The following is a 144,179-nucleotide window of genomic DNA, read 5'->3' as shown; positions in this document are numbered from 1 at the left end:
GAATGCCACTCCAATTAACATTTACCATGCTCTTTCTTGCAGTGGCATCTGTTGGCTTCTCTCAATTAGGGGATCGGATAGATGCCCTTTTATAAAGAGATCTATCGTGAAGAAAGATCCTATTTAAGCTAGAATTACATGCTGACTTATGATTATATTGCATCCATGATAGCTGATATACAATGGAGCATGTTTTTTTACATTCAGTACTTGTCTGTGAAAGTAAAAGTGAGATGTCACAGAGGGAGCACCACAGCTGGAGGGGCTTGGACAATATTTAAAGTCAAGAACAGTTTTCCTCAACTCCAGTCCAAGAGCCACCAACAGATCATGTTTTCACTATTTCCTAAGTATGGCACAAATGATGAAATCATAATCACCTGTGTGATACTAAGGAAATGCTGAAAACATGATCTGTTGGTAATTCTTGAGGACAAAAGCTGGGGAACACTGGTCTAGAAGGAGGCACATAGTGATTTGTTTGTCCACCCAAATAAAGTCCTCCTGACACTTTTGCAATGTAGATTCTTATAGTGTTTCCTTTGAAAATGTCTGAGGGTAGTATTGAGTCACTGGTTTCCTCCATATGGTGAAGTCATATCTATAAACCAGGGGACTTATTGATCCATGTTACTTTGACATTGTTTGTTGACATTTTTCCATCTAGTTCAAAGTGAGATGGGCAAATTAAAACTATTCCAAAAAGTGTTGTTTGTCCAAACTTGGATAAACTTGTTAAAGACCTCTTATCTTGATAGACGTTTTGTTGATTTTCTTCCCAATTGCATTTGCATCTTGGTTACTGATCCACCGGTTCTTGCTAAGAAAGCTGCAGCCGTTATGTGAAAACTTTGGAAGTCTTATTTAGAGTTGCGCCTAGTTAGGGCAACCCTAATAAGGGAATGCATGTCACACTAGGTATGGGGAGAACCCAGCGTATACAATGGATAAAGGGGAGAGAACCCTATAACTAGGGAAAGGGAGAGTGGAGACCCCTAAAAAGATCTGACGACAAACCCTGACTCCCCTATAGACTCTAAATAGATTGAGCACCTATTGCCAAGCAGGAAACCTGGCCCTAGCTGACCCGAAGGCTAGGCCCTAGGTAGGGAGCAGGAGGGGTGGGCTCTAAGTCAGCCTCACTACCAAGGTAATTCTAGTCGACTACTAGAATCCCAGGCCTGAATAAGAATAACACGCTATCACCAGCAACTCTCTGAAGGTCTGAGTGCATTTAAGAACACAGGAAGAAAGTGCTGATTAACAGCAGAAAGATGAGGATAACTCAGGGTCCTAAAGAGAAAGGTATAATCCCCAAGCAAGGTGAGGATCGCCACTGCGTCCTAAAGAGAGAGGAATAAAGAAAAGTTCAGGGAGATGTTTGTAAGGCCAAATGTAGCAACCTTCTATAGCCGGACACTGTATGACTGTCTGTTAACCCTAACACACCCGTGACAATACCCCCCCTTTTACGAGTGGTCTCCTGACACTCAGGACCAGGTTTATCTGGATGAGAGTCATGTAATGAACGAACCAAACTAGGGGTATTCACCTCTGATGCTGAAACCCACATCCTCTCCTCTGGACCCCTCCAGTGCACCAAGTACTGAAGGGAACAATGCTGAAGACGAGAATCCACAATCTTTGATATTTGGTACTTTAAATTGCCATCAACCATGATTGGGGGCGGCAGCAAGGGGGAGGACTCAAGAGGTACCACATACTTCTAAAGCAGAGACCTGTGAAACACATTGTGGATCCTAGGAGCCTGAGGTAACTCCAGACGAAACGCTGCTGGGTTTATGACGGTGGTTATTTTATAGGGACCAATAAACCTAGGTCCCATCTTCCAGGAAGGAACCTTCAACTTGATATTCCTGGTAGACCAGAGGTCCCCAACCGCCGGTCCGCGGACCAGGACCGGGCCGTTGGGGTTTTTCAGCCGGTCCGCGGGGAGAGGGGGCCCCTCCAGCCTCCAGCAGGGCCGCCATCAGGGCATGACTGCCCTGACTCCAGTATGGGGCCCGGCCGGTAGGAGCCCCCTCGGAGCCCCCCTCTTGTGCGTCTCTCTCCTCATGGGGCCCCCGGCCGCATGCTAAGCGCCGGGTCCGGGACATCTTAGCGCTGCGCTGCTGCGGCAGCACCTTCATGATTCCCCTGACTTCCGGTCATGTGACGGCGCCGTCACATGGCCGGAAGTCAGGAGAACCTGGTGTCAGCGATTTGGACGAGCGCCAGGATTCTGCAGGGATCGCATGGGGGTAAGTATAACAAGTTTTATTTTTTTTTAAATACAATTAACTAGGAGTGGGGGGAATGGGAGATGCACATGGGGGGAGGGGAGAGATGAGAGATGCACATGGGGGAGGGGAGAGATGAGAGATCCACATGGGGGGGAGGGGAGAGATGAGAGATGCACATGGGGGAGGGGAGAGATGAGAGATCCACATGGGGGGGAGGGGAGAGATGAGAGATGCACATGGGGGAGGGGAGAGATGAGAGATCCACATGGGGGGAGGGGAGAGATGAGAGATGCACATGGGGGGAGGGGAGAGATGCACATGGGGGGAGGGGAGAGATGAGAGATGCACATGGGAGGGAGGGGAGAGATGAGAGATGCACGGGGGGGTGAGAGATGCACGGGGGGGTGAGAGATGCACGGGGGGGATGAGAGATGCACGGGGGGTGGATGAGAGATGCACGGGGGGGTGAGAGATGAACGGGGGGGATGAGAGATGCACGGGGGGTGGATGAGAGATGCACGGGGGGTGAGAGATGCACGGGGGGGATGAGAGATGCACGGGGGGTGGATGAGAGATGCACGGGGGGGTGAGAGATGCACGGGGGGGATGAGAGATGCACGGGGGGTGGATGAGAGATGCACGGAGGGGGATGAGAGATGCACGGAGGGGGATGAGAGATGCACGGGGGTGAGCTGCACATGGGGGGGTGAGAGATGCACATGGGGGGGTTATGTTTACATAACTTTGTTGCCTTATGAAGGGCGGGGGGGGCCCCCAAAAATTTCTTGCACAGGGGCCCACTACAGTCTGTGTCCGCCCCTGGGATGAAGTAAATGCAGCTGAACAGCAGCTGTCAGGACAGCTGCCCTGTCCTGCTGCAGGGCGTGATGGGGCCTCAGTGATGCGGCTCCTGGCACAGCACATTATGTGGGGCTCCTGGCATAGCTCCTGGCGGGGACCTGGTCTACACTATATGATAAGTATGCACTAAACTCCAAATCCCTCCATTACCCCGCCCCCATATGACCAAAGCCCCGCCCACCCCACCCCCTCCTTGCTGGGCCATGGAAAAATGATCTTGCTTCAAGCCGGTCCCTGGTGCAAAAAAGGTTGGGGACCACTGTGGTAGACAACCACGCAAAGTCATTCGCACTTAGGTCCGGATGTGGCGAGCGTCTCCTGTTAGCCATACGCTTGTATCTGCCTCCCATGAGTTTCAAATTATTCTGAACCCCCTGCCACACAGAAGCGATCAACGAAGCAAAACGCTTCTCCTCAGGAACTCTCAAAGCCCCTCCACCACTAAAGGTACCAAAATGCAGATGAAAACCGAATGTACCAAAGAAAAGTGACCTGCCAGTAGACGCTTGGTGATGATTGTTTATAGCGAACTCGGCCAACGGTAAGTAAGATGCCCAATCCTCCTGGTTCTCGGAGACAAAAAGGGTAAGTTTTTGAGGTAAGTTTCCAAATTTTGATTTATGCGCTCAGTCTGTCCATTCGACTGAGAATGGAAGGAAAAAGAAAAAGACGACTGCACCCCCAGTTGAGTACAAAAAGCTTTCCAGAATTTCCAGAGTTTGCGTCAACCACATCCTGATGCAACCCCGGCCACCAAATACGACGGGAAAGGAGGTCCACAGTTGCCTTACTACCTGGATGACCAGCAAGCACAGAGTTGGGATGTTCCTGAATTACTTTATGGCGTAGATTAGATGGCACAAACAACCTCCCAGAAGGACAGGAGACAGGGGCATCCTCCTGAGCCTCCAACACCTCCCCTTCCAAGTCAGGGCATAAGGTCGAAATGACCACCCCCTCCTGAAAAATAGTCAAAGGGTTTTCATGGTCACTACCACCAGGGAAGCTCTGGGACAACGCATCAGCCTTGATGTTTTTAACGCCTGGACGGAAAGTGACAACAATCCACAAAGGAACTCCAAGGTAATTGTAGTGGACTACTAGAATCCCAGGCCTGAATAGGAATAATCACCAGCAACTCTCTGAAGGTCTGAGTGCATTTAAGGACACAGTAAGGAAGTGCTGATTAACAGCAGAAAGGTGAGGATAACTCAGGGTCCTAAAGAGAAAGGTATAATCCCCAAGCAAGGGGAGGATCGCCACTGGGTCCTAAAGAGAGGAATAAAGAAAAGCTCAGGGAGATGTTTGTAAGGCCAAACACAGCGACCCTCTAAAGCCGGACACCGTATGACTGTCTGTCAACCCTAACACACCTGTGACAGTGCAATGACAGTGTAATGTATTTATCTAGGGAGGTTGTGAGTAGTTTGATACCACCATGTTTTATGCAGTTGATGCAACACAAGTTTGAAAAATTACAATTTGCATTTTTTTCACTGTCACTTTCATGAATCCTTTTTGTACGTTTTGAGAAACACACCTCAAATTTTATTGCATTAGTTTTTGTAGTAATTGTCGGTGTACATGCGGTACCCTTGGCAAAGAAATGGCATCAATAGTTCCCAGACAATTGTACCTGGGATGCCAATTTTCTTGGGCCAGTTTTGTGGGTTAATTTGGTGGTCCCTTGCTTTGTAAATTAGAAAGGCGCTTGTGTACCCTGTTGTGCTCTTATACATTTTGTAAAATTTTACACCATATTTGGCGCGCTTGGAGGAGATAAATTGGCAGAATGACAGACGGCCCTTGAAACTCATGAGGGACTCGACTGCCACATTTTGCTCAAGGGTATATGAATTTAAAAATGAGTCGTGTGGGAGGGAAATTAGGGGGTCTCAATTTGTTAAGGCGATCGTTGTTGGAGTAATTTATTGGGGGGGCTTGGGAATTGTTAAAAAGTGCCACTGAGGAATAAGGCCCTTTAACTGCCGCCATTAAAAGGCGTATCGGCAGTCGTTAAGGGGTTAAGCTACAAGTCTGTAGTCACTCTATGTGACTGCAGACTTGTGAATCCTGACATAGCGTGCACAGCGCGCTGTGAGGATTCTCAAATGTCAGCGCAGAGAACGGAGGTCATGTGACCACAAGTATGTGATAGGCATACTCCCGGCCACATTCCGACTAGACTCTTTCTGATCTCGCTCAATACACTTGAGTGAGGCCGCGCCCATCTAGTCAGACTGTTGCTGGAGTATGCATATCACATTCTTGCGGTCAAATGACCACCATTCTCAGCGCTGACACCGGAGAATCCTCACAGCGCAGTGCATACAATTTGAGGATTCATCAGTCTGCAGTCACATAGAGTGACTGCAAACTTGTAGATTAAGACCGGAAAACCCCATTATGAGGTTCATACATATGGGTTAGCAAGCATATTGTTCACTAGGCAAAGACATTCTGTCACGGGTGTGTTGCCACGAAGATCGTCACGAGTACACAGCCTGACTTCTCGCAGCTGACTTGTTGGTGCTTTGTGTTTTCTCGGCAGTGTAGGAGTTAATTCTCTCTCTCTCTGGGCTAGCTGAGGTCCAGCCTCGCCCAGCTGCAATCAATGCTTCTTTAGTGAGACTCCTTTATATTCCTGCAGGTCTGTTTGGGAGGTGTCGGTGAAAGCTTTTCATTCAGACTTACAGAGCGGATCGTGGAGTTTGGAGTTGCTGAGATAAGTGTTTTTGGAAGTGTGTTTTCCCTTTCCTCGCTTTATCATTTATCTCCTTTCCCGTTGGTGTTCCCTCTGTTGTAGTTGTTTAGAAGTTGTATGCAAGGTGGTTTTGGTTTTTCCCTTGTACTGTCTCGTTCGTCTAAATACTGTGTGTGGGCATATTATTTCTGGTTCCCTATTGTTGTGATCGGGGTCCTTCTCAGGACTAGATTACTTAGGTGCAGGGATCCTCAGAAGGTAGGGGTTACGCTGGCGGCCTGGACCTCTGTACCTTTAACAGTACCTCCAGGATGAGGGATTAGTCAGGGCCCCAGCTTAGGGTCAGCTTAGGCCCCCTACCTCCAGTATTCTGTGACAGTGTGACATTTTCACCGACCATCTTAGTTTTTCTCCAGCTACCATGGATCCAGTAGCCGGTCTAGCTCGGCAGTTGCAGAGTTTGTCCATGGGGCTGGCGGACGTTAGGTCCAAGGTTTTGCATCCTCTGGAGCAAGCCGGACCAGAACCTAAAGTAGCTCTCCCTGACAGGTTCACTGGGGGGCGGGACAAGTTTTTTGTTTTCCGGGAGGCATGCAAATTGTACTTTCGGCTGCGGCCTCGGTCATCGGGCAGTGAAGAACAAAGGGTGGGAATTGTCATCTCGCTCCTACAAGGGGACCCACAATCTTGGGCGTTCTCTCTTCCCCCAAGCTCCCCGGTTCTCCAGTCAGTGGATAGGTTTTTCGCTGCTCTGGGACTCGTATATGATGACCCAGATCGGATCTCCCTTGCTGAGTCTAAGTTACGTAGGATTCAGCAGGGAGATCGTCCGGCGGAGGAATTCTGTTCGGAGTTCCGTAGGTGGGCCACGGACACCCAGTGGAATGACCCGGCTCTTAGGAGCCAGTTTTGTCATGGTTTATCCGACAAATTACAGGATGTGTTGGCACAGTATGACTCTCCCGCGTCACTGGAAGCCGCTATGGCCCTTGCTATTCGCGTTGACAGACGGCTTCGGGAGAGGTGCGGGATAACTCTACCCCCTGTAATGTCTCCACCTCCTACAAGGTCCCCTCATATGGTGGTTCCCCTGGTCAGTCCGGAGGAGCCTATGCAATTAGGAGGGACATCATTTCGGGGAAGGGGACCGGTGGTGCGCCATAAGACAGGAAGGTGTTTTCTCTGCGGGAAAAAGGGACATTTTATTGGGGGGTGTCCATCCCGTCCCTTGCAGAGTAAAGAGTCGTCGAAAAAACTGTTGATCCCAGGTTGTGTGGTGGACGGCAATCTGGGAGTAGGTATTTCGTCCCTAGGTTCGTCTCAGTTTCTCGTACCGGCGGAGGTGGTGGTGGGTACGAGAACTGAGAGGATATCTGTTCTTCTGGATAGTGGGGCCGGGGCTAATCTGGTTGATGCTCGGTTTGCCCGGGTTCAAGGTATGCGATTGAGTGAGTTGGCTAAACCCATCCCCATATTCTCGATCGATGCCAGACCTCTCGGTCAGGGAAGTTTTTTGCAAGCTGTGCATGGCGTAAAACTTCAAGTGGGGGCAATACATAAAGAACTGTTGTCTTGCTACGTGTTGGAGGGTCTTCCCACTCCTATAGTGTTGGGCCTTCCTTGGTTAGCTAAGCATAACCCGGTTATTAATTGGCAAACCAGAGAGATAAGCCAATGGAGTAAATTCTGTAATAAAAACTGCATGAACACGGTCATCGGTGCGGTTACTCCTTGGGTCTTACCTCCATTTCTGGCGGACTTTGAGGATGTATTCTCGGAGAATGGGTGTCAGGAACTACCTCCTCATCGCGTGTATGACTGTTCTGTAAAACTGCTCCCTGAGGCCAAGTTACCTAAAGCTAGGTTGTATAACCTTTCTGGTCCTGAGAGGCAGGCCATGAAGGATTATATTTCTGAAAGTCTGGCTAAGGGGCATATTAGACCTTCATCTTCTCCGGTGGCCGCGGGGTTCTTCTTTGTTAAGAAGAAAGATGGAGGCCTACGCCCTTGCCTGGATTTCCGTGAACTTAATCGGATTACGGTCCGAGATCCGTATCCGCTCCCACTTATTCCCGATCTCTTTAATCAGATCGTGGGCGCCAAATGGTTCTCTAAGTTGGATCTCAGGGGGGCGTACAATCTGATTAGGATGAAGGAGGGGGATGAGTGGAAGACGGCTTTTAACACTCCGGAGGGGCATTATGAGAACCTTGTCATGCCATTCGGTCTGACTAATGCCCCGGCGGTGTTTCAACACTTTGTTAATGATATTTTTCGCCACCTGGTGGGACAGTTTGTTGTCATATATCTGGATGATATCTTAATTTACTCGCCGGATCTGGTGTCTCATCAGGAGCACGTTAGACAGGTGTTACAGATCTTGCGGGATAATAAACTGTATGCCAAGTGGGAAAAGTGTGTGTTCGCCGTACAGGAACTCCAGTTTTTAGGCTTCCTGGTTTCAGCGTCCGGTTTTCGTATGGACCCTGGGAAAGTGCGGGCAGTTCTTGAGTGGGATCGGCCGGAGAATCTTAAGGCACTACAACGTTTCCTGGGGTTTGCTAACTATTACCGGAAGTTCATTCGTAATTTCTCGTCCATGGTTAAGCCTCTCACAGACATGACTAAAAAGGGGACGGATTTTTCTAGGTGGTCTGACAAGGCTTGTCAAGCATTCTCCTCCTTGAAAAAATGTTTTGCCTCGGCACCCATACTCATTCAACCTGATGCGTCTCAGCCATTCTTTGTAGAGGTAGACGCTTCCGAGGTAGGGGTGGGAGCAGTATTGTCACAGGGTTCGTCCCCTGGTAAGTGGCATCCGTGCGCCTTTTTCTCTAAAAAATTGTCGTCCGCTGAGAGGAATTACGATGTCGGCAATAGGGAACTCTTGGCCATTAAGTTAGCTTTTGAGGAGTGGCGCCATTTTTTGGAGTGGGCAGTTCATCCGGTCACCGTCATCACCGATCACAAGAACCTGCTATATCTGGAGTCCGCTAAACGTCTGAATCCCAGACAAGCTAGGTGGTCATTGTTTTTTACCAGGTTTAATTTCGTCGTTACATATCGTCCTGGGTCTAAAAATGTAAAGGCGGATGCCTTATCTCGTAGTTTCCCTGGGGCCGGGAATACGGACGACCCGATTCCTATTCTTCAGGAGGGGGTGGTGGTTTCGGCAGTATGCTCTGAGCTGGAGGAGGAGATATTGGAGGCTCAGGGAGACGCCCCTGTTGGACCTCCGGGGAGACTGTTCGTTCCAGATCAGTTGCGACAAAAGGTGATCGAGGCACACCATAACTCAGTTTTTGCAGGACACCCGGGGAGTAAAGCAACTGTGGATCTCCTCTCGCGTCGGTTTTGGTGGCCTAACTTACATAAAGAGGTGGTAACTTTTGTCGCGTCCTGTGGGGTTTGTGCGCGCTCTAAGACCTCACATACCCGTCCGTCTGGGGCCCTCTTACCTTTGAAGATCCCGGAGCGTCCTTGGACTCATCTGTCTATGGACTTTATTACTGACCTCCCTCCGTCTTCGGGTAAAACGGTCATACTCGTTGTAGTGGACAGGTTCAGCAAGATGGCACATTTTATCGCTCTTCCGGCTCTCCCTAATGCTAAAACTCTTGCGCAGGTGTTCATTGGGGAGATTGTGAGGCTTCACGGGGTACCCTCCGAGGTGGTGTCTGATCGGGGGTCTCAGTTTGTGTCCAAGTTCTGGAAGGCGTTTTGTGCACGGCGGGGGATGCATTTGTCATTCTCGTCGGCTTTTCATCCTCAGACCAATGGTCAGACGGAACGTATGAACCAGAGCTTGGAGACATATCTTCGGTGTTTTGTGTCAGAGAACCAGGAGGACTGGGCTTCTTTCCTACCTCTGGCAGAGTTTGCTCTCAATAATAGGCGGAGCGAGTCCACTGGTAAGTCCCCGTTTTTTGGGGCATATGGTTTTCACCCCCAGTTTTGTACTTTCAGTAGGGGGGGCTCTTCGGGGGTTCCGGAGGAGGAACGATTTTCCTCATCTCTCGCTTCAGTATGGAGAGGGGTGCTGAAGAATCTGAATACTATGGGGAACCGATACAAACGTATGGCTGATAGGAGGAGAGTGTCTGGTCCGGACCTAAGTGTGAACGATCAGGTATGGTTGTCTACCAGGAATATTAAACTTAAGGTTCCCTCCTGGAAACTGGGTCCCAGGTTCATCGGGCCGTACAGAATCAGTTCTGTTATTAATCCGGTGGCATTCCGTCTTGACCTCCCCCCTACGTTTAAAATTCACAACGTGTTTCACAGATCATTGCTTAAGAGGTATGTGGCGCCGGTGGTACCGTCACCTTTACCTCCCCCTCCTGTGGTTGTCAATGGTAACTTGGAGTTCCAGGTATCGAGGGTCATTGATTCACGCTTTAATCGCCGGTCCCTTCAGTACTTGGTTCATTGGAAGGGGTATGGTCCTGAGGAGAGGATGTGGGTTCCTGCGTCGGATATTAACGCAGACCGATTAGTTCGGGCCTTCCACACGACTCACCCGGATAAACCTGGCCCTGAGGGTCCAGAGGCCCCTCGTAGAAGGGGGGGTACTGTCACGGGTGTGTTGCCACGAAGATCGTCACGAGTACACAGCCTGACTTCTCGCAGCTGACTTGTTGGTGCTTTGTGTTTTCTCGGCAGTGTAGGAGTTAATTCTCTCTCTCTCTGTGCTAGCTGAGGTCCAGCCTCGCCCAGCTGCAATCAATGCTTCTTTAGTGAGACTCCTTTATATTCCTGCAGGTCTGTTTGGGAGGTGTCGGTGAAAGCTTTTCATTCAGACTTACAGAGCGGATCGTGGAGTTTGGAGTTGCTGAGATAAGTGTTTTTGGAAGTGTGTTTTCCCTTTCCTCGCTTTATCATTTATCTCCTTTCCCGTTGGTGTTCCCTCTGTTGTAGTTGTTTAGAAGTTGTATGCAAGGTGGTTTTGGTTTTTCCCTTGTACTGTCTCGTTCGTCTAAATACTGTGTGTGGGCATATTATTTCTGGTTCCCTATTGTTGTGATCGGGGTCCTTCTCAGGACTAGATTACTTAGGTGCAGGGATCCTCAGAAGGTAGGGGTTACGCTGGCGGCCTGGACCTCTGTACCTTTAACAGTACCTCCAGGATGAGGGATTAGTCAGGGCCCCAGCTTAGGGTCAGCTTAGGCCCCCTACCTCCAGTATTCTGTGACAGTGTGACACATTCACCATGTGGATTTTCATATGTTTCCACATATGAGAAGCCACATGGAAGCTTTTACTACTTGCAAGTTGCTGATGTCACTCTCGACAAAGCCGCAGTCCAATTTTGCATTATAGGTCATATCAGAAACAGTGAAGACAGATCACTGAGTAACCCTTGCCATATTTCCACCAAGTCATAGTATCAGTCAATTTCCTCCTTTGAAGAACACCTTAAAGAAGTTTCCATCAAAACTTACCTTCCAAGCTTCCTCGTTGTCTTCAACAAAAAAGAACCCAAGTTCCAGATGACAATAGCTCAAAAGTATGGTTAAATATCACAAGCTATCACATAGATGGGCATGCTTTGAGACAAACTGTTGGGCCTTTTCAGAGAACCTTTAGGTGAGATAAAATGTGATAAACAAAATATTCATGAAAATCTCACTGGCCATTTTTATTATTTGTTCTATTTTTTTCTCCCATAATCTGCATAGTATAATCATCTGCTAACAGGCAGCATTGGAAGAGAAGTGGCGGGTGATCGGTAAGGTGACTATGTTTTTTTTTTTTTATAGAGCATAACTACAAAAGCAACCAAAATGTCTCAAAGCTGAGGTGTCAGTCAGTCACAGCAGTAAGCATCTATAAAAAGTGTCTCCTGCACTGGAAGACCCAGCACATTCATAATTTACACTGTCAAACCCTTGATTTCAATGAGCATTGTGTAATCCTTTATTTCTTGTGGCAGTGTTGTTAACAAGTACGTGGATGCAACGGGCACAGACAATGACGAGACAGTCGTACTTGAACCAACAACTAATTATTCAATTACCACAATTAATGGGATACCTTCGGCACAATATCAGGGGATAGTGCAAACAGTGAAGATGAAACAAGTTGTGTTACAAGCAGAATACAGTAATTCAGATGAACAAATGCTTTTTACACAATATCGTTCTAGTATTACCACTAAATAACTGCTATCGTCAATGATGTTTTAGTCCTAATACAACAACCCAAAGGGTATCACTCTCACTACTCACATCACTGTTGTCACTCTATAGGCAATGCATAACGTCACACAGGCCCTAACAGGAGTCGATGATACTACCCTCTAGGCCGCAAGTCCCAGGTTGGTGAGTTACTCGGCCCACTTGTCACACTGGACACCTTCGTTCCCCGAAACATGGCCCCGGCCCCCACTTTGTAAAGTACGTCTACACTGAAAGCGACTTTTTGATCGAAAATATGGATGGAATAGAGAGTGGACACCATGTCGAGTTTGGAGAGCCCCTCATGTGCCTAAACTGTGGAAATCCCCCACAACTGACCCCATTTTGGAAACTAGACCTCTCAAGGAATGTATTTGGATGAGTGGTGAGCATCTTGTACCCCCAGGTGCTTCACAGAAGTTTATAACGTAAAGACGTGAAACTAAAAAATCTAATTTTTCCCACAAAAAATTTGTTTTAGCCCCAATTTTTTTATTTTTACAAGGGTATCAGGAGAAAATGGACTGCAAAATTTGTTATTCAATTTCTCCTGATTGCGACAATACCCCATAAGTGGTCGAAAACTACTTTTGAGGCACAATGCAAAGCTCAGAAGGGAAGAAGCGCCATATTGGATTTCTGATTTTGCTGGAATGGTTTTAGGGTGCCATGTCACATTGGCAGAGCCCTTGAGTTGCCAGAACAGAAGAACTCCCCATAAGTGACCCCATTTTACAAACTACACCTCTCAATGAATTCATATAGGGGTGCAGTGATCACATTGAGACCACAGGTGTGTCACAGAATTTAATACCATTGGGCAGTGAAGAAAAAATAATTACATTTTTGAGACAAAAATTTTGTTTTACCTCAGATTTTGCATTTTCACACAGGAAAATGGGTAAAAATGCCACCAAAATTTGTCACACAATTTCTGCTGAACGTATCAATACCCCATATGTGGCTGTACACTACTGCTTAGCCATATGGCGAGACTCAGGAGGGATGGAGCGCTATTTGTCTCCTGTAGCGCAGATTTTCCTAGAATAGTATGTGGACGCCATATACAGAGCTCCTAAGTGCTAGAAGAGCAGAATTCCTCCTCAAGTGAAATTATACACCTGTCAAACATGTGGACGCTAATTGTGGTTTAGGCACACTGGAGCTCAGAAGGGAGATGGACATTTGGATTTGGGAGTGCAGAATTCGTTGGATTTCTTTTGGGGGCCAGGAGCCATTTCGCTTTTCCAGATCCTTTGTACTACCAGTAATGTGGAAGCCCCCTATATTTCTGATAACAGATTACAAACCTGAATTGGGGCTTTTTTATAGATTGAGTTGAAGCTTTTATTGGGAACATTTTACATAACGTTTGGGATCACATTTATCCTGCACTCTACGCTGAGCACTTACATCTAAATTTCAGAGTGACATGATTCAGATGAAAACCCAGAGGGATCCATTCACTATAATGAGGCAGCAGAGTTACTCTTGACTCTGTCTGGCTTCTATTCGGCGGTATCCGGCTTTTCAGAGTTGCACAAAACTGTGGTGTACTGTGCTTTTATGCATGCATAAAAAGACGAACACCGCCGGATCATAGGCCAGACGGCATTCCATGGTGCTTCCATTTGCCTCGTTATAGGGAATCTGAATCACGTATTTCAGAGATTTACACGGAAACCCCGGTGTAACCGCTCAGGGCAGAATAAATGTGAGCAGAGCCTTACTACGATCTTTGGGAGGCAGAATGAATGTAACGGGTCCGGGAGGCGGAACCTCTGAGCTACTATACAAGGGGGCGGCCCTTGTAAGGGAGCGGGTGGCAGTCTCTGGGTGAACGGACAGGGAGTTACGGCAAGTGATCAGGGCAGTCTCTGGGTAAGGGGTAGGTACGACCTGTGATGGCAGAGCCTCCGGGTAGGCTAGCAGGCAGATGGTAGATGTGTGCTCCCAGGTGAGCAAGCGAGAGTCTCTGGAATAGCAGGTGGTCATGGCACGTGACGGCGGAACCTCCGGGCTGGCAGGCAGGTAGGTAACGGAGAAGCGCTCCCAGGTGAGCGGGCAAGAGTCTCTGGAAAAGCTGGTGGTCACCGCACGTGACAACGGGACCTCCGGGCTGGCAAGCAGGCAGGTAACGGAGATGCGCTCCCAGGTGAGCGGGCAAGAGTCTCTGAGATAGCTGGTGGTCACAGCACGTGACAACGGAGCCTCCGGGCTGGCAAGCAGGCAGGTAGCGGAGAAGCGCTCCCAGGTGAGCGGGCAAGCTGGTCCATAGACAGACTGACCGGAGTTGTAAGGCAGACCGTCGGACCTCAGGCAAGCAGGCAGGTAGCGGAGAAGCGCTCCCAGGTGAGCGGGCAAGCTGGTCCTTAGACAGACTGACCGGAGTTGTAAGGCAGACCGTCGGACCTCAGGCAGGCAGGCAGGTAACAAGTATTCAGGCAGGAATCAGGCAGGTAACTAGCAGGAAACTGGCAGGAAACTGGCAGGAAACTGGCAGGTAACTGGCAGGTAACTGGCAGGTAACTGGCAACGGGACCTGAGGGCTGAAGCACAGGTGAGACACAGGTGCAAACAACATTGCTCGGGCACCTCCATTTTGGAGGAGGTGCCTTATATATGATGAAGTCCTCCGGCCATTGGCCGGGGACTCCTTAGGACGGCGCGCGCGGCCCCTTTAAGAGGAGGGGAGCGCGCGCGCGCGCGCCCTAAGCACAGGGGCCGGGAAGGAGCGCGCGCTGAGAGCAGAGCGGGAGGAGGACGCCGGGAAGGAGCGCGCGCTGACAGCAGAGCGGGGAGAGGACGCCGGGCACGGAGCAGAGCGGTGAGGGGAGCAGCGTCCCTGCCTAGCAGAGGGCAGGGACGCCAGCGCTACAGTACCCCCCCCTTTAGGCCCCCCCTTTTTTAGGCCAGACAGAAATTTAGCTAGGATGAGAGGGGCATGGATGTTCTCCCGGGGCTCCCACGTTCTCTCCTCAGGACCAAACCCCTTCCAATCTACCAGAAAAAAGGTCTTTCCTCTTACCCTTTTGGTGGCAAGAATGTTCTCTACCTCAAACTCGTCCTCAGCAGAAACCGGAGCAGGAGGCGTACCTGTAGACTTGGAAAAAGAGTTAAGCACCACAGGTTTGAGGAGAGACACATGGAAGGAGTTAGGGATCCGTAAGTTGGCCGGGAGTTTCAATTTATAGGCCACCGGGTTGATCTGACTGATGACCTCCAGTGGGCCGATGAACCGAGGCCCTAACTTATAGGAAGGGATCTTGAGCCGGACATATTTGGACGAGAGCCAGACTTTATCCCCAGGGCGGAATTGAGGAGGGTCCAGACGTTTTTTGTCAGCGTGTCTTTTCATACGCTCGGAAGACAGAAGGAGTGCGGACCGGGTACTCTCCCATATGGAGGAAAATTTGTTAACAAGAGATTCCGCAGCCGGATTGTCCGCCGAGGTGGAGACGGGAAACGGGATCCGAGGATGCTGACCGTAGACTACAAAAAACGGGGATTTGGAGGAAGACTCGCTCTCGTGATTGTTGTACGAGAATTCGGCCCATGGCAGGAGATCCACCCAGTCAGAATGGTGGGCATTAACGAAGTGCCGAAGGTAACTGGTCAGGTTCTGATTGATCCGCTCCACTTGACCATTAGACTGTGGGTGGTAAGCGGAGGAGAAGTCCAGGGTGACGTCCAGCAATTTACAAGTGGCTCTCCAGAAACGGGAAGTGAACTGTACCCCACGATCCGACACGATGTGACGGGGCAGGCCATGAAGACGGAAGATGTGGCGGATAAAGTCTTTAGCCAGCTCGGGTGCAGACGGAAGACCTGGCAGTGGAATGAAGTGAGCCATCTTGGAGAAGCGGTCAGCGACCACCCAAATGACCGTACAACCGGCAGAGACGGGTAGATCAGTAATGAAGTCCATCGCTATATGCTGCCAGGGGGCAGCAGGTACTGGCAGAGGTAGGAGGCGGCCGGCCGGCAGGTGTCTCGGAACTTTGTTGCGGGCGCAGGACACACAGGCAGAAACAAAGTCTATTACATCCTTGTGCAGGTTAGGCCACCAGTAGTGCCGGGTAATAAGCTGGAGGGTCTTTTTCTGACCGGCGTGGCCAGCTAGTTTAGACGAATGACCCCAGTGTAGGATCTTCTCCCGATCAGGTACTGGTACGAACGTCTTACCAGGAGGAAGACGATTTAGACTCACGGGAGCCACCTGCATTACTCTGGCGGGATCGATGATATGTTTCGGATCCTCCTCGAGATCAGACACCAGAAAGGACCGAGACAAGGCGTCCGCCTTGACGTTTTTGTCAGCCGGGCGAAAATGAAGGACAAAATCAAAACGAGCAAAAAACAAGGACCACCGGGCTTGGCGCGGGTTAAGTCTCTGGGCATGCTGGAGGTAAGCCAAGTTCTTGTGGTCAGTGTAAATTATTACCGGGTGAAGAGCCCCCTCGAGCAGGTAACGCCACTCCTCCAATGCCAGTTTGATGGCCAATAACTCTCGGTCTCCTATGGAATAGTTGCGCTCAGAGGAGGAGAAGAGTTTAGAGAAGAAGCCACAAGTTACCATCCTCCCGGAAGATGATTTTTGAGTAAGTACCGCTCCGGCTCCAGAGGAGGAGGCGTCAACTTCCAGGAAGAACTGTTTGTTGCCATCTGGGCGATGCAGCACCGAGGCGGAAGAGAAGGCCTGTTTAAGGGAAAGAAAGGCCTCCTCTGCTTCGGGTGGCCACTCTTTGGGATTAGTACCTTTACGGGTGAGCGCAGAAATTGGGGCCGTCCGGGAAGAGAAGTGTGGTATGAAGAGGCGGTAGTAGTTGGCGAAGCCCAGGAATCGCTGAATGGCCTTCAACCCCTCCGGTCGGGGCCATTTCTCGATGGCAGACAGTTTCTCAGGATCCATTTGTAGGCCGGTCTGAGAGATAATGTAGCCCAGAAACGGAAGCGAGGTCTGCTCAAAGAGGCACTTCTCAAATTTAGCGTAGAGATGGTTCTGCCTTAGCCTGAGCAGGACCTGACGAACGTCCCTCCGGTGAGTCTGGAGATCCGGAGAGAAGACCAAGATGTCGTCCAGGTACACCACTACGCAAGAGTAGAGAAGGTCCCGGAAGATGTCATTGACCAACTCTTGAAAGACGGCAGGAGCGTTACAGAGACCAAAGGGCATTACCAGGTATTCATAGTGGCCGTCCCGGGTGTTGAATGCCGTCTTCCATTCATCCCCCTGACGAATACGAACCAGGTTGTACGCCCCACGAAGGTCCAGTTTGGTGAAGATCCTAGCCCCCCTCAGGCGATCAAATAATTCTGGAATGAGCGGAAGGGGGTACTTATTCTTCACCGTGATCAGGTTTAGGCCTCTATAGTCTATACAGGGACGGAGAGAGCCGTCCTTCTTTTTGACGAAAAAGAAGCCTGCTCCCGCCGGGGAGGTAGATTTCCGGATGAATCCTCTGGCCAGATTCTCCTCAATATATTCGGACATTGACCGGGTCTCAGCAGCGGATAAAGGATAGATACGCCCACGGGGAGGAGTAGTACCGGGTAGCAGATCGATGGGACAGTCGTATGGTCTATGTGGTGGTAATGTCTCTGCCTCCTTTTTATTAAAGACATCTGCATAGGACCAATAAGGAATCGGAAGTCCAGGTAGATTAGCTGGGGTAGGAGAGGGACGGACGGGATGGACGGGAACCAGGCAGGTTTTATGACAGTCTTGTCCCCAGCGAAGGACCTCTCCGGTTTGCCAGTCTAGCACGGGTGCATGTCTCTGGAGCCAGGGCAGACCTAGCAAGAGGGCGTGAGAGAGTCCAGGCAGAACATGAAAGGAGATACTTTCAGAATGCAGCATTCCCACCTGCAGGGTAATGGATTCGGTGATGAGTTGAATGGGGCGAGGTAAGAGGCCCCCATCCACGGCAGCGACAGACAAGGGTACAGCCAGAGGTTTGGTGGGGATGCGGTATTTCTCAACCAGGGACTGTGAAATAAGGTTCCCGGCTGCTCCAGAGTCAAGTTGGGCTAGTTCGAAATAACGGTTCTCCCCGTAGATGACCGAAACTGACAACAGCAGGGATGGAGAGGATTTATTCTTGTCTAGGTGGACCTCTCTGAGCGAACCTAGACACAGGCGTTTCCCGACCTCTCCGGGCAGGCACGGATCCGGTGCTCCTTACTGCCACAGTAGAAGCAGCTCCCCTCGGCACGGCGTGAGTCCTGACGGGTTTTGACCATCTTGGTCTGGTCGACCTGCATAGGCTCAGGAGAGTGTACCTGGGGGGAGATGGAGAGAATGACGGGTTTCTGGAAAGTAGGAGCTAAACGTGGAATCCTTCTCTCACGGGTGACCTCTTTGGCACGCTCCTGGAACCGTAGGTCAATCCGGGTGGCAAGGGTTATTAGATCATCGAGAGAGGTAGGAATGTCCCGACCAGCAAGTTCATCTTTAATACGACCGGACAGACCCTCCCAGAAGACGGATACCAGAGCGTCGTTATCCCAGGCCAGCTCCGAGGCAAGGGTGCGGAACCGTATGGCATATTGGCCCACGGTGAGACCCTCCTGACGGAGGCGTAGCAGAGAGGATGCGGATGAGGTCTTCCGTCCGGGTTCGTCGAAGACTTTCCGGAAAGCCGAGAGAAAAGCAGGCAAGTTGGACACCAGGGGGTCTCCTCTCTCCCATAGAGGATTTAGCCAGGCCAGGGCCTCCCCGGTGAGATGGGACATGATAAAGGCAATTTTGGCCCGGTCGGAATTAAACTGATGGGACAAAAGTTCAAAGTGCAGGGTGCACTGATTTATGAAGCCCCGAGCCTGGACAGGGTCGCCTCCGAAGCGAGGAGGTGCAGAGAGCCGGGGTCCGGGGTAGGATACCATAGTATTAGTGGGCAGCGGAGCTGCCGGATTGCAAGATATGGCACTGGCGGAGGTTGTTGGTGGATCAGACAGAGTGTTCAGGCGAGTATTAACATTCCGCAGGTGACCCAGGATGGCCTCCTGTTGGGACCTCTGACGGGACAGTTCAAGACAGAGGTCCGAGAGCGAGGGAGCTTGGGTGCCACCGGGTTCCATGGCCCGAGCAAACTGTAACGGGTCCGGGAGGCGGAACCTCTGAGCTACTATACAAGGGGGCGGCCCTTGTAAGGGAGCGGGTGGCAGTCTCTGGGTGAACGGACAGGGAGTTACGGCAAGTGATCAGGGCAGTCTCTGGGTAAGGGGTAGGTACGACCTGTGATGGCAGAGCCTCCGGGTAGGCTAGCAGGCAGATGGTAGATGTGTGCTCCCAGGTGAGCAAGCGAGAGTCTCTGGAATAGCAGGTGGTCACGGCACGTGACGGCGGAACCTCCGGGCTGGCAGGCAGGTAGGTAACGGAGAAGCGCTCCCAGGTGAGCGGGCAAGAGTCTCTGGAAAAGCTGGTGGTCACCGCACGTGACAACGGGACCTCCGGGCTGGCAAGCAGGCAGGTAACGGAGATGCGCTCCCAGGTGAGCGGGCAAGAGTCTCTGAGATAGCTGGTGGTCACAGCACGTGACAACGGAGCCTCCGGGCTGGCAAGCAGGCAGGTAGCGGAGAAGCGCTCCCAGGTGAGCGGGCAAGCTGGTCCATAGACAGACTGACCGGAGTTGTAAGGCAGACCGTCGGACCTCAGGCAAGCAGGCAGGTAGCGGAGAAGCGCTCCCAGGTGAGCGGGCAAGCTGGTCCTTAGACAGACTGACCGGAGTTGTAAGGCAGACCGTCGGACCTCAGGCAGGCAGGCAGGTAACAAGTATTCAGGCAGGAATCAGGCAGGTAACTAGCAGGAAACTGGCAGGAAACTGGCAGGAAACTGGCAGGTAACTGGCAGGTAACTGGCAGGTAACTGGCAACGGGACCTGAGGGCTGAAGCACAGGTGAGACACAGGTGCAAACAACATTGCTCGGGCACCTCCATTTTGGAGGAGGTGCCTTATATATGATGAAGTCCTCCGGCCACTGGCCGGGGACTCCTTAGGACGGCGCGCGCGGCCCCTTTAAGAGGAGGGGAGCGCGCGCGCGCGCGCCCTAAGCACAGGGGCCGGGAAGGAGCGCGCGCTGAGAGCAGAGCGGGAGGAGGACGCCGGGAAGGAGCGCGCGCTGACAGCAGAGCGGGGAGAGGACGCCGGGCACGGAGCAGAGCGGTGAGGGGAGCAGCGTCCCTGCCTAGCAGAGGGCAGGGACGCCAGCGCTACAATGAACAAATCAGCAGCAGGTGAAGAATTGGTTTTATTTATTTTTTACGCCGTTCCTCGTGCGGTATAAGTAATTAGACAACTTTATTCTTCGGGTCGGTGCGATTACAGTGATACCATATTTATATGGGTTTTTATGTTTAGCTATTGGCACATATTAAAAAAATGCTTTTTTTTTTAAAAAAAAAAAACTATTTTTTTCATCGCCATATATAGAGAGCTATAATTTTTCCATGTTCGGCCGACAGAGTCATGTGATGGCTTGTTTTTTGAGAGACGAGTTGATGTTTTTATTGGTACCATTTTCAGGCACATGACATTTTTTTGTCATGGCAATGATTAGTCCCCTGCGATTGGCTGACCGATCACAGCGATCTAGGTGCGGGGACCATAGGCGGATTATAATGAGGTCAATCCGGGCTACCGCCCGGGGCTGCCATGGGGCCCGGGGCTCCCAGGGGCCTGTGGCCAGATTGACCTCATTATAATGTGTGACAGGAGGGCCCGGGAGTCGGAAGATGGAATCTGCTCTGCTGTGTCCGGCGGCGCAGCGAGGATGACTCACCAGCAACTGACTGTGTAAGTGCAGGAGAGGAGGCTCCGCCCACCTGCTCCGGCCTCCAGCAGAGCACAGAGCCAGTTTACAGCATGGCCACTGCTCTCCCTGCCCCCTACCCGGGTCTGAATGTTACCTCTCCGCTCTCCCCCTCCTGCCCTGCAATTACACCAGAGCTCTGCAGTCGGGCCTCAAGAGGAAGGGAGGCTGCCCCACAGAGAAGATGGAAGAACCTGCATCATGTACAGAAAGGGTAAGTCCATGTGCAGTGTGTGTTATATATATATATATGTGTATATGTGTGTGTGTATGTATCTATATCTATGTATTTGTGGACCATCAGAGGGGCTCACTCGCTGTCGTGGCCCGGGCTGCTTCCCCTGTGCAGGACCGCTGGGACTTCACCTGACATGGCCGTGAGCTGTGCGGCTGTGTCTGGTATTAATGACACGGCAGGGGCGACACTGCGCCTATAATTGTGCTTGTGTATTGCCTCTGCCGCGCCATTACTACCAGACACAACCGCACAGCGCACGGCCATGTCAGGTGAAGTGCCGGCAATCAAGCAGCGCCAGAGGTCCTACACAGATGCTGCAGAAGCAGCCCAGGCCCCAACGGCGAGTGGGCCCCTCTGATGGTCCAGGGCCATGTCTGTGACATGCCGGCGGCCCTGCACTGAGACATGCCTGAGGAGCTGCTGGACAGGACAGTTTTATGTGTTTATAAGATATGTACGTATGCATGTGTCTGTGCGCATATCTGCGTACCGTGTGCATGTGTGCGCATATCTGCATATCGTGCGTGTGCACGTGTGCTGGCCCGGCCGCATCACAGCTAGAAGACACGGCCCTGTGCGCGGCAGTGTCTGCTAGCGTGACGTCATGCAGTGTGCCCTGCACTGCTTCTTACCACCATAGAAGAGCTGGACGACTGGAGCCGAGCAGGGGGACGGTGAGTGATGTGTCAATGTGTGCAGATATCATTGTGTGATATGTCTGTTTATATGTATTTTTGTGTTTCAAATGTGTTTATGGCTATGTGCCCACGATGCAGAAATGCTGCATATTTTTTCCGCTTCTCCCTGGCAGGAAAAACGCATGCGGATTTTACATGAGTTTTTCCGCCAGGTAGAAGCGTTTGTCAAGCGTTTTTGCATGCATTTCCGCATGTGGGTTATCAAGCAATTTTCCAAGCGATTTTAACATCACTTGGAAAAGTGCTTGACAACTTGGTCACACTATATAAATCCATGCAACCGGCATACATAGTGTGACCAAGTAATAGTTAAAAAAAAGAATAAGAATGGTAAAAAATAAAGATTATACTTACCTTCCGATGGCCCCCGGTCTCCTCAGCGATGCGTCCGGTGTGTTGGGCGGCTCACGGTGGTGTGAAAGGACCTTTCATGACGTCATTTAGTCATGTGACAGGTCACACGACAGCCAATGTCAACTGTCGTGTGACCTGTCACATGACTAAATGACGTCATGGCAGGTCCTTTCACACCACCGCGACCCATACAACAGACCGGACGTATCGCTGAGGAGACCGGGGGCCATCGGAAGGTGAGTATAATCTTTATTTTTTTTATTTTAAATTCTTTTTTTTACAGGTACTATGGTACCCGGGTCTGGATGAGAGCCTCCTCTTCTCAAAACCCGGGTACCATCCGCACATTGAATCGCTTAATATCCGCATGTGCACATGTAGTCATGCGGATATTAAGCGATTCAATGCAAGTCAATGGCGGCAAATACGCCACGTGTCCGCAAAATTAATGGACATGCTGCGGTTTTTTCCGCAATGATAATCCCGACTCTGCATTGAAGCATTATAACAAAATAATGCTATGCGCCCTGGATGAAGCCGCACCTCCTACACAAAGAACAATTCGGCATAGACGGCGACAACCCTGGCACACGCCTCAAACACGTCTTCTCCAGAGGTACTCCAGGTGCGCTGAACGGCTGTGGAGAAAATCAAATTTGCCCGAAGATTTCCTCAACTATAAATTTATGCTGAAAACATATAACTCTGCCCTTCACCTCTCCAAACAAACCTACTTTAACAACCTCATCATCTCACTTTCCAATAATCCTAAACGACTCTTTGACACGTTTCATTCTCTCCTCAATCAAACAGCACAGGCCCCGACCACTGACGTCAGCGCTGATGATCTGGCTAACTATTTCAAAGAAAAAATTGACCATATCCGACAGGAAATTTTCTCCCAATCCCCAAATGTTATGCATGCTCCCCCCCGCCACATTGTATCTTGCTCATTTTCTGACTTCGAACCAGTCACGGAAGATGAAGTGATCAGGCTCCTTGCATCTTCTCGCCCTACCACCTGCACCAGCGACCCTATTCCCTCACATCTCCTTCAGTCCCTTGCTCCAGCTGTCACCACTCACCTAACTAAAATTTTCAACCTTTCCCTCTCATCTGGTATCTTTCCCTCTTCTTTTAAACACGCCAGCATACAACCATTACTTAAAAAACCATCCCTCGACCAGAACTGCACGGCCAACTACAGACCTGTTTCCAATCTTCCCTTTATCTCTAAACTCCTGGAACGCCTGGTCCACTCCCGTCTAATCCGCTATTTCTCAGACAACTCTCTTCTTGACCCTTTATAATCTGGTTTCCGCTCTTTACATTCTACTGAAACTGCCCTCACTAAAGTCTCTAATGATCTACTAACAGCTAAATCTAATGGTCACTACTCCCTGCTGAGTCTCCTGGATCTCTCTGCAGCATTCGACACTGTGGATCACCAGCTCCTCCTCACTATGCTCCGCACTATTGGCCTCGAGGACACGGTTCTCTCCTGGTTCTCCTCTTATCTCTCTGACCGCTCCTTCTCTGTGTCTTTTGCCGGCTCCTCCTCCTCCCTACTTCCCCTTACTGTCGGGGTTCCTCAAGGATCAGTCCTAGGCCCCCTTCTTTTCTCCTTATACACCGCTCCTATTGGACAAACAATCAGTAGATTCGGTTTTCAGTACCATCTCTATGCTGATGACACCCAATTATACACCTCTGCTCCAGACATCACCCCTGCATTACTACAAAAGACCAGTGATTGTCTTTCTGCTGTGTCTAACATTATGTCCTCCCTCTACCTAAAACTGAATCTGTCAAAAACTGAACTACTCGTCTTTCCTCCCTCCATTAATCTACCTGTGCCCGATATTGTCATCTCCGTTTGTGGCTCAACCATTACTCCCCAGCTACAAGCCCGCTGTCTTGGGGTCATTTTTGATTCAGATCTTTCTTTCACTCCTCACATCAAATCACTCGCTCGTTCATGTCATCTACACCTCAAAAACATCTCAAGAATCAGGACTTTTCTCACCTTTGACTCGGCAAAAACTCTTACTGTCGCTCTTATTCATTCTCGTCTTGACTATTGCAACGCTCTACTAATCGGTCTCCCTCTTACTAAACTCTCCCCTCTCCAATCCGTCCTGAACGCAGCAGCCAGGATCATATTCCTCGCCAACCGCTACTCAGATGCCTCTTCCCTGTGCCAGTCATTGCATTGGTTGCCCATCCAATATAGAGTTCGTTTTAAACTTATCACGCTTACCCACAAAGCGCTCCATGCTTCAGTACCCCCCTACATCTCCTCCCTTGTCTCAGTCTACCACCCTACACGTGCCCTCCGTTCTGCAAATGACTTGAAACTAAAATCCTCCATAATCCGAACTTCCCACTCCCGTCTCCAAGATTTCTCGCGTGCTGCGCCAATTCTCTGGAATGCACTACCCAGGACAGTTCGATTAATTCCCAATACCCACAGTTTCAAGCGAACCCTAAAAACACATTTCTTTAGACTGGCGTATCACCTAAACACACTCTGTCCATCCCAGCTTTCCCCCATATTAAAATCTTCTTCAACTTCGGGTTCAAACCAACCATGCACATAAAAGCCTCTGTCAGGACTGCACGCATACTGGCTGGCGACCAGTCCATGTATTATTATTTATCCTATTCAGTATATCAAGGCTGCATTATACAATATATGTACTTTTTACCTTTTGTGTCTCCCACACTTCCTCATAGACTGTAAGCTCGCGAGCAGGGCCCTCACTCCTTTCGATATGAGATATGCTTATTCTGTATTGTCTGTATAAGTCCCCCATAAAATTTGTAAAGTGCTGCGGAATATGTTGGCGCTATAAAAATAAACTATTATTATTATTATTATTATAATCCGCATTGGAAATATCCGCAGCATGTGCACAGCACATGCGGATTATCATTGGAGACCATGGGGCACGTATTACCAAACGTTTTTTCAGCGTTTTCACTGCGGAAATTCCGTGGCAAAAACGCTTGAAAAACGCACAGTGGGCACGCAGCCTATGCGTGTATGTATTTGTCTTTGTATATGTCTGTATATGTTTGTTTGCGTGTGTGCGGCCTCCTGCTGTATCTGGGGGGGGGCGCCGTGCGTCCTCCGGCTGTATCTGGGAGGGGGCACCGTGCGTCCTCCGGCTGTATCTGGGGGGGGCACCGTGCGTCCTCCGGCTGTATCTGGGAGGGCGCCGTGCGTCCTCCGGCTGTATCTGGGGGGGGCGCCGTGCGGCCTCCGGCTGTATCTGGAGGGGGCGCCGTGCGGCCTCCGCCTGTGTCTGGGGGGGCGCCGTGCGGCCTCCGGCTGTGTCTGGGGGGGCGCCGTGCGGCCTCCGGCTGTGTCTGGGGGGGGGGGGAGCCGTGCGGCCTCCGGCTATATCTGGGGGGGCGCCGTGCGGCCTCCGGCTGTGTCTGGAGGGGGGGGGCGCCGTGCGGCCTCCAGCTGTGTCTGGGGGCGGCGCCGTGCGGCCTCCGGCTGTGTCTGGGGGGGGGGCGCCGTGCGGCCTCCGGCTGTGTCTGGGGGGGCGCCGTGCAGCCTCCTGCTGTATCTGGGGAGGGGGCCGTGCGTCGTCCGGCTGTATCTGGGGGGGGCACCGTGCGTCGTCCGGCTGTATCTGGGGGGGCGCCGTGCGTCCTCCGGCTGTATCTGGTGGGGGCGCCGTACGTCCTCCGGCTGTATCTGGGGGGGGCGCAATGTGGCCTCCAGCTGTGTCTGGGGGGGGGCGCCGTGCGGCCTCCGGCTGTGTCTGGGGGGGGCGCCGTGTGGCCTCCTGCTGTATCTGGGGGGGGGCGTCATGTGGCCTCCTGCTGTATCTGGGGGGGGGCGCCATGCGGCCTCCAGCTGTGTCTGAGAGGGGAGCGCCGTGCGGCCTCCTGCTGTATCTGGGGGGGGGGCGCCATGCGGCCTCCGGCTGTGTCTGGGGGGGGTGCCGTGCGGCCTCCTGCTGTATCTGGGGGGGGCGCCGTGCGGCCTCCTGCTGTATCTGGGGGGGGCGCCGTGCGGCCTCCTGCTGTACCTGGGGGGGGCGCCGTGCGGCCTCCTGCTGTATCTGGGGGGGCGCTGTGGGGCCTCCGGCTGTATCTGGGGGAGGCGCCGTGCGGCCTCCTGCTGTGTATAGGAGGATTATGTGAAAGCTCATATTATACAGTATGAGACCCTACATACATAGGGGGATGTCAGCATACTTAATTGTGCTCAATATTAAGTCATACAATTAATATAAAAAAATAATTATAATTAATATATTAATATTGTGCAGAATTAATTTCACATGAACTATCACATGATCTATCAAAGGGGGATCATGTGACAAGTCATGTGATACATCAGGTGTGTGTGTGTGTGGGGGTGGGGCCCATGCCGTCTAAATTGCCCGGGGCCCTTGCTACTCTTAATCCACCCCTGGTGGGGACTGATGGCATGTGTCCCCCCCCGCACCTGCTCCCGTGCTGCTGTTAGCACTGAACTGTCACTGTGTGACAGTTCAAAGTCATGCCGGACATAGCACGTCATGGGGACGGTTTTTTACATATGAGAATAAAAAAGGCTGTGTGAACCCGGCGTTAAAGGGGTTCTCTGGCACTATAATAATAATGGCCTATCCGTAGGATCACTCTGAGAAGAACCGATACCCTTCAAGCATTTTAGATAAATTCAGTAACGATTGTCATGATCTGCCATATACTCTCAAGCCCCCCATGCACCTTGGATTGCTGCCCGTATAACGATGGTTCAGTGGTAGAGATGGGTGAACCCAAACTGTAAAGTTTGGGGTTCGTACCGGACACCTGGAGTCCGATGCTGAACTCTGAACATGGACTTCTCCCGGAAGTCCGTTTTAGTGTTTGGTTGCTGAGGAGAGAGAGAATGACCATTTTACAGCACCAAAGTTCGGGTCCCCTTTTAGGTTTGGATTCAAGTTCGAATAGATTTCTGGTACTCTAATGGAACTTTGGACTAAAGTTCGCTCAAACATGAACATCCACGGATGCGCTCATGCCTATTCAGTGGGCATCCATCTCGGCCATCTCTCCCATACACAGTAGACATTTGGAGGAACCCGCCGATATTGGTGACTTTATCTGACATTGGTCTAGTGTGGATGGGTCGTGGGGGGATTCAGTGAGGAGGGCTCCCTTATATTACCCCCAATGAATACAAGCAACTTGAGCTTGGACTTGGCACAGTCACACGGATGATCATTAGATATGAACGAGTTACTGAAGTTATTTCACTTACGTTTAAAGGGGTATTCTCAGGTTTATAAGTGATCCCCTACCATAATGGATACGAGATAACTTTCCAATCACTGTGGGTCTGACCAATGCTAAGGATGGGGGATTTTCAGAGCTATGGTTCTCCAGATTGGTGGGATTCTCAGCAGTCAGACCTCAAGTGATTGGGATGTTTTTCCCTATCCCACAGATAGAGAATATCTTTCAAACTTGAGCAATTATAGGAAATTTTTATTGGCCGTGATCAGAATTGTCAGTGGATTAAAAAGAACCTGATTGTGACACAATCCAGAAATGTATAATCCATGTAATTAACACTTTTCTTCCCTGTTTGCAACTCTTCAATCCGTCCTATTCCCCTTTGTATCCACAGTACCTAGGGATGTGAGCGGACCAGTGGATGTTCGGGTTCGTCAGGTTCCACCAAACTTTACTCCAAACTTCAGTTTGGGTACCAGAACTGATATAGGGAAACTATATATTCTTGTACCGTGTTAGCCAGTAGATAGAAGGTAGGTACCGCAACTGTACCCGAACCCCACAGAAATCAATGGTGACCAGAACTTTGGAGCTGAAAATCAATCTCTCTCTCTCTCTCCTGCTTTCTGTGCTCAGTAAGTGACTCCTTACTGTGCTAGCTAACCTTCCATGGATTTACTCCAGCCCACATCAATCATGGCCGCCAGAGCCTGGCATACTAATGATGTCATGAGGTAAAATCATGACCCGGCAGAGAGGCCCTGCGGTATCACTCCGCTATCCCACTAAACACAATCCTAACTATATTCTTCTATGGCAGTATTTGCATCTTCACTTTAAAAATGGGAAATGTTAGAAACACATAAATGAACGCACATTACATGGTGTTAAGTAGAAAAGAACGGAGTTTACGACATAATATAGTTCCTGGCGGAGTGATCCGTTGGTGTCCTCGTAGGTGCCAGAGTAAACATCGCAACAAGTCCCGTGTATAGTGTGAAGCTACCGGAGGCGATATTGGCGGTAAAAAAGCGGCGAGGAGACCCCCAGCAGAACGGTATGGGGCATTTGTTGTGTGTGGCTCCGTGTGACTCTTGTGTTCGCTTCATTCGGATAATGGCAACAAAATGGCGGCTAGAGGCAGGCAGTGGTGGGGCAGCCCGGAGGAGAGGACCCCGGGGGGAGTGAGGGCCTGCACGGGATATATGGTGGATGGTCTGGTCAGAGCTGTGCAGGGCAGAGGCTGCAGTGTGTGCCTGGTCCCTACATACAGCCTATGGGAGCTGGCACTGTGCGGCGCCTGCACATGGCGGAACTGCTACCAGGACATGCTGGGAGTTACAGTAGTTACAGGAGCGAGTGGACTGTGTGTTCATGTGTGAACATGGCCTTACACAGAAATACACCACTTTTAGTTCTCGAAAATGTCACCTTATCCTCTCTCCATAGCATAGGCCTATGTCATAGGGGATACCCTGCTGCTCACTAGGGGTCTGCCCAGTAATCCCATGATGTTGGGGCTGTGCTGCCCAGTCCTGTATAGAGTGCAGGTACATGCTCACTGTCTGCCCCATGCATGGTCCATAGACTGCCGGAGAAAGCCCACCGCAGTGCTCAGCAGTCCCATAGACCATAAATAACGGCATGTGTGTCACTCCACTGCATTCAGAAGGGATCTCCAAATCTGTCATGCCCCCCTGCAATCAGCAAGTTATCCCTTGTCCAGTGTATATAACAGGGATGTCAAACTTAAAACACACACCGAGGGGCAAAATTAAAAGCTTGGCAAAGGGACCAACCTCCATACAATATAATAGCCCCACATAGTCCTCCACATAGAATAATGGACCCACATAGTCCACCGTACAGAATAATGGGCCCCACATAGTCCTCCATACAGAATAATGGGCCCCACATAGTCCACCGTACAGAATAATGGGCCTCACATAGTCCACCGTACAGAATAATGGGCCTCACATAGTCCACCGTACAGAATAATGGGCCTCACATAGTCCACCGTACAGAATAATGGGCCCCACATAGTCCTCCATACACAATAATGGACCCCACATAGTCCTCCATACAGAATAATGGTCACCACATAGTCCTCCATACAGAATAATGGTCACCACATAGTCCTCCATACAGAATAATGGGCCTCACATAGTTCTCCATACAGAATAATGGGCCCCGCATAGTCCTCCATACACAATAATGGACCCCACATAGTTCTCCATACAGAATAATGGGCTCCACATAGTCCTCCATACAAAATAATGGGCCCCACATAGTCCTCCATACAGTATAATGGGCCCCACATAGTCCTCCATACAGTATAATAGGCCTCACATAGTCCTCCATACAGTATAATGGCCCAAATAATTCTTCATACAGAATAATGACCCACGACTGGCATCGCGGGTCAAATATACTTTCCCTGCGGGCAGATTTGGCCCACGGACCAGAGTGTGACGTGTGGTATAGAGGATATCTGGATTTTATGGGGCAAATAATCCTCTAACTTGATTGTGTGAATATACTATTATGGTAGGACCAAAACTGCCTACTGCAATCGCCTATCATTGTGAGACAAAATAGTGCACCCTACAGCAAGATATAGGTGGTCGGAGCTTCACCCACAACGCCAGCTGCAACGTGTTTCCAAACCCTTTGGCCACGTTCACACATTCAGTATTTGGTCAGTATTTTACATCAGTATTTGTAAGCCAAAACCAGGAGCGGGTGATAAATACAGAAGTGGTGACGTGTTTCTATTATACTTTTCCTCTGATTGTTCCGCTCCTGGTTAAAAAAAACTCATCAAATACTGAATGTGTGAACGTGGCCTTAGAGCATATTCAGTTAGAGAGGCTACAGCAAGGTTTAGACAGCCATATGGATAAAAGGGGTATCTGTGTCCACAATCTGCGGACAGGTCCAGGAGCTGCATTTACTTTTCATGAGGGATTCTGGTTATGCTGCAGTTTTATTATTATTTGTTTTCCTATGCAGATTGTAGATGTGCATGGCAAATCGGCCATTTGCACTGGCTAAAATGGGTCAGTGTGTGGTCCATGGCACATACAGAGCAATTATATGCTTGTCTGATCAAGCCCTTAAAGTTACCGATTGCTGGAACCCCTTGAGATTGGGTCCCTGGAGCTGAAAAGCGGCTCTGTAGATAACTTAAAGAGTAAATGTCATTTTTTTTTTTTTTATAAATCAATAGTACATGTGAAAATATGAAACTAATACATCTTATCAGAGAAATCTGCTTCTTTCTCAGACAGGACTGATTATTCATTCTCAATTCATGGGTAAAATCTGCATTCAGTGAAGACAGACTTTCCCATTACTGAGAGAGGAGATGGCAGTTGGTGCTCATAAAGTTCTATGGAACTTGCCGCAGAATATCTATATCTTCCTCTACCTCCTCCCCATAGAGTTTAAAAAACATTAACTGCCATCTCCTGTCTCCGTAATGGGAAAGTCTGTCTTCACTGAATACAGATTTTACCTAAGAGTTGAGGATTTAGAGAAATGATTGATCAGGCCAGGAAGAGAAAGAAGCAGATTTATCTGATAAGATATATTACAAAGGTGCTTATTTTCACGTGTACTATTAATTTATGAAATAAAAATTAAAACAACGGCTACCCTTTAATAACTTAATATTTGGGACTAACCCTTTAACTTGCATACATGTGAATGCAGCCTTAGGTTAGGTTCACAGAGTATTTTGACATGGATTTTTTAGGAGATTTTAAGCCAAAAGCCACACAAAAACTGCTTTCATTTTAATGGAAAAACGGTGATGTGTTTTCCATTTTAAATAAATAGGAAGCTTATTCAAAGAGTATTTGAAGTGTTTTTTTCATGTGGATTTTGGAGCCTGGTTGGCAAGAAAAAATCCATCTAAACAAGCTCCTATACCTATAGTGCACATGGGGCTGTTGTTTTCCACATGGAAAGGAAAGGAACACTTCAATGGGAGAGACAATTCTGCTTGAAAAATGCTTCATATTTGATTTCTGAACAGACAGCTTCTGAAAAAAAGCCATGTGCAAAAAAAAATTTAAGTTCTTGCTGAGGATTTTTGAGCCTAACAAAGAAATTGTGTGGACATACCCTTCAGGATAGTTCACATGACAAATCTAGATGAATTTCTGCTTGAACATATGCTCCTAGTTTGACTTGTGAATGAGAAGAAACAGAAAATAACGTCATGTGTGCTCTCTCTGTCCCGGTAGTGTTCATCTTTTTGAAACTTGTACCAAAGTGATAAAAAAAAAGGCAAATCCCGGCTCTCACGTGTTGAAGTTAATTCATTTATTCCACATATCCAATCAAGACATTTCTGCCTGTCCCAGTTTTTTTTTAAAAGGGCTGAAACATTCTTGATTGGATATGTGGAATAAATGAATTAACTTTCAACACGTGAGTGCTGGGATATGCCTTTTTTTGTATCACCATTCCTCCATGTGCACCACCATTACAGCAACAGAGTGCCCACTATTTTTCTATTTCATGTGCACTAAAGTGACCCATTGGCCTTAATAGTGAATGGCTCTGTCAGGGATTCCGTCAGCATCCCTGCTGTTCATGTAATAATAGTTCCATAATTTCTTGAGATTCAATTTTCTTGTTCTTTCTGTGCTACCACTGTTTGTGCAAAATTCCTAAAAAAAAAAAATTGTATGTAAATATCCGCCATGCGGTCCGATAATTGGTCTCCGACCTATCCTCTATACCTACTTGCCATGATTGATGTGAATATCATCACCAAAGTCATGGATGGGCCATTTCGCACACCCAGTGCTTTCTCAAGGGGAGTGTGTGTGTGTGTACACACTCCCCTTGAGAAAGCACTGGGTGTGCGAAACGCGCGTTGGGGCGTTACTTGCGGCACGGGACTGAATTTAGTGACATTCCTGATGGGTAAGTCTAATGATTTAGGCTGGTGCTCCTATTAGTGCAAGCACCTCTTTATTACTGTCTTCATGTTGCAAAAAAACTTTTGTGAGCCTGACCATTTGATTTAACTTTAGGGTCTTCATTAATATGGTGTTTTTATCCATGAACTTATCTATATGGCCACCGTTATTAGTCAATATGGGAGATATTATTGTCATTATCTCATTTAGTCCTCCTTTGTAGGAATACTTACCCACAGGAACTTAAGTTTACTAAAAAACTATAATTATACCTGTCCATGCGAGCCTGTTTGTTTGTTTCATCCTTTCCCTCTTTCAAACAATTTTTAAATTTTGTGAGCATTTGATAATGAATTTTTAATCATTATTCGCTAATAAAGAATGTTATTTCATATCTGCAAGTGGTTTTTGGAATTTTTCCAAGTTTAGGTGTTATGATTGGGGACCCACTGCGTAGTTTTGTCTATGTTGATCAAAAGGGGAGATATGATATATTAATCTCTAGCCAATATGTATTATTTATGTTTTTGGAATAGTGTTTTGTACTTATTATTTTTAATACTAATTTTTTATCACTTAATGTTGAGCAGTATTAAGTCTGTTGACTAGTTCTTACTGCTAATACATGTCACGATACAAGTTATTGTAATGTGTATTCTTACCTGTAGCAGCTAATCACCATATAATTTAATGCTTTTTATAAACTTTATATAAATCAAGTAAATCATACTGCTCCTGTTATTCAGCCCTTGTATTTTGATCATCAGCTCCCAATACAATATGATACCCCAAAGTCCCCACACATAGTATGATGTCCCCACACAGCCCCCCATGCAAAATGATGTCCCCACATAGCCCCCTGACACAGTATTATGAGGATAGGTCATCAATATAAAAGTAGTGGACAACCCCCTTTTAAGACGACCTTTTCCGAATATTTTACGTTGAACTATACATAGGATATAATAGTGGCTGCATAGCAGAATAAAATATATATTTTTGTACTTTGTTTAATTTTGCCTCCGCATGTGGAGATATTAGCGATCACAATCAAAGTATTTATAATAGGTTTCTAAGTGTATGAGATGTAATGATATAGCCCTAATCTCCTGCTGCAGTCAATGTGGCGGGAAGGACAGTGCAGCTGAGTTTAGCTCTGTCACATTACAAACCCTTCTATTAGCTCTCCTGATCATTGAGTGCTTGAGATGTAATCACACTTATGTCTGCTGTTCTCAAGTCAACTTAATCACTCTGCAGTGAGAACAGAGCAGGCTGTCATTACATCTCTGTTCTGGAGTACTCCTGTGTGAGATGTAATGACAGCCTGCTCTGATCTCACTGCAGAGTGAGTACAAGTTGCCCTGAGCACAACAAACATAAGTGTGATTACTGACACATCTCCTAACAGGCAGCTTGGAGGGAGGGGCAGCTCAGCAGAGCTGACAGTACTAGGAGAAGAGAGTTGTTAGAAGGGTTTGTAATGTGACACAGCTAAACTCAGCTGTGCTCCCCCCGCAGGGACCTTATCTAAAAGGTGTTGTCACCTGTGCTTTCTCATTATGTAGGAGGTTATACCAAGAGAGCAGGGAATTCTGACATTATACATCTCAAACATTGAGAAATCTGCTATAAGCTATGGTGGGGGTGTGATATTTCCTTTGAGTATTTGTTTGCTTATTATTGGTCAGCATAATACAGGAAGAAGTACACGCCCGGAGTGAAAATTCAAATAACACCCAATTGGACTTAAAAAAAAAAAAAAAGTTAACCCACTAGGAGACAAATACTTTAGCAATATCTCTGCAACGGAGAGGCAAAAAAACCAAAAATGTTTTATTCCACTAAGCAGCCACTATTACATCCTGTGTCCAGTTCAACATGAAAAGTTTAAGGCCTCATTCACACGACCATGTTTAAACACATGTATGTGAAAAAAATGGTACCGGTATCATGAGTGTATGGTACCGGTGTGTCCTTTTTTATTATCAGTGTGTGGTCCGTGTTTTTTACAGATGAATAAATAAATGACAACGCTCCCATCCTTTACAATATTAATTACGTACGGCAGAAGGATGGTACGTTTTTCACGGACCCATACACTTATACTGGTACTTTTCATCTGTGATATTCCTGAAAAAAATGGACATGTCTTTGTTAGTTTTGCACGGACACACGGTCAATGACAAAACACTGACATGTGAATAGCACAATAGATTATAATGGGACATATCCATGAAAAAAATCAGATACAACACGTACATGCAACACAGACGTCTGAATGAGGCCTAAGTGTGATTTTCCACTGTGTATTCACTTGCGGAAATTCCACTGTGTTTTTTAATGCCAGCATAATACATGAGATTTTAAGAACGCACGCATTCTGCATAAGATTTCCGTAGCGTATATTAACTGGAGCTGCAGGTTTGAGACCCATTGCATGTAAATTTATGCTGCGGACGTAGGTGAGAATCTGAAATGTGCATCTCCCTCACTCCTTTGCAGTGACAGCAACACAATACTGCTACAGGGGGTCCGCAGTGGAGATGCTACATGGGAACGTGGCCTAAGTCCGCTATTATTAATGCATTCAATATGTACAGTGGGGAAAATAAGTATTTGATACACTGCCGATTTTGCAAGTTTTCCCACCTACAAAGAATGGAGAGGTCTGTCATTTTTATCGTAGGTACACTTCACCTGTGAGAGACAGAATCTAAAAATAAAAAAAAACAACAGAAAATCACATTGTATGATTTTTACATAATTAAATTGCATTTTATTGCATGAAATAAGTATTTGACCACCTACCAACCAGCAAGAATTCTGACTCTCACAGACCTGTTAGTTTTTCTTTAAGGGTATGTTCACACAGGGTGTTTTTTTTTCTGCAGGAAAACCTGCTCTCTTGGCAGAAAAGAAGCAGCTTCAAAAATGCAGGTTTTGGTGCGTTTTTCAGGATCCCAAAGTTCAGTTTTGCTTCCACCACAGAAGCATGAACATAGGTCACCAATGCAAGACTTATGTGAAACCATAGTAACCACAATTACATAGTTTACCTAAGACATTGGCAGAGCATTGAGATGGTAGGACACTGTTTACTTTCACTCTTTGGTTGGCCATTAAGTTGCTCAAGCATTGGTCAATTTCACACATTGGTTAGTATTGTTCAATCTCATACCTTGATCAGCCAATGTTTACTTTCTATGCTTCATTAATTTAATTAAACTACTAAACCTAACTGACATCTCAGGTGACCAAGACAATTTGAGAAAATCACAAGAAATAAATGGGTTTCACATACTGTTGCACTTGCTTTTTTCACTAAAAAGGCAGCAAAACCTGATACCTGCGGATTTTAAACTACCCATTGCTTTCAATGGGTGAAAAACTCTGAAAAAACGTTCCATTCTGCAAAAATGCAGCTCTTTGACAAAACAGAAAAAAAACACAATCTGTGCATGAGATTTCTGAATTCTCATAGAGTTTGCTGGTAGTGTAAAACACTGCTGAAAATTTGCATAAAAAAACGCTCTATCTGAACATACCCTATGAAGCCCTCCTACGCTGCACTCATTACCTGTATTAATTGCACCTGTTTGAACTCATTACCTGTATAAAAGACACCTGTGCACACAATCACACTTCAACCTCTCCACCATGGCCAAGACGAAAGAGCTGTCTAAGGACACAAGGGACAGAATTATAGACCTGCCCAAGGTTGAGATGAGCTACAAGACAATAGGCAAGCAGCTTGGTGAGAAGGCAACAACTGTTGGCACAATTCTTAGAAAATTGATTGAAGAAATACAAGATGACTGTCAATCTTTCTTGATTTGGGGCTCCATGCAATATCTTGCCTCGTGGGGTAAGGATGATTCTGAGAAAGGTCAGGAATCAGTCCAAAACTACACGGGAGGACCTGATCAATGACCTGAAGGGAGCTGGGACCACAGTCTCAAACATTACCGTTAGTGATACACTACGCCGCCATGGATTAAAATCCTGCAGGGCATGCAAGGTCTCCCTGCTCACGCCAGCACATGTCCAGCCCGTTTGAAGTTTGCCAATGACTATCTGAATGATCCAGAGGAGGCATGGGAGAAGGTCATGTCGTCCGATGAGACCAAAATAGGACTTTTTGGTATCAACTCCACTCGTCGTGTTCGGAGGAAGAATAAGGATCAGTAGAACCCCAAGAACACTGTCCCAACCGTAAAGCATGGTGGAGGAAACATTGTACTTTAGGGGTGCTTTTCCGCAAAGGGGACAGGACGACTGCAACGTATTAGGAGGATGAGGTCATGTATCGCAATATTTTGACAATAACCTCCTCCCCTCAGTAAGAGCATTGTAGATGGGTCATAGCTGGGTCTTCCAGCATGACAGTCACCTGAAGCACACAGCCTGGGTAACTAAGGAGTGGCTCCGTAAGAAGCATTTCAAGGTCCTGGAGTGGCCTAGACAGTCTCCAGACCTAAACCCAATAGAAAATCTTTGGAGGGAGCTGAAACTCAATGTTGCCCAGCGACAGCCCCGAAACCTAGAAGATCTGTATAGAGTAGTGGGCCAAAATCCTTGCTGCAGTGTGTGCAAACTTGGTCAAGAACTACAGGAAACGTCTGACCTCTGTAATTGCAAAGAAAGGTTTCTGTACCATATATTAAAGTTCTGTTTTTATATTGTATCAATTACTTATTTCATGCAATAAAATGCAAATTTATTATGTAAAAATCATACAATGTGATTTTTTTTTTTTAAGATTCTGTCTCTCACAGGTGAAGTGTACCTACGATAAAAATTACAGACCTCTCCATTCTTTGTAGGTGGGAAAACTTGCAAAATCGACAGTGTATCAAATACTTATTTTCCCAACTGTATATTATGGTCAGGGGCGGACATGCTATTGGTGCAACCTGTGCAGCCACACAGGGGCCCAAGAAGTAAGGGGTTCACCTCTACCTCCAAAGCATGGGGAATTGTCCATTATTGTCTGTAAAGTGCCCATATATTGTTCTTGCACAGGGGCCCTCCTGTCTGTGTCCGCCAATAATTATGATATAGGTGTAGTAATGACATTTGGCTGTCACCCTGCATCTATGGCATTCGTACTTAGGCTGCGTGCCCACGATGCATTTTTCATGCGTTTCCGCTGCGGAATTTCCACAGCGGAAACGCATAAAAAACGCATAGTAATCCGCACCACATGGTCCTCAATGGCATTCCGCAATGTCAATGCACATGCTGCGGATTTTTCCGCAGCGTTTCTGCAGCGCTCATAAATCCGCAGCATGTTCATTAATTTTGCGGAAGCGCAGCAGAATGGCCGCCATTGACTTGCATTGAGACGCATATAATCCGCGTACTCACGGATTATATGCGTTTCAATGTGCGGATGGTACCCAGTTCTGGAGAAGAGAAGACTCTCATCCAGACCTGGGTACCATTGTACCTGTGAAAAAAAGAATAAAATAATAAATAGTTTATATTCACCTGTCCGGCGGCCCCTGCAGCGCTTCTCCTTCCAGGACCTGAGATGACGTCGCGGTCATGTGACCGCAGGCTGTCTCGCGAGATGCCGGCAAGCCAGGAAGGAACCAGGAAGGAGCGCGACAGCACACGCGGCGGCATCGGCGGCAAAGTATAGCTTTATTTTTTTATTTTCACGGTCACACTATATAAATCCATGCTGGTTGCATGGATTTATACAGTGTGACCTAGTTGTCAAGCACTTTCCAAGTGATGCTATCGCCTGGAAAGTGCTTGTCAGTCCGCATGCGGAAACACATGCGTTAACGCATGTGGATACGCATGTGAATCCGCATGTATTCTGCAGGAAAAACGCATGTACAATCTGCATGCGTTTTTTCTGCCAGGGAGATGCAGAAATGCTGCAGAAATTTTCTGCTTCATTTCTGCATCGTGAGCACATAGCCTTAAACAACAAATGTCTCCATTTTTCATTGTATCAGACACATTGTGATCGGTGAATGTCTCCTGACAACAGCTTATGCATTTCTTACCTCTCTAGGGAGAATTGCTGCAGATTACTTCATACAATGGAAGCGTCACTTTATGTAGATCTGCATACAATGTAAACTCATCTAAATGTAAATAATAGCACTAATGTCATTCAAACATTTTGATTCAATGTGCACTGAAACTTGCCTGCTCCTCCCTGCTAGAGATCTGGAGCTTGCATGGCTATTTTCTGCACAAAAGAAAAAATGCTATGAATATAAAAACTAATGTGTGCATGACTTCAGCGAAGAGAAATAAGGAAACTGTAATCCGTCAATGATGTCTCTTAAAAGTATTAGTAAAACATTTTCGGCTGACAGACAGAGCTCAAACTTTCCATCGATGAACACACATCAGATGATAACACAAATATACACTGCTCAAAAAAATAAAGGGAACACTTAAACAACAGAATATAACTCCAAGTAAATCAAACTTCTGTGAAATCAAACTGTCCACTTAGGAAGCAACACTGATTGACAATTGACTTGCTGTTGTGGAAATGGAATAGACAATAGATGGAAATTATTGGCAATTATCAAGACACACTCAATAAAGGAGTGGTTCTTCAGGTGGGGACCACAGACCACATCTCAGTACCAATGCTTTCTGGCTGATGTTTTGGTCACTTTTGAATGTTGGTTGTGCTTTCACACTCGTGGTAGCATGAGACGGACTCTACAACCCACAGAAGTTGCTCAGGTAGTGCAGCTCATCCAGGATGGCACATCAATGTGAACTGTGGCAAGAAGGTTTGCTGTGTCTGTCCAGAGGCTGGAGGCGCTACCAGGAGATGTGGAGGGGGCCATAGGAGGGCAACAACCCAGCAGCAGGACCGCTACCTCCACCTTTGTGCAAGGAGAAACAGGAGGAGCACTGCCAGAGCCCTGCAAAGTAACCTCCGGCAGGCCACAAATGTGCATGTGTCTGCACAAACGGTTAGAAACCGACTCCATGAGGGTGGTATGAGGGCCCGACATCCACAGATGGGGGTTGTGCTCACAGCCCAACACCGTGCAGAGTGCTTGGCATTTGCCACGGAACACCAGGATTGGCAAAGTCGCCACTGGCACCCTGTGCTCTTCATAGATGAAGCAGATTCACACTGAGCACATGTGACAGAGTCTGGAGTCGCCGTGGAGAGTGATCTGCTGCCTGCAACATCCTTCAGCATGACCAGTTTGGCAGTGGGTCAGTAATGGTGTGGGGTGGCATTTCTTTGGAGGGCCACACAGCCCTCCATGTGCTCGCCAGAGGTAGCCTGACTGCCTCAGACCCCTTGTGAGACCATATGCTGGTGCGGTTGGCCCTGGGTTTATCCTAATGCAGGACAATGCCAGACCTCATGTGGCTGGAGTGTGTCAGCAGTTCCTGCAAGATGAAGGCATTGAAGCTATGGACAGGCCCGCCCGTTCCCCAGACCTGAATCCGATTGAGCACATCTGGGACATCATGTCTCGCTCCATCCACCAACGTCACGTTGCACCTCAGACTGCCAAGGAGTTGGCGGATGCTTTAGTCCAGGTCTGGGAGGAGATCCCACAGGAGACCATCCGCAACCTCATCAGGAGCATGCCCAGGTGTTGTAGGGAGGTCATACAGGCACGTGGAGGCCACACACAATACTGAGCCTCATTTTGACTTGTTTTAAGGACATTACATCAAAGTTGGATCAGCCTGTAGTGTGTTTTTCCACTTTAATTTTGGGGGTGACTACAAATCCAGGCCTCCATTGGTTAATAAATTTGATTTCCATTGATGATTTTTGTGTGATTTTGTTGTCAGCACATTCAACTTTCTACAGAGCAAAGTATTCAATGAGAATATTTCATTCATTCAGATCTAGGATGTGTTATTTGAGTGTTCCCTTTATTTTTTTGAGCAGTGTATATCAGCCATATTCCCGTATGGGAATTATTGCAATCATACGTTTTGTTCTAAACATGTTTATTTCCTTTGTGTGTATTGAAACAAAACTAAAAAAACTGAGAAAAAAAAAGGCAAATTGGACATAATTTCACACAAAACGCCAAGAATGTATCGGAGAAAATTGTTGGCACCCTCAACTTAATATTTGGTTGCACACCCTTTGGAATAAATAACTGCAATCAATCGCTTCCAATAACCATCAACAAGCTTCTTACATCTCTCAACTGGAATTTTTGACAATTCCTTCTTTTGCAAACTGTTCCAGGTCTCTCATATTTGAAGGGTGCCTTCTCCCAACAGCAATTTTAAGATCTCTCCACAGGTTGTTCAATGGGATTTAGATTCAGACTCATTGCTGGCCACTTCGGAACTCGCCAGCGTTTTGTTTCCATCCATTTCTGCGTGTTTCATGAAATATATTTAGGGTCATTGTCCAGCTGGAAAAACCCACTACCTAGGATGCACACCCAGCTTTCTGACACTAGGCACTACATTGTGACACAAAATCCTTTGGTAACCTTCAGATTTCATGATGCCTTGTACACGGTCAAGGCACCCAGTGCCAGAGGCAGCAAAACAACCCTAAAACATTTTTGAACCTCCACCATATTTGACTGTATGTACTGTTCTTTTCTTTGTAGACCTCATTCCATTTTCAGTAAAGAGAAGAATGATGTATTTTACCAAAAACCTCTATGTTTGTCTGATCTGTCCACAAGACGCTTTCCCAAAAGGATTTTGGCTTACTCACATACATTTTGGCAAATTGCAGTCTTTCTTTAACAATTTTGGTTCTCAAGTCCTCAGATAGTTCTCTTCTCCTCTTTCTGTTCTCCATGCTTAGAGTGGCATACACAGACACACAATGCAAAGATTGTGTCAACTTCTCCCTTTTTTATCTGGTTTCAGGGGTGATTTTCATATTGCCCACACCTGTTACTTGTCACAGGTGAGTTTGAACGAGCATCACATGCTTGGAACAAAGTTGTTTACCCACAATTTTGGAAAGTTGCCAACAACTTTGTCCGACCCATTTTTGGGGTTGTGTGTGAAATTATGTCTAATTTTGCCTTTTTTTCTCGTTTTTTTTGTGTTGTTCCAATGGACTTAGGAAATCTACATGTGTATAGCAAAACGTGTAATTTCAATAATTTTTTAGGATAAATACTTCATTTTATGGTACAATGTCAAGGGTGCCAACAATTTGGGCCATGACTGTCTATCTACACTGAGACAACCAGTGCATAAATGCTTGACAGTGAGCACGTTTATCTGTTTCAGCATTTCCCATATATTATAATCGAGATTCATTATGTGTTGAAAATACATAGCAACAATTTTTGCACAGTTCATAGCAGTCATTTTTTGTTGTTGTTGTTTTTAAATCATCATGTGTTTACTTTTAACCTATATGGAAACCTATAGGAAAGCAAGCCACCTAGAACATGCTGAGTTTAGAAATAACATTGAAAAAAAAACAAAAAAACACACCTATGACTTTATGCACACAGCATCTATCAGATGCCAGCGCAACCTCTGAATTTTTCCAGGAGAAGCTGCTTCAGGAAAACGCTGGTGGTTGTTTTCTTGAAGCCACTTCGCCATTGTTCTTGTGGCGGCTCTGCTTTCGTCAGCTTTCGCTCTATACTCACAGTACGAGAGTGTAGAGAATGAGCATGTCACTTCTTTTAACCATTCCAGGGTTTCCGAGTCTTGAAGACATGAAGATAGGCAAAATATGTGCACAGCAATATTGTTTTGACATTACTGTACATTATGTTCATTTTATGTAGCGTTTTTGTGGAGCCTTTTCAGGATGATTCTGTACTAAAACCGCCTGAAAAAGATGTTATGTGCACATAGAGTTGAGCAAAAAGAATCGCTGGCCCCTGTTCCACAGCCACACCGATATTTAATGGTTCACGAACCAGAGCATTGCAAAACCGCTGATTAGTAGGCGTCCAAGATGTCATGTGCATGTCGTCCACATTGTAATGGCTTACTAATTAGAGGAGGTGCTGGTGTTATCGCAAGTATTAGGAAGTTCACAATGCTCTGGTGCAGCAGCCACGAACTACCGATCAGGGTCCTGCAAATCTTTTTGATCAACTCCACCAAACAGCTACTTAGTGGGAGTGCCAAGTGGAGGACCCCCATCGATCTGAAATGACCTATCCTAAGTATAGGTCAGAAATATCCAACTTCTAACAACCAGCTTTTAAGCAAAAAATATGTGGTAATAAGGAGTTAAATGGTTTATGTAAAATACACTGCTCAAAAAAATAACGGGAACACTCAAATAACACATCCTAGATCTGAATGAATGAAATATTCTCATTGAATACTTTGTTCTGTACAAAGTTGAATGTGCTGACAACAAAATCACACAAAAATCATCAATGGAAATCAAATTTATTAACCAATGGAGGCCTGGATTTGGAGTCACCCCCAAAATTAAAGTGGAAAAACACACTACAGGCTGATCCAACTTTGATGTAATGTCCTTAAAATAAGTCAAAATGAGGCTCAGTATTGTGTGTGGCCTCCACGTGCCTGTATGACCTCCCTACAACGCCTGGGCATACTCCTGATGAGATTGCGGATGGTCTCTTGTGGGATCTCCTCCCAGACCTGGACTAAAGCATCCGCCAACTCCTGGACAGTCTGTGGTGCAACGTGACGTTGGTGGATGGAGCGAGACATGATGTCCCAGATGTGCTCAATCGGATTCAGGTCTGGGGAACGGGCGGGCCTGTCCATAGCTTCAATGCCTTCATCTTGCAGGAACTGCTGACACACTCCAGCCACATGAGGTCTGGCATTGTCCTGCATTAGGATGAACCCAGGGCCAACCGCACCAGCATATGGTCTCACAAGGGGTCTGAGGCAGTCAGGCTACCTCTGGCGAGCACATGGAGGGCTGTGTGGCCCTCCAAAGAAATGCCACCCCACACCATTACTGACCCACTGCCAAACCGGTCATGCTGAAGGATGCTGCAGGCAGCAGATCGCTCTCCACGGCGTCTCCAGACTCTGTCACGTCTGTCACATGTGCTCAGTGTGAACCTGCTTCATCTGTGAAGAGCACAGGGTGCCAGTGGCGACTTTGCCAATCCTGGTGTTCTGTGGCAAATGCCAAGCGTCCTGCACGGTGTTGGGCTGTGAGCACAACCCCCATCTGTGGACGTCGGGCCCTCATACCACCCTCATGGAGTCGGTTTCTAACCGTTTGTGCAGACACATGCACATTTGTGGCCTGCTGGAGGTGACTTTGCAGGGCTCTGGCAGTGCTCCTCCTGTTCCTCCTTGCACAAAGGCGGAGGTAGCAGTCCTGCTGCTGGGTTGTTGCCCTCCTACGGCCCCCTCCACGTCTCCTGGTGTACTGGCCTGTCTCCTGGTAGCGCCTCCAGCCTCTGGACACTACGCTGACAGACACAGCAAACCTTCTTGCCACAGCTTGCATTGATGTGCCATTCTGGATGAGCTGCTCTACCTGAGCAACTTCTGTGGGTTGTAGAGTCCATCTCATGCTACCTCGAGTGTGAAAGCACAACCAACATTCAAAAGTGACCAAAACATCAGCCAGAAAGCATTGGTACTGAGATGTGGTCTGTGGTCCCCACCTGCAGAATCACTCCTTTATTGAGGGGGTCTTGATAATTGCCAATAATTTCCATCTATTGTTTATTCCATTTGCACAACAGCATGTGAAATTGATTGTCAAGTGGACAGTTTGATTTCACAGAAGTTTGATTTACTTGGAGTTATATTCTGTTGTTTAAGTGTTCCCTTTACCTGCGCTCCAGCGGTGAATGTTCCCAGCAGTTTAATACCTTTGATGCTATATAGCCAATTGTGACAGAGACCTCTAAGAAGAAGGGAGAAATGCGTGCCTGCATCTATGCTTTTACACCCTCTCCCCTAGCCCACCTTTTTCCCTTCATTGCCAGAATTTCTTGTTTTGTTCTCCACCCCTCACTGTAAACAGAATAGAAAAGTGAGCTATTTGCCCTAAAGTGACAGCATTGGAAACTTCACAGTCCACAGAAAAGTAAGAATAGTATGGTCCTGAGAATATTGCATAAAAAACAAGTGATTTTTAAGTGTCTTTATCGTGCAAGTAGGAAAACTTACATATACAATTTTGATATCGCTGTAATCATATTGACCTATAGATTAAAACAATTCAGGTAATACATTCAATCAGTGCATTCTAAGTACCTTCTAAGTACCTTAAAGGTGACATACAACAATACTTGTCAACTAGCCATCATGGCTCTCAAAACATTGAAAAAAAAAAAAAATTGGCTCATTTTCAGAGCCCAAAATATCTGCCTAGCTCCATAATGACTGGACATTATTTTTTGACGGATGGCATTTTTCATGTTGCTTCAGGAGCAGGTCAGGTCCTTGGCTGTGTAGTTGGTAGAAGCATCTTCTTTGCCTGTGCTTTTGGACCTTATGGCTGCTCGGCTTAGTGGAGCTTTTATCAGATCAGCTCAGACAGTGACTTATGTAATGTCAGCACCTTTCTTCCCAGCTGCTGGGGCTCATATGGATGCCCAGTTATAGTGAAATACTAAGTAACATTGTGGAACATTCCTCATAAATTATGACCTCTTGATTATCATGTAATTTATGCAATAAATATACACTTTTATTGCACATATAATAAGAACAAAAAACTGCCCATATTTGTTATCAACATGACTATAATAACCCAGATTTCTTATTGAGAAATGTGAACAAATGTCAAGAATTGCTTGCTAAAATCCTGCTTGGCTTCCTTATGAGAGAAAATGAATTTATATCTTCCCTGCAGCCGCACACTTTCACTCATGGGGGTGGTCCATGGAGTTCCACTCACCGCTCACTATACTGTGGGCACGACTGTAATCACTCCCCAGCACTTTGACATCCGACTTTGCACACACCCTGCACACATATGGTGCAGAGCAGGCTGTCAATCAAAATGCCAGTTCCCTCCACTGCCCCTATGACTGAAAACGGGCAGCTACAGGGAGGATATAAATTAATTTTCTCCCTGTAGCTGCTGCTCCAATAAGGTAACTAAGGCAGCATTTTAATGCTATTTACCTGCAGGTTAACCCTTTAATTGCTTGTAAATAGCACTTTTGGATGTGATAGGTTCCCTTTAATCAAGGCCTTCTCACACCAACCACAGGGGAAAAAAAACATGGCTGCTGAAATGCAGAGAGGCAAAAATTTTAAAAAATAGTCCTTTCATTAAGGGGTTAAGCATCTATTAGTCCCCATTTTTGGCAATATATTTACTCAAAATTGCCTCACTTGCACATATTCTCATGGCAAATTTTGAAAGCATTTCTCTTACATTTTTTTTTTGGGAAGTAATTTCTATACAGTGTATAATGTAATAATCTTTCATAACTTCTATGAAATCTTTCATAACTTCTATGAAATTTTTCATAACCTCTATCTTTCATCACAACTTTTTAATTCAATTAATAACTCAACTTCTGTGTTGTCAATGCACCCCCTAAATGAATCAAACCTTTTTTATGTGTGTGTGTGTATATGTATATGTATGTATATATATATATATATATATATATATATATATATATATATATATGTGTATGTATATATATATATATATATATATATATATAATATATATATATATATATATATTAATATATATATATATATATATATATACACTGCTCAAAAAAATAAAGGGAACACTTAAACAACACAATGTAACGCCAAGTCAATAACACTTCTGTGAAATCAAACTGCCCAGTTATGAACCAACACTGATTGTGAATCAATGTATCCTGCTGTTGTGCAAATGGAACAGACAACTGGTAGAAATTATAGGCAATTAGCAAGATACCCCCTATAAAGTAGTGGTTCTGCAGGTGGTGACCACAGACCATTTCATCCTTTTTGGCTGTTGTTTTTGTCACTTTTTCATTTTGCCATTGCTCTTACCCCTAGAGGTACAACCCACAGAAGTTGCTCAGGTAGTGCAGTTCATCCAGGATGGCACATCAAAGAGAGCTGTGGCAAGAAGGGTAGCTGTGTCTGTCAGCACAGTGTCCAGAGCATGGAGCAGATACCAGGAGATGTGGAGGGAGCCGTAGAAAGGCAAAAACCCAGCAGCAGGACCGTTACCTCCTCCTTTGTGCAAGGAGGAACAGGAGGAGTACTGCCAGAGCCCTGCAAAATGACCTCCAGCAGGCCACAAACGTGCATGTGTCTGCACAAATGGTTAGAAACCGACTCCATGAGGGTGGTATGAGGGCCCGACTTCCACAGATGGGGGTTGTGCTCACAGCCCAACACCGTGCAGGATGCTAGGCATTTGCCATAAAACACCAGGATTGGCAAAGTCGCCACTGGCGCCCTGTGCTTTTCACAGATGAAAGCAGGTTCACACTGAGCACATGTGACAGACGTGACAGAGTCTGGAGACGCCGTGGAGAGCGATCTGCTGCCTACAACATCCTTCAGCATGACCGGTTTGGCAGTGGGTCAGTAATGGTGTGGGGTGGCATTTCTTTGGAGGGCCGCACAGCCCTCCACGTGCTCTCCAGAGGTAGCCTGACTGCCATTAGGTACCGAGATGAGATCCTCAGACACCTTGTGAGACCATATGCTGGTGCGGTTGGCCCTGGGTTCCTCCTAATGCAGGACAATGCCAGACCTCATGTGGCTGGAGTCTGTCAGCAGTTCCTGCAAGATGAAGGCATTGAAGCTATGGACTGGCCTGCCCGTTCCCCAGACCTGAATCCGATTGAGCACATCTGGGACATCATGTCTCGCTCCATCCACCAACGTCACGTTGCACCACAGTCTGCCAAGGAGTTGGCGGATGCTTTAGTCCAGGTCTGGGAGGAAATGCCACAAGAGACCATACGCAACCTCATCAGGAGCATGCTCAGGCATTGTAGGGAGGTCATACAGGCACGTGGAGGCCACACACAATACTGAGCCTCATTTTGACTTGTTTTAAGGACATTACATCAAAGTTGGATCAGCCTGTAGTGTGTTTTTCCACTTTCATTTTGGGGGTGACTCCAAATCCAGGCCTCCATTGGTTGATAAATTTGACTTCCATTGATGATTTTTGTGTGATTTTGTTGTCAGCTGCGGTCCAGCTCACCCCAAACCATCTCGATTGGGTTCAGGTCTGGTGACTGTGGAGGCCAGGTCATCTGGCGTAGCACCCAATCACTCTCCTTCTTGGTCAAATAGCCCTTACACAACCTGGAGGTGTGTTTGAGGTCATTGTCCTGTTGAAAAATAAATGATGGTCCAACTAAACGCAAACCGGATGGAATAGTACGCCACTGCAAGACGCTGTGGTAGCCATGCTGGTTCAGTATGCCTTCAATTTTGAATAAATCCCCAACAGTGTCACCAGCAAAGCACCCCCACATCATCACACCTCCTCCTCCATGCTTCACGGTGGGAACCAGGCATGTAGAATCCATCCGTTCACCTTTTCTGCGTCGCACAAAGACACAGTGGTTGGAACCAAAGATCTCAAATTTGGACTCATCAGACCAAAGCACAGATTTCCACTGGTCTAATGTCCATTCCTTGTGTTCTTTAGCCCAAACAAGTCTCTTCTGCTTGTTGCCTGTCCTTAGCAGTGGTTTCCTAGCAGCTATTTTACTATGAAGGCCAGCTGCACAAAGTCTCCTCTTAACAGTTGTTGAAGAGATGTGTCTGCTGCTAGAACTCTGTGTGGCATTGACCTGGTCTCTAATCTGAGCTGCTGTTAACCTGCATTTTCTGAGGCTGGTGACTCAGATAAACTTATCCTCAGAAGCAGAGGTGACTCTTGGTCTTCCTTTCCTGGGGCGGTCCTCGTGTGAGCAAGTTTCTTTTTAGCGCTTGATGGTTTTTGCAACTGCACTTGGGGACACATTCAAAGTTTGGCCAATTTTTCAGACTGACTGACCTTCATTTCTTAAAGTAATGATGGCCACTCGTTTTTCTTTACTTAGCTGCTTTTTTCTTGCCATAATACAAATTCTAACAGTCTATTCAGTAGGACTATCAGCTGTGTATCCACCAGACTTCTGCACAACACAACTGATGGTCCCAACCCCATTTATAAGGCAAGAAATCCCACTTATTAAACCTGACAGGGCACACCTGTGAAGTGAAAACCATTTCCAGTGACTACCTCTTGAAGCTCATCAAGAGAATGCCAAGAGTGTGCAAAGCAGTCATCAAAGCAAAAGGTGGCTACTTTGAAGAACCTAGAATATAAGACATATTTTCAGTTGTTTCACACATTTTTGTTAAGTATATAATTCCACATGTGTTAATTCATAGTTTTGATACCTTCAGTGTGAATGTACAATTTTCATAGTCATGAAAATACAGAAAAATCTTTAAATGAGAAGGTGTGTCCAAACTTTTGGTCTGTACTGTATATATATATATAAAATTTGTGTGTATAGATAGATATGTATTATTTTTATCTGTGCACTGATAACAGACTCAATACACACAAGTTACAAGAAGAAATCAGATGTTCAGTGCTGTGAGTACATGCAAGTTGAGTACGCCGAGTTCAACGTACACTTTCAAAATTTAATTTCCCGTCATTTACATACAGCATCCATACATGATTTACATACATTATCCATATATCATTTATATATAGTATACATACACTACCGTCCTTGAAAACTCATAGTTTTATTTATCAAATGAGTTGCAAAATGATTAGAGAATATAGTGCAGACATTGACAAGGTTAGAAATAATGATTTTTATTTGAAAGAATAATATTCTCCTTCAAACTTTGCTTTCGTCAAAGAATGTTCCCTTTGCAGCAATTACAGCATTGCAGACCTTTGGCATTCTAGCTGTTAATTTGCTGAGGTAATCTTGAGAAATTTGCCTCCATGTTTCCTGAAGCCCCTCCCACAAGTTGGATTGGCTTGATGGGCACTTTTTGCGTACCATACAGTCAAGCTGCTCCCACAACAGCTCAATGGGGTTGAGATCTAGTGACTGCGCTGGCCACTCCATTACAGATAGAATACCAGCTGCCTGCTTCTTCCCTAAATAGTTCATGCATAATTTGGAGGTGTGCTTTGGATCATTGTCCTGTTGTTGTAGGATGAAATTGGCTTCAATCAAGCGCTGTCCACAGGGTATGACATGGTGTTGCACAATGGAGTGATAGCCTTCCTTATTCAAAATCCCATTTACCTTGTACAAATCTCCCACTTTACCAGCACCAAAGCAACCCCAGACCATCACATTACCTCCACCATGCTTGACAGATCGCATCAGGCACTCTTCCAGCATCTTTTCAGTTTTGCGTCTCACAAATGTTCTTCTGTGTGATCCAAACACCTCAAACTTTGATTTGTTTGTCCATAAAACTTTTTTCCAATCTTCCTCTGTCCAATGTCTGTGTTCTTTTGCCCATATTAATCTTTTCCTTTTATTAGCCAGTCTCCGATATGGCTTTTTCTTTGCCACTTTGCCCTGAAGGCCAGCATCCCGGAGTCGCCTCTTCACTGTAGATGTTGACACTGGCGTTTTGCGTGTACTATTTAATGAAGCTGCCAGTTGAGGAGCTGTGAGGCGTCGATTTCTCAAACTAGAGACTCTAATGTACTTGTCTTGTTGCTCAGTTGTGCCCACTTCTCTTTCTACTCTGGTTAGAGCCTGTTTGTGCTCTCCTCTGAAGGGAGTAGTACACACCGTTGTAGGAAACCTTCAGTTTCTTGGCAATTTCTCGCATGGAATAGCCTTCATTTTTAAGAACAAGAATAGACTGTCGAGTTTCACATGAAAGTTCTCTTTTTCTGGCCATTTTGAGAGTTTCATAGAACAAACAAATGTAATGCTCCAGATTCTCAACTAGCTCAAAGGAAGGTCAATTTTATAGCTTCTCAAATCAGTCAAACCGTTTTCAGCTGGGCTTACATACTTGTGCAAGGGTTTTCTAGGGTTTCCTAAACATCCATTAGCCTTCTTACACAGTTATCAAACACAATGTACCATTAAGGCTGCGTTCACACATTGCGTATTTTCGCGCGCTTTTTTGCGCGCGCTTTTTCAAAATATGCATTGTGCCTTGTGTCTGCCAGCAAAGTGAATGGGAAATTCACTTTGCCGTTCAGACACTGTGTGGTTTTATGCAGCGTTAAAGCGCAGCTGCGTAAAGAATTGACATGTCAATTCTTTACGCAGCTGCGTCCTGCGCTTTCTCCTATTGCGCCCATTATAAGCGATGGAATTACGCAGCGGTGTTCACACACTGCGTAATTCCAGCGCTTTTTTATGGAGGCACAGGAGAAACTATGGCTACTTACCTATCCGATGGATGGGAGAGGCGTCCGCTCCGGTCCCGCCGCTTCCAGCATCTGCCGGAGAACCGTTCAGCTGACTGTAGCTTACCGGCTTCCGGTCAGCTGATTTACAAGCCGGTCAGCTGACAGTCAGCTGATCGCTTCACGGCAGATGCTGGAAGCCGCGGGACCAGACCGGACGCCTCTCCCATCCATCGGATAGGTGAGTATCCATAGTTTTTTTCTTTTAATAACTTAAGCAGTGTATGTACTGCAGTCAAAAGCTGTCTGTACATACACTGCTAGGGGGACACTCACACACACGACACATAGACACAGACAGGACACACAGACACATACATTACATTACATACATACACATACATTAAATTACATACAGGTGTCCATGCTCCTCACACTTCATTTCTCCTGCACCTCCGTAAAAAAACGCAGGAAAATACGCGCGCGTAAAAAAACGCAGGAAAATACGCAATGTGTGAACGCAGCCTAAAACACTGGAGTGGTGGTTGTTGGAAATGGGCCTCTATACACCTATGTAGATATTGCAATAAAAACAAGACGTTTGCAGCTAGAATAGTCATTTACCACATTAACAATGTATAGAGTGTGTTTCTGATTCATTTAATGTTAGCTTCATTGAAAAAAATGTGCTTTTCTTTCAAAAATAATGACATTTCTAAATGACCCCAAACTTTTGAACGGTAGTGTACATGCAGACACCATTTACATACAGACACCATTTACATACAGCATGCACATATCATTTACATACAGCATACATATATCATTTACATACAGCATACATACAGCATTTATATATTTTTAAGTTGGATTCTGACTGCGTTTATCTGACTTTAATATCTACCAAAGAGTATAATGGGGTCAGCGTGCAATCTGATTTGGGGCTATAGCATGTACCGACCGAAATCAGATGGCAAAAATGGCTTGCTTCCTAGAGATCAGACTGCATGCTCAATGTGACAGGTTCACTTTAAACAGAAAAAAGTTTTGGAACAAGAAACATTGTGAATTATGTGCTACTTGTTTACTGAGAACAAAGCTTGAGGGAGACATTATGGCAGACTTATCAATACTCTCATAGGAAAAAATCATTAATTTGTGCGATGTCTGAAACATATTTAATAAAATGCCACAGGGCTCCAGATAAATATTGTGTCTATATTACCACTATTTTTACATGTTTCAATTGTGACAACTCCAAACATAATATATGAGCTGTTCTGACCTAGATTGTAATAGTTCTTTTCAAGGGAGCCTGTCAGTAACATTACCCCTGTACAGAGCTAGGGCAACATAAAACATTATGAAAGATGCCTATTACAGCGTCATCCTCTGCGTCTCTGTGCCGCAAATTAGGCCCGCAAGTTTACTGTTGGACATATGTCTATGGATCCTGTTCCCTTATCCCCACCTACGTCACCCCACTTCTTGACTGACAGTGGAGCACAGAGGTGACGTTATGGATCAGAGCATCTATCTCCACTGTCAATCAAAAGTAGGAGCAGCGTAGGTGAGCAGTGACCAGGAGACTGCAATATCCCGGACTACCTCTGCTTGCGCTGGGGTAGTGTTACTGATAGGTTCCCATTAATTCTTTGTGTTAAAATTCTGCTATAAATTGAATGAATTGTGTTACACCATCACGCATTGTTTTTAAGACAAAGTTCAAAAGTGTCTTCTGTCCAAAATAGATGATCGGTTGTAAGATATCAACAATATAATTACAATCTCTCTATAAGTAGTTATTGATTAATTACCTCTGCTTCATCCTTACTGGAGCAGCTGGACATTAATAGTCACCGTTACATAGATTATGGTTTGATCGAATAATGTAATTTCCAAAGCAGAGAAGGTACAGTGTGGACCATTGTGTTTTGAAACCTAGCTAGCTGATATTAGGCCTATCTGGGAATGTGGACCCCTTTGGGTTGTAGCTGACTTGATTTTGGATTAAGATGGCGTTATAATATGGGGTTCCCTGGTTTCCACACTTTAACCTCTGTACAGGGATTTGGACAGCTGATAGATGGATGGATAGAGGGATTCCAATGTGTGGTGCCAGAAGGAAAACTGGGAAGTGAATGCAGACTAAGGTCAAGGCAGGTGAAGTTCTCTTACATGGCAGACAGGCAGAAGGTAATTGCAGGACAGGACACAAACTTGGTTAGTAGCGGAATAGACCATTCAGAAGTTCACATTTGCTTTTTATACAGCACAGAGCAATGGGGAGGCCTAAGGTGATGGACCACACAGGGAGAAGAGATGTCACCGTTCCACCAGCAGCAGGAACTTTGCTGCCTGTGACTGGCTGCAGTGGTCAGGTGACTTCACTGGAGCGTCATCATAAAAACATGTGATGCGCTGCTCAAGTCACTTGACCAATCACAGGCTGCAGCGGTCCTGCTACCGGTGGATCGGTGACTTCCATGTAAGTGCAAACCACATAGCAGCATGCACTGGATCCAGTTGGGTGCTAGTAAGCATTACGTAGCTTATTTTTTCAGCTGCAGCCACGGGTGAACCATTCATTTTGCCTGGACAACCTCTTTAAGGCCTTCCCTTTACTCCCTTTTCAGAAGAGAACAACCAGAGTGAGAAGATCTGGTCTTTTCAAGGAGGCACTTCTCCAATTTGGCATATAAGTGATTTGCATCCAGTCAGTGCAGGGGTTGCGTGTACATGATTCCAGTGGTGATTACAGATCTGGTAAGAACAGGATATCATCCAGGTGCACAACCACATATACATAAATAAGATTTCAGAGAATGTCATTGATGAATTCCTGGAAGACAGCCAAGGCAATACTGAGACTGAAAGGCATGACTAGATACCTACATGGGTAATCCGGCTCTGCTCATTTCCACATTGGAGGTGAGCTATGCCAGTGATGTCACTTGTACAGATATTTGCTGGCTCACATGTGTGCTGCAGGCATCCTTGTACCTGTCCTATTTATTACAATACACAATACAACAAAAAAGAATCAACGTATTTACAGCAATGTCAAAACGACTTGTACGTACTGTATTTTCTATCTTTTGTCACTTCTATTAACCGCATCAGGCTTCGAAAGCCGTGAAGCGGCTATAAGAAGTGACCTGACCCATTCTTTTGGCAGCTTCTGCTTGTAAGCCGCCGCTATGTTATAATTAGAATGTTAAAGAAAAAAAAGACGTCAGGGACAATGCAGCCACATAAGACATTCAGAAGGACATCAGAAAAGACACTTAAGGTAAAACACAAAACACCACCGGCGATTTCCTGAAGCGTCTTACTAGAGCAAAAACAATGTGGGTACGCCAGCATCAAAAAGATGTTGTGTGCTCAAACTAACGGCTATACAGGGATCTAGACTTGCCTGCAAGAAAGTCTCAGGTCACGGCCACAGAATAGTTTTCGTTAACAGCTGACAGAGCATTCTATTGCAAGGACCAGGACTGGAAAGTGTGGTCAGGGCATGTGGAGTGCTCTTACAATAGTAGACAGGCAGAGGGTCAGTGCTCGCTGACCCCTAAGAGGGTGAGACTCCGCATCTGTGCGCTAGAGATGGCACCAGGGGTCCCAGCTAAGAAGCAGTGTCGGTGAGCAGGTCATCCAAGGAAGAGCATAGCTGCAGGAAGGACAGCGGAGGTTAATGATAATGACACTACTGCAATTGGTTTCAATAATCATAATGGACCCTCTTTGTAGCTACTCTACAGTCTTGCTAATTGATGCAAGTCCCCAACTAATGAGGTCATGTATAAGCGATCCCTCAAAATTACATGGATGCTCTTTTCTTTTCTGGCACATAGGCCCCTTGATGACCAATTAAGGGTAGCCACTTTTCCAATTCAAATCCATGTATTTGTAAGGTGCCTGAGGTAGTCATGTGCGAGCTTCTGCTTCTGCACACTCTGGCACCCTACTGGAAAGTCCGATCCCGGTGGGGTGCATCACACTTACTTGTGGCCCATGGGCCTCCACTGGCTCCAGATTTTCATCTTCCAGAACCTTCACAGCAAACAATTCCAGGGGACACCGAATATGTTAAAACAATCAAACTTTTACTGTGCCGTATACGGCCATTACAATGGAGCATGTAGGATAGGACAAAACAGGGTATAGTCTTTACCACAGGTACTGGACACAACTTCAGCCCTAGTTCTTGGTATGGGTAGAGTATCCCACTTCCTAAATCTTCTAGCAGTAGGAATTCTTCTCCACCACTAGCAGTGCACCCGGATTCCATTACCTCCCGCCTCTTAGAATATGAGTCCTTCTTTCCCAGCAGCACCAAAGGCCCCAATGTCCACCTCGAGGTCCTCAGGCCGATGGACGGATTTGCACAGAAGGGTTCTATGGCAATCCACTGCTATGCGTAACAGGCTCCTGTTGACTCTAGCAGCCTAATGCTTATGAGTATGACCACTGCTATCACTTCTCCTTACTTTCTCTAACTCAACTTGACACTTCCTGATCTTGGCACTAACTCTCAGTTCCCCCTCCCCAGTCTGGGCCGGCTGTTAGTTAACCCCTTTTAGGTTAAACTGCAGCCCCAGGGGGTTTTACTTTCAGATAACATAATTACTGTAAAATACATTTAACCACTTGGGATGTCAGAGAGTGGGACATCATCTCCACCACTCCTACATTTTGATAGCTGTGCGGTTTGATCATATTGAAGTCAATGGGAGATATGAATGGAGTATGTGTGGAGTACCAGAGAATATGCCCGACTACTGCTCCACATGAACTTTTCATCACAGCAGTTATGTTGAAAAGGAGGAGAACATGGTGAAAACTGATGTTCTAACCAGTTACTCCATGAACGGTCATCCCAAAGGAAGGTAAAATGTGAGCAGCAGAACACCTGCATTAATACATGTGTTAATGCTAGACGGTGTGTTGGGTTCACTCCTAAATAGTTCAGAAAAGACACAGGAACTTACTCTTTGTATTATAGCATTGATTGTCATCATGAAGTGGCTAATAATAATACATAAAAGGACGCTGGTAAAGAGTATTGAGAGCTTGGCTCCTTATCAGACTGTAAGTTCATACTTGGTGTTCTGCTGAAGGTTGTGCTATTCCCTCAGTGTCTGAACGATGCCTGCTATATTTACACCTGTCCTTGTTCTCAGACATGCTGGGATGGAAGGATTGCTCTACTTTGGCTGGCAACAAATCAGATTGTGGCTCTAAACCTGGCTTGTGAAGATGAAAACGTCTGTACATGGCTCTAGAAATTCTAATTTCTGATGAAAGACCAGCACAATAAATAAAATAGACTTTATTATTGATTTTGACTTCCCCCATTGACCTCCATGTGGAAGTTTTGCAATGAAACTGTATTTTTTCCTACAATAGAAATTGACCCATTGTGGATGAAATAATTCACACTGCAAGTCAGCATGTGGATGAGAATTGTATATTGTTATCCACTTTGCTGCTGTAAAACTCCGGACAGAAGATCTGCAGCAATTCTGGTACATGTGGACATACCCTAACAGGCTCAGTTCTTTGTCATCCCATGGTATGATGTTTTGAGTGTTGTGGGCTCGATTTGGTATCAATTGGGTAAACATCTGTTATTCTAGTCAGGTTAGGATATATATCATATAATTTGTATTAGTTCATCTTAAAAAATGGAAAAAGAAGGGGAAAATTAAATCCCGGGAATCCACGTTACGCGTTTCGAACATCTAAGATCTCAAGCATAATAATTAAGAACTTAGATGTCCAAAATCCATAAAGTAGATTCCTGGGAATTCATCCTCCCCTTCTTTTTAAATTTTTCCATTTTTTAAGATGAACTAATAAACATTGGTTTTAATTACCTCTCCCTGGACGCGTTGCTGGATACACCTTCCTTGCATGTTTCTGGTTGTTGCCGACACAATATTTCGTCCGTGCACCGCCCAAGGGATTTGTCCTCAACATTAATGGTGAGCTGGATTTTTTTCACTTTATCTTTCAGAAAATGTGTATTGTCTGAGATTTCTAGTTATTTTTAAAGGGAATGTGTCATCAGAATATGACTTATTGTTTAAATCGGGATTAAATCAGATTGTAATATTCAAGGGAACCTGGCTGCGTGATTTGGGCTGTATGTATTTGTGGTAAGGCTCCTCTTAAATGTATTTTTTCAAAATCACTATAGAAAATAAATCAGAAATCTTCCAATTTTCACACTTTCCACAAAGTCTTATACCAGACTCATACTTCCTGTTCTGTACATATGACTTTTTAGCAGTCTCATTATCATCACAGACAGGATAATAATTAAAGGTACCACCACTAGACACAGTAGATAACACAGTATCCACCATTCATAGGTGATAGTCACAGCTCACCGCCTTCCCCTTTCTTCACAGTGACCTTTGCCCAGATTACAGCTTTCTCAGATAAAACTTGTATACAAATAGGGTCAGAGTCAGTCCAAAAAATTACATAAAAACCGGTTTAAAACAAAAGATAATTTTCTAATGACAAAATTGGTTGTTTTCGGCACTTTTGGTGCTTGTTTGGGGGGAGAATAAGTCCCCCCCCCCCCCCCCCATAAAAACTTAGCATGCTCTAGGTGTGGCATTTTTTTTTGTCTCCTGTAGACTTTTCTGTAGAAGTTTAAAAAATGCATTTTCTCACTTCAGTTCTCTGATACTGTAGAAGTCTTTAGTAAAGGCCATCCTAATCGAAAAATAATGAACTTTTTAGAATTTACCAAATGGCTGCAATGAAACAAAGAGTGAAAAATTTAAAGGGGTCTGAATACTTTCCGTACCCACTGTACATTGCTGTCTGACAGCAGTGACATCAGTGATTGCTGATGTCACTGCTGTAGAAGTGACCCAGATCGTCGAGGGACAATCGGCGGTAATCGTGGACTGCGTCGTGACGGCGGACAGGTGAGGGTTGTTTGTTTTTTTACTTTTATTTTCGAAGATCGAGGGCTTCGCGGACAGCGTACAATAACCTTTTTTGTAAAAAAAAATCTCGTGTTTTTATTTCATAAAAATAATTCATTCTGGCCGTGTATTTATTGAAAAGATGCGGACAACATATTTACGTGGTTAGTAATGGGGGCGTCTAAGACTCCCTCCATTACTAACCTGGGCTTCACGTCAGCCGCCAATACAAGGCTGACGTCAACCCCAACTCCATTACCCCACTCGCCACCACTACAGGGCAGTGGGAGGCTAAGCGCCGGACTTGGCACATGTAATGGATGCGCCATTTCTGGGACTGCTGAGGGGTGATATTAATAGCCGCGGAGGGGGCTTGTATCCATGGCCTTTCCCTGGCTATTACTATCAGCCCGCAGCTGTCTGTTTAGCCTTTTCTTGTTAGATTTTATAGGGGGACCCTACATCAATTTCTTTCTGGGGTCCCACTGTAATCTAGCCAGTCAAGGTTAAACAAACAGCTGTGGGCTGATATTAATAGCCAGGAAACATTGTTGGCTAATGGCCCCTTCCCCGGCTACTAATATCAGCCCCCAATGGTCAGCTTTTCCTCTGCTGGTTATAAAAATGACGCGGGAGCCCACTCCATTTTTTTATTTTTTTATTTTAGGCTCTGTGCCCACGATCCGAACGTAGCAGTGCTTTGGACGCATATTTTTTGCTGCGTTCTGTTGAATGCAGGTAAATCCACATGTGTGGTCAAATTTCTGTTGCGGAGACTAGCGACTCTGTAAGAGAATTTGACATGCTGCGGTCCTGAAAGATGCGCTGCATGTCAGTGTCCACGGGTGATTCGCAGCCTCTGATGCACACATAGTGGCCATGGGATTTCTAGAAATCCCATCCACTATGTTGTAACATCTGGACGCCGTGGGTTTGAAGTTGTATATGTTAGAACCTTGCTCTTAGGTTTTTTCTATTGCTGGTCACATGACCTTGTTGGCCTATTTAGTCCTGCTCCGCCCTTCTGGCTTTGCTGGACTTCATTGTATTACTACTCTTTAGCTAGCCTGTGCTCTGTATCTAACTCTGTTAGTTTGCTTGGTCTTCGGACCTCTGTGTTCTATATATTTTGTTTGTTCGTCTGTCTGCTACTATTTCTGTTAGGAGGTGTCCATTTTGCTCCCAGCCCCTAGTACTTGTAGGGATTCCTTCCCCACATCTATAGGTCTCCGTACAGACTAGCTTAGGACTTTAGCAGGTCTGATCGCAGGATCAGGTTCCCTGTTACATCGTAGGGATCAAGCTGAGTTCTATCGTAGGGACAGCTCTCCTCTCTTTCCTTAGCTCTGGTAGCAGAACATAACAGTGAGTCCAGCCTGCAAATTCTCTAAGGAAAGATTTTTCTGTTCCATCATGGTGTCGGTTCTGGATTTGGCTAAACGCCTGCAGGGTCTCTCTCTGGAGGTGGCCGAGCTCCATCAGCATGTGAGTAACTGTCCTGGAGCACATTTCTTGGAGCCTAAGGTACGTTTGCCTGATTTATTTTTTGGTGAACACCAAGAATTTTTTTCATTTAAAAATGCTTGCTTATTGTATTTTCGTTTGAGACCCAGGTCCTCTGGGGATGAATCCCAGCGCATAGGGTTCATAATGTCACTTTTGCGCAAAGAGCCTCAGGAGTGGGCCTTTTCTTTGCAACCTAGTGATACATGCTTTAGATCAGTGGATAGTTTTTTTTCTGCTTTGGGGCTATTATATGATGATCCTGACCGTGTCTCATCTGCTGAGACTGAGTTGAGACGTTTGAGACAGGGATCAGGTAATGTGGAAAAATATTGTAGTCATTTCCGTCGGTGGTCTACTCAAATAGGGTGGAACGATTCTGCTCTGAAGAGTCTGTTTCTTGCTGGGCTTAGTGAAAGGGTTAAAGATCTGCTAATTGCTTATCCCACACCTGAAGATTTGCAACAGGCTATGCAATTAGCTATACGGGTGGATAGGAGACTGCGTGCAAGGGTTAATGAGAGCAAATCCTCTGCTATGTCAGTTTCTGGTCATGAGAATGTGTGTACTGACAGTGGAGAGCCGATGGAGATTGGAGCGATGGCACCTCGCTCTCAAGAAAAGGACCGCAGATTTTCTGAAGGTTTGTGTTTCTATTGCGGAAATTCTGGTCATTTCATTAAAAGCTGTGTGCTTCGTATGAAGAAAGAAAAAAAAAAGGTCAGTCATGCCCGTATTGCCTGTTTAAATTCCAAGGGTGTATTTTTAGCTGCTTCCACTATTGCTCAGGAAAAATTAATGGAATTTCGGGTGTTTGTCGATTGTGGGTCTACTCTGAATGTAATTGATGGGGGATTCTTGGAAAAACTCAATTTAAAACCCGAACCTTTGTCATCCCCCATTGCTGTGGTTTCTGTGGATGGCTCCCCTTTGAAGAATGTTACTCTCAAGGTCTGTGAATTTCCCCTCACTATTAATGGTGTTCACCATGAGAAATTGGATTTGGTAGTTTTGAATAACTTGCCTTCTCCGGTGGTGTTGGGATTGCCCTGGTTAAAATTGCACAATCCTGTACTGGATTGGTCTACCAATGAAATTAAATCCTGGAGCCATAAATGTTATGACAAGTGTTGTAACGGGCGTATTGCAGCTGTGGATAGGGGGAAATTGCCTGTTCCTATTCAGGATTTTTGGAGAGTTTTTTCTGAGAAGGAATCGCAGGTTTTGCCTCCCCATAGAGATTATGATTGTACTATTGAATTTGTCCCTGGAGCGACTCTTCCTAAAAGTCGTTTATTTAACCTTACTATTCCTGAGAGAAAGGCTTTGGAGGAATACATACAGACAAGTTTGGCCGCCGGTCACATTAGGCCCTCTAAGTCTCCTGTGGCGGTTGGATTTTTTTTTGTAAAAAAAAAGGACGGCGGTTTACGTCCTTGTCTGGATTTTCGTGAGATTAACAAAATTACTGTACGCAATCCTTACCCACTGCCATTGATTCCTGATCTGTTTAACCAGTTAGTGGGGGCCAAGTGGTTCTCTAAAATTGACCTTCGGGGGGCATACAATCTGTTGCGCATGAAGGAGGGTGACGAATGGAAGACTGCTTTTAACACTCCTGTGGGTCATTTTGAGAATTTGGTTATGCCTTTTGGTCTCACCAATGCTCCAGCATTTTTTCAGAATCTTATTAATGACATCCTTAGACCTTTGATCGGCAAAAATGTGGTTGTGTATTTGGATGACATTTTGATTTATTCGCCGGATCTGGAATCTCATTGGCGGAGCGTACGTGAAGTATTACAGTTATTAATTGACAATTCGCTTTTTGCTAAGCTGGAGAAATGTGAGTTCGCTGTACAGAGAATTAGTTTTTTTGGGCTACATTATCTCCAGCGAAGGTTTTGAGATGGACCCGGTGAAAGTTCAAGCTGTGCAGGAATGGCCTAGGCCTATTGGTTTGAAATCGATACAGAGGTTTTTGGGTTTCGCCAATTATTATAGAAAATTCATTAAAAATTTTTCTATTATTGTCAAACCTCTGACCGATCTCACCAGGAAAGGTGCTGATGCGGTTCAGTGGACTGCTGAGGCCATTGAAGCTTTTGTGTATCTCAAGGAGAGGTTCACCTCTGCTCCCATCCTTATGCAGCCTGATGTGACTAAGCCGTTTTTGGTTGAGGTTGATGCTTCCTCTGTGGGGGTTGGCGCAGTATTGTCTCAGGATAACGGGGATGGAGTACATCCCTGTGCCTTTTTTTCAAAAAAATTTTCGGAGACTGAACTGAATTACGATATTGGTAATCGGGAATTATTGGCTATTAAACTCGCATTTGAACACTGGCGCCACCTCTTGGAAGGTGCTGAATTTCCCGTTCAGGTTTTTACGGATCATAAAAATTTGATATATCTTGATGCTGCCAAGCGCCTGAATGCCCGTCAGGCTAGGTGGGCACTGTTTTTCTCGCGGTTTAATTTTTCCGTTACTTACATCCCAGGTACTAAGAATGTTAAGGCGGATGCCTTGTCTCGCAGTTTTTCTCCCATAGTCGGTGCTGAGAAAGAGGAGAACATTTTACAAGAAGGTGTTGTGATAGCTGCTTTGGACTCCGTTTTGGAAGATGAGATTCTTAAAGCACAGGAGAATGCCCCATCTAACACTCCCCATGGGAGGTTGTTTGTGCCTGGGACCTTTAGGAGAGATTTGTTTGTTGAGTGTCACGAATCTCGGTTGGCAGGTCATCCCGGAATCTCTGAGACCAAGAGACTGGTGGGTCGCAGTTTTTGGTGGCCTGGATGGCAGAAGGAAGTCATTAAGTGGGTGCGTCAATGTACTATATGTGCTAGATCTAAGTCCTCACATACTCCTGCTGCGGGGTTACTTTGCCCTCTGGAGGTTCCCAGTGCTCCTTGGACACATTTGGCTATGGACTTTATAACTGACCTTCCCCCCTCTGAGGGTTTTACTGTCATCTGGGTGGTCGTGGACCGTTTTAGCAAGATGTGTCACTTGGTTCCCTTCGTCAAACTGCCCTGTGCTAAGACTCTCGCTAAGGCCTTTGTCAAGGAAATTGTCAGACTTCATGGCGTTCCTACTGACATTGTTTCTGATAGGGGACCTCAGTTCGTGGCTCGTTTTTGGCGCGCCTTTTGTGACAGGTTGGGAGTTCATTTGTCGTTCTCATCCGGATATCATCCTGAATCTAATGGCCAGACAGAAAGGAAAAACCAGGATGTTGAGCAGTTCTTGCGTTGTTTTGTGGCAGACAATCAAGAGGGGTGGTCTGAGTTTCTGCCACTTGCTGAATTTGCTCTGAACAATCATACATCTTCTTCTGCTGGTTGTTCGCCTTTTTTTTGTTGTTCTGGGAGACATCCGTCGTTTGGGTCGTTCTCCAAGTTGGTATCTGCCGTGCCTGAGGAGGAGAATTTTTCCGGCGATTTGGAGAGAGTTTGGACGGATGTGCGTGGTAATCTTCAGGAGGCTAACAGAAAATCTAAAGACTACTTTGATAGGAAACGACAGGAGGTTTTGTTCGCTGTTGGTGACATGGTTTGGTTGTCCTCTAGGAATCTGCGGTTGAGGATTCCTTCTAAGAAATTGGGTCCCAAGTTTGTAGGGCCCTTTAAGGTGCTTCAGGTTGTCAACCAATCTGCTGTTAGGTTGGAGGTTCCTACCTCCTGGAGAATTAATCCGGTGTTTCATGTCTCTCTGTTAAAAAAAGCTGTTGTGTCGGATTGTGACACCTCTGCCTCTGTTCCTCCGGTGGTGGAGGACGGGGAATATGAAATTTCTCGCATCCTTAATTCTAGACGGTATAGAGGTAGTTTGCAGTATCTCGTGGCCTGGAAAGGTTTCGGACCTGAGGATAACTCATGGGTGAGGTCGGATGATGTTTCCGCGTCCAGACTTATCAGAGCGTTTCACAGGAGATTTCCTGATAAGCCTGGTCCTAGGGGATCCGGAGGATCCTCTTAGAAGGGGGGGTACTGTTAGAACCTTGCTCTTAGGTTTTTTCTATTGCTGGTCACATGACCTTGTTGGCCTATTTAGTCCTGCTCCGCCCTTCTGGCTTTGCTGGACTTCATTGTATTACTACTCTTTAGCTAGCCTGTGCTCTGTATCTAACTCTGTTAGTTTGCTTGGTCTTCGGACCTCTGTGTTCTATATATTTTGTTTGTTCGTCTGTCTGCTACTATTTCTGTTAGGAGGTGTCCATTTTGCTCCCAGCCCCTAGTACTTGTAGGGATTCCTTCCCCACATCTATAGGTCTCCGTACAGACTAGCTTAGGACTTTAGCAGGTCTGATCGCAGGATCAGGTTCCCTGTTACATCGTAGGGATCAAGCTGAGTTCTATCGTAGGGACAGCTCTCCTCTCTTTCCTTAGCTCTGGTAGCAGAACATAACAGTATAAACATGCAGCGTCAAACCTGCAGCGGCTCCTGACCGTGGCCACGTACCCAAACTCACCCGCAGCCTGTCAGTTTCTGTAGCGGACACGCCAGTCAATGCTGCATATTTTGACCGATTGAAGTGTCATTATTTACGGTGGATTCACATGTACCGACAACAAAAGTGCGGCATTACAACACAGCGTTTTGGACGCAACAAAAATATGTTGCATCCAAAGCGCTGCTTCTTGCTGTTCGTGGAGCCTTAGCGGCTAACGAAACAGCTGTGAGTTGTTATTAAAGGCCAGGGACCATGTTTTCATAGTGGCACCTTCCTAGGCTAAAAATAGCAGCTCACTGCTGCCTAATAAATCACATGAATGGGAATGCTAATGACATGAATAGAAATACTAATGAAGATTGGGTGAATGGGATCAGCTGACACCTAGCTCTTTTGTTTGGTGATGACAAGGTGTCAATCAGACCCTTTCATCACCAAAGTAAAGTAAAGAGTTAAACACACAGACACAGAGTAAACACTTTATTTGAAATACAACAGACACATTCTTTAATCATTTAAATTAACCAATATACTCACCCCAGTTCTGACGGAAATCCAAAAAGCAATGTCCCACCAAATAACTTTATTTAGCTCCAAAAAGCATTCATTGATGTGCAAAAACGCTTCCAAAAACGCGTCAAAACCGCGTGTTTTTTCCACAGCATTTCCCTGCCAAGGTGATGCATAAACCATCAGGAAATTTCTGCTTCAAATCCTGATTGTGTGCACATAGCCTAAAGTATTGATGGCCTATTTCAGCTGTTACTAGGTCCCATAGCAGCAGCAAGCACACAGTGTACGAGATGGAACACCGTAGCGACCATAGAAGTTAATGCAATTTGAGACTGGCCACTATACAATGTAGTTCTAAAAATGGACATTATGAACATCATATGGCTCCAGGTATCAAATAATTGTGAGGCTGTCGGATCCCCACCAACCTGATCTGAAGGCTTTTCCTAAAGATAAGACATCAGTATCTTAGTGCTGAATAATTCCCGTGACTGTGTGTGTATATACAGGTGCTTCTCACTAAATTAGAATATCATCAAAAAGTTAATTCATTTCAGTTCTTCAATAGAAAAAGTGAAACTCATATATTATATAGAGTTATTACCTGGTTTAAAAACAACAGTATCACTATGCTTGATTGGCAGCAAACTCGCCTGACCTTAACCCCATAGAGAATTTATGGGGTATTGTCAAGAGGAAGATGAGAGACACCAGACCCAACAATGCAGACGAGCTGAAGGCTGCTATCAAAGCAACCTGGGCATCCATAACACCTCAGCAGTGCCACAGGCTGATCGCCTCCATGCCACGCCGCATTGATGCAGTAATTGATGCAAAAAGGAGCCCGACCAAGTATTGAGTGCATTTACTGAACATACATTTCAGTAGGCCAACATTTCGGATTTTAAAAACATTTTTCAAGCTGTTGTTATAACGTATTCTAATTTACTGAGATAATGACTTTTGTGTTTTCATTGGCTGTAAGCCATAATCATCAACATTAACAGAAATAAACACTTGAAATAGATCACTCTGTTTGTAATGACTCTATATAATATAGGAGTTTCACTTTTTGTATCGAAGAACTGAAATAAATTAACTTTTCATCAATATTCTAATTTAGGCTATGTGCCCACGATGCAGAAATGAAGCAGAAAATTTCTGCAGCATTTCTGCATCTCCCTGGCAGAAAAAACGCATGCAGATTGTGCATGCGTTTTTCCTGCAGAATACGTGCGGAATACATGCGGATTCACATGCGTATCCACATGCGTTAACGCATGTGTTTTCGCATGCGGACTGACAAGCACTTTCCAGGCGATAGCATCACTTGGAAAGTGCTTGACAACTAGGTCACACTGTATAAATCCATGCAACCAGCATGGATTTATATAGTGTGACTGTGAAAATAAAAAAAATAAAGCTATACTCACCCCCGATGTCCCGGCGTGTGCTGTCGCGCTCGTCCTGGCTTCTTCCGGGTTGCCGGCATCTCGCGAGACAGCCCGTGACGTCATCTCAGGTCCTGGAAGGAGAAGCGCTGCCTGCAAGCAGAGAGAAGCCGCCGGACAGGTGAATATAAACTTTATTTGTTATTTTATTCTTTTTTTTACAGGTACAATGGTACCCAGGTCTGGATGAGAGTCTCCTCTCCTCCAGAACTGGGTACCATCCGCACATAGAGACGCATAGAATTCACTTGTACAAATGTACAGACACGGATTATATGCGTCTCAATGCAAGTCAATGGCGGCGCTTCCGCAAAATTAATGAACATGCTGCGGATTTATTTGCGCTGCAGAAACGCTGCGGAAAAATCCACAGCATGTGCATTGACATTGCGGAATGCCATTGGGGACCATGGGGTGCGGATTACCATGCGTTTTTGATGCGTTTCCGCTGCGGAAATTCCGCAGCATAAACGCATGAAAAACGCATCGTGTGCACGCAGCCTTAGTGTGTGTGTGTGTGTGTGTGTGTGTGTGTGTGTGTGTGTGTGTATAATATATATTTATTTAGTATTAGTATTATTATTTATTTTTTTCACCCTAGCAAAGAACCCAATGAAACACGTTACCCCGAAAAGGTGGATACTCACAGTGGGGTTTCCCTGGTGCTTTTAACATGAATATAACCTTATATTATGCAATGCTTTTATGTTGTACCTCACAAGTACTTCAGCATCCTGTACTCTATACTAAGGATCATTCACTGCCCCCCACCCGCAATGTATGCCTCTCCAGGCTACATTTACCCTACAATTGGACTTGTCCCTCTGTAGTTCCAGTGCTCCTGGTCGATGATATCAGTACTATCTCTTTCAGCTGGCTTCCTGTCCACATAGCTCTATTCTGCCTCTGGAATTAAAACAGCGTATTCTGCCTTTACACTGTGTTCCAAATTATTATGCAAATAATATTTTCTCAGATTTTCCCAAATTACCTATATGAATTGCAGTCATTGTAATTTTCCAGTCAAATAACTATTAGAGTACAATTGAAAGGTTTTTGTACAAACTGCCTATGATAACAGTATATTTTAAAAAAAATGAAAAACTCAAACTGCACTCAAAATGCATGTTCCAAATTATTATGCACAGCAGAGTTTTCAACCTTTTCATTTTAATAAAGAACAAAAAAATGGTAATTTTTGAAATTCTAAGCATTAGCAGGTTATTACACACTGAAATCAAACAGTTTTCAACTCAAAACTTTATTCTAGGTGATGTTACATTTGCACATAGGACCGCTTGTTCGAAAGGAGCTTCTGAATTTGCATAATAATTTGGAACACAGTGTAGAATACACTCTATGGTTCTAGGCACTGTTTTCTCCTGTACAGTAGTACCCTGTTTAGACAATTTTATATTCTACCATCTACATCAACATAGATGCCTGTATATTTTACATAATTTTTCTGTTAACTAATTTCAAGCATATCTCAAACTATCCTGTACTTCACTCTGCTCTGTCTGCACAATGGAGCTTGAAATAACTAGGCAGTCCAGAGCTGAGACAAGCTGGACTGAGCTGTGTTTGATGCCTGCAGCAGACAGATCAGTGATGTGAAACTACAAATACTGCTCTGTTGATACATAAGGCGGAAGATTATTGTCTGCTATATTAATCTGCCACATCAGTGATATGTCTTCTGCAGGCATCAAACTGCCCAGCCCTGCTTGTCTCAGCTCCAACTCTGCACTGGCTAGTTATTACAAGCTCTGTTGTGAAGGTGGAGCAGAATGGAATACAAGACAGTTGAACTCTGATAGAAACCACCTAAGTCTATGTTCACACATCATGTTTTTTTTCTGCAGCAAAACCTGATTTCTTGCCAGGAAGTTGTTCAGGATATTTCTTGCTTTTTTGCTTGTTTTTTTTGGTGTATTTTTTCACTGTTCTTTTGTCTCTTATATGCATGTACATAAAGTTCAGTGAAAAAAAAAAAAATCTCATTATGGTTTTGGCACAAACACCATTACTTCCAATGGGTGAAAAAACGCTGAAAGAAGTAACATGCTCTATTTTGCAAAAAAAACATGCAAAGCACAAAATCCTGATTTAAAAAAAACAAACATGATGTGTGCATGAGATTTCTGGAATCTCATAGACTTTGCTTGTACTTTAAAACGCAGCTGAAAATTTCGATAAAAAAGCATCAAAAAACGCTGAAAAAAAACATGATATGTGAACATAGCCTGAGTGCAATGATGTAAAAAAAAAAAAAAATACATAGGCAGCTACACTAATGACGATGGCAAAAAATAAAATCAAGCTGGCAAAGATGTGTACAGGGCCATATAGTACACACAAGAATAGAGTGAATTCTGCACTTAAATCAGCTTGATGATATGCCAAATATCTTTGGTGGATGAAGCTGAGTATTGCATGGCAGAGCTGCCACAGTCATCTTTCAGCACAAATCTGAGTCATTAACTCAGAAGTGGAACTGGTCAATAGCACATAGAAGAAGGGGTTAACAACACTGAGGAGAAGCAGGATGCTGCTGGGAAATGTAGTTTTAGCAGTGTAAGAAAAGGATCGCCCATTTGGCAATGTGAAGCTGCATGCATAGATGAGTAGATAGACATGAAAAAAGACAAGAAAGGTACAAGAAAGAAACATTATGTTGGTCTTAGGGTATGTGCACACATTCAGTAATCGCTTCGGATTGGACGCTGCGCATTTGCACTGCGTGTAAACCGCAGTGGCCAGATTTTACAGCATAGTGGATGGGATTTGTAGAAATCCCATGTCCACTATGCATCTGCTTCACAAGAAACTTGGTGAAAGTTGAAGGAAAAATGAATGCAGCTCGTTATCAGCAAATACTGGAGGCAAATTTGCACTCATCAGCCCGGAAGTTGCGCATGGGACGTACTTAGACGTTCCAACATGACAACGATCCACAACACAAGGCCAAGTCGACCTGTCAGTGGCTACAGCAGAACAAAGTGAAGGTTCTGGAGTGGCCATCTCAGTCTCCTGACCTCAATATCATTGAGCCACTCTGGGGAGATCTCAAGCATGCAGTTCATGCTAGACAGCCCAGGAATTTACAGGAACTGGAGGATTTTTGCCAAGAAGAATGTGCAGCTCTACCATCTGAGAAAATAAAGAACTTCATCCACAACTACCACAAAAGACTTCAAGCTGTCATTGATGTTACAGGGGGGGCAATACACAGTATTAAGAACTGGGGTATGTGAACTTTTGATCAGGGTCATTTGGATGTTTTTGGTTGTCATTAAGATTTATAAAGAGAAAACACAGTAGTTTGACAATAAATGGCTTCACCCAACCAATAACCATGAGTGGAGAAAATGTTTTTTTGTTATCATTCATATTCTCTGAAACAAGGCCAAGAAAGGAAAAATTCTGACGGGGTATGTAAACTTTTGAGCTCAACTGTACCTAACCTCTATGAGAAAAGTCCGCATGTGGGAAAAAAAAATGGTGCCGCTCATTAGCATATTGAGTGGAGGCCGTCTGCGCGGCTTCTCCGCAGCAGGCTCCGCATTGTGAGAACGTAGTCTTAGTCTGTGTATGATAATGTAGCGTCGGCGTCTCTGCCTCCTGCCGGGCAGAGACGCCGTTCCCCTCACCGCCGCGGTCCCAGTCCGGCGTCCTCCAGCTCCCCTGCTCCTGCAGCTGCTGTTGCGCGCAGCTTCCCGGGCACTGTGCTTAGGGCGCGCGCGCTCCCTCCCTCTTAAAGGGGCCGGGCACGCCATCCTAAAGAGTCCCCGGCCAATGGCCGGAGGACCACTCCTATATAAAGCACCTCTTCCAAAATTGGAGGTGCCTGTGCAAGGTTTTTGTTTGTGTGCTAACACTCTCCTCAGCCCCCAGTTTCTAGTACCCGCCAGCCTGTCTATCTGCCATGCCCGCCAGCCTGTCTGTCAGCCGTGCCTGCCTGCTTGTCTGTCAGCCGTGCCCGTCTGCCTGTCTACCCGGATCACCTATCAGGCCACCTGCCGTGTCCGCCTGCTTGCCTACCTGGATCACCTGTCTGGCTACCTGCCGAGCCCGCCTGCCTGCCTACCCGGATCACCCGTCAAGCTACCTGCCGTGCTCATCCGCTGTACCGGTCAGCTTCAGCCATCTGACACGTGGGAGTCGCCTGCTCTCACACAAGGTTGGTCCCAGAGTGGCACCTGGTCCACCTTCCCTGTCCCTCCCTGGTTCACGGAGTCGATTAAGCCGCCGTGTGGCCAGGGTCGGTCTGAGTTGGCAATTAGTTACACCCCTCTGGTCCCTCCATTCATCTCAGCACAGAGGTTCCACCACCCTGATCCGTAACAGAAAGGAGTTGTCCAGGCTTGGGATTCAAGTCTGCAGGCACTATATGTGACTGCAGACTTCTGAATACTCGCCATACGCTGTCAGGATTCTCTGGTGCCAGGAGCGGTGATTTGCATACTTCCGGCACATTCCGACTAGAAGTGTCTGGCCTTGCTCTATTTACTTGCATTGAGTGAGACCACGCACGTCTAGTCGGCACATGACCGTATGTATGCAAATTGCATACTTGCAGTCACGCACCTGCCCTCTTGTTCCCAACATCGGAGATGCCTGACAAGCATACTCTGAAGATTTACAAGTTAAACCCCAAGCCCCTTTATCAATAAGTATGCATGTACTGTGCCTTGTGAAACATTATGCAATTGTGGGAATAACCCTTGTCCATCAAGTGTTTTAATAATCTCCCAAAGAATCTTTACTGCAACATAATTTGTGTAACAAGGTGGCAGCCTTTTTACTCTCATCATGTCACTAGGGAGTCTTGGCACTGCAAGGTTTGGCATGAGGCTTGGTGTTAAATCTAGCTTATAATTACCATTTATTCCAATGCTGGCAGTAGTGATAACCATAACTGCATGCAGCAGATGTCTAGTCATTTTTATAGCTCTGCTGCTTCACAGGAGGATGTGACATTCAAACAACCAGCTTTGTCACATCTCGCTCCTACCACTGCTACCTATTTTAACTAGCTGGAGGTCTGATGTCTCTGTTTTTTAGATGGCATGGATGGCTGACAAGTGTAAGCATGCTGTGGTATACAACATGAAATGATTAAAAATTCAATAATGGCTCTTAATACAATGGCTTGAAAAATAAAGTTTGGCTGTTCATTGTTCATAGGCCCCTGGGACAATCATGGCAGGGTTAATTGATTTTAGCAGGAAGCAGTAGTATACAATACCCTGCTTATGAGGTTCTCAAAACAATTTTCTACTAATTTGATATGCATAGTGTGCATAATGAAAGTGCTATTTCTTATTGTTTTCATGTTTCTGTTTATTCAAGTGCTGTTTTGAGACCATGCCATGCTGAAATTTCTAATCAAGCTCCGTGTAGACATGCTTATCAGAAAGCCCTCTGCTTCATCGCTGAAGTTTTAGCATTTTAGATGCACATATCTAGTCTTGAGGGAATATATGGCCAAGAGCTGAATACTTGTGTGCTTTCTCAGCCACTGGTGACAGTAAGCAAATAGTAGATGCTGGCTGGTCATGTCCATTTAGAAAGTTAGTATCAGAAGACAGGACAGGTCTCTGCGTAACTCTGTACATTCTGGTCCAGCCAGAGCCATATGAATATTTGACCACTGCAGCCAGTTATTGTCCATAGCATTGTTGTGTTGGACACCACTACAGCCAGTGATTGCTAGCAGAAGAAAATCAGAGATTGGACAAGACTGGAAGAGGTCCAGTGGGGTAATCAATAAGGCGAGTGTACTAGAGGAGACTAACTACTATGATGTCTCCTGTACACATATTCCTCCTTTTCTTTCACTGTAGCACACAGAAGCATATAAGATAGTGTACAATAGTACTGAGCTGTGTTGCTGTGATCCAGCACTAAAGTGAAATACATTTGTTGAAGGCTGCAACACAATCTGTCTGGTCTCTCACAATTTTGAGTACTCAACGTTCCTCTTTCATTAGTGTTTGAAAAGAGGTGTATCCTGACACCTCGTAGAGCTGATAGTCCATCTTGGTTTGATCAAGATTTCAGTTCTGTTTCAGAGTGGATGATTAGTTTAGGGGGAGGGAAAAGGCAGCTCATAAGTGGAGAATTAGATTTTTTTAATAACATACAGAACTAAGTTTCTTATATTTACTTGTACTATTAGCAAAGTTTATTTCAAGGACAGTGATTATGTAAATGCTTTTTAGCAGTTTGTGTAGCTATAATCTACTTTAAAATTGACTAACTTTCTTAACCCATTGCATTAATTTTCATGTGCTGATCCTGAGTAACTGATATTTTATATCCCAAAACTGAATTCACAATTCTGATTGATGCCATTGGAACGAATTTCACCAATTTCATTGGATGAAGCGTTTAGGAGTTTCAGCTCCTTAACATGTGCCACCCTGTTTTTAAAGGGACCAAAAGTAATTGGACAGATTAAATAATTGTAAATAAAATGTTTATTTCTAGTACTTTGTTGAAAACCCTTTGTTGGCAATGACTGGCTGAAGTCTTGAACTCATGGACATCACCAGACGCTGTGTTTCCCCCTTTTTGATGCTCTGCCAGGCCTTCACTGCGGTGGTTTTCAGTTGCTGCTTGCTTGTGGGCCTTTCTGTCTGACGTTTAGTCTTTAACAAGTGAAATGCATGCTCAATTGGTTGAGATCAGGTGACTGACTTGGCCGTTCAAGAATATTCCACTTCTTTGCTTTAATAAACTCCTGGGTTGCTTTGGCTTTATGTTTTGGGTCATTGTCCATCTGTAGTATGAAACGACTACCAATCAGTTTGGCTGCATTTGGCTGGATGTGAGCACACAGTATGGCTCTGAATACATCAGAATTCATTCGGCTGCTTCTGTCCTGTGTCACATCATCAATAAACACTAGTGACCCAGTGCCACTGGCAGCCATGCATGCCCAAGCCATCACACTGCCTCCGCCGTGTTTTACAGATGATGTGGTATGCTTTGGATCATGAGCTGTACCACGCCTTTGCCATACTTTTCTCTTTCCATCATTCTAGTAGAGGTTGATCTTGGTTTCATCTGTCCAAAGAATGTTCTTCCAGAACTGTGCTGGCTTTTTTAGATGTTTTTTAGCAAAGTCCAGTCTAGCCTTTTTATTCTTGATGCTTATGAGTGGCTTGCACCGTGCAGTGAACCCTCTGTATTTACTTTCATGCAGTCTTCTCTTTATGGTAGATTTGGATATTGATACGCCTATCTCCTGGAGAGTGTTGTTCACTTGATTGGCTGTTGTGAAGGGGTTTCTCTTCACCATGGAGATTATTCTGCGATTATCCACCACTGTTGTCTTCCGTGGACGCCCCAGTCTTTTTGCATTGATGAGTTCACCAGTGCTTTCTTTCTTTCTCAGGATGTACCAAACTGTAGATTTTGCCACTCCTAATATTGTAGCAATTTTTCGGATGGGTTTTTTCTGTTTTTGCAGCTTAAGGATGGCTTGTTTCACCTGCATGGAGAGCTCATTTGACCACATGTTTACTTCACAGCAAAACCTTCCAAATGCAAGCACCACACCTCAAATCAACTCCTGGCCTTTTATCTGCTTAATTGAGAATGATATAACGAAAGGATTGCCCACACCTGTCCATGAAATAGCCTTGGAGTCAATTGTCCAATTACTTTTGGTCCCTTTAAAAACAGGGTGGCACATGTTAAGGAGCTGAAACTCCTAAACCCTTCATCCAAATTTAATGTGGATACCCTCAAATGAAAGCTGAAAGTCTGAACTTCAACTGCATCTGAATTGTTTTGTTTAAAATTCATTGTGGTAATGTCTAGAGCCAAAATTAGAAAAATGTTGTCTCTGTCCAAATATATATGGACCTAACTGTAGGTTGTAAATCTGGATCAGTACAACATACAGGGGCCCAAATTCATCAAAATGTTTACGTCAGAAAACTGTTGTAAAACACATTGAAAAGTGGTAAAATTTTGAGCAGTGGAAAGTTGTGCAAAAACTAAGATACTTTTGGTGTTGTCACGCTAGTTTTGGGCAACTCCGACAAAATTGGCGAAGCTGGCAAAAGAGCCAGGATAAGGCATGGTTGCGCCTGTCCATCAAATTTTTCAAAGCTGGCGGCGTTACTCCAGCTCCTGCTCCTCTTAATGATTTTGGCGTATCATATTGCTGCACGCCCTTCATGAATAGAATGACAATCTTAATGAATAGGGGCTATAATATTTTGGCAATGATAATCAAGCTATTTAGGTACGATAGTTACATGTAAGTTAAGTGGTGTTGAGCAGTTGACACAAAGTGAACTAAACATCACAACTGTCATATTGACATCTCTAAAGTGACCAATACTACCACAACTAATATACATAGCCCTTGTTGTCATTACATCATGTTTACTGGGAAGATGAGAAAAAATTGGGGGGGGGTCCAATTATTACATAAGAGCGACAAAGCATTTGCATCATTTAGCAGGCGTGAATAACAGGAAAGCATTGCAACACTAAAAGAGACAGTACAGAAAGCATCAGGAAAGGGATACAAAGGCCTGCACGTGCCATGTTTCATCTACAAATACCTAAGTTATAGGACTTATTACTGCATTTCTCATCTTAGTCTTTGTAATTATGTTTGATTACTATTGTCACAGGGTTCACGTGAACCAAATGACCATTAAATGTGAAAATTGTACTTAAATACGATGTCCACTGCACAATCACTTTTTGTTAAGCATGTCCCATTAGGATATGAATTCCTGGGTGTGCCTGGGTAAGTGAAGGATACACAGCCCAGTATGGGGCCTGTCTAACGGCTACATTCCTATAATGGGTTTTTGGTGAGTTTTTTTACACTGCACATTTAAAAAAAATATATATATATATATATATATATATATATATATATATATATATATGTAAAATTAACCTATTTTACTTAATAGGTGCAGAAATTGTACAGAAAATCTGCAAAATCAAAAATTCCCCAAAAGCTCATTGTGGGAACGTAGCCGTATTGTCTTATAATGGAGTGGGACAGGGGCGGAAATATCATTGGTAGAACCTGTGCAGCCGCTCAGGGGCCCAAGAGGTAATGGTCCCATTTCTATCTCCAAAGCAGGTGCAATTTTGCATTTTTAAGAGCTCTTTGGCTGAAAAGTGCATGTATATTGTTCTTGCACAGGGGCCCTTTTCTGTCTGTGTCCGCCATTGGAGTGGGACAGTCCGCTCTATTAACACAAAGTTTTCTAGTAGGGTATTGCAAAGCTACTTCTACCCTCTACAATGTATGTACACGGATGTCATCTGTGTACTGTCTGTTCCTTTCCTGGGCCTATATAATTGTATGCGTGACGCGGAACAAAATCAGACATGTCTTCATGATTTTTCTTTTTTTTGCAGACACTCTGTCAACGAAAAAGCACAGACTCGTAAACCGCCCAATAGACTATAATGAGTGTATGTTCTTTCCATGAAAAACAATAGTAGAACAAATGTGAAAAATGGATGTCTGAATGAATATTTTTTATTAAACAGATATTAGAAATGGCCAGTTGATGATAAGAATAAAATCTCTCACCTGCCCAAAAAATTCTTCAAGGCCCATAAAAAACACAGCAGGAGTGTCCCACTACTACTATCAATCCCCTTTTAGCTGTACTATTGGTAGGAGGATAGGAGTAGTAGTCAGGGCTGCTGTGCTAGATTCATGAGATCCGGAGGACGTAGTAAGGGATTAGATTATGCGGTTTGTTCTCAATGTCTTTCGAAGTTGAGCCAAGTTCTTCATCAGGAAAACTACAATATTCCTTTAGCCGCACGACTTGTACAGTTGAAAGACTTTGGGTCGATGTGCTTCTCCTGTACCAATAATCAGTACACGAATCTTGGACCTTGGGAAGATGGATAACGTTACCTTTATTACAGCATGTATGTGCTGATTATACTGAGTGTAGACCAGAATCCCTCCTAGCTATGCCCCTGATTACACTAACGTCATGGCTTCTATTGATAATGGAGCTTGCCTGATACAGTGGGTGAAATAAGTATTGAACACTCCACCAATTTTCTAAGTAAATATATTTCTAAAGGGGCTATTGACATGAAATTCTCACCGGATGTCGTTAACAACCCATCCATTCCACACAGGCAAAGAAATCAAACCATAGATGTCCATAAATTAAGTTAAAGGGAACCTATCAGGTCCCCCATGCCATCCAATCCAGCAGCAGTCACTTATGTATCATTAAACTCCCTGCCTACCCAGCCCTATATAACATAATTCAGGTATATAAATGCTTTAAAAAGACATTTATAATGTCCCCGTTTCCTATGCTAATGAGGGCTTTGACTAGTCGATGGGGCGTTAGTGCCCCAGACTAGTCAGCCCTCTTTCCTTGTTATCACGCCACTGTAAGCGTGATAACATAATTTGCACAAGCAGCGTCATCACCAGATAATGCAAATGTGTGCACGCGCTGCTCATTTCGACAGCGTCACTGCATCTCTGAAGCACCTGACCGGAAGCCACCTTCTGAACTACCGGACATGCGCAGTGCGCGCCTCTGAAGCTGGGAACCGTACACGTGGCTTCAGAGACGCAGTGACACTTCCGGAATGAGTGGCGCGCATGCGCAGATTTGCATGAGCTGGCGATGATGTCGCTCATGCAAATTATGTTATCACGCTTACAATGGCGTGATAACATGGAAAGAGGGCTGACTATATGGGGGAACTAACGCCTCATCGACTAGTCAAAGTCCTCATTTCCATAGCAAACGGGGACATTATAAATGCTTTTTTTAAAGTATTTATATACCTGAATTATGTGATACAGGGCTGGTTAGGCAGGCATTTTAATCACACATCGCTGACTGCTGCTGGATTGGAGGGCATGAGGGACCTGACAGGTTCCCTTTAAGTGTAATAATGCAAAATGTCACAGGGAAAAAGTATTGAATACGCTTACTGAAATTTATTTAATACTTCGTACAAAAGTCTTTGTTGGTGATGACCGCTTCAAGATGCCTCCTGTATGGAGAAACTTGTTGCATGCATTGCTCGGGTGTGATTTTGGCCCATTCTTCCATACAAACAATCTTCAAATCCTGAAGGTTCCGTGGACTCCTTCTATGAACTCTGAGCTTTGGTTCCTTAGTAAGTAAAAAAATAATTAAAATAAAAAATAACCTTATACTCACCTTCTGATGGCCTCAGTCTGCTCCCGGCATCGCTGCTGGCTCCGTGGCGGGTACTGGTAATGTAAAAATGTAAAAGGACCTTCCATGACGTCAGCGGTCATGTGACAGGTCATGCGACCGCTGACGTCGGCTGTCGCGTGACCTGTCAGCAGCAGCGACGCCAGCAGCAGACCAAGGCCGCCGGAAAGGTGAGTATAAGGTTATTTTTTACGTTCCAATTCTTTCTTTTTAACATTATGTTGGTCACACAATATAAATCCATGCCGGTTACATGGATTTATATTGTGTAACCAACTTTCAAGCACTTTTCCAAGAGATGCTAAAAATCGCTTGGAAAAGCGCTTGACAAGAGCATGCGAAATCGCATGCTAAAAACGCTTGACAACCGCTTGTCCCTGGCAGAAAAAACACATGTAAAATGCATGCGTTTTTTCTGCCAGGGAGATGCAGAAATGCTCAGGAAAAATCCATTCTGCATTTCTGCATCGTGGGCACATAGCCTTATAGTTTTCATTGAAACCATTTTACCTGCTGATTCCAGGTCTTTTTGTAACTCTCCACAGGTGGTCCTTGGCTCTTGGATGACTCTTCTGATAATTCTTTTCACTCCTCTGTCTCCTTACCTTGGCATGCCAGATCCAGTATGTCACTCTCCACAAGGAGAAACGTTACCTCTTAGACCTCAGTCCAGAGCCTCTCACCTAGCCAAATCAGTTTTCATACTTTGCACTGACGAGGGCCAATAACACGAAATACCGTTTCTGCAAATTGAGATTCTGATTTGGCTTTTACTTTAAGACTCGTTAAAGGTTCCAACCGGTGGCCCTGTAGAGTTCAAGTCCTCTTCCTCTCTGAAGAGGCAATTTGCATATTACACTCCTCTGTCTGAAATCTTGCGGGGAACACCTGGTCGTGGTCTTTTATGATGAAATGATGTTCTTTCCACTTCCAGATTAAGGCCCCAACAATGCTCACTGGAACCTTCAGTATTCTAGAAATTCTTCTGTAACCAATGCCATCAGTATGTTTTGCAACAATAAGGTTGCAAAGGTCTTGAGACAGCTCACTGGTTTTACCCATCATCAGATGTTTGTGTGGCACCTTGATAATGAGACACCTTTTTATAGGCCATCGATATTTTTTTCCACTAAGTGGCAGGATTGCTTTCTAATTACTGATAGTTTTCAGCTGGTGTCATGACTTTCCATGTCTTTTTGCACCTATCTTTCTTTGTGTGTTCAATACTTCTTCCCCATGTCATTTCTCATTATTACACACAACATAATTTATGGACATCTATGGTTTGATTCCTTTGTCTGTGTAGATTACTGACATCTGGTGAGAATTCCATGTCAATAGCACCTTTAGAAATATTGGGGACGTGTTCAATACTTCTTTCACCTGCTCTATGTTGTCAAATGGATACAGGTGAAGCCTACCTGATCCCATGAAGGTTCATGGTGTTTGTCTGGGATCTGGTGTTTTTTGGTGGCAGGAAAAGTAGTTCAGACTTCTTTATTCATGCCAACAAATATTCCAGAAAGCCCAATACTAGTGAATAAAGCCTCACACATGCCCATACTCAATGTTATCAGTCCTCAAGCTCCCCCATGGGAACACAAATTGCACCTGTGATGTTAAAAAAAGAAGAAAAGATGCCATAAATCTTATCCTAGACCTCAGTTCTGGGCTTCGCTACTTGCGGTTTCTCTGTAAAGGGCAGAAGACCGTTTATGACAACTTCATCTCCCCCCTCCTTTCACTTGTCTTCTCCGCGTCCTGTCATTTATATTTGGAAGACTTTTTGAATGCATGCATAAATGCCAGTAGCAATTGCCATATTACTTGCTCCAGTGAGGTGAATAAATTTCATCCCCAGAAGCCAGTTATACATTGGGTACAATGTACAGCTATGGGGAGACATGAGCCCGGCTTTGGCCAGGGTTAATGGAGGGCTTTGTCGAGCATGTCCTGTTATTTAAAATGGAAATATTTTGGGTCTGCAGCTCCTATTAACACATTAACAAGCACATTCTCCATGGAGAGTCCCTCCGGCTTGTTTTCAGTAGAAGCTCACTGGTGTGTACACAATGGCTTTGCACATTGCTCCTTTCCTTTTTCTTTCTTTAGGCATCTCTGTCAGATAAGTCAGACGGGTCTGTGAAATTGGTGGCATTTTGTGTATACAGCCCAGGATCAGACCCTTCTCATATCACATTTATTTATTATTCATGATTTATTTTTCTACATGCAAAGACCGTAACCCCATTTTCCCTGTCCACTCCTTGATGTTTGGCCTCCAGTGCCTAATGGTTATTAATACATAAAAGGAAATGTTTGCAAATAAGGTATCGCTTTTTCATCAAGACATGTATATAGATAGCGAAGGGATGGTGACTTTTTCTGAGTCATACCTGCGACCGGATCACTTCCTCAGCCGTGATTCACATACGTATTGGATAGTTGTCACACAAAACCAGACACAGGACATCATTGTGGAAAACCCCTAAGGACGAACAGATAGAAATATTGTTTAATCTGCCCCCTTTCTTCCGGTTGCTGCTATTTGAAGTAATAAATTAAAATAATCTGCCTGAAAGACATACGGAGAGTGACAGATGATTTATTTTCTTTTTTCCTATGTCTTTATACATACAGCTTTCGTCAGCCCTTCTCTGATCCTACCCCATCAAGCAGTTTGATTGTTTCATTTTGTGATACCAGAGACTATGGGAGAGATTGTGCAATAGCGTTACCATAGAATGCAGGAATTTTAGATTTTCGAAAATGTTGCAATGAGTCAAATATATGGCGAATGGCGCAGATTACTGGACCTTGGGATCATTTCTGTTCCTTTTGTCACCCCGTGGATTGTTGAGATGTAAATCAGTATTCCAAGCCCAAAACGTAATACTTTTTTTTAGTAGGTTTGACGCATTTCACAACACTTAGCTCAGTTCTTTTTCTCGAAGTGTTCCAATTCTATGAAAGTGGAGAAGTGATAAAATTATTTAATTAATGTGTACACATATACTATATGGAGAAATTGTTCAGGAAATCTGCCCTAATTTTCTTGCAAATCTTGGATCAGTATGGTACCCAATATAAATGGTAAATAATATGGTATTATATGGACACCAAAACATATGCATTACAGGAGCTCTGGTGAGTACCGTTATGGAATGACTTTTCTGGTTTTCTAAATGCTCGTGATATGATCATTATTATTTTGAAGTATTTTGTTTTCATTTCATTATCTTGCCCTGCTGTGCATAGTACTTAGTAGTTCTGATGCTGCCAGGGCTTGATATAAGTAGGATTATCATGCATAGAACAACAGTTGTCATTATACCTCTGCTCTCACAGAGATTGCCTTTTTTAACAGCTGTGGTGCCCTTTTTTCAGAGTGCAAGATAGTGCTGTAATTACTGCTTGTCTTCAAAGACAACACAGATCTGATCCTGAGACTCTGCTTTTTAGTCTTACTGCGCACTGACACTGCACAATCTGCTGCCCAGCATGTGACACACACTACCTATAGAGGGCGGGGGAGAGCCAGGAAATAATGGGACTACGAGAGATGTGATGTGTGACCTCCTGTACAACTGAGAGAGAACCACATATTCAGAGTACAGGGGCACACAAGTAGGAGATAAGGAATAAGAACATAGTCATTTCAGAGACACTTAAGCTACAGACAGTGCAATAATGAGTACACTTAAAATTTTCCAACATTTCTTAAAGATCAGAACACCCCTTTAATTTCATTCTGTTTCATTTTAGTGCTCCAGCAGTGGCACCCAAGTAAACATTTAGAATTCGTATAGAGCAGTCAGTACATGGATGAGCTCATGGGCATGGGCGCAGTTGGTTGTTTTGCTTCCATGTCATCACCAACCTTTGGACTTATAAGTACTTTTTGTTAAATTGTTTATGTGCAGGTGGAAACCTTTGTTCTTCCCAAATTCTGAGTACAAGCAGTATTAAAATACCATTATTGAACATGTTCATTGTTTTGGAAACAAATTGTCTACATAATGTTCTACGATATTATTTTTAGTATTAAGCTGCCCATACACCTACAATAACTGTCGGCTGAATACTCAATCAGCCAGCCGACATTTCTCTAACCCCTGGCGTATGGATGCTTCATTGACTCGATCGAACATACATTTTGTCTTCGGGAGAGAAGGGGATTAACTTGTTCCTCCTGAGAATATCCCTCAGGAACAAAGGATCAAGCGTGTTAAACACCAATATGTCCATTCCTTCTCCTCTGTTTTACCACATCTGCCATTTGGGAGGATCAAGACACCTCCACAAGCATTATATACTAGTAAGGTTCAACCTACAGACATTTTTTAAGGAATTATCTAATGAACACAACCCATATCCATGAATTCTAGTAGGCAATATTGACATCGTAGAAAGGGTTCACCTACTCTGGACCCTACCTCTATGAGCTAGAATGGAAAACCCTACATCATTGACTCCCTTTTTGGTGGACCTATGCTTAACCTGAATAACTACATATGATTCCATATTTTCCCTGCAATGGCCGCTGTAGGAAAATGACGAGCTATCAACAGCTTACCTGTTGCAAATCATCTGGTGGCCAGAGATGCATTTTGAAAGGTGTTGGTTCTGATGAGACAATCACCATAATTCCACTATGTTAAGGTCTTAGAGAAGATGAACCATTATTGCATACGTTATTTAGTCAACCACATTCTGTATTAATAGAGGTGGAACACATGATGTTTATTCTGTCTAATATGCATCTGCTATGTATCATTTTATATGAGGCCATTTTAGATTATGTATACTAGCATTTTCTTCTTATTTTAAGCATATCTAAGAAGAAATAACTGCAGCTGTATACTTTGTCATTTTGTGCACAGATCTGTGGTGTTGAAATGGAGAAAGATGTTGAAATTTTGAGCACTGATGGAGGACAAGAGACCATCGTTGTGTTGATGGATGAAGATGGCACTAGCCAACCTAAACCTCAGTTGCCTACACCACCAGAAACCAGCAATACGACCAATATACTCCAGCTAAACCTAGACCCACAAGGCTTAGTTAAACTGACTTCAGATGAGATTGCATCCGGCAAGCTGGAGTCTGGAGGCGCAGAACCAGTGGAGTTAGAAAACAGTAAGAGTAGGAAGGGAAAGGACTCCAAGTCTGGTTTAAGCCAGGAACCCATTGAATCAAGTACAAAAGAGAATGATATGATGGAGCACAGCTCAGATTACATGGGCAAAAAAAATGTGGTTGACGTAAATGGTCAAGTATGCATGGACATAAGTGAGGGACCAATAGATAGGAGCTCGGATATGGTTCATGAAGTACAAGATCCTCTCAACACAGAGATACGTAAGCTAGAGATCTCTCAGTGCCTTCGATTGGTTAACCCAGATCTAGAAGACAATACATCAGATCTAGCCACTCCTAATCTGGATATGATGAAGAGAGAAAATATGGCTTCCAAAAGTTCTCCTTCGAAAGAGACCTCTAATGAACAAATCAGCCAAGGCATGGACATTATATCTGTACCTACTGACATAAATGCACCCGAGACAACCGTGCAACAAATCCCTAAAATCGTAGATGTAGAAGAAGTGACAGAACCAATCCCAAGCAATAGTATTGTACAAGAGACTTCTTTGAAGCAGAATGCAGATAATATGGATTTTCAACAGCCTGCACTAAATACGAGCAGTATCAACATTGGAGATGCTGGCGGTAGGCAGACCACAGACATCATGCTCACCCAGGTGCCGGACGTCACCATGCATCATGACTACACGGTATGTTCTTTCCTATGTGTTTCCTATGTGCGATTGCTACAGGTTAAAAGGAGAAATAATACACAGAGATAATTCTTTAGTTTGTAAGAATTTGATAGGGCAACGCCTCTTAGAGGGAATCTGTCAGCAGTTTTTTTGCTATATAATCTAAGGACAGCATGAGGTTGGGGTTAAAACACAGAATTCAATGATGTGTCACATATAAAGCTGTGTGCTGTTGTTTACTCATAATGTAGGTTTTATCACTTGTTGATTATCACTGCCTGGACTACATGGCACTCCCTTGCTACACTGACTCCGCCCCTCCTGTGATTAGCAGCTCACTGTCAATAGACAATGTACATAGAGAGCCTGGTGTGGGCGGGGTTAGCTTTCTCAGCTCTGCTGCATCCTACATCTAAGAACTCTGACACAACTTCTGCACTCAGTAATCTAAGTGATACATCGTTGGAATCAGAGTCTGTTTTACTACATTATGCTGCTCTCAGATGAGGTAGCAAAAACCAGCAGATCGATTCCCTTTATAAATTATTAGTCCTATATATATCTTGTCTAGTTTCTTTAGTACTTAGTCGTCCCATGTAAATTCAGATACCCGATAGCCGTAGTAGAAACATTTGAAGCAACATTAGATTAAAGGATTTTATCCTTTTTCTTCACTTGTTAATTAGCTGTAATACCAGACAAAGCTCACCGATAGGATTGGCGCTGTTTCTAACATCCTTTAATATGTTTTCCCATTAAATAGAATCAGAAAAATCACCTGTAAAAATAGATGTGTTCTTATGTAGATTTGTTAAAAAGAAACTCGTCAGCTGTTCTATAAATGTTACTGTGAAAGCTTGTTGATAACCTTTATGGCTGTCACCCTGAGCTCCTTGAGGCCTAGATAGAAACTCTAGCTAGAAAGCAGCTGTGGACTTGGCAGATTGATGGCTCACAGTTCTTATCCCTATCTGGATAATGGTGATCATCGGGAAAGTGATTAATGAATTTACAATAATTAGTTTTTGCTTGTATTAGCTTATTCATTTTTCTATTTGTCGACTTTTGCTTTATGAATCTTCTTTTTAGGAGGCGATATCCAACACTCAGATTCTTCCTTGCCTGCCTGAAGCCTGCTCTGTACCTGGGGTATGCAGCATATGTCAGTCCATCCTTACCCAGACTCATCGGCCTGTGATCATACCTTCTGAATTCCCGGTAAACACCTATCCCGTCAACTCAGCCGTGGATCGAATTATACAGGGCTCAATCAACCCTCAGCTTATTCAAGGTAAGGAAAAAATAGCCCATTTTTTAATCAGTTCATTCCATCGTTTCTGTGTACATTTATTGTCAGCCACACTGTGAGTCAGAAAAACTTGTTCCAAGTGTACCTCCAGCCGTCAGTCTACATTTGTCCCTGTGTGACCTCTGCCGTTCTGCAGTTGAGTGTGTTTATGTAGCTCTGGCCTCTGTGACCCGTCGGCTCGGTGAAGAAGGATATGCATACATTCCACACAGAAAACACTCAGGATCTTGTGGTGGAAGAAAATACTTAAATATTTCCCAACAAAACAATGTCATCTACAGAGGGCTTTTGATGAGGTGAAGAGGAAGGCTAGGCAAATGCTGCCCTGACGTACACAGTTGCATCTTGCACAATGTGTGATGGCTGCAAAAAGTGTCAAGTGATTCATTTTCAATAAAAATACAAAAGGGGTTGCTTCATGAACTCAGTCCCTGTCTATATTCCTTAAAGCGCACCTGTCAGCAGGATTGTGCTCAGTAAACTACATACACTGTCAGGTGGGCGACATTACACTGATTAATATGATACCTTGGTTGATGAAATCCGTCCTGTGGTTCTTGTGTAATCTTTACCTATAGTTTTGAGATAATGATATGCTCGTGCTTTGGAGTGGCCTGTGGGGGGCGCTCTATCTGGTGCTCTGCTTACATATTCATCTGTATGCTTTTATGACAGCTCACTGTGCGTTCACTGACTTGCCTCCTATTTTACCTAGCCCTGCACTACTAGATGCATTATATAAAATAGGAGGCAGGTCGGTGAAGGCACAGTGATCTGTCAGAAGAACATACAAATGAATATGTAAAGCAGAGCACCAGATAGAGCGCCCCCCCCACAGGCCGCCCCGGAGCACGAGCATATCATTATCTCCAAACTGAAAGTAAAGATTACACAAGAATCACAGGGCGGATTTCATCAACTAAGGTATCATTTTAATCAGTGTAATGTCACCCACCTGACAGTGTATGTAGTTTTGCTGAGCACAATCCTGCTGACAGGTGCGCTTTAACAGGAGACATTCTTCTAAGAGCTAAATCACTGAGTTGCTTTGCACGACTCCAGCCTAACAAGGTCTAGATGGCAGGCACGTAACACTACATTTCCTCTGCTGCATAAAAAATGCCTGACTGATCAAATCGGATGTTTTTGGGGGCTGCTGGAGTGGGACATGAGGATCACGGTCATGGGACATGGTCTCCTTCTGAAAGGGGTTCTCACTGATGATTGTAACTAGAGAAGAAGTATAGAGAAGTGTCTCAATGGCAGATAGGGAAATAGCCATGGCTTTGTCAGTCAGTCAATGTGGAAGTATGCAGCAATTGGCCATCAATATGAACAGCAAAGCAACGGGAAATTTGTGCGTGTATACAAGACTTTATTATCTAATAACACAACTATTTACTACAATGGGCTTGTCTACAGAGCAAACTAAAAGGTGTTAGAATAAGATTCAAGAGTTAAGCCAGCCATACACATTAGATGGCTGTCGGCTGAAATATGCTTTGGCCGATCACTCAGCCAACAACTATTTCTGCTGTCTCTCCCATACACAGGAGTGCTCGCTGTCATGCAAGGTGTGGGAAAGAGCAAGTGCAACACGAAGGGAAGAGGGGGAGGAAGCCCAAACACTAGGGAAAGGGGGAGTGGAGACCCCTAGGCAGATCTAATATCACCCTGCCTACCCTACCGTCCCTATATAGGTTCCACACCTATCACCGAGCAGGACCCTAAACCCTGGATGACCCTAGAGCCTGGCCCTAGATAGGGAGGGGGAGGGTTGAGCACTGGTCAGGCCCCACTACAAGCTAAAGGCAGCAAGGTAGACAAACAAAGGGGATTAACTTATCTTGCGCAGACAGCAGAGGAGTAATGCCAACTGTCCTCCAAGGGCACCAGAGAAGACGCTGGCTGACTGCTATTGCTCCAAGCCTGTACATAGAAGTATCACTGGCGATTGCGTGGAGCAAACTGAGGGTTTTTAACTCTCATGCAAGGGTGTGTCAATCAGCAGCAGGAGGGAGGTCGCCGCTGGGTCTTAAAGGAAGAAGGATTAAGAAGGTGTCTGCAATGCCAAGTGCAGTGACCTTCTACTGCTAGATCCTGAGCGACTGTCTATTACACCTGACACACCCGTGACACTCTCTTAGACGAGGGCTCCTGTGTTCTCTGAGAAAGCCACCAACAGAATCTCTGCTGGCAGCTTATCTCCAGAAGAACTAAGTGAATGGCAGTCTGAAATTGGACAGGCCTGAGCGGTATCTCCCCCAACGATTTTTGGCTGGTGCCCCCATAAACATTAGAGTGCCGGCTGAACCCGTCTATAATGCTGACATTACTCTAATGTGTATGGAGGCCTTTAGTAACATGACTAAATGTATTGACCTTGTTAGTTATCTGCTATCATAAGGCAAGTTGGAGGGTGGTTCCCTCAGATCTGTAACTGGGAATTAGGAGAAGCCATTGACCAAACCACGATGCCTAGGCTCAAGAATGGTGGTCTACCAGCTTCATTTCACAATTGTCACATTTCTTGCCTCCCAAAACATAGTGGTAGTAATAGGAGAGCATATACACTGCTCAAAAAAATAAAGGGAACACTGAAATAACACATCCTAGATCTGAATGAATGAAATATTCTCATTGAATACTTTGTTCTGTACAAAGTTGAATGTGCTGACAACAAAATCACGCAAAAATCATCAATCGAAATCAAATTTATTAACCAATGGAGGCCTGGATTTGGAGTCCCCCCCCCAAAAAAAATTAAAGTGGAAAAACACACTACAGGCTGATCCAACTTTGATGTAATGTCCTTAAAACAAGTCAAAATGAGGCTCAGTATAGTGTGTGTGGCCGCCACGTGCCTGTGTGACCTCCCTAGAACGCCTGGGCATGCTCCTGATGAGGTTGCGGATGGTCTCCTGTGGGATCTCCTCCCTGACCTCGACTAAAGCATCCGTCAACTCCTGGACAGTCTGTTGTGCAACGTGAAGTTGGTAGATGGAGCGAGACATGATGTCCCAGATGTGCTCAATTGGATTCAGGTCTGGGGAACGGGCGGGCCAGTCCATAGCTTCAATGCCTTCATCTTGCAGGAACTGCTGACACACTCCAGCCACATGACGTCTGACATTGTCCTGCATTAGGAGGATCCCAGGGCCAACCGCACCAGCATATGGTCTCACAAGGGGTCTGAGGATCTCATCTCGGTACCTAATGGCAGTCAGGCTACCTCTAGCGATCACATGGAGGGCTGTGCGACCTTCCAAAGAAATGCCACCCCACACCATTACTGACCCACTGCCAAACCGGTCACGCTGAAGGATGTTGCAGGCAGCAGATCGCTCTCCACGGCGTCTCCAGACTCTGTCACGTCTGTCACATGTGCTCAGTGTGAACCTGCTTTCATCTGTGAAGAGCACAGGGTGCCAGGGGCGACTTTGCCAATCCTGGTGTTCTGTGGCAAATGCCAAGTGTACTGCACGGTGTTGGGCTGTGAGCACAACCCCCATCTGTGGACGTCGGGCCCTCATACCACCCTCATGGAGTCGGTTTCTAACCATTTGTGCAGACACATGCACGTTTGTGGCCTGCTGGAGGTGATTTTGAAGGGCTCTGGCAGTGCTCCTCCTGTTTCCCCTTGCACAAAGGCGGAGGTAGCGGTCCTGCTACTGGGTTGCTGCCCTCCTACGGCCCCTTCCATCTGGGTCATCGTGTCTCGCTCCATCCCCCAATGTCACGTTGCACCACAGACTGTCCAGGAGTTTGCGGATGCTTTAGTCCAGGTCTGGGAGGAGATGCCACAAGAGACCATCCGCAACCTCATCAGGAGCATGCCCAGGCATTGTAGGGAGGTCATACAGGCACGTGAAGGCCACACACAATGCTGAGCCTCATTTTAACTTGTTTTAAGGACATTACATCAAAGTTGGATCAGCCTATAGTGTGTTTTTGCACTTTAATTTTGAGGGTGACTCCAAATCCAGGCCTCTATTGCTTAATAAATTTGATTTCCATTGATGATTTGTGTGTGATTTTGTTGTCAGCACATTCAACTTTGTACAGAACAAAGTATTCAATGAGAATATTTCATTCATTCAGATCTAGGATGTGTTATTTCAGTGTTCCCTTTATTTTTTTGAGCAGTGTATTTGGTTAGAGGGTACTGTATCTTCTGAAAAGCAGTGTGGATCCCTCCCAGATCAGATCATTCTGTAGACAACTACAACTTTTGTGTGATTTAATACTCGCTCGATACTATAAAATCCCAATGTAACTGGTATACTGGTTCTCGTAAACTTTCCTTTGACTTTCTCATTGAGAAAATAAGTTTTTCTGGAACCTAGGGTTAAGTGTCTCATAAAAATGATAGGAAAAATTGGCCCCTTGTTCTTGTAGAGAGAACCTTTATTCTTAAAAAGGTTGTAAAATTACAGACGTGTTCTTAAAAATGGACTATTGTATCAGCGCTTACCTAATGCACACACTTTCTCATGCATACAAAGTAAAAATGTAGCTTTTAGGTGCTGACAGTCCATTCTACATGTACACTTAGGTAGACTGGCTATACAAATGATATGTCATATAATAACATAATTATATTGATCTGTTGGATCAGAAGACACAAGTCAAGGAGCCTATACATTTTATTGATAAGAGCCACCTGACAAATTTTGGCAAAATATTATTTTTTTTCTAATTGTATTTGTGCTGTAGTATTATGATGCTGCTTCATTTCCCATTCTCGAGATACTTTATTGTTTGGGACAACCCCTTAAAGAACATCATGCCGGACCAATCTTCTATGATCATGTGACCAGACAACTGACAGATAGTGTCAGAAACTTTATTGTCAGACATGTACAAGTAGAATAAATTAGATAAATTCTGCATTTCAGGCTGTATCGTCACGAGTACTGAAGGCAGAAATTCTGAAATCACCCAGTATCTGATCCTGCAGGAACCCGAGGGCGGTAAGGAAAACTATGTTCTTTGGGGTAAAATATAGTGAAGGTCCTTATCTCAATGAATATAGTGAAGGTCCATATCTCAATGACTTTGGTAGTGTCTAATGTGAAATCTCTAATTTTCTGTGATATAACCTGATTACGGCTTCATCTTTTTCAGTTTATTCTGTGCAGAGTATCAAGAATTGTCAATGAGCGGGCTGATTCGCTCAGATCTTCTTGTTTTTGTTAATAACCCATACAGGCCAATTCATGAATGCTATTTTCTGTTACATTGCAAGAATTCAATATTACAGTAGATAACTTACTAATATACAGTAGTCCAATTAGCCCAGATGTCACTGTTCTTCTGTAAAGTGCTTTATTCTTGGTTCTATTGAAAGTAGCAGTCATCCGACCCTCTTCACACACAACACTGGTCATTTGCTCTGCTATCCCAACTACAGGGCTGGAAGCTTGGTGGCCAGGACCCAGTAAGGAGTAGCTAGCAGCTTACTGGTGTACTAGAAGGTCAGATAACTTAGTAATATAGTCCAAATTAGTACCTTATCAAAATCATTATTTAAAGATCATTTCGCTACATTTTTCTACATCGATCTCAAAAACAAGGCCCCGATTCACATTGTCATGAATGAAGAGGTGGATGTGGATGCTCTGCTTTCTGTATTATTTTATGATGGCTCTGAAAAACTCCATGGAAAGAATGGAGAAAGCGGCATGTATGTGTCCATCCTCTTCATTTATGACTGCGTTGGGCAGCGTTTTGTTCAGATAGATGGCGGTCCGACTATTGGAATTTATTTCATAACTAGTCCATGTGCCATAAGTGCCCCAGATGGGCACACCTCTTCAAAGCTGTTTGTAGTCGGTAGTCAGCTCGTAGATAGTTTGCAGATGGCAACATGATTTTTTTTTTCTCCAGGGTAAAGGCAAATTGAAAATGTTCTTTAGCAACAAAGTATTAGAGTTTGGATTTATAGGGACTTTATTATATGCCATATACATGACACATTAAGTGCTCAGATCTTCAATCTCTTTGACCAAATGAGCTAAAGGGTAATATTTCTCCTTGTGGAGATTGATAAGTCTCCTCACTCTTACATGCTAGGCTGGGCTTATAAGCCATGCATGCTACTATGGGAAATTAAATATGTAAATTGTCTCTTCAGAGAGGAAGAGGACCAGAGCTCGACTCTTTAACGAGCCTTGCAATATGACTTAGTATAAAAGCCAAACCAGAATCTCAATTTACAGACACGTTGTTTAGGGTGTTGCCCCTCATCAGTGCAATGTATGAGATCTGATTTGGTTAGGCGAGACTCTCGACTGTGGCCTAAGGGGTAACGTTTCTCCTTGTGGAGAGTTAAAGCCAAGCCTGGCATGTCTGAATGAGGAGACTTATAAGTCATGCAAATGAGCTAATCTCATGTTTTCTCAGATACTAAATTTATGAACAGATGAATAGTAATCTAAACCTTCTTTTACTTACTAAGTACATGGGTGTGTTTCCTAGCATCTCCGCTTCAATCTATACAAGAATGGAGTAGATTGGGTGGATTCTAGAAGTATGATATCTAGACATTGCTGGGAGGGAAACCCCCAATAGATTCAATGAAAGCACATAGGTTTAAATTGCTTTCCCAAGATACTTACTGTAACTCTTACTGGTGCACCAAATATATACCTATGAGGAATAATCCATAATTGTGGGAATTCTATTGATTGTATGGATTGAAATATTGGAAACAAAATAAAATTCAACGCGTCTATGAATTGTAAGATGGTGAAATATTTAAAGGGGTTAGTTGTCCTAGATGCTTGGAACAACTTCGCTGTAGAGTTCCTTCAAAACTGTGTGCAAGTGTACCTAGAAGAATTGATGCTGTTGTGAAGGCAAAGGCTGGCCACACCAAATATTCATGTGATTTAGATTTCTCCTTCATGTACTCATATTTTTAGTAATTAACAAAATGCAAGCTAATTACCCTTTTTTTTTTTTTTTAAAGCATTCTTTCTTTGCAGCATATTTTTCACACATTGCATATGTGTATCTGTGAATATATAATAAAATCATATGATTTATTTAATAAAAAGATGCTAATCCTCCTAGCCCCCTGCCATTTCAGCACCACCACTTTTGTTGATCCCGCTAGTCTCTTTACCTCCCTGCAGATGATCACATTTTGTCTATGTTTGCGATGTGGCAGCCAATCACTGCCCTTAGCGATATCATGCTGTGTATATAGACATCACCACTGATTCCAGTCTTTGACCATAATGCAAATTCAGCGTTTCAGATGGGACTGGGACCATAGTGTATTGTATTTACACTGTAAAATTGAAAGAAAGAAACTTCTTGGTGTGAAACCTATTTTTCATTATTTTACAGCCCCATCTAGTTACCCGCTGACAGTGAGTCCTATTGCTGTCAAAGAGAGATCCCCATCACGGTCATCTGGTCCTCCGGAATTAATTCCTGATTTAGAAGCTCTAGAAGGAATGATGGAGGTAGTGGTGGTTCAGCAGTATAAGTGCAAGATGTGCCAATATAAGAGTACGTCCAAGTCAACTCTCCTCCGCCATGTGAAAGAGCGCCACATCCAGTCAGGTAAGAAACTCATTTACATTCAGAGGAGCATCAAAAAGTCCCAGAAGCTCTAGATATGATGGCGTATTCAGTGTTACAATTTGCATTGCCTTTATGTTACCGCCAGCACAGTAAAATCACACTTCAATGTACGTACAGTTTTGGATAATTAGTATTATAGTTCCCAAAACACTTACCACAATGTACTTTCCCAAGTGGCAGTCTGATCACATTGATATAACTGTGGTCTATATATGCAATATGACCCATTAAAACTGCACTTGGAAAATATCTGACATCATGCATGAAACACTGTAAAAGTGTCAGCATTGCCCATAGCAACCAATAAGATTTCAGCTTTCTTTTTTCCAAAGCAAATATTAAAATGAAATAGAGAATTCAGTTGGTTTCGTAGACAGCACAGATTTAAAGGGACTCTTCTCAGCACAGAATGACTGTTCAAACTAAGTCCCACTGCTCAGTGCTTCATGGTGGGGCTAATCATTTAACTGCACCTTCCCACCGGCTTGTTTTCCCTCTATCTCCACCACCTCTTCTAGGACTGACAGCTCTGGCTTCATAGAGGCAGAGAAGGGGGTAGTAAACCAGGCAGATGTCCAGATGTAGTTAAATGTGTGGCATCGCCGTGAAGCACCGCGCGCCTGAACTTGGTTTAAACAGTCATTCTGTGCTGGCAGAGTCCCTTTAAAGGGGTTGTCTCATGTGTATTCTTCAGGAGCTCATTGCTTCTCTGTACACCGGCTTTTTGGTTGCCGGGGGCCGGTGCACTCCTGAAGAGTTCGGACCAGCTGCATAGCTGAGCCACTTGCCTGAACTGTACGCTCTCCAATTCTGTTAGCAGAGGCGCCTTTGCCTCTGCAGTATCAGAGGAGCCCAGGGGCACTGAAGATGATCCGATGCAACAAACCTGCCAGCTTCACAGCAGCACTTGCAAGCTGTATATCAAACAATTTGCAAGCGTGTGCTCCTTGCCTAGGAAAGCGGCCACTACAGAGGTGGTTGTAACCCTGACAATGTGCTGTAACCTATCTAATTAAAAATACCTCTGTTCTTGGGCGCAGAGAGGGTTTTTAATACAAGGCAAATTGCAGAGTTGATTGTTATTACCCTACCTTAATGCATGAGGTCTCCTTTCATATGTTGCAGTAAAATTCATAACAAAGTAGATATCCAATATTAGAACAGTTTGTATATTCTTGTCTCCATTCCTTGTGTTACACTTCTACAATACCTGGTGGCCATTTATTCTTAGCTGTCATCAGAGAGTATTAATCATATTTAAGTGATTAATGTGGTGCTGTGCTGCTGATCCCCATCCACTTAATTTTGGTATAGGTACATTTCATCACTCGTTTTTCTTTTAGCTAATAAAGATGAAAAAACAGTCCGCAAATTGGTGCGACCAAGAGAAGAGGAGGACGAAGAGGAAGATGATATTATGGATGCTGGAGCAATAGATGATCCTAATGGTAAGAAATGTTGTGTTGTGATTTGAGGTTTTATACAGGGAACTTTTAAACGCTATGTATCCTTTGCATGGAATTTTTTTTTGGCCTTCTAAATGCAAGATTAAGCAACTCTTAATAGTCTAAAGTAAATATTTTCTACAGTTTTGCTGCTGCAAATGTCTGTAAGTCCTCTGTCTAGCTAGATGAGCTGCAAAACTGTTACAAATCCATAAGGGCTCCTGGTTGTGAAAACTCTGCTCCTCTGTCCCTTCTCAGTGTTAGAGATAGCAGAAGGGGTGGGGGAGACAGTCGTATACAGATCTGCAGTGTGTAGAAGGCACAAAATATTTACAGTCTCAACGAGAACCTAGAAAACATAAGGAGAAAAGCTCATGAAGAGCAAACAAGTGCAGGGTAGAAGCTGTGCTGATATGAGCAGAGAAGACAGCTGCACCCCTGGACAAACACAGACCTCACATGCAGCCCATATTACTGGGAGAGACATTCCCACAAGAGAGCAGTCACAGTTGGGTAATTCTGCACAATGCATAACACTAGTCTGGAAAATGAAGATTGCAGACTAAAACTTTTGCAAATTTGTTTACCAAAAGGTAACCACTAACATAAAAAAATTATAGTTTTTCCATATCAAAGATGGTCTTTCTTTTCATACACGGTACAATAATGTTTCCCTTTTACCGGTTGCAGATGATAGCGACTATAGTCCAGGAGAGGACGCCACTCGCAATCAACAGTTTGAGTCCACTATGGGTGCCCTGGCAAAAGAGAGGCCACGCAGACGGCCTGGGCGCCCACGTAAGATTCCACGTTCACAAGGTACTGTGCGTCTCCTCATTACTATTGTCCATTGCTGTCTTTAAAAACAAAGCAATCCTTACTGTCACTGTTACTGAAGACCTGCACACAGTGACATAGATATGTCTAGCTAGTGTAGTGTGTGACATTTTCTAGTGAAGGGTAATGGCACAATGTATCAGTTTCTACATCCTACATTATATTGTATGATGTGGTATAAAAATTGTTAATGCTCTATATGGAGGGTGTTGAGTATGAATACCTTGTCTTTTACGTGTGATGATAGCAAAAGTGATCAATTTGCTATAATAATCATAATAATTTTTATTTTTATAGCGCCAACATATTCCGCAGAACTTTACATTTTAGAAGGGGCTTATACAGACGTTACAGAATAAGCGTAACTTAGATATTAAAAGGAGTGAGGGCCCTTCTCGAAAACTTAGTCTACAAGGAAATAGGAGGGACACAAAAGGTAACATGTACATATGTTGTATAATACAGCCATAATATACCATAAAAATATAGCATCAGGCTGAATACACATGTAGCATACCGCCTGCGTATTGGCTTTTTGAAGATAGTAGCGGCATATTTGCAGCATAATCCAGTATTAGCAATGTAGATGAAATCCAACAAAACTCATCTACATGTTGTGAATACTATTCACATATAAATTGACATGCTGTGCGTTTTTTTTTATATTTGCAGCATGTCAGTTTTTTCTTAGGAATTTTGTGAAGACTTAAAGAATTCTCCAGCAATTAGACAACAATATGTGCAAGAAAACCTAACACATTTTGCTGCGGATTTCTGGTGATTTTTGCAGTGAACTTTTTTTGCACTCAAATCTGCTGAATGTGCATATAATAGAATTAAAGTAATAGAAAATAAAATGTCTATAGAACCTTATTTTTATTGGGTCCATACATTGCTGTGTGTGGTCATGTACAAGCTGGATGCTTCTGTACAGTTTTAGGAGCAATCACTGGGGGTCTTAGGACCCAGGTCCCCACCAATAGACGGGATGTTTAGGGGCTACAACATCTAAAAAAACATATAGAAGTTTAACTACACTTTAAAGACAATTCCTATGGTTCAGTATATGACACAAGCAGAAAATTAAGGAGCACAATGCTCAGCCCCCTTGTTTTAGAAATAGCTGAAGATCTCTCAAAAAAGTTCAAGACGTCACTGTGACATGACAGAAGTTTCTAAAATTGATAGGTGCCTTTAGGTAATCCTTCTACATAGCAAAAACGCTGCGTTTATTCCACTGATGTTTTTTTGTTTCGAAAAGTGCATTTTTTACCCACAGGGTTATTTGGTGTACCTGAAAAATGCATGTAAACAATTATGTTTTTAAGCGCAGAATCTCAGTGTTTCTGCACTAACACTGCTTGCGAGCTGCTGATTTTTATTTGCACCCAAAAACACATAAAAAATCTATGCAAAAAGACTATCGGAGAAGATTATATGGTTTTGGTGTGAACGCCTGCAGAGCATGGGGACATGAATTTAAGTTTCATGACTCCTGTTGGCTGATTTGATTATAAAGGGCTATATATTTTCTTTTTTGACATCTTAGTAGAGACAAAGTATTTTTATTTTCCTAGCTCCTGAAGTGAATACTGGTCCTTCACAATTGTCTATAATGAATGAACCAATGGAAATTAGTGTCATCCTCTCTGAATTTGAAAACAAGCATCCTTCCTCTTGCTCACCCCAAGAAGAACAAAAACTAACTTGTCGACCACGAGGTCGCCCCCCTAAACACTTCAGGGGTCGAAAGTATCATCGCTATAGAAGCCGAAGGTGAGTGCATAATAATGAAATAGAAATATCTGTCTACATGTGGCAGCAAGAGGTGGTCAGGATTACATAAAGAAATAGGATGGGCCATCGATGTTAGAGTCCCAGACTACCCCTTTTAAGCTTATATCAAAATACAGTCAGAAGGCTGAGCTGTCATCTCCTACATTTTAACCGAGTAATGGGAGCTGTGTAAGTAACTTTTATCACCTGTGATAGAAGTTTCCTGTTCCCCTTGTGAAGGCGTTATGTGGTACATTCCATGCAGTTTCATCACACTCAGTGCTGGTAAATGAGATGGTAGCCTACTTGGATGAAGAGAGAGACATGTAATTCTCAGGGGGGTCACTATGGGATCACATGACGTAACTGAATAAAAAATACCCATGAATGGTGAGTTAAAATGGTTGTCAACAAAAAAAAAATGAAAAATTGTTCTTGTCCTTAAAGGGGTTCTGAAAGAATGAGATAAAAGAGAGTTCTTGATATAATTCAAAATGCAGCCCGTCGTAGTCACGTGTCAGTACGGGCTGCAGACTGAAGACATACAGCTCCTCAGACGTCTATCTCAACTGACAGGAGTTGTATCACACATACTGTGCCGGTGGCCAGGAGCAAGGCTGCGATATGTGAAGAAATCTGTCTTAACTCACATTGTGCTTACTGAGGATCTCCAACTTCATCCTCCTCCTCTGTCAGTCTGAAAGCTTTATAGCATTGCATAGAGACCGACTGCGGCCAACTGGAAAATAAATAAACGTTGAGGGGGGATAAAGCTGAAGATAATCCCTTTTGTGCTCAACGAGGAAGAGATATATTGCTTAACCTATGACCTCCATCCCGCTGCAAACAGAGGTATGTGTGATACAGCTCTTGTCAATTGAAAGTCTCGTATTGGGAGCCATATGTCTTCAGTTTGCTGCCCGTGATAAAACGTGATGAGGATGGGCTGCAGTTTGAATTATATCGGGAACGCCATTTTAGCTCATTCGTGGAAAACCCTTTTAAAGAGGACCTTTCACTAGATTGAGCAGGTTAAACTGGCCACATCATGGAATAGTGGCTGCAGAGCAGAATAAAACATAGTTTTTATTTTTTAATTTCTCCTCTTATATTAGCTTGTAAAGTTTAGGTTATAATTTATGGTAAGATGATTGTAATCACATACACATTTCATCTTACAGTAATGAGTGGGGGGGTAGAACTGAACTTTGCCTCATTACAAATACCTCTGCAGCTGCAGTTTCCTCTGTGTTGTCAGCTCTGATGTAAGCTCTTCTCTTCATACTGACTGCGCATGAGATGAAAGGTGTTAGTAATCACACTCAGCTGTGCTCTACTGGCACTTTGTAATCACACACAGCTCTGCTGTGACAGCAGACTGTCTGTCATTACATGCCTCACACAGGAGAAGCCCTGGTCTAACCTATTGTGGAGGTGTATTCTTTTTTTTCCGCATGTGTTGCTGCCTGCTTATGATTGGTCAACGTCATGCAGAGGAAAAAGAACACTCCCCAAGAGACAAATCTCTAGTGACGCCTAGTTGAACTTATGATACATTATAGCCTAAACTTTACGAGCTAATTTCTCCGCAACAGAGAGGAGAAATTAAAAAATAAAAACGATGTGTTATTCAGTCCTGCAGTGACTATGTCGTGATGTAGCAAGTTTAACATGCTCAAATTTATGAAAAGTGCTCTTTAAGTGCAAAAAGCTTTTTAGGTTTACACATTTTAGACTGAAGAGATATAGAATTTCAGCAGCAGCACCTATACATGATTGTATTTGATTTTTCCTTTTATATACAGGTACTATAAACCGCCAAATAAGCCTCTTCTCAGACCTTTCATCTGCCGGGTCTGTGGCTCTAGGTTCCTTACACAAGAAGATTATTCTTTCCATGTAAATGCGCATGATAGCAATGATCCTCAAATGTTTAAGTGCCAGCAGTGTAACTATCAGTGCCGGAGATGGTCTTCTTTAAAGGTAAGATTTTTTTTTTTCCCCATATTTTATTTTACATTGAACATGAATGTATTAAAGCCTAGTTTTATATATTAAATCATAGCTGCTAGCATCTCAAAGTCCACTATCATTCACGTAAAGAGTATCCACATTGCATGTATAACATCTATTGCTGTATTTATTTCTGGTTTCTTATTATTTCTGTATTATTAACACCTTGGCTTGGCGCTGTACACACAATATGTTTACTCCCTGCTGGGACTCGCAAACTAATTTTTTGATTTTGGAGTATGGAAGATCCTTGTGCAAGTGTAGGCATATGTTATATATGTTACATATGTTTACAAAGTTGACGCGATTAAGTTGCCCCCACTGTTTGTGAGTCTGTAGGATTTTCTACTAATTCCTAAAACTAACAGTCTGGTAGAAATCCTGCAGAAGACCAGGCATAAGAAAGAGTGATGCTGTTTCTATTGATCCAAGTTTATATATACACTACAAATGTTCAAAGTAGTCCAATTCTGTCCAGATGCGTGTCCGCTTGTCCTTGAATATGGACTCCATTGTTTTAGTGATGCGTTGTCTCAGGTCTATTCACCAATTTTGTGCGATCCCCCAAATCGAACATCCTGTGACTTCTTTCTGTGGGGCTACATGAAGGACTCAGTGTATCTGCTCCACCAGCCACAGGATCTGAGACAATGCATCAGTGAAACAGTCCATATCCGAGGATATTCTGGCAAACATCTGGACAGAACTGGACGACCACTTAGACATATAGGACACATGCTTTCTAGGTGATATATTGGAGAAGACCCTGGTGGACCTATCTAGGCTTGCACAAGATCGATCTTCCTACAGAATATTTATTCATCAAGTCTCAAGATGGAGCTGAAGGCGGTTGAAATAAATACTGAAGCTAAGCCAACTTCTTCTATATTTCTATATCAGCCATGATGGAGTTAGCTTATCTAATGAACTGAGCCGGACAGCCAGTCCTCTTTTGTGAACACATCAGTGGTAGTCGTCCCAGCAGGGCAGAGCTTGGGTGAAGAACCAGCTGAGCTGATTTGATAAAGTGCAATAAGAAGTCTCTCTTTTTTATGGTTTGTAAACCGTCACTTGGACAAGATATTAGATTGAAGTATAATATTTTTTATCTGAAGCTTTAAATATCTTTGCTTATTTTATGTTTTCTTAAATTCCATATTAATTAAGTGCATTCTGTTTTTCTGTAAGGAACACATGTTCAACCACCAGGGAAACAAACCGCACAAATGTGATCAGTGTAACTATACAAGTGTGTACAAGAAGGATGTGATAAGACACTCTGCTGTACACCAGCAAGAACGGTAAGATCTGGTTTACAGGATAATTGTATAGTGTTTAAGGAACAATTTGGTTGACATTTAACCTTACTGACCAGCACCATCTATGTGGGAGTGGGCATGCTCTGTGATGTGCAGAGTGGGAAGGAGGACCTGAGCTGTCGCCATCACCTATTGTCAGTGATGGGATCCTATGTTACCTATTACTCCAGCCTTATTAGAGGTTGATACCGTTTATTCTAATATTACCCTATAAAGATAGATGCTGCAGTGCAAATAGTGAAATGATATCATATTGTGATTTAAAGCTACACTATTTACACTATAAAGAGACACAGAAAATAGATGAACAACACCAAAATAATATAAAGTCCATTTATAAACTCTGTGTAAACATTAGTTTTTAGCACATTCGCTCATATCTCAGTCTGAGATGATAACATTTTAATGTAAAGATCCCAGTTCTACAAGCATTTTTCCTAGCAAAATATAATATAACTACTTTCTGCATATTAGTCAGTGTTTTCTATGAGGAGTGGAAGACATGGGTGATGTGAAAAACGTAAGTTGTATAATTTCCATTAGTAATAGCACCTTCAGTAAGAGTGCTATATCTTTATCTTATAAATATATCTTATATATATATATATATATATATATATATATATATATATATATATATATATATATATATATATATATATATATATATATATATACATATATATATATATCTTTAAATAAAAAGTTGTGCAAATGTCACCTACCTGCAATCAAAATATGTATGTACTAAAGAATGAAAGCTATCTCAGTAGTGTATGAAAAGCGTTCAAATATGTGACTGCTCTTAATTTAATTTTGGACAACTAGAAATACATTTTGACTTGAGTCCTTTGTAGAGTTGTTGCAAATTGGTTCTCAGGACCCAGAGGTCAGTCAGTACTCTGTGGCCACTGGACGGGATCCATGGGATCCATGAGAACCACCTTGAACCTGCCGGCATCCACCTGGCACAATGTTATCGCTGTGGTGTGTTGCACATGTGATGTCGCCCCTGGTGGCTAGTCAAAAAAAAAAAAGCTGCGAATACTGGTAGGTAAGAGGTGGTTCTCAGAGCTCCCATCCAGTGGCCACAGATCACTGACCGCTGGACTTAGTCCTGCAAATCGATTCACACCAACTCTAGTCCTTTGTTAGTTTTCTACCAAAATGTTGTGTTGTCAACTATATTTGTAGTTTGCATCTTTTCCAGATTGATTTACTGTTATATATAACTGGAATAAAATGTAGATCTTTCTTTTTATATAGATCAGTTCTACTGATATCCCTTTATAACATTACCCTTTTTTTCCACTTTTTTTTTTCAGAAAAAAGAAATGTTTAATGGTAAGAAAAGATATATATGTTACAATGTTGTTTTTGACTTGCCCTGTGATCCCCTTACACTGAAAATCAAAAGTAAAGCCCTTCTGTACTCAAAATCTTAACCATGCAGGTCTTTTCCCTGACAGTTCCAAAGAGTTACATTCTAGCAGGCACACTGGCATGCCAAGAGTCGCTGACTGATATAGGCCACATTCCGATGGCCACTAATAATTGGGCCAGACAGGTCTACAAACTGTGGATGTGTTGGGTCCTTTTGCAGCTTTGTGGGTTTGTCTGCATCCAGACGGGTGTTGCAGCTTCCTACCATTATGTCCACTATTCTCATCTAGAAACTGGAAAAGAATAGTGCATGCTGTGATTTTTTTCCCGCACAGATGTGAGGGTCTGATGGAAGATCTCTCATGTGCACTAGTGCATACAGACTGGAAAATACACTGAAACCCACTTTAGTGGTATTAACGAGTGTGATGGGCCTGCAGGAGGAAAAAAAGAGGGATAAGCTGTCTCCATTATCCAATGTTGACAACGTGATCAATTCTGGGGAATCTGCCCCGAGCTTTATCACAAAGGTGTTATTTTTTTATTGTATTCCTCCTCTATAATAAATGAAACTTGAGATAAACAAATACCCTCATTCTTATGATAAAAACCTTTTTAGGCTCAGTCATCCTTCCTTTTTGATGCCCAACAGCGTCCCAGTGGCTGTGTGATTTGGGGTTGTTAATATTTTGCTGCCCATTTCTTTACCTGACTCAGAATAATGGTTGTACAAGGCAAATCAGCCTCAAATAGATTCTCCATCAGAGCCACTGCTTCAATGCGGGTTACCTGCCGTCATAGTTGAATTTCCAGGTTGCAGGTGAACGGTCTTCCTTTTGGATTACACCTCTGTTGTGCTTTGTCCCTGCAGATTGCAAAAAACATCAGCTACCCCTGCCCTGTGTGTAGTCGTGTATACACAATGCAGAAACGGTTAACGCAACACATGAAGACACACAGCACTGAGAAACCACACATGTGTGACAAGGTACGTTACCCATAACTGTTGGCATTGTATTTAGCCGTATTTTTCAGACTATAAGGATGCACGTTACTATAAGACACTACCCAGGTATTAGTCAGCAGTAAATAGGAAAAACTTGTCCTACTAATTAAAATATCCCTGTTCGTGTAAAGGAGTGTACAGGTCAATATCATTAATTTTAATGCACTAAGGTAGACTAGGAAGATAATAGATCTATTGGTGGTGTTTTACTGCTGCATTTGTATTATACCCATATAGCTTAACAGCATGCACCTTATGTACACTATCTGCAGCACACACAAATTCTCACCATTAGCTCTATTACGTGCACATACACTCATTCTACACACATCTTTGCTACACACACACAGTTCTGATACACACACGCAGTTCTGATACACACACGCAGTTCTGATACACCCATTCAGATAAGCTACATTAGCACACAGACAGCCCAGCTACATTAGCACACAGACAGCCCAGCTACATTAGCACACAGACAGCCCAGCTACATTAGCACACAGACAGCCCAGCTACATTAGCACACAGACAGCCCAGCTACATTAGCACACAGACAGCCCTGCTACATTAGCACACAGACAGCCCTGCTACATTAGCACACAGACAGCCCTGCTACATTAGCACACAGACAGCCCTGCTACATTAGCACACAGACAGCTCTGCTACAGTCCTGCTCATCATTATTGGCACCCATGAAGTTTAAGAACATAATGTAGAATATCTCCTGAAAAAAATGAATCAAGTGAAACTTTTTTTTTTTGTATAGCGCACTCGTGGTAAATACAAAAGAGCAAATGATAAACAATAATTTAAAGCCAAAAACAATGGGAGGGAAAATAAAAAAAACCTAAAGCTTGTTGTGACCCTGGTATTGACACCCTTTACATTAATTTAGAATGGAAAGACATTTTGACTCGCCTGCGCTAAATCTCTAAAGATATTCTCCTGTGATTGTCGGTACCCATGTGACATGAATTAGCCAATAAATGATAACTGTTTTAAAAACCCATATGGTAGGACCTGGTCCTTTGTTACAATGGTGAAGACAAAGGAGCTGTCTGAGGACATCAGAACTGCTAATATTAGCAAATACAAGACTTCCAAAGGGTATAAGGCCATCTCCAAAGACCTTGGTATCCCAGTTTCAACAGTGTTCAATGTTATTAACAAGTTTGCCAAGTTTAAAACCGTCAAGAATCTCCCTGGACGTGGGGGAAAGATGAAAATTGACAAGAGATGTCTTTGAAGGTTGGTGCGAATGGTGGAAAAAACACTAGGTTAAGCATCCAAAGACCTGAAGGCCAGCCTGGAATAGTCTGGGGTCATGGCTTCAAAAAGTACCATATACCGCACACTAACCAAGCAGAGTTTTATGGGCAAAGGCCAAGGAAGAAACCATTCCTGAAGAAAAGACATAAAAAGAAACGACTGATCTTTGCCAAAGAGTACCTTGACAAACTACAATCCTTCTGGGAAAATGTCCTGTGGACAGGTGAAACAAAAATAGAGCTTTTTGGCAATGCAATGCAACAGTTTGTGTACAGATGGCACAATGAAGCTTATAAGGAAAAGAACACCTTACCAACAGTTAAGCATGGTGGAGGATCCATAAAGACATGGGGTTGCTTTGCTGCGTCTGGTACTGAAGGCCTTGACCGTATCACAGGAATCATGAAATCAGAGAATTATCAAGGGATTTTAGAGCGAAATTTCCTACCCAGTGTAAGAAAACTTGGTTTGAGTTGAAGATCATGGGTCCTCCAGCAAGACAATGATCCAAAGCACACATCCAAAAGTATGCAGGAATGGTTGAAAAAGAAAAAATGGCCAGCAATAAGTCCTGACATCAGTCCCATTTAAAATCTTTGTCGTGAGCTGAAATCTGCCATTGGGAAAAAGAACCCTGCAAACATTCAAGACCTTGAACAAACTGCAAAGGAAGAGTGGGAGAAAATTCCAGCTGAGAAGAAGAAGAAGCTTTTAGATGGCTACAATAAACGTTTGGAGGCTGTCAGCACTGCCAAAGGGTGTGCAACCTAGTATTAATTAGGGGTGCCTTTATTACTGCACATGCTGTTTATTCAGTTTTTCTTTGAAATTGCAACATGGATGTTGTATTATTTTGGATCACTAATTAAAAAATCCTGAGGATATAACTTTGGTACATTTCCATTTTTATTTCTGAAGATATTGTACAGTCTATGAAAAAATGAAGGGGTGCCAATAATGGTGAGCAGCACTGTACATTAGCACACACACGGCTTTGCTACATTAGCATACAAACATAGCACGGCTACATAATCAAACACACAGCTCTGCTGCTGTATACACTACCACATTTTGAATTTTCTTCCAGCCATTTTTATCAAGATTTTTTTCTTGCTAAAAAGTGCATCTTATAGTCCAAAAAATATGATATATATATATATATATATATATATATATATATATATATATATATATATATATATACATATACATATACATTTTGTTTTACAACTTCTCTGGTGACTTTTCTCTTTTTGCAGTGCGGTAAAGCCTTTAAAAAGCGGTATACATTTAAGAATCATCTTCTGACTCACCTGCACTGCGTGGAAGAAAACAGGTAATTATGTGACTGTGACATCTCCACAAGTGATTTATTTAAATGATTTCATGCTTTTTTTAATATAGTTATTTCTAGCTGGATAGATATCTGTGCATCCATCTTTATTCTATGGTAGTACCCCAGTACTCATACACGATATGCAGTCTATTCTGTTGCTGTAATACCACCTTTATTATCGCAGCTACACACAAAAGGCTCGCTTTGTGGTTTTCTGAATGTGCCGTACAGCAGACAGCGGAGCATAAACAACAGCTGGAGATACCGGATGTTTAAGCACACTTGGTATTATGAGCAGCTTAATATATCCACACCACCTCATATTCAGTGCAAATCCTAAATCTTACAATTACACATTAGTTCTAAAAATAACAATGTTGAATAGAAGGTTTGATGCTTTCTCTTCAACACTTACAGTTGCTTTTGCTTACCAAGAAGTTAGAAAAATGTGGATTGTGATTGTGCAAAAATATCTTAAAAAAGCAGTTTCCCTGGAAATCACTGGTCTGTTGGATCTTTAATGGTTGCATGACCCCTATCCACCTTAGGGTGAAGGCTTGAACGTATACATATCTAAAATGTATGGCAAGCTTAAAGGGGCATTCTGGCAGGAGGAAGCTACTACCTATCCAGAGTATACGTGATAACTTCTAGAAAGGTTGGGGGTTCAACTGCTGAGACTCCCACATTCGCCATAATGCTGGCCTCCGTTATCACCTATGCTATGGGTAGGAGATGACTTCTACTAGAATTTTCCTTTAATGGGGTCGTCCATTGATAAGGGACATCCCCTTGTTAATGGGCTCAGGGAAGTGCCGCCTAGGTATGGTGATTTCATTGAAATAATTCGCCATGTGCCTTCTCTGAGTCAGTATTTTGTCAGAATAAATCGGATTTAACACCACACCCCAGTGCAGTCTTGTCTTACCATTGGTGGAAGTGGGCAGGAAAAAGCGGAGAGTCTGCATGAGGAACGAGGGGAACAGGAGTACCTAGCTGCTGCACCTATCCAGGAGGCACTTTGCTGGTACTTTGCATCCTAGAACTAAGTTGGGGATATGACCAGAAATAAGGTATGTGTGGACTGTGAAGGTCACATCGGCACTGTCTCCTAGAACACTCAGATAACCCCCTAACAGCCGGAGCACAACTTCCCTTGGCTGCTTTAAATACAGTGAGAGTTCAGGGATGTCAGCTCAGGCAAATATGAGATCAAATATGTACCCCGTCCATTCATAGGGATTGTTCACATGTATAGGATTTGTTGTAGAAAATTTCCACAGCAAATCCAAAGAAAGTCCAAGGGAGGTCTGCACTAAGTCATACATAGTTTTTTTTTTGTGGGGGGTGTACTTCCCTGTAGAAACAAGCAACCAAAGTAAATAAAAGTTATCCTCACCTGGCGCTTCTGTGGCAATTACATTTTTTAAGGTTAGCAAAAAAAGAAGAAAATCAAGAATAAAATCAAAAGTCACTGTCTACAATTTAAAAAGAAAAATTAAGATTTAATTTTTTTGGTAAAATCGCCCAGCCCTGCTCCTAGACCGGTGATGCTCCTCTATACTCAGTACTGCGTCCTTGACTGGTTTTGTGGCATCAACATTCAGCAAGTGCTGCATCTTCCACATTTCGTCTGAACTGAATCAGCGTCTGCTGGTTGGCTGCAGTGCTCATCTGATGCCAGATGGTGCTACCAGAGGAGCAGCAGCGGTCTAGGGTGTGAGTTAAAGGGTTTTAAAGTTCATTTTAAAGTTAATTTTAATCAATACATATTGGAATAATAATTTCCACAATTGGATGTGTTTAAATAAAATGTCCCTGTGCTGAGATAATCTTATAAATGTGCCCCTGCTGTGTACTGTGTAATGGCCGTGTCTGACTGCAGGAACATGGTCTGATCATACCACATCTCCTGGGCAGGGGAGGAAGCAAAATTGATTCTTTTTGTGAAGTAAATCATTTCCCTGCTTGTTTTTTTAAAAAATATTTTAACTCAAAGAAAGAATTACCGTATTTTTCTGATTATAAAATCCCCATTTTCCTCCCAAATTTTTTGGGGAAAAGTTTGTGTGTCTTATAATCCTAAGGTACCTTACCGGGGGGAGGGGTGAGGGTTGGCGGTGGTGGATCGGGGTCACAGGGGGGCAGGCTCGCTGCTCCAGGTGGCCGGCGGCACAAGTGGGTAATGCTGTGGGCCCCAGGCTGGGAGGAAGCAGTGTCCATCTCCCGAGATCTGAATCTGCGTATGCGCTGTATTCGGCGACCATTTTCGCGAAACCCACCGCAGGGAAATCAATGGTAAGGAGACTCCGCTCAGCACCGACATCTTAGGCCAGCCCAGAGCCACTCCTGTCGCCGAGGGCCTCCTGAAGCAGCGGCCCTGCCTTCTGTGACCCCGCTCCACCACCGCCAATGACCACCAGTACCATAAAATGGGAATATAAGATGCACCACCATTTTATTTCAAAAATTTTTTTTCCCTATTTTCCTTCACAAAATTTGTGGTGCGTCTTATAGTCCACAAAATATGATATTTGAGATCCTGTGCTGTCTGTATAATCTCTTTTGCTTCGTCCCCTGCCCAGGAGCTGTGATATCTGCAAACCATGCACGGTCAGACACAGCCATTACACAGTACACAGCAGGGGAACATTTATAAGATTATCTCAGCACAGGAACATTTGTTTAAACAAATGAACTTTGTTCGTGGGAAAACGACACATAAATGGCATTTAGCTTAACAGGGAGTAGCCTAAATACTATGTATTCTTTGGTTACAACACTTTTTGCACCCTGAAGTATGCTGACACTAAATGGGGTGGCATATTCAGGTAGTCTCTTTTAAGGGTCACAACTGGTAGAGTAAAGAACAGTTCTCCTTTTCTTCATCATGACTGCACCATCTAGATTTGTTAGATGGTTATGACTTGGATGCTAACATCGCTCAGAGCTGGAAGTCATTCTTCCCCCATTCCCCGAGACTCTCTGCTCCTCCTGTAAGAAGCATAGCCTCGCCTGGTATAACCTTGACACCGGATCTGAATGATTACACCAACACTTCTAGATAAATGAATGTCAAGGATGAAGTAACATCGAGCAAAGCCTGCTTTATATAAAGAACTGTCATGGCAACCGAGGTTATTTCCAGGTTCATCTTCATGTTGGGCTTGAATGACCGCCATCCTGAGTACAAGCACAGTGTAAGTGAGGAATATTTCAAAATATTTTAGAAGCAAGATAATAGAAAAGGAGGAAAAATATAACAATGGATTTTTTTCTATTTTTTTTTAATGAAAATAATATATATGATTTTTCATTTTGCTGTTATGACTAAAAGGATTTTATGTAATGTGACCAGTTAATTTTGGGCAATGAAGCCCAATGTTTTTTTTTTTTACCAAAATTCTTACTTAAATAAAATCAATGAAGTGTGTGCTGAAGAAAGTGCCACAGTTGGCATGTACTGTACGATATAGTTGGAATCACTAAGAGATGTGTTTTTGTGCTTTTTTGTATCATCAAAGTAATTTTATACTGATTATATATGGTATTCTAGCATGGCTGGACGAAGCAAGGTCATCTAAAAAAATCTGGAATTCGAGTTTTGCTCCCTGCGCCTAATGTATTCGATGCCTGGAATATGTGGGGCTTGATAATGTTGCTGGTCTCTGCGTGTGTTCCTTGTCTCTGTGTTTGTTCCTTTTGGTTCGGCAGCAAAGACTGATCCTGAAAGCTACATATAGTGGTCTGACTAATTGTATGTTATTTTATGTCTGGAGAGGGCACATAGGTTGAGTGTGGGCAATGACCCTGCTGTGGTCGATAGGCAAAGGTGGAGTAACAGGATCTATTATCAGGACAATAGTGGCCACTTTTTGTTGATTATTATATATATATTTTCTTTTATTTATTTATTTTTTAAATCCACCATATGGTTCCAGATATATAGGCCCTTTTATTTAGTATGCATTTTTATGGTCTTTACCAAGGGGGCTTTGCTCATAAGGTAATAATGCAGAGCAATCTAAAGACACGCCCTCAGAAAATATTGTGAGCCACGCCCACTTGGTTAATATAATCAAAAATCGGCACTAAATAAAAAGGCTCTTATCTCTGGAACTGTATCCAAATATCGGATTTAATTAAAAAAAACTGAATACTCAAGGAAGCAGTGGAAATAAAATAAGAGCACAAAATGGTCACTTTAGATCTGGTAACAGGGGCTCTTTAACTGTGGATGTGATGAATCATGCCACACAGTATGTTGCTGGCTTTTTATTCTTTTTATTCTTCAAGCGGACTCCTAGATCTTGGTAACATTGGTCCTTATTTGTAGTCATAAATTGTCGCACAAAAACTGGACACTTTTCATATAGTCGTTTTATTCATAATGAAAAAATCAACTAATACAGCCAACACCATTTTAATCATACAAAACACAAGATAAAAACATAAAAAGCAAATACCCTGCAGTAAATAAATAAACCGCAATAGTGCATGAAAATAAGATAAGGTGCTTGGTTAATATAATTTTGAAAAAAAAAAAAAAAGCGATCCCACCACGTCAAGGTGACCCTATTTGGACCGGTCCTAACCTCTAATATTAAAACTTCACCATTTGCCAAGTGATGTACATGTGGATAAGGGCTGAGAAGGACTGAAATCCGGCTAATAGACACTACTTGGCTGGCAGCCATGGGGAACCACATGAATGTAATGTCCAGCTCAAGGAAAAAGCAGGCCACACCTTTATCTGCACTGATTGCAAAAAATCTGAAACAAAAAGACCTAGAGAGATGAACCGAAATACAATCATGTTGCATTAAATTTGTAAGTTTGAATGACATTTACAGGAGATCTCAATCCATAACTTCTCGACCGCTTTCAGTACTTCAGTGTTTTGGATGGATTTTTCCCTGACCTTAATGTTGGGAACTTCCAGCAAAAGCTCACAAGGTTAACATAACTTGCACTACCCAGCCTATAATGTAAGTTTTTGCAGCTTTTTATTTTTTCTCTAAGAAGCTTTTGCATAACTTCATAGTATGCCTTGAATCACCAAAGCTTCCTTATATCATTATGTTTTTGTCTTCTTCGCGTCAAGTCCTCCTTTAGTATTTTCTCTTCTTTGGTCCAGGACCTCACACTTCCAGTTTGTCCTCAGTCAGTAGTGGACACCCCTATAAAAGTTTGACTTTCTCAGTTGTCCAATGTATTGAATAGCCTTCATTTAATAAAACCACAATAGGTTGATCTGTTCCTTGAAAATATGTTTTTTTACCCAAAATTAGACTTTTGATATGCTCATACACTAAAGACTTTGCAAGTCAAGTGAAAAGCAATTCCATTGCTTTATTGAACAGAATGATAGGTTGTAGCCTTGCTAACTCAATTCCAAAGGTTTTTGCAAAAACCAGTTAACATCGAAAAGCTATGGACACCTTTTTCCATTTGCTTAAATGAAATGCAAAATTAGACAACTCTAAATAATCTTCATTAACATTCTATTCTAATGCTAAATAGCGAGTTTGTGCAACTCCTTCACATAGCTGGCTTCTCTGCTGCTGATGATATGGATAGGACAGCATACTTTACTACGGCTGTATCCACAGGTTTTAGAATAAGGGACAATTGATTTGTCCACCCTTTTCCAAGAAAATGGGACCAGCAGTAATATTCCACCTCCTTCTTACCTACACATAAACCTGCGATCATAAATGGATGGTGTCAGGAGATTTAGCTGTTGTCCGAACAATCCTATGCTGACTTTGATTTCAAGTGTACCTCCAAATGAATTGAGAAACAATATGGCACAGAGTCTGGTCATTTCTCGAAATAACTTGTATAGCAGATTCTGCCACTATGTAGCAACCCGAACCGTAAGAAGTCCTGCGTACTAGGAGAAACACTATCTTTATCTGTCTTCCAAACTTTCCTATGCAGCAATATAGAATGTACATTGTTGGCTTCTTTACCAAATAGACTCGGGCACGTTGTTTCCATGCTGATATTAACAGATGGCATGCGTATAAATACGATGATTATGCACATTTTTGCTTAAAATCCATTTTCTTTGTGATTGGAGGTACATTTTAAAGAGGTGCTGTCACCAGGTCAAAAGTGGCCAATTTTGCATTTATTTTATTTCTGCTGCTTCTCTGTGGTTTATTCTTTTTTTTGTTTGTTTTTTTTTGTGATTTTTTTTTTATCCACCATATGGTTCCAGAGATATGGGTCTTTTTATTTGGTGCTAATTTTTATGGTGTTTAGTAAGAGGGCATGTCTCTGGAAGCATTTTAAGGCTATGTGCCCACGTTGCATAAATGAAGCAGAAAATTTCTGCTTCATTTCTGCAAGTCCTCTCCCGGAAAAACGCATGCGGAATTCCGCACGCGTTTATCGCGCATTTTTCACGCGTTTATCACGCGTTTTCCACATGCGGAATTGCCTTGCGTTTTTTATGCATTGGACAAAGGCAATTCTGCTTGCGGAAACGCAAAATTAATTGACATGCTGCGGATTTTTGAACGCAGCATAAACACTGCGGAAAAATCCGCAGCATGTGCATAGAACATGCGGAATCCCCTTGGGGACCATGGGGTGCGGGTTACCAAGCGTTTTACAAGCGTTTCCGCTGCGGAAATTCCGCATCAAAAACGCTACGTGGGCACACAGCCTAAGGCTGCTCTGCATCATTATCCTCAGTTCACGCCCCCTTACTAAAGACCATAAAAATGAGCCGCTGACGTCAAACCTGACCTAACACAAGCGCATGTCCTCAGCCTTCTATCACCAAGTACCGTTGATATTCAGCGTGGGTCATGCATATGCACTTGCTGTCAGCATGTGTGCTGTGATGAGTAGGTACACGTCGGCACAGTCTCGTGCGCAAGCGACGGCAACGATTATGGATAGGTGAGCTACATCTAATGTATCAGTGATGATATAATGACGCAAAATCATCCTTCTACGCATGCGCTGGTGATGACTTTTGATTGGCGACTGTCGGCCATTTTCCCGGCACTTTTCAACATACTGCGCAGCCACCGGTAATGAAGAAATTGTTGCCCATCCTGGAGAGTTAGCATGCTGCCCTGACATATCCCTAAAAACGCTTTATTATTAATTGAGAAGTATTTTACTGGGTTTCCTTACTCCCACTACCTCTCTACTAGTCATCAACCAATGAGAACCTATTTATAGGCATCCATATTATGGACAGACACACAGACATCCATGTGTCACCACTCTGATAAGCTTTATATGATGAAAAACCCTCTATACACCTCCTGATGATCCAGCATTACAATGGGAAATTGTGTTGAGGTTGCGGTGAACTGGTAGCTATGTGTTTTTTTTCATATTATATTATTGTCCTTTATCTATGATTGTAGAGAGCTTGGTAGAAATGTGGGTTCCTTGTTATCTATGATTTCCCTTACTCTTCCTACCTATCCTGGATAATATACCTTATTGCACTCGGTTAGATCATTTTCACAAGCGCTATAGCACTTTGTCTACAGTCGCTATATATTAACAAGGCACCTATAGTGTTTTACCTGTGTTATCTTTGGCATGATCAGTTGGTTCTATGGATATTTTTTCTGTCTCCCCTATGTAAGAGAGTAATTATTGGTTATATGGATATTGTTTCTGTTCCCCCTACGTTAGAGATTATTGTAAGGGGTTGGCATTTACATACAGGGCTTCCTAGGTCAAGACGGCATTGAGTGGGGGCGCCATTTCTACGTGCCTTCATAGCGTGCCATCCTCCGTGGCCAGGTGGAGGTCATTTATAGGGCATTTTGTTGAAGGAGAGTTTTCGTCCTTCCCTTTAGCCCTTCTACCTTTTGGCTCTATATAGAGTATTGCATACCGACTGTGACCCCTAGGACCAAATACCATTGTACCATTGTTTGTTTTGGGAATCAAAATCATTAAAGATTATTTTTATTTGGGGTTTTTTGTTTATGTTAGACACCATAAAAATGAACCTTAAATAAAAAGGCCCATATATCTGGAACTGTATGGTGATTTTTTTAATGGATTGCTCAAGAGCAATGAGAATAAAATAAGGGCAAAAACTGTCCACTTTTGACCTAGGAATAGATCCTCTAAGAGTCTCCGTCCTTTAAATTTGTATTTCATAAATCAATAGTGGACATGAACATAAGAGGCTTGGTAGTATATCTTCTTAGTGAAATATGCTTCTTTCTCCACCAGGAGATTATTCAATCTCAAAAGTCTCAATTCACAGGTAAACTCTGTCTTTAGTGAATCCAGATTTTCCCATTTATGAGAGATGGTGACATTTGGTGAACTTGCAGCAGAATGTCTATGCCAGCCTGTAGTTCCCTTCCCTCTCCATAGAATTTTAAAAGCAGCCCCTACCATCTCAGAGAGAGAGCCTTTCCAGCTCCAAAGTTCGGGTTCAGGTTCAAGTTTGGGTACAGTTCTGGTAGCAGGCCGGACTTTACTACTAAGTTCGGTTGGGTACCAGAACCCGAACGTCCACGGCTCTGCTCATCCCTACCGCAAATGTGATCCCAGCCTTAAAAAAAACCTCTATCACTGCTGTCAATAGGTTTTTGTTAGCCCATATGAGAGTAGCATAATGTAGCGGCAAAGACCTTAATTCCAGCCATTTGTCACTTACTGGGCTTCTTTCATACTGTCATTTTGATAAAATCACTGTTTTATTCGTCCAGATCTACCAGTTTTCTGAATGCTGAGCTCTGTATAACCCCGCCCACACCACTGACTGGCAGCTTTCCATGTACACTGTGCATAGGCAGAAAGCTGCCAGTCTTGTGTGGGCGGGGTTATACAGAGCTCGCAAATATGGAGGACTACATGGCAGGTTATAATCTGCTCCTGGTAAAATAGAGATTTTATCAAAACTGCAGCAAGCAGCCAAATAAGCTTCACATCGCTGGAATCAGGGTCTGTCTATACATTATGCTGCTGTCAGATTAAGTAGCAAAAGCTTGACCCTTTAACTCCCTTTAACTGTGAAATGGATTTTTTTCCTAGTGCCTATATTTTTGTTCCCTGCTTTCTTGGTCCTAAGTTAATATATACTATGTGCTTCGTGTATATCTTTCTATTCATGGTTTGCTTGTGTCTGAAAGAAATTGAGGCTTATATATAAGACAATGTACTGGCTGCGGCGTGTTGTATCCCACAGCCACCACTCATCATTTAGCTTATATTGCTACGCGCACCCTAAATGGATGAAAGCTAATTAAAGCTTGATTGCTCTTTCTTCGTTAATAGCCCTCTATATTCCATGTTACTCATGTTATTTGCTCTAGCATTGCACATGCTGCTACCTTATGTAGACTATTAACACTTAATATACCGTCATTAATAACGACTTGATTTTGGGACTCTCGTTTTACCTGTTGTTTGGTTTGATTTTTACCTCCCACCTATTACTCTGATTAGTCTGCACCCCCATACTGGTTTCTCATTTTTCCCCGTCAGACCTGTTTTTCTATTCAGTAATGTGCGTCATCTGATTTCTCCTTATACACTTGTAATGTGTTTTGCCCCGCCATTGGAAGCCTCATTATTATTTGATGTTATGCTATTTTTACTTTGGCGCAGGCTTTACCGCGAGGTCACTTTTATCGATTGTGTGTTTTGTTGTAGCCTTTTTAGTGTGATTTTTGAGATGTGGCCGTTTCTTCCACTGGATCATTAACTACTTGATAATTAAATGGATCAGCCTTTAAATATTTCTCTATATTAAATGCATTGATTACCTGTCTCCAGGCTGTACAGTTATCCGATTCATTAGAGTCATCCTTATGTTCACATGACCTTGGATTCAGTTATTCTTAATATATATTGACCACATTTCAATGCCTGTTTATGTATTCATTTTCTTGGGTGTTAATGGTGGATGGTATCGATCTTTATGTTGGTTTTGCTGTCCATGTCAGATCATTTTTGCAATTTTGATTTTCTGCTGATTATTAATTTATTATAAGGGAATGTATCATAAGATAATGGCCTATTACTTAAAGGAATTGCTCGGGACTTTTACATTGATGGCCTATCCCTAGGATAGGTCATCAGTATCTGACTGGTGCGGTGCTATGCTTGGCACCCTCAACAAACAGCTGAACCCAGAGCCGGCGGAACAGCTCAGTTGTGAAACTGCACAGCTTCAGCTGTATGCTGGCCGTGGCTGGGTACTGCACATCCACCTTCTATTGATTCGAATGGGTGTGGAGGTGCAGTACTTGGCCGTAGCAGGTGATGGAGCTGTGCTATGAAGCTTTACAACCAGGGCTGTGGAGTCTGAGTCGGTGTCCATTTCGGTGGAATCGGAGTCTATATAAAATGGACCAACTTGTAAAATATATAATAAATTGGGTACAGTAGTACAATGCAGGATGTGCTGTAAATTGTTGCATAAGAATTTGGGAAAGTTATGAAATGTCCTATAAATGTCTGTTCTATTCCTGATCGAAGGATCTCGGCTTTTAGTGGAGATGAATCTGTGCTGCACTTTATGTACACGCTCAGTAGTGAGGCAGTGAGATGAATCTGTGCTGCACTTTATGTACACGCTCAGTAGTGAGGCAGTGAGATGAATCTGTGCTGCACTTTATGTACACGCTCAGTAGTGAGGCAGTGAGATGAATCTGTGCTGCACTTTATGTACACGCTCAGTAGTGAGGCAGTGAGATGAATCTGTGTTGCACTTTATGTACACGCTCAGTAGTGAGGCAGTGAGATGAATCTGTGCTGCACTTTATGTACATGCTCAGTAGTGAGGCAGTGAGATGAATCTGTGCTGCACTTTATGTACACGCTCAGTAGTGAGGCAGTGAGATGAATCTGTGCTGCACTTTATGTACACGCTCAGTAGTGAGGCAGCACTGTGGAGTCGGGAGTCGGAAGTCAGGGAAATTGAAGAGTCGGAGGTTTGGCTTACCGACTCCACAGCCCTGTTTACAACTTAGCACTTCTATCCGGCATTTGCGGGTGTGATATTGATGACCTATTATAAGGATAGGGCATCAATGTAAAAGTCCCAGACAACCTCTTTAAAACAGATCTTTGGGTTCAATTTATTGTTGGAAATGTTTATTATTTGTTGTTATGGTATTTTTTTTACTTTTGGTGCTGGCAAGATTTTTTTTTCATATCACAATCTGTATTAAAAAAATATAAAAATCTTGCAGGTTTTACATCGGTCTTTGTGGCTAGTTTAGACTCCTACTTCCTGTTCATCACAGAAGACTTTTCAGAAGTCTCGTTATCATCACAGGCAGGATGACCTTTGTCAGAGATAGTCTTTTGCTGCTAATGTACACGTTGATTGTATCAGGAAGCTTCTGTTTAGAATAGGTCAGTGTAAAAATTGCAGGATCCTCAAATCAACAGGGCAGATGTCCAACTTCTGTATAAAAATAAAGTGAATAGAAAAATATATTTTTCTAAGATGTCCAAAAATTGTAATATATGCTGGATAGAAAGCAAACAACCTCTATCTCTTAAGATTGGTTTATAATAGTGGTTTAGTAATTTATTATACTCAAAAAGAAAGGATTGACAGAAGCAGATAACAATTCATCAATGCTAGATCACTTTGTGCTTATCCAATTTGAGTTTCGCTCTATGTCTTCTTCCGTGGCATGATCACAGGCCTCATATTACAGTTGTAATCAAAATTATTCAACTCCAATGTACATTTTGCTAATAAACTTACTTTGCAAACCATTATTTGCAATAAAGCAATCATACAAAAACAGTTTAAATAGCTCAACACAACCAATATAACAAGTGGTTTCTCCAAATTCATAACAAAATGTGACTTTTAATGACAACTGCATCCTCAAAATGATTTAACCCAATGGATAGGAACTCTCATGAGTGCACAAATCTACCTTAAATATACCCAATGCAAATAATCTCTAGGGCTTCATTTGTTTCATCAGGTGTTCTTGATATAAAACACATCAATTACCTGGACTAGCTAAGGTTTTGTTGACTGTGACATTTGATTGTATGCTAGAAATATAAAAATGGAAATAAGTCACAAGTGTGGTCCAAAGAGTTAAGAGAAGAAAACATTGCCTGGCTTGCACAAGAGAGAGAGATAATATTAGATAAGCAAAGGGATTGAATGTTTCTAGAGATACAATAGGAAGAACACTGGATACACTACTTGGACATGGAAGAAAGAGGAAGCTATATTGTCAGCAAGCACTGAGATTTCAGTTTGCACGGTAAGACTGTGTGCCCACTGTGCGTTTAAAAAACGCTTGGTAGAAGGTCTGCCATGTTCCCCAATGATAATCCGCATGTGCTGTGCATATGCTGCAGAAATTTCCGCTGCGGATTATCAGTGCGGAAAAATCCGCAGCGCTACCAATTATTTTGCGGAAGCACTGCATTTTCGCCGCTATTGACTTGCATTGGACCGCATGTAATCCGCATCACTGGATCTGTACATGCGGATACCATGTGTTTCAATGTGCGGATGGTACCCAGGTTTGGAGAAGAGGAGACTCTCCTCCGGACCCGGGTACCGTAGTACCTGTAAAAAAAAGAATCAAATAAAAAATAAATATTATATTTACCTTCTGATGGCCCCCGGTGTCCTTGTCTCGGCTTGCCGGCAGCTCGCGGTAGACTAAAAGGACCTGCGGTGACTTAATTTAGTCATGTGATGGGTCACGCGACCGCTGACGTTGGCAGGTCCTTTAATCTATCGTGAGCTGCCGGCAAGCCAAGACAAGGACACCGGGGGCCATCAGAAGGTAAGTATAATATTTATTTTTTATTTTTTTCCATTCTTTCGGTCACACTATATAAATCCATGCCGTTTGCATGGATTTATATAGTGTGACCAAGTTGTCAAGCACTTTCCAAGTTATGCTAAAATCGTTTGGAAAGCGCTTGTCAACCCGCATGCGGAAATGCATGTGAAGAACGCTTCACTTCCGCTTGTCCCTGGCAGGAAACATGCATGTAAAATCCGCATGCGTTTTTTCTGCCAGGGAGATGCAGAAACGGTCAGGAAAAATACGGAGCATTTCTGCATCGTGGGCACATACTAAGCGCTGAAGGTCTCCAAGCACGAACCTTATGGCACAAACTCTACTGATCTAAAAGCACAAGAAACACATGCTCCAACATACTCAAAACCATATAAATAAACCACAGAAGTTTGGGGATTCTGTTCTGTGGAGAGAAGAAACTAAACTGGAACTTTCCAGACCTATGGATCAGTAGTATGTCTGGAGGAGGAAGAATGCACTATATGCTGAAAAGAACACCCTGCCTGCAAAGAATCATGGTGGTGGCTTGGTGATGCTTTGGGGCTGCTTTTTTCCCCCTGGCATTGGAAAAGTGACGCTTGTAAATGCAAGATGTATTCAATCAAAATATCAAGAGTCTTAGCAAGAATATGTCATGCCTTCTGTGAAGAAGCTAAAGCTTGGCCATTATTTAACCTTGATCCAAGTATACCTCAAAGTCTGCTAAGGCTTGGTTTCAGAATGAGTCCAAGAAGATTCTGAAGTGGCTGCCACAGGCCTCTAACTTAAACCCCATTAAAAAAATTTGAAGAAGGCGGTTGCAGCACGCAAACCCAAGAATATTGATGAACTGGTGGCCATTGATCATGAGAAAGAGGCTAAGATTCCTTCGGAACTTTGCTAGAAGCTGGTGTCTGTGACGCGCCCCCTGGGCCATGTTTGGGGAATACCCAGAGCCGGATCTGTTGGGGGTGGTAGTCCTCGTGGCGGTGACCCGGTCCGTGCCCAGGGTGTCAAACTAAGTGGCGATGTTTTTAGTGGCAGATGTGATATTGTTCGACTACGCCACCCGTTGAATGCGGTTACGAAACCGCCGCTGCAGGGCAGACCGCTGAGGCCGGTGGTACAGTTGTGCAGCGTGGGTAGTATAACCCCCAACGGGAGGGGTATGGCCTCAGGGCAGCGGACGTGGATGATGGGGATGGTAGAATTGCTCGCAGGCACCAGGAACCACTCAGAGACGGTGCGGTGTAGTTCAGGGTCTTTACTGGTGGCAAAGGTAGACTCTCCCGGGAGTACTGGCTAGCGATCGGGGCCTGGTCAGTCCGTGAGCAGATAGGATCTCCCCTGGCCAGGCGGAGTTGTAGGCCTCCCCACTAATTGTACTCTTCCTGGCTACCTTGCTAGAAGCGGGTAAAAGTAGCCCACGTCCCTGAGTGTACCGTGTGGTGCTCACCCGTATGGCCGGTGACTCGGGGCCTTCTGGTAGCCTCCGCTCCACGACAGCGGTGCTGGTCCCTTGCGTGTGACCGTGCCTTCGGGTTTCTTGGCCAGAGGACCTGAAATCCCCTGCCAGCCGGTTTCTGCTGCTGGGTATGGAACAGTCCCCACAGCCTCGGACTCCGTGTCCGGTGAGATCTCTTCAGTCAGGACGAGCTCTACAGCTTCCAGTCTCTGACCCCTTTTATCACTGCCCCCACAGAGCTCCTGATCTTGCTCTCCCTGTATCAGCTCCACTCCAGACCAGACTGTGTCTCTGTCTGGGACTCCTCTTCTTTATCTACCTAACCCCACCTCAGCCCCAGTTTATATAGGGGAAGTTCTTCCCCTCCCAGGACTGGGCAGGAGGTGTGGCATGCTTAGGATTCCTGACCAGGAGACCTCCCACCTGCTCACAGACGTAATATTGCTATTACTGTGGTAACCAGAACCCTGGGGTGCCACATTCCCCCCTAGTAAAATTTAGTACTCCCGGACTAAACATTTTTTTTTTTTTGAAAACATAACAGGGTATAAACAGGAACAATACAATAAGGAAAAACATGTTAAAGTGGTCACGGCGTGTCCGCAACCGGGTGCAGTTTTTGAAACAAAAAGGGTGTCCATTTCACCAAAGAACAGGGAGCCGTAACCAGGTAGGGGTCTGTTCTGCCCCGAGTCTTTAACAGTCTTTAGTCCGTTCCTGGGTTACGCTCCAAACATATATACAACAGAGTTCCGGTTAATCCACAAAAGACACCTATAAAATAACTAGAAAAAACATAATTATTTACAAGCAACAGTAAACAGGTAAATACCAATTAAACAGTCTGAACACTTTAGATCCTCCAACGTACGGGCAACTGGCCTCTAGTGGCTCTAGTGGACCTACGGAGCTCACTAACTGGTCCTGCACTACAGGGTGTAGGAGCTGTTAAAGGTAAGCTGGGCAGCTGTCTACGGACTCTTTGGCTCACTAGGGGCACGGCAGGCTCACTATAAGCAGAGGGTCGATTCTCCTGGTCTGCTTGTGTGGGGTCTTCTGCCTCCTGGACCGGCTGCTCTTCCAGCTCTACCTGTTTTTCCGTAGGCACTTGGGATGCTGGCTGGAGGAAGGTGAGGACGGGTACCACAACAGCGCCATTTACCTGTGTCCAAGATCGAGGGAAGTCTCCGAGTACAGTACTGACCATCTCTTCCCTTTCCTCTGCGGGTCGAGGGTTTTCTTGATCTTCTTCAGGGTTTCGCAGCTGCTCGGGACACTTCTTCAGGTGATCTCGGGAGACAGTGGCTGTGGTTTCTCCTCCATCCTTACTGATTGTGCAGACTTTCGGGTTTTCATGGCTTGATGGCAGTACGGTGTACGGGTCCTTTTCCCACTGGTCGTCCAACTTGTGGAGCCGTCTTTTCCTCTTCAAGACCTGCTCTCCAGGTACCAGGGGAACAGCGGGAGCATACTGGTTGTAAGTCTTCTCCTGTCTTTCTCTTGCTTGACGGAGACTTCGCTCAACGCTCTCCTGTACTTTCCGGTACTGCCGCTGCCTCTCTGTGTCCCAGTCTGCTTCTGGTGAAGTGTCCTCGGGTGTCAGGACTCCCATATCCAGATCAACAGGCAGCTTACCAGGTCTTGCTCTCATTAGGTAAGCCGGGGTACAGTTGGTAGAACCTACAGGGATGTGGTTGTATAGGTCCACCAGATCAGGCAGTTTCTCAGGCCACAGACTGCGTTCTTCCAGGGGCAATGTTTTCAGAAGGTCTATCACCACCTGGTTCATCTTCTCGCAGAGTCCATTGGTTTGCGGATGATAGGGTGTTGTTCTTATCTTCCGGCAGCCATACAGAGTGCAGAACTCCTGGAAGACTTCCGCTTCAAAGGCAGGTCCTTGGTCCGTCAGCACCTGCTCTGGGTATCCGTGTGGACGGCAGAAGTGCTGCTGGAAGGCTCTAGCTGCTGTTTGAGCCGTTAAGTCCTTGACGGGGACTACAACCAAGAACCGGGAGTAGTGATCCACGATGGTTAACGCATAGACGTAGCCACTTCTGCTGGGGGTCAGTTTTACATGGTCCAAGGCTACCAGTTCCAACGGCTGCCTGGTGACGATGGACTGCAGGGGAGTGTTCTGGCTGGCACGGTCCTTCCTTCTTAGGTTGCATGGGCCACAGTCTCTGCACCACCTCTCGATGGTTCCTCTCATGCCTGCGCAGCAGGAACTCCAGCTTCTTCCATCCGAAGTGCCCAGCTCCGTCGTGGTATGCCTCCAGTACCATTGCCGCGTCTCTTCTTGGCACCACTACTTGCCAGACCAGTTCATGCGTCCGGGAGTTAACCATTCTGCGGCACAACTTCCCCTTGTAAAGTAACAGTCGACTCTTCTCAGCCCACAGTTGCTTGGTCTCCTCCGGAGCGTCTGGGTCAAGGCGGGCATCTGGCTGAGTCAGCATCTCCTTCACCAGTCGGATGGCGGGGTCACTGTCTTGCGTTTCTGCCCAGTTGTAATGAGGTAAGGGGTTGAACGTAGCGGATTGCTTACCCCTTACACGGTGGGAATACTGGGTAGTCCCATGACGGTGAAACGCGGGGAGTTCAACTTCTTCCAGTTCCCCTGGATCTTCCCCTACGTCCGGTAGGTTTGGCATTCTGGACAAGGCATCCGCGTTGGTATTGGAGCGTCCTGCCCGGTATTTAATCGTGAACTCATAGTTGGACAGGCGGGCCATCCATCTCTGCTCCAGGGCACCGAGTCTTGCAGTGTCCAGGTGTGTCAACGGGTTGTTATCCGTGTACACGGTGAACCGGGAAGAGGCGAGGTAGTGCTTAAAGCGTTCTGTGACTGCCCACACCACTGCCAGGAACTCTAGCTTGAATGAGCTGTAATTCTCAGGGTTTCTTTCGGTGGGTCGCAGTTTTCGGCTGGCGTAAGCAATTACCCGTTCTCTCCCCTGCTGGATCTGGGACAGTACTGCTCCTAGCCCGATGTTACTTGCGTCGGTGTAGAGGATAAAGGGCTGGCTGTAATCAGGGTACGCCAGGATTTCATCCCCCGTGAGGGCCATCTTCAGCTGGCGGAAGGACTCTTCTTCCAGCTTCTCCCATCTGAAGGGCGGCTTCTGGTTCTTGGCCTTCCTGGACTGGCCTATCAGGAGGTCCTGCATAGGAGCTGCCTTTTTGGTGAAACCGGGAATGAATCTTCGGTAGTAGCCTACCAACCCGAGGAACTGCCGCACTTCCTTTACGCTGGAGGGTCTTGGCCATTCCTTAATCGCGGTGATCTTATCAGGGTCGGGAGCCACTCCGTCAGCACTCACCACGTGTCCCAGGTACTGCATTTTTGGTTTTAGCAGGTGACACTTCGACGGTTTCACCTTCAGACCGTAGTTTGCCAGGGCTTCGAACACTTCCGCCAGGTGTTTCAGGTGGTCCTCGTAGGTTTTGGAATAAACTGTAACATCGTCCAGGTACAGCAGGACCGTCTCAAAGTTCCGGTGTCCCAGACAGCATTCCATCAATCGTTGGAAGGTTCCTGGTGCGTTGCAGAGTCCGAACGGCATGCAGGTAAACTCGCTAAGTCCCATCGGGGTGGTGAATGCGGTCTTCTCCCGGTCCGCCTCTGCTACAGGAACCTGCCAGTACCCGCTAATGAGATCCAAAGTGGAGAAGAAGTTAGCAGATTTTAAAGCAGCCAAAGACTCCTCTATCCTTGGTAAGGGGTACGCATCTTTGTGTGTGATACGGTTGATTTTCCGGTAATCTACACACATTCTCATAGTGTTGTCTTTCTTTTTAACCAAGACTAGTGGAGCTGCCCAGGGGCTACAGCTATCCCTGATTACCCCAGCCTCCTTCATGTCTCTAAGCATCCCCTTGGCGTGTTGGTAGTGTGCAGGGGGTACGGGTCGGTATCTCTCCTTTATGGGAGGATGGTCTCCCGTGGGGATGTGGTGTTCTACCCCCTTTACTCGCCCGAAGTCTAGCGGGTGTTTACTAAACACTCTCTCGTACTCTCGAACCACCCGATAGACTCCCTGTTTTTGGTGAGCGGGTGTGGAGTCAGTACCCAAATGCAGTTGCTGACACCAGTCCTCCATTTGTTGTTTAGAGCCGTTACCTTCCTCTGGATGAGATGGAGGCAAGGGTTCCACGGACTGTACAGAATTTTGGTTGATGGTATACAATTTGGTTAGCGTAGCATACCGGGGCAGGTACACTTCCCTCTTCCCGATATTTATTATGCGAACGGGCACCCTCCCATGGCGTACATCAACCACCCCCCGTGCCGTCAAAATGGTGGGCCTACTATCTGAGTAGACTGGTTCTACCATTGCCTTGTAATCTCTACCTCTCAGACCAATAGCTGCCCGGCACCAAATCATCATCTCACTTTTTGGGGGCATGGCAATAGGGAACGGGTCACACATTCTCACGCTACCTATCTCACCACCGGAGAGTTCCACTTGTTGCCGTCGCATCAGTGCCCGGATCTCTTTTTGGAGCACTCGCTGTTGACCGGAGCTGGCGTTCTTGGCAACCTGCTGTAAAATGAGAATCACCTCTGCAAGACAATTTTCAATCACATTAGTTCCTAGAGTTATCTTTGGGTGACTCTCGCGCTTGTCAATGTCCACAATGATCAGTCCCTGTGCTGCCAGTTCGACTTTACCAATTTTAATGGTCATCTCTTTAAATCCGATCTGTGGCACGGGCTGACCATTGCTGGCGATGATACTCAAGTCGTCGTCTGGGTAGCGGGTTATATCCGAGTCATTCCAGTACTGCTTGAAGAGCACGTACGGGATGGTGGTGACCTGTGACCCGGTGTCAAGTAGGGCACTCATAGGAATGCCATCCAGTACTACAGGCAAGACTGGACGTCCTCCCACGTATTTGTCACGCCAGTTCGATGGGCCTGGTGATCTTATTCCTAGGGGTTGGCCCTCTACCCCAGGTTGTGCCGGTTTTAAAGGACAGTACCTTGCCATATGTCCGGGTTGATTGCAGCGGCGGCAGATGGGTTGTCCGTCCTCGTTGTATCGGTCGCTGGGTCTTCCTCTGGCCGGTGGGGTCCTCCTTGGTCGGCGCCACGGGATATCCTCCGGTCCGGATGCCAGCTGGATCTTCCCTGGAGTAGAAACCTGTAAAGACTGCACAGTTCGGGTTAGCGCGGCAACGCTTTTAGTTAGCTCTTGGACCTGATGGTGCAGGTCTGTAGCCGGGTCATTGTTTAAAGCCTGCGCATCAGCTCCCACAGGCCCTGCCGACAAGGGCGCCGCCTCCTGGTGGTAAGTGGTAGCAGGGCGTTTGTGGGTCACAGCGCCACCTGGTGCCGGTTCTCGGAGCACCCGGATGGCTCTGTCTTTGAACTGTGCAAAGTCCAGATGAGGGTCCTGTAAGGCCATGGCCCGCAACTGGGTTCGGTGGGCATTGCAATGTAGACCCTCTATAAATTGTTCAGTCAACAACTTGTCTTCGTTTCCCACGCCGTCAGGGTCGGCCTGCTTAATGGCTCTCAGGGCCTCTTGTAGGTTTAGTGCATAGTCCCTTATATTCTCATGTGCTCGCTGCTTGCACCCGTAGAATCTAAGCTTGATCTCGGCTGAGGTACGGGTATCAAAGGTGTCCTTCAGCCGGGCTAGTATCTCTGCGACAGTCCTCCTCCTCCCAAGTGGCCAGGACTTTACCTCCCTTTGGGCTGCCCCTGTTAATTGAGCCACCAGGATGCTCACTTTTTGCTCTTCTGTGAGGGGGTACACCTGGAAGAGGCTATCCAGTCTTTCTCTGAAGTCATTTAGGGTATGTGACTCCCCTGAGTACTGGGGTAGCCAGGCTGCCCCCAGGATATAGGGCATGGTGAAAGGCATGACCGCCGCAGCGGTGGTGCTGGCGGTGGCTGTGGCAGTGAAGCTCTCCTCCGTATCCGACATCCTCCTCCCCCCTAGTGGACCGTGGCCTACCTTGCGATGATCCTCTTCCGTAGGCCGCGGCTCCGCAGTGCATCGTCAGGGTTGAGGACCTTCCGTCGCGCTCCTGTGACGTCGGCGTCTGCTGGGCTCCTTCCAGGACCTTACGCAACGTCCGGACGTGAGGCGGGGCTTCAGTTCTCTCGCGCTTTCGGAGTCCACGCCCCTCTTCTTCTCGCGCGGCGTCCTCGAGATGGCGTCCAACGGCGGGAAAACTCCACGGATGGCGGGAAGAAGGCAAAAGATGGCGTCGGATGGTGGGAAAACTCCACGGATGGCGGGAAGAAGGCAAAAGATGGCGTCGGATGGCGGGAATCTTCACCACAGGTAAGTTTAACAGTCTTTTTCAGGCACACAGTACCCGGTGGTTGCGGGCACGAGATCCTGCCGACTACGCCAAAGGTTGACGCGCCCCCTGGGCCATGTTTGGGGAATACCCGGAGCCGGATCCGTTGGGGGTGGTAGTCCTCGTGGCGGTGACCCGGTCCGTGCCCAGGGTGTCAAACTAAGTGGCGATGTTTTTAGTGGCAGATGTGATATTGTTCGACTACGCCACCCGTTGAATGCGGTTACGAAACCGGCGCTGCAGGGCAGACCGCTGAGGCCGGTGGTACAGTTGTGCAGCGTGGGTAGTATAACCCCCAACGGGAGGGGTATGGCCTCAGGGCAGCGGACGTGGATGATGGGGATGGTAGAATTGCTCGCAGGCACCAGGAACCACTCAGAGACGGTGCGGTGTAGTTCAGGGTCTTTACTGGTGGCAAAGGTAGACTCTCCCGGGAGTACTGGCTAGCGATCGGGGCCTGGTCAGTCCGTGAGCAGATAGGATCTCCCCTGACCAGGCGGAGTTGTAGGCCTCCCCACTAATTGTACTCTTCCTGGCTACCTTGCTAGAAGCGGGTAAAAGTAGCCCACGTCCCTGAGTGTACCGTGTTGTGCTCACCCGTATGGCCGGTGACTCGGGGCCTTCTGGTAGCCTCCGCTCCACGACAGCGGTGCTGGTCCCTTGCGTGTGACCGTGCCTTCGGGTTTCTTGGCCAGAGGACCTGAAATCCCCTGCCGGTCGGTTTCTGCTGCTGGGTATGGAACAGTCCCCACAGCCTCGGACTCCGTGTCCGGTGAGATCTCTTCAGTCAGGACGAGCTCTACAGCTTCCAGTCTCTGACCCCTTTTATCACTGCTCCCACAGAGCTCCTGATCTTGCTCTCCCTGTATCAGCTCCACTCCAGACCAGACTGTGTCTCTGTCTGGAACTCCTCTTCTTTTTCTACCTAACCCCACCTCAGCCCCAGTTTATATAGGGGAAGTTCTTCCCCTCCCAGGACTGGGCAGGAGGTGTGGCATGCTTAGGATTCCTGACCAGGAGACCTCCCACCTGCTCACAGACGTAATATTGCTATTACTGTGGTAACCAGAACCCTGGGGTGCCACATCTGATCATGCATCTTGTTTGTAGCAGGTCATGACAGCCAAAAGCGCTCTACTACGGACTAAAGACATTTGTCATGAAGAGGTTGAAAAATTCTGAGATTGCAGTAGTAAAAGTACCACTTCAGGCTGAATCTGGAGAAGAATTTTACTATACTAGTTGTGTTGAGCTTTTTGATTGTTCTCATTTGATTGCTTTACTGCACACAGCAGAAACTTTGCAAATGTTGCTTATAATACCTAGAGGAATAGTTTAAGTTTAGAGTTTTTCTTCTTAAATACAACATTACTCAGCATTTCCGAAATCTATTGTTCTTTAATCTCAGGTATAAATGTGAGTTTTGTGAGTACATGTGTGAAGACCGAAAGCAGTTGTTGAATCACCAGCTCACTCACATGAATGACAAGCCCTTTAAATGCAGCCAGTGCAAATATCATACTTTCCGACAGGACTTCCTGCTCACTCACCAGGCAACCAAACATGCAGGTAAGTTTTGTATTACAGTGGTCCGTGTTAGACCATTTCTTAGGCTTTTGGATATATCAGGGAAATTGATGGTCTTCATTCATGTTATCAGCTGGGAAGCCTTTTGCTTGTGAGTATTGCCACTTCACCACCAAGCACAAGAAAAACCTACGTCTCCATGTTAAGTGTCGACATGCGCAACTGTACCAGGAGTGGGTGCAGCGGCACCCAGAGGAAGCACCATGCCGACGGCGGCCCTTCTTCTCTCCTCAACAGATTGAACAGCTCAAACAGCAGCATGAACAACCAGTGGTCCAGACTCCAACTACACAAGAAGCAGAGGTCAGTAAAGCGCAGGTCGTTATTTCATTTGTATATATATAATCTGATGAGTGGGTAAAGGAGTTCCTGAAATGTTTAGTCTCAGTTTCAGATGAAACAGTTAAAGAATCTACATTTACGTGGTCTCTTTTAATTATATTGAGTGCCTGGAGCGGTGTGTGATTGAATGGTAAATGCATTTCCTATTCTATATGTAGTACTTGGCGTCACTGCAGTTCCTTCCTGCACAAACCAATATCATCAGGTTTGAGCAAAGTGATGTGAATGCTCCATTGGATCAATTTTTATCAGTGTAAATTGGTATATTTTGCTCAGTTGCTCGGTCCACAGAACCAAACTTTACACATAAAATTGACTCTTAGGGGCCACTTTAAAGAGAAAATTGGATGTTAATTGGCAGTTATTGACCTGCTGGAAATGTAATAAAACCATGGGAGGACACCAGAAAATCTGGTATTCTTATTTGGCATTTTCATATTTTCATACAGAATCCACCCAGTGAGCTTACCTATCACATGCTTCACCATCCCACCCAGGATGGAGGGCAAGCGCAGAATACACTAGAAGCTGCTACTATAATTTATGAACAAGGTGAGATGATATCGTTTCCTTTGTTACTGCAATATCCATTTAGAATTGTATTTGTGCCAAAGGAAGAAGGCAGAAATCCGATTACTTATGGTTAGTGGGCACATTTTTATTTTAGGTGGAGAAGGTGATGAACTTGCCACTCAAGCAGCTCTCGATCTTCTTTTGAACATGAGCGCCCAAAGAGATGGTCCTGGAGGAGCATTACAAGTAAGTGACCATTAATATCCAGTACAGATACAAAGAAGGTGCTGCCGTGTTGGGTGTAGTCTATATGTATAAGCAAGGTGAAGCAAACATTTTCTCTGGTCCATTACAGGTGGCTGTAGTAAAATCGGCAGCTTGTATTGAAGGTCGAGAGCCAGAAGCTTCATCTCAGGAACCACAAATGGCTCAGGTTCTGACCTTGCATATGGATGAGAGGCAAGTAACAGAAGTGCAGGAGGCTGGTTATGGAGAGACTGGCATGGCAGAAGCAGGCTACGAGGGAACCGTACAGCAGATCACAATCAATACGGCTTTCACCACTGCAGAATACAGCCTTATAAATGGAGACAACATGCAGACCCCATTGTGCAGGTATACATGGGCTTTACTATTTGTTCATTGGGAAGTCTCATGGCACCATTGTGAATGGAGTTAACGGTAACACTTTCTTTTTGTGGCTCCAGTGAGAATGATGAACCCCCTAAATCTCCTCATATGCTGTTGGCAGAAAATGGGAAAGACAAAAATGCTATACAGCTTCTGAACAAGCCACTGCAATTTCAAGTAAGACCCCCATACTAAGTTACTTAAGTATATAATCTTTCCAGCAGTATCTGTTAATGACATATTTTTTTGCAGAATTCCTCCGATCAACCAACCCCTACAACGAAAAAGTTTTCCTGTAAAATTTGTAATTCCTCCTTCTGGGGACGGGCAGAAATGGAGAGCCACAAAAGAGCCCATATAGAAGGAGGCAGTGGATTTAAATGTCCAGACTGTGGGAGTTTCTTTGCTGAAACATGGGCTGACGTGAGGGTAAGATTTTAGGACTGAAGTCCACCCAGCAGCTTAGCTGTCTGTCCCTTCCTTTGATTGCATTTGTATTTTCAGCTGGTAATTTGCTGACTTTCTTGGATTCGTCTGACTTTCTTCCTGTTTTCCTGCCAGGATCACATGACTCTTCACTCTGATCTCCGGCCTCACCGCTGCAATCAATGCAGTTTTGCCTCCAGGAATAAGAAAGATCTAAGCAGACATGCAATGACACACACCAACCACAGGCCGCATACATGTCACTTGTGTGGACAGAGGTAGGCACACCAGCTTCCTTTGTATTGGTTGTTTATGCACATTCTTACCCCTTTTTCCTCTGTATGCTAAGGATCTTTCTGCTTTGGTATGTTGGTTAAAAGGGTTGTTCCCTTTCAAAGAGGCAAAAGAAAACCAAAGTGAGCTGTTACTCTCCCTCCTGAGGTCCAGTGCTACCCCTCGCTGCTGCTGCTCCGCTGATTGTGTACAGACTGCACCGGTGATAGCATGTAAACAGCACTGCAGCCATTAACTGACCGTAGCAGCTCGCACTGGCTATGTCATCAGTGCCGCCGAGATCAGTGATTGGCTGCAGCACGCATCACATGATGTCACCGCTGCAGGCTGTACACAATCACAATGGACTAGTGGCGACAGGCAGCGCTAAGCCCCGGAAGGGTGACAGTTGAGAATATTTTTTTTCTGCCTCGAGAGCGGTTACCTTACAAGGGAACCCTGTTATTCAGATAACATATACAGGTTTTAATAGAACTTAGAGGTTTAAGTGTTTCTAATTTCTTCCAGATTTAATAGGAAAGGTCACCTAAAATTCCATATTGAAAGGCTTCACACCGGAGCGAATGTAGAGCAGCCTCAGCGAGCAGGTGAGTATGACGATTAGTGCATGGCTTTGTGCATTAAAATGACAGTAGTCTACTTTTTTTCCTCTTTCCTCCACAGTCTTATACAAGAGCCTTGTTTGGTATTACATCTTATCCACATTCAGTGGGGCTGATCTGCAATACCTGACGCATCCCATGGATAAGAGTGCCACTGTTTTAGTAAAGACGTAGACCTGTATTGCCCATCTCTGGCGACCCCTGCACAATCCACAATTAATCATCACTTTACTGGAGAAATGTTGATATTTAGACTTAAACCATATTCGTCAATTTTTCTTCAGAGCTGACATCTGTACCAGCCCTGGATGAGGAGCACATATTCCTGACTCAAGAGGAAACTGTGAGCAACCAGGTTAGAATGTGCATAATGATTTATGGCTAAATACTTTATGCCCTTTTATGTTTGCAAAATGTATGTATATACTGTACTAATGTTTTCTTGCTGACATTTTATGGTTTATTACTGTAGTCTGTAGAGGTGATTTTGATCGATGATTCATTCCTATAAGTACAATTCCAAATAATAAAAATAAGCTTTTCTTAGCCCTTTAATGACCACCCACTCTCTAATGGGCTGTTCAGGTCCCTAAAGCCAACCATACACACCAGATTGTTGTAGGTCAAACAATGCTTTGGCCGATCATTCAGCCAGCTGCCATCTCTCCCATACACAGAAGCGCTCGATCGGCCGAGTGCTCCTTTGTTCTTTATGATAAAGCCACAGACAGGCATCGCTATTAACAGCGTATTCCAAGGAGAACAATGTAATCTGCAGTCCGAAATTGGACATGCCCAATCGACATCTCACCTGACGATTAATTGTCCGACACCCCCATACACATTAGAGTGTCGGCTGAACTTGTCGATATTGGCAGGTCCAGCTGACAACTCTTACTCGACCTGCTATCTACTCTCTGACGGCTGGGGGGGCCCTGACTAGAAGATAGTAGTTGAAAACCACTTCAGTCATCTCTTTTTCAGGCTAAGGGTATGTGCACACGATGCAGAAATGCTCAGGATTTTTTTATGAGCGTTTCTGCATCTAGCTGGCAGGAAAAAACGCATGCGGATTGTACATGCGTTTTCCTGCCAGGGACATGCGGAAATGAAGCGGTCTTCACTTTCATTTCCGCATGCGGGTTGACAAGCGCTTCTCAAGCTATTTTAGCATCACTTGGAAAGTGCTTGTCACCTTCACACTATATAAATCCATGCAACCGGCATGGATTTATATAGTGTGTGAATGTCAAAAAATAAAAAAATAAATATATACTTACCCTCCGATGGCCCCCGGTGTCCTGCTTCCCGGCTGCCGGCAGTGTAAAGCCCCCATCTCACATAGCGAGATCGCTGCTGTGTCACGGTTTTGGTGACGCAACAGCGACCTCACCTGCGATGTCGCTATGTGTGACACTTTGCAACGACCAGGCCCCTGCTGTGAGGTCGCTGATCGCTGCAAAGTGTCCTGGACCATTTTTTGGTCGTTGCCCTCCCGCTGGTCAGCACACATCGCTGTGTGTGACCAGCGGGAGCAGCGATCAAGCTGGTAACCATGATAAACATCGGGTTACTAGGGGCGCACGTGCACCTAGTAACCCTTTGTGTATCATGGTTACGAGCCTGCTAAAGTGAGCGGTAACCTCCCGCTCACTGTAGCAGAGTGGTAACCATGATAAACAATGGGTTACTAGGTGCGCGTGTGCCCCTAGTAATCCGATATTTACCATGGTTACCAGCCTGCTCCTGCTTCAGCAGGCTCGTAACCAGGAGCAGGACATCGTGGAAAGATTCTTTCCACGATGTTGCTGCTCCCCTGATCGTTGGTGAGCCTGCCTGTTTGACAGCTCACCAGCGACCACATAGCGACGCAGCAACGATCCCTGACAGGTCGTATCGTTGTCGGGATCGTTGCAGCGTCGCTAAGTGTGACGGGGCCTTAAGACTGAAGGACACTCTGACGTCAGCGTAGGTCCTTCATTCAATTGCGAAGTGCCCTGGAAGCCAGGAGGACGCAGCGCGAGACGCCGGAAGGTGAGTATATATATATTTTTTATTTTATTCTTTTTTTTTTATGGTACCTGGGTCTGGATGAGAGTCCTCTCATCCACACCCGGGTACCATCCGCACATTAGAACGCATGGAATGCGCATCTACATATACAGTGATGCGGATTCCATGCGTTCTAATGCAAGTCAATGGCGGCGAAAAAGCAGCGTTTCTGCAAAATTAACGGACATGCTGCGGATTTTTGATCGCAGCGTTTACGCTGCGGAAAAATCCGCATCATGGGCACAGCTCATGCGGATTTCCATTGGGGAACATTGCTGCCCTTCTGCCATGCGTTTTTAATGCGTTTCCGCAACATTTCCGCAGCTGCAGAAACGCCGCGGAAATGCATTAAAAGCGCATCGTGTGCACACAGCCTTAATAGCCCCAATGAGCAGAGCTGTTAGAATCCTGCAGACCTATCGTTATATCGATTCTGCCAGTCACTTACAGTGGTGTGAAAAAGTGTTTGCCCCCTCCCTGATTTCTTACTGTTTTGCATGTTTGTCACACTTGAATGTTTCAGATCGCAAAATAAATTTAAATATTAGACAAAGATAACACAAGTAAACATAAAATGCAGTTTTTAAATGAGGGTCTTTATTAGTAAGGGAAAAAGAAATCCAAACCTACAGGGCCCTGTATGAAAAAGTTATTGCCCCCCCCTCCCCTTAAAACATAAATTAACTGTGGTTTATCACATCTTTGGGAAGCTGAGTTCAATTTCCATAGCTACGCACAGGTCTGATTACTGCCACACCTGTTCTCAATCAAGAAATCACTTAAATAGGACTTGCCTGACAAAGTGAAGTAGACCAAAAGATCCTCAAAAGCTAGACTTCATGCTGTAATCCAAAGAAATTCAGAAACAAATGAGAAACAAAGTAATTGAGATCTATCAGTTTGGAAAAGGTTATAAAGCCATTTCTAAAGCTTTGGGACTCCAGCGAAACACTATCCACAAATGGTGAAAACATGAAACAGTGGTGAACCTTACCATGAGTGGCCGGCTGACCAAGATTACCCCTAGAGCGCAGTGACAACTCATCCAAGAGGTCACAAAAGAACCCACAATAACATCCAAAGAACTGCAGACCTCACTTGCCTCAGTTAAGGTCAGTGTTCATGACTCCACCATAAGAAAAAGAGTTGGCAAAAATGGCAGGACGAAAACCACTGCTGAGCAAAAAGAACATAAAGGCTCTTCTCAGTTTTGCCAGAAAACATCTTGATGATCGCCAAGACTTTTGAAGAATACTCTGTGTACTGACAAGACAAAAGTTGAACTTTTTGGAAGGTGTATGTCCCATTATGTCTGGCGTAGAAGTAAAACAGCATTTAAGCAAAGGAACATCATATCAACAGTAAAAATATGGTGGTGGTAGTGTGATAGTCTGGGCTGTTTTGCTGCTTCAGCATCTGCAAGACTTCATGTGGTAAATGGAACCATGAATTCTGCTGTCTAACAAAAAATCCTGAAGGAGAATGTCCAGTCGTCTGTTCGTGATCTCAAGCTTTAGCGCACTTGGGTTATGCAGCAGGACAATGATTTAAAATACACCAGCAAGTCCACTTCTGAATGGTTTAAGAAAAACAAAAATTAAGACTTTGGAATGGCCTAGTCAAAGAGCTGACCTTAATCCGATTGAGATGTTGTGGCATGACCTTAAAAAGGTGGTTCATGCTCGGAAACCCTCCAGTGTGGCAAAATTGCAACAAATTTGCAAAGATGAATGTTCCAAAATTCTTCCAGAGCGTTGTAAAAGACTCTGCCAGTTATCACAAATGCTTAATTGCAATTGTTGCTGCTAAGGGTGGCCCAACCAGTTATTAGGTTGAGGGGGCAATCACTTTTTCACACAGGGCCCTGTAGGTTTGGATTTCTTTTTCCCTTACTAATAAAGACCTTCATTTAAAAACTGCATTTTGTGTTTACTTGTGTTATCTTTGTCTAATATTTAAATTGATTTTGTGATCTGAAACATTTAAGTGTGACAAACATGCAAAACAATAAGAAATCAGGAAGTGGGCAAATACTTTTTCACACCACTGTATGTCACAGCAAACGGGTGTTTTCCCTATAATTACATCGCCATGGATGCCATAGTTAGTGAAATGCTTCTTTACAACTTCCCATCTTGTCCCTCCACAGTCCTCCTATAAATCAACTGAAATGGCAACCTGCAAGAAGCTGCTTGTGGTTCCTTTATTAAAGGGGTTTTCAAGTTTCAGAAAACTTTCGTCCCCCAGCTGCGGTTTGCTTAAAAAAACATACAATCTGTCCTTTATTCACCTTCCCCAGGTCTGGGCTGAGTCACTACCACTTGTCCTGGTTTCTGTTATTGTTTTGTAACGTTGATATCACATCCACAGTACTGAAGTCAATAACTGAGTACAGCCGGGAAACAGGGGTTTTCCGAAACTGTAAAACCCCTTTAACCACAGGATTCTTTTATGAACTTGTACTTTAAGAAACTCTATAACTTTGGCCAGCTTTCTAACCTATGAGATCCTACATCTTGAAATCATTATTTTTGGTCTCACTTCTTTAGGAGGATACAGCTTACATTCAGGAAATTACAACTGCAGATGGACAGACCCTACAGCAGCTCGTAACAGCAGATAATCAGGTAATTTCTTTACAGCGGGTTTGAGAAGATGACCCTCTCTGAAGCTATGGAGCAGACAGAAGTAACACTCTACTTGGAGAGCCTGTCTTGTGTTTCTTAACAGTTTCATTAGAGACCAACCCCTTTCAGAATATGACCCCCGGGGCCATTACCTGATTACCTTGGTCCAACTCCTGAATTCCAGGCAGATTTTGCCAGGAAATGAGTCAATCAGTTAGTGCACAATTTTTCATCCTTGTTGATGAAACATTTCCTTTCGTCTTAGTCTGTATGTCAGATAATATTAATTTAAACCCTGATTATATGCGGAAGATGTCGCATTTATAGGGACTTTCATGCAATTATATATAATTTAACACAGAGTCTAACTTCTAGTATCCTAATCGTGTGTATGGTGCTCACTGTTAGGATGCCGCTGGTTTCTATAATCCGATTGTCACTTGACCACTCATATGCAATTTGCAGAGTTGTGATCACTGGCCGATTGCTTTCTCTTCTCTTCTCTTGAGAAACACTGTTAGGATTCCACATGTTAGACTTTCTACCATATTATATAAATGTACACAACAATTTATAAAGATTTGGCTATACCTTCTCTGTAGGTTCAGTACATCATTTCCCAAGATGGAGTCCCTCACCTCATCCCACAGGAATATGTTGTGCTCCCTGAAGGTCACCACATTCAGGTAACTATTTACCATCCTCTGGTTGTAAATCACAGTATCCATCATTCTAAGCACTAGTAATATTTAGGATGACAGCCTTCCTAATGTAGTTTTACCTTCCATACATCGTGAGCTTACAACATAGCTTATTCCAGTGATTATTATCTACTTCTCACTCAAAGAGGTTGCTTGCTTTTTTCCTCGAAAGAGCACCACTCTTATCCATAGACCATGTTTGGTATTGCAGTCACAAGTCAGTAAATAGGTTCAAACTATAATTTCAGACACAGCCCATGTGGCACTGGTAAAAAAAAAATCAGATGCCACCTTCTAATCTCAAAACCCCTTTAGTTATCCTCTGACATGTAATGTCTAAAACCAGAATTTTTTAACCATGTAGTCCTGGCTGTATAACACTATTGTTAAGCTTGATATTGTTACTGCCTTTTACTTTTCTTCTGTTCTACATAATCTACATGTTGTGACTTTTTTCTAGGTTCAAGATGGACAAATTACTCACATTCAGTATGAAGCAGGAGGACAATTTATTCAAGACCCCCAGGTGACTAGATGGCATGTTTACCCTCTTGTGGTATTCCAGTAACTTTCCTGCGTGCCCCAGTAGCCTGCCCACCACCCATGCAAGTTATGGCCTATGTTATTAGCGTGCTAATAGGTATTGTCTGGTTCATTGAGCCATATCCTATAATCCAAGGTCACTGGGAGTGAAACAAAAAGAGCTCAGGGCAAAGCGTTAATTAATCATTGAATTTCTCCTTTCAGCAGATCCATTTTGTGCCCATGTCACCCACACATCAACTTCTGACTCAGGAACAACTTGAAGCTGCTGCCCACTCTGCCGTTACAGGTTAGCACCCGTTGTACAATGCATGACTATTTGGACAAGGCTGCTAAGCTTTGCACAATCATAACCCGCTTTTGTGTCTCTCAGCCGTGGCAGATGCAGCAATGGCTCAGACTGTGTACACTGCGGACACCGAGCCGGCTCTACAGCAGGAGATAGAGTACGACGTGATCACCCTGGCAGAATAGTGGCAGACTTGGTGCTGTGATTTATGTCATTCGGTGACTTGTCCTTCTTTGATGTCATCAGTCTGCACATTTCTACTTTACACTTATTTACATCATTATGCAGAAATCGCCTTGTAGACTATAACCGGCCCTGTGAGAATGATAAATGAGAACATTTTTCATGCTGAACTGAACATGGATCTTCCGAAATAGTCATTCATTCCTTGGCTTTCCTGAGCGTGCCAGCAGTTGTTAGCTTTGCTCTGTGCATGTTGAGCGGAGCCTTTGACAGTTGCTGAGGAAACTGCTTGCACGGCCTCCGCTGCCCTGGGCTCGTTCATCACTAATATTTCCTTTCTCTTATGCAAGTATTTGTTTTCTTCTACTATGGACACAGATCTGGTGATGAGCAATCATACGCAATGATTAGAACACATTTTAGATCACAGTTACACTATAGTTTCACCTCTTCTGGTGCAGGAACTGGTGTCTGATCTGTGATTTTACTCCCTCTTCTCTTATCAGATTAAAGGAATTAGGGCAGATTTTGGTATTTAATCCCCTGAGTACATGGATAATCATAAAATCGGTAATCCTCTTCCTCCCTTTTCCTCTGCAATAAACACTTGTCCATGGCATCTGGCTACACATTAGCCATTGAAGCTGACATCCACCCTCTGAGGGGTTGTTCATCATTGCAGATAACAGAGAGCAGCTTGCTATGTTTCTCATTGTGATGGGAGCGGTGCTGGTAGACTTTCTCTGCCTTCACCCTGCACTGCAGTTGGGTTTGTTTTGTCTCTTGCGTCTCTATTGATTTGTCAGACGTTGTTGTCCTCTATTCGAGAAAGGTGTGCCAAATGAGAATCTTGTTTCTGCACCTGATCCCTCATGGAGGTCAGCAGAGTTTTGTTTGAAGCGTCCTGCACTCTTCATCAGCATCTTAAACTACCTGAGTCAGGACTACTCCATGAAAAGCGGCAGCGCTCAGCCAATCGGCATTCAGGCCTTTATTAGTCTGTTGACTACAAGCCAAGTTTGTGAACCAACAAATAAACTGAATGCTGAAATTTTCAGGATTATACAAAGTGACAGGATGTGACTGACCACAGAAAAGAAACTCACACAGTTTCTTCAGATTGTTTTTCCTGGAACAAGTGATGAAGGGACGCTCAGACTACGAAAACAGGCAAAAAATATGGTGAAAGATCAAAAGTGTCTCATTCACATTGGTGGTCATGTGGTAAAATGGCTCATATTACAAGGGAATCTGTACCTACATTACAATATGCTACATAGAAAATTACAAAAAGTTCAAAGCGTCTCTTCAGTCTTTGAAAGGAACACTTTACTTAGAAATGAATGAAAATGTGGAAGTCCATACAGCATCGCATGACCCAGCTATAGCCAGTACCATCTGTATCTGCTGTGGGACACTGTGGTTATCTTTCTCTCTATATTCTCCTAAATAAACTAATAGATTATACGTATATAGTTAGGAGGCTGAACTGCGATCTCCCATGTCATAACTGTGTGAAATGTAAAGAGAGGAGAGAACAAGGCGCAATGGGCGACTCAGTATTGCAATTGTTAGAGGGGTGTGAGGATGGCTACTAACCTTATGAAGTTGTGCACCTCTGCACGACCCCAGTGTAAAGCTCCACAAGCTCCGCTCTGTTGGGGGCTGTCATCTATTTCCAGCGGCGTTCACAGATCCTGATCTCTCGGTGGTGGATCACGTCGTCAGGTTAGTAGCATGTAACGCCGAGATAGACGCCCAGCTTCACCAACACCCCCGGCAGCGTTCCGGAGGGGTTAGGGCAGCGCAGCTTGGAAAACCAGGGTAGTAAATTTAATTAAATTCCTCCCACAGGTGAAAGAACAATAAATTAAAGGCAGCTCTACCGCACCCCAACAGGGGGAAAAGGACAATCAGTGAATATGAATAGCGGTACCAGAGCGCCAATAACAGGGCAAAAATATTAAAAGGACTGATTTATTAATACACACAACGCGTTTCGGTGGACACAGCCACCTGATGAAGGTGGCTGTGTCCACCGAAACGCGTTGTGTGTATTAATAAATCAGTCCTTTTAATATTTTTGCCCTGTTATTGGCGCTCTGGTACCGCTATTCATATTTACTGATAACTGTGTGAAAAGCACTGTGCAGTCATCATCATTATCTTTGATAACCTCTCCCTCTATACCCTCCCCATGGGAATCTTTGATTGATTGAGGAGGTCACCAGGTGATCATATGACCTACCTGAAGAGAAGTATACCATGAATTTCCAGATAGAAAGGGACAACTAAATAGGGCAATGCTGGCTTAATTATATAATTGGGGAACCTGTGACAAGATGAATTAGAAAATTGATAGCTATTTTAAAGGATTTCTTGGGAATAAAAGAAGGAAATGTTATGAATCAATACCTTTAATTAGCAAATAACACTGTTTTTGGCTTGGGATGTTATCACTATAGTACATTGAAATTGTCGGCATCTTCTTACGCTGAAAGAAACCTATTTTATAGTGGTAATATGTACTTTTAAGCATGTGCTTTTGAGCATGTGCCATAGGAGGCTCGGTACACTCCCTTCATGCGTAGGAAGATATAATACTGGAGGTACCACATGTGTTGAGGTAAGAAGAGGATGTTAACACTGCTGTCCACCATGTTTATCTGATCTAATATCTGAGATGCCAGGAGTGCTGAGGGAGAAAACGGCTGCTCACGCTGCTTTCTATCAATTCTTTAAGAGTTAATACTAGAAATACCAGGAGTAATGAAGTAAGAAAAGGCTTCTCATACGGCTGTCCTTCCTGTCTATCTGATGTATCAGCGGGGAAACCAGGGGTGTTAAGTTAAGAAAAGATTGCTAACACTGGTTTTTACCATGTCTCTCTGATCTAATTCTGGAGACACCAGGAGTGCTGAGGTAAGAAAAGACTGCTCACGCTGTTGTCCTACTTGTCTTTCTGAATGTTGAGTGTCTACGGTGACCTGGAGATAACTTGACATGACGTGGTATAGGTTATTTCCTCCTCCATGGTGTATTTTCGAGTAGGCCAGCATATTGCCGCAATCTTTGCGACTTTTGCCATCAAAAGTCGCAAAAGCAGTTCAAGACAGGAAAAAAGCCCTTTCTTTTTACTTTGTGCTAAATTTGTGAATTGCGTGCGTCATTTAGATGAATTTGGTGCCAAAAACTCAAACTAATGCTACAAGACAAAAAAGTAAAATTACTTAAAAAAAACGCAATTGATGAATTAAGACCAAAGAATGCTGAAGTAAAAAGAGGCTGCTTACACTGCTGACTATCTTATCTAATGGTGGAGATGCCAGGGGTACTGAAGTAATAAGAGGCTGCTCACACTGCTGTCCACCTTATCTATCTGATCTGATACTGGAGATACCAGCAGTGAAGAGGTAAGAAAAGACTTCTGACAGTGTTGTCCTACTTGTCTTTCTGAATGTTGAGTGCCTACAGTGACCTGGAGATAACTATCCGCAGGTCACCACTGCAGAGTGTCCTACTACACATGCTCACAAGCACCTGTCCTGTTATCATTCTAGGACAGATTTCTGTCAGTTTAAGATGTCAGTAATTTTAATATACTAAAGTGATTACCTCCCTAAACAAAAAGGAGTGTAATTTCCTAATTACAGGTATTTAGGAATATATTTATAATAACATTTACATTTTTCCTTTCCTTACTGTCTTTCTCTTCCTAGAGAACACATTTAAACAAACAGTCTTGCAGAAATCCTTCAGATCATGTGTTAATTTTCTCATAAAGAGCATGTTTAAATTCAGCACATAGGCTACATGTTTCGTTTGTCCAGATTTTCAAGTAGAAAATCAGAAGTTGTATTGCAGTAGCAGCAAAATGAATGCGATTTTACATCTCATCGGCACTTTGCGGGAAAAAAATGCATACTGAAATTGACATGCAGCACACATTTTAAATGAGCAAATTTCTACAGATGCTTCATGTAAGTACCCGAAACCGTGGGATGAATTGAGGTTGTTCACTTTTTTGTGTATTTTTTGTTATCGGTGTATGTTATGTGTAGCCCAAATTTTATGTGTTCAGCAGTTTTAGCTAGATCTATTATTGGATGAACCTCATTGGCAATCTATAACAGCCATTAGAACTTACAGTGCAACCGTCTCCTAACAACCAAAGTATTTCTGAATGAGATATTAGATGAGATAGGAGCAGGGAGCATATCATTGCTATAACTAGTGAAATTAATTAAGAGGCTCTCAGTGCTGGAAGACAAACCGTATGGGAAATGTAAGGGCAACCATTTAACAGAATTTTTTTGAAAGTGATAAAAAAAATACCTTGAGGATATACAGTACAGACCAAAAGTTTGGACACACCTCATTTAAATATTTTTCTGTATTTTCATGACTATGAAAATTGTACATTCACACTGAAGGCATCAAAACTATGAATTAACACATGTGGAATTATATACTTAACAAAAAAGTGTGAAACAACTGAAAATATGTCTTATATTCTAGGTTCTTCAAAGTAGCCACCTTTTGCTTGGAGGACTGCTTTGCACACTCTTGGCATTCTCTTGATGAGCTTCAAGAGGTAGTCACCGGAAATGGTCTTCCAACAATCTTGAAGGAGTTCCCAGAGATGCTTAGCACTTGTTGGCCCTTTTGCCTTCACTCTGCATTCCAGCTCACCCCACACCATCTCGATTGGGTTCAGGTCTGGTGACTGTGGAGGACAGGTCATCTGGCGTAGCACCCCATCACTCTCCTTCTTGGTCAAATAGCCCTTACACAGCCTGGAGGTGTGTTTGGGGTCATTGTCCTGTTGAAGAATAAATGATGGTCCAACTAAACGCAAACCGGATGGAATAGCATGCCGCTGCAAGATGCTGTGGTAGCCATGATGGTTCAGTATGCCTTCAGTTTTGAATAAATCCCCAACAGTGTCACCAACAAAGCACCCCCACACCATCACACCTCCTCCTCCATGGTTCACGGTGGGAACCAGGCATGTAGAGTCCATCCGTTCACCTTTTCTGCGTCGCACAAAGACACTGTGGTTGGAACCAAAGATCTCAAATTCGGACTCATCAGACCAAAGCACAGATTTCCACTGGTCTAATGTCCATTCCTTGTGTTCTTTAGCCCAAACAAGTCTCTTCTGCTTGTTGCCTGTCCTTAGCAGTGCTTTCCTAGCAGCTATTTTACCATGAAGGCCTGCTGCACAAGTCTCCTCTTAACAGTTGTTGTAGAGATGTGTCTGCTGCTAGAACTCTGTGTGGCATTGACCTGGTCTCTAATCTGAGCTGCTGTTAACCTGCGATTTCTGAGGCTGGTGACTCGGATAAACTTATCCTCAGAAGCAGAGGTGACTCTTGGTCTTCCTTTCCTGGGGTGGTCCTCATGTGAGCCATGTGAGCCAGTTTCTTTGCAGTGCTTGATGGTTTTTGCAACTGCACTTGGGGACACATTCAAAGTTTTCCCAATTTTTCGGACTGACTGACCTTCATTTCTTAAAGTAATGATGGCCACTCGTTTTTCTTTACTTAGCTGCTTTTTTCTTGCCATAATACAAATTCTAACAGTCTATTCAGTAGGACTATCAGCTGTGTATCCACCAGACTTCTGCACAACACAACTGATGGTCCCAACCCCATTTATAAGGCAAGAAATCCCACTTTTTAAACCTGACAGGGCACACCTGTGAAGTGAAAACCATTTCGGGTGACTGACTACCTCTTGAAGCTCATCAAGAGAATGCCAAGAGTTTGCAAAGCGGTCATCAAAGCAAAAGATGGCTACTTTGAAGAACCTAGAATATAAGACATATTTTCAGCTGTTTCACACTTTTTTGTTAAGTATATAATTCCACATGTGTTAATTCATAGTTTTGATGCCTTCAGTGTGAATATACAATTTTCAAAGTTATGAAAATACAGAAAAATCTTTAAATGAGAAGGTGTGTCCAAACTTTTGGACTGTACTGTATTTATTTCTTTAGTATGATATTAATAATGCCTTGCTATGAAATCATCCAATTTAATAAATAATTTATTATATTTCACAGTAGATAAAAGAGGAAATAATGTTTCCTGATGTTCTGATTTTATTAGTGGGAGACACTATAAATGAAATCCTGCTTTTATCGCTTTAAGGGTTCGCTCACATGAGTGTATAACTCAGACGAGTGTTATCTGATGTTTTATCGGATTGCAGTTCAGATCTACATTTTTTTTATACAGACTGAATCTGTCTGTGGAAAGAAAATCACAGCATACTGCGATTTGCTCCACAAATTGGATCACGCGCACCCATACAAGTCTATGGGTGCTTGTAAAGAATCAAACTGCACTCGGATCTGTTTCAAGTGCAGTGTGACATCTGCGGACTCACAGAATGGAGAAATTAAGTTCTCCATCTTCTCCTCCCATGTGCTACTATTCTCAGAGCAGAGTTTGATCGGAGCGTCATTTGCATAATCGACCCAATTACCTCGCATGAGAGAATCTACGCTCCTGTGACCCTGGCCTAATTATCACATTGCTAAGTAGTATGCTGTTTTCTAATATACTTTGTGTAACAATTCCTTGTGGATTTCAAGGATTGCGCTTGTAGTCAATGAGTGGGATCCTTGACTGTTTACATTCAGAGGATGAAAATCTTTCCTGGTCACGAGTTAGTGACAGCGGTGCACCGTGCTATGTGATACGACCAGGACTGGTTGTAAACAAGGAAAATGCGTTCAACTGCTTCAACCGCAGATATTGACATCATTAGAAATTCCTAAACTAAATGTATTCGAAAACCACATTATCGCATCATGAGCTTTACATAATAAAACTGGATGCATTTTTTTCATTTATTGATTGATTTGATGGTAAAAAATCTCGGAAATGTAAATAGGTGACTAAGGAGTAGTATAAGGGTATGTTCACATATAGCTCTTTTTATTCGCTATTTTCCGCATGAAAAATGCAGGCCAAGGCCAGAAAACCGCAGCAGAATTAAGTGCATTTTTGGCGAATTCTTGATGCAGTCTTTGGCGTTAAGCTATTTTGGCCTGCATGGGAAAAAAAAAAACTATACCAAAAATGTTCAAAGAGTCGACATTCAGCATTTCTTTTAAAAAAAAAAAAAACTCTTAAAGAAAAAAAACGCACAAGGGAATGAGATTTTAGAAATTTCATTAATTTTGCTGTAAAAAAAATGTACTTTTTTTTTTTGGATGGAAAAATTGCATCAAAAATAATAAGGGTACGTGCCCACAATCAGGAATCGCAGCGTTTTAGACACAAAACGCTGCGTTTTACAGTACAAGCACAATGGATGGGATTTATTGAAATTCCATGCTCACTGTTCTTGTTTTTGACGCTGCGTAAACTCACCCGCGGTGCGGCTTTATGAGCCGCAGCATGTCAATTTCTGTAGTGGAGACACTAGTCTCCTGCAGATTTTGACCAATTGAATGTCATTACATGCGGTGGATCCGCATGTACTGACAAAATAAGTGCGGCATTAGAACACAGCGTTTTGGCCCTAGCTACGTAAAAAGCGCTGCTATTCCTGATCGTGGACACGTACCCTAACGTGAAGAAGCCGTTATATTTGGAAAACATGGCTGCTTTCTTTTAGGAATAGCCTCTCTCATAGTACTCTCATCCATAGGCTGTGTTTGGGACTGCAATACAAGTTGATAGGGCAAAGCTGCCATTTCAGATTCATCATAGATTGCAGAGATAAAAGCAGCCATGATTTTCTAATCTCGTACAACTTCTGTAACAATATATTACATTTTACCTCTGTTGTCCAGAACTGTAAAAAAAAAAGTAAGTGAGGGTTGATAATGCGCCATCCATACATCCGTGTTCTGCTCGTGTTTTTCACAGATAGAACATGTACCCGTTATAGTCCATGTGCATGTTGACTAGTCCATGTCCATTTCCTTTTCTCTGATTTATAATCTAGAAAAAATGTAAGGAGGAATAGGTCACAAAAATAAATATATAGCAGTCCAATATTGGCCTAGTTGCTGTCGTTTACTGACTGCTAGAAAAGGTTTGAGAAACTTCTATTTGTGGCTGTTTTGCATATAAGAAAAAATGATGAAACTGATGGTGAAAAGTGACCAAAACACTGATGAAAAGTAAGTTGGTTTTCTCGCATGGCAATAAGAACTGACATGTGAATGAGGACTTACTGACACATGAATATTTTATTGTCCTGCTTTATTAATCCTGTTCTCTCAGCCATTCACAGCATTTATTCCAATGTGCTAGTCATAACCTAACATTTGTGCTTAAAGTATATTATCTACCTCAAACTATGAATTTTCTGTTTATATTGCTTTATCAATTATTTAATAAAACTTTCTCAAATGAGGGCTGACGTAGCCGAAATATAAAAACATCAAATTAGGCACTGTTCACACTGGATATGTGAACTGCATCTGAATGTGCACTTTGATTAAAATTCATCACTGCATTTTCACCAGTTTTTTTTTTTTGTGTGAAAACTTCTCAATTAGTGACTTTCTGATTTTTAAGTCAATGTGGCTTTTACCAGATGTTTTAGACTGATTTTCCAAAAGTCTCAAAATTTGGTGAAGATGTAGTCCAGTCCTCTCCCCTCTATCCCCCATCCCGGAGTGATTTTATGTACACCGGTTATTTTGGTGCATATGTGCTCCAGTTCCCCATGAACACCGCCCCGTGAATACACGGTGGTCTGCACCTGCCCTTAATGTGAAATTATGACCCTGGTTTGCGAGTGGTGGGCAGACCAAGTAAGGAGCTGTAATGGGGCACTGCGAGACTCCTATGGGGTTTTATCAGGCTCTTCTGTACCTTTTGATGCCATACAGTTTCCTTCTGTTGGATTCTCTATCGATCTGTGTTCCAGAGATCTTTTCCCCTAGAAGCAGTATGCCGCGCCAACTGGCACAATTGTTCTTTTTTTCAGTAGTACTGAAGTGGGCTGCATGAAAGATCAAACCTAATATTTTCTCAGAACATTAACCCGGGATACAGGATATATTGTCATTTTTTCAACTATAGAAGAAATTAATGTTTTGTTGTTTTTTTTTTATGTGGATATGTACATAATTGTAAATTGTATGGGCTCCATGTCTAAAATAAGGATCCATTCCTTGATAATAAGGGAGGT

The 144,179-nt window shown here is 44.1% G+C and overlaps 1 protein-coding gene across 2 annotated transcripts; it reads left to right on the top strand.

The window, feature by feature from the left end:
* The first annotated feature begins 28,250 nt into the window (after positions 1 to 28,250).
* Positions 28,251 to 136,311, top strand: ZNF335 (zinc finger protein 335). 2 transcript variants are annotated; one of them, XM_073683907.1, is made up of 28 exons: positions 28,251 to 28,386; positions 81,484 to 82,395; positions 83,470 to 83,671; positions 88,588 to 88,662; positions 91,046 to 91,264; positions 92,629 to 92,733; positions 93,421 to 93,549; positions 95,145 to 95,343; positions 97,149 to 97,326; positions 98,545 to 98,657; positions 100,001 to 100,019; positions 100,930 to 101,046; positions 103,593 to 103,669; positions 125,637 to 125,797; positions 125,889 to 126,118; positions 126,607 to 126,709; positions 126,825 to 126,916; positions 127,026 to 127,285; positions 127,378 to 127,477; positions 127,553 to 127,729; positions 127,862 to 128,004; positions 128,528 to 128,607; positions 128,907 to 128,977; positions 133,224 to 133,301; positions 133,904 to 133,987; positions 134,463 to 134,528; positions 134,753 to 134,834; positions 134,919 to 136,311. In XM_073683907.1, the coding sequence occupies exons 2-28, from the start codon at positions 81,499 to 81,501 to the stop codon at positions 135,017 to 135,019; spliced, it is 4,158 nt and encodes a 1,385-aa protein (XP_073540008.1). In that variant the 5' UTR covers positions 28,251 to 28,386; positions 81,484 to 81,498; the 3' UTR covers positions 135,020 to 136,311. The 2 variants fall into 2 exon arrangements, with proteins under 2 accessions (XP_073540008.1, XP_073540007.1); XM_073683906.1 differs by having other exon boundaries at positions 134,750 to 134,834.
* Positions 136,312 to 144,179: the final 7,868 nt, after the last annotated feature.

This window comes from Phyllobates terribilis, unplaced genomic scaffold, assembly GCF_046119375.1.
Source record: "Phyllobates terribilis strain yellow unplaced genomic scaffold, ASM4611937v1 Scaffold_5__5_contigs__length_657084704, whole genome shotgun sequence".
Classification (NCBI taxonomy): domain Eukaryota; kingdom Metazoa; phylum Chordata; class Amphibia; order Anura; family Dendrobatidae; genus Phyllobates; species Phyllobates terribilis.
This window is presented reverse-complemented; position numbering and strand designations above follow the sequence as displayed.

What these genes read in the sequence shown, in the direction of transcription:
- ZNF335 (XM_073683906.1), top strand. Translation starts at nt 81,499, where the DNA reads ATGGAGAAAGATGTTGAAATTTTGAGCACTGATGGAGGACAAGAGACC. An exon ending in AGCAATAGATGATCCTAATG is followed by an intron (nt 92,734 to 93,420) that starts GTAAGAAATGTT and finishes TACCGGTTGCAG; the next exon opens with ATGATAGCGACTATAGTCCA. An exon ending in ATGCAGACCCCATTGTGCAG is followed by an intron (nt 127,286 to 127,377) that starts GTATACATGGGC and finishes TTGTGGCTCCAG; the next exon opens with TGAGAATGATGAACCCCCTA.